The sequence below is a fragment of the Dryobates pubescens genome, chromosome 34 (genome assembly GCF_014839835.1).
Source record: "Dryobates pubescens isolate bDryPub1 chromosome 34, bDryPub1.pri, whole genome shotgun sequence".
Lineage (NCBI taxonomy): Eukaryota > Metazoa > Chordata > Aves > Piciformes > Picidae > Dryobates > Dryobates pubescens.
This window is the reverse complement of record NC_071645.1, coordinates 4,728,347-4,868,182: the sequence shown is the minus strand read 5'-3', so window position 1 is coordinate 4,868,182 and position 139,836 is coordinate 4,728,347. Positions and strand designations below refer to the sequence as shown.

Here is a 139,836-nt window from a genome sequence, read left to right as displayed (position 1 = left end):
GACCAACCCCTTCCTGGCTACAACCACCTTTCAGGTAGTTGTAGAGAGCAATGAGGTCACCCCTGAGCCGCCTCTTTTCCAGGCTAAACAACCCCAGCTCCCTCAGCCTCTCCTCACAGGGCTGTGCTCAAGGCCTCTCCCCAGCCTCATTGCCTTTCTCTGGACACGTTCAAGTGTCTCAGTGTCCTCCTTAAACTGAGGGGCCCAGAACTGGACACAAAATGTGGGGCTAGAGGAGGCCATGAAGATGGTCAGAGGGCTGGAGAACCTCCCCTGTGGGGACAGGCTCGGAGAGTTGGGGCTGTTCAGCCTGGAGAAGGCTCTGGGGAGGCCTTAGAGCAGCCTCCCAGTACCTGAAGGGGCTACAGCAGAGCTGGGGAGGGACTTTTTACAAGGGCTGGGAGTGACAGGATGAGGGGCACTGGATTGAAGATGGAAGAGGGGAGATGGAGACTGGAGATTAGGAAGAAATTCTTTAAAGTGAGGGTGGGGAGCCACTGGAACAGGTTGCCCAGGGAAGCTGTGGCTGCCTCCTCCCTGGAGGTGTTCAAGGCCAGGCTGGATGAGGCCTTGAGCAAGCTGGGCTGGTGGGAGGTGTCCCTGCCCATGGCAGGGGGGTTGGAACTGGCTGAGCTGTAAGACCCTTTTTAAACCCAAACCGTTCTCTGAATCTCTGGTGAGGGCTTTGGAGAGCATGAGGGTGGAGGTGCAAAGGCCTTGTGTCAGTCTCCCATGAAAGCAAGAATTTTGTTTCTTTGAAGACAGGCAGAGCCAGTTAGGAGCAGGCAGTGATGCTGAGCAGACCAGCACAAACCCAAAGCCTCTCCGACTGCATCTGAACGTCGTAAAGCTCAGACAGGGCTGCTGAAGCCCTTACCTTTGATGGATGGTGAGGTCCAGCCTTGGAACTCGAGCAGACTTCTGCAAAGCACAACCATATGTTAGCATGAAACCTCTTTTAACATCCTTTACAAAGCAAGTGCTGCACTACTGGAGTCCTTCTGTGGCTTCCTTCTGGCGTTGCAGCATTTTACTCCTGTCAGGAACGAAGCACTGTTTCTCCTGTACAGAGGAGAGCAGCTGAGATGAGGTTGAACTCATAGCTACCAAGAGCAGTAGAGCAGGGAAAGGTTCCTGAATGTCTTGGTGAAAATGAAGCTGCTAAAGGAGACCTGGGTTGTGGCTAAAGAGCCTTTCACGAGCTGCTCCTGCAGGCTGCATCTCCAGAGTGCTGAGTGCAACTCTGTCATCACCATTCCTGCAGCAGAGGTTGCTGTGAGCAAGCAGAGCAGGGGTAAGTGTGGACACTTCAGAGCTCAGAGATAGGAGTTTCAGGCCTCATCTGGGGCTTCTGTTCACACTTTCTGCACGGGAGACCAGCACCCTGGAACAGCAGATTAGCATTTCCTGGTAATGGCCTTGATTTTCTTGGTTGCCTTTCAAAAATCCTTCAGGAATGAGCCACAGACACCCAGAGTGGCAAATGTCTGTTTAAAAACCATTCCAAAGGCTTGAGCTAATTGCTGTTGATTGTGGCTTGCCTTTGCCTCAGTCACAAGGTCCCCTGCTGAAGATTAGAGAGCAGCTCCTGGGGCATCTGTTTGTGTGTCTCCCTTGAACCTTTACCTCTGGTGGTGAAATCTGAGCTCCTCTGTCCACATTTTGAGGTTAGGGAAGCTGCTTTTGCTCAGCTGCATGTGAAACTGCGTGGCTGTGCCACTGTCCCAGACTCCTGGACGCCACCCCACGTCTCAAACACGAGCCCTTGGATTTCTGTGGGAGTCTCTTTGGGAATGCATCTGGCTGAGCTGCATTCCCAGTCTGCCATCAAGCTGCATGCTCAAGCCCTGTGTTTTGTAATGCTCCCATCACTTGGAAGGTAACAGTTTTTCCTCACCAAGTACTGCCTGTTCCCCTCCACATGCACGCACGCAGGCTCCATGTGCTCACTCAGAAGGAATTTTGAGCAGTGACCATAAAAAAAAAACATGGACTGACCAACTCTTGCCTTGCTGCTTCCCTCAGGAACAGCTGGGTCTGGTGTCTTCCTCTGGGTTCATTCCCATGAAGATGGTCATGGGGTTGGAGCATCTTGGCTATGGGGACAGGCTGAGAGAGCTGAGGCTGTTCAGCCTGGAGAAGTGAAGGCTCCAAGGAATGGAGTGGAATGGAATGGAATGGAATAGAATTAACCAGGTTGGAAGAGACCCTTGAGAACATCAAGTCCAACCTATCACCCAGCACCATCTAATCAATTAAACCATGGCACCAAGCACCCCATCCAGGCTCATCCTAAACACCCCCAGTTATGGTGACTCCACCACCTCCCTGGGCAGCACATTCCAATGGCCAATCTCTCTTTCTGTGAAGAACTTCTTCCTAGCATCCAGCCTAAACCTCCCCTGGCACAGCTTGAGACTGTGTCCTCTTGGGGAGACCTTAGAGCAGCCTTCCAGTACCTGAAGGGGGCTACAGCAGAGCTGGGGAGGGACTTCTGCCAAGGGCTGGGAGCGACAGGACAAGAAGGAATAGATTGAAGCTTGAGGAGGGGAGATTTAAACTGGTGAGTAGGAAGAAATTCTTTCCAGTGAGGGTGGAGAGACACTGGAACAGGTTGCCCAGGGAGGTTGTGGATGTCCCCTCCCTGGAGGTGTTCAATGCCAGCTTGGATGAGGCCTTGAGCAACCTGGGCTGGTGGGAGGTGTCCCTGCCAATGGCAAGGGGTTGGAACCAACCCAAACCATTCTATGAATCTATGGCAGGAGCAGGGAAACCATGATGTGTTTATGGGCTGGTGGAGCAGGTGGCTCTCAATTCCAGGACCATTTTTCTGTGAGTGAAGGCACTCTGACACACACACAGAAGGAGAGAGGATCCCTCAGGGTTGGAGTCTGCATCACTGAAGGGTAGCAGGCTTTGGAGGAGCAAGGTGAATTACAGTCCCAGTCCACCGAGGCATTTAAAGAGTCTGCCTTTGCAGAAATGTGTTTAAATCTCTCCTGAAGAGCTTATCCATTTGGTGATCTCTCCTGCAGCTCCTCTGCCTCAGCAGGGTGTATTTTACAGCCTGTGCATTGAGGGGGTGCACAGAACTGCTTTAGGAGAGCTCCCTGTCCAGGAACAGAGCTCTGCGCCGGGTGAAACACAACAGGCGAGAGAAGACACCGAGGCCCGGGGCTGACAGGCAACAGAGCTCAGCAAACCAAAGCATTTCTGCAGGGTAGGGCTTCATCTTCCCCACAATTTCAGGGAGGGAAAAATAACCTCCCCCAAAAAATAACAATATTCCTAACAAACCCTTTTTACATAACTGCAGGGTCGCAGCCATCAGCCTCAGCGCTGGCGTGACAGCAATTGCAAGCAGGAGTTATGCAACAGCCTCCTTGATTGAATTGAAATTAATACAGAGGGAAGAGGAAAAACCAGGAGCCAAACAGAAAGAAATGGCTTTGGGTTGGCTTCTTCTGTTTGGAATACATAACCCACCCCCCCTGCTCAGCCTCCTTTTTCCTCTCTTCTGGAGGTTTCGGGTGGAAGCGTGGTGAAGGCAGCGCTGCAAAGTGTGCAGAACAAGCAGGGAACGGGGTGGGTTGGTAGGGCCCCCCTCTGCCATGGGCAGGGACACCTCCCACCAGCCCAGCTTGCTCAAGGCCTCATCTAAGCTGGCCTTGAACACCTCCATGGATCCACAGTGCATCCACAGCCTCCCTGGGCAACCCTTACTGGAAAGGATTTCTTCTCCTAGTCTCCAGTGTGAATCTGCCCTCCTCAACAGGAGAGAAGGCTTCAGGGGGAGCTTAGAGCAGCCTTCCAGTATTTGAAGGGGGCTACAGGAGAGCTGGAGAGGAGCTGCTCAAAAAGGCATGTAGTGACAGGGCCAGGGGTGATGGCTTCAAAGTGGAAGAAGCTGGATTTAGATCAGAAATTACCAGGAAATTTTCCCCCCATGAGGGTGGTGAGGCCTTCATCCTCCTGGTACCACCCTTTAAGTACTGGTCCCTGGTGATAAGGTCTCCCCTAAGCCTTCTTAGGGCTGAACAAGCCCAGGTCTCTCAGCTTTCCTTCATAGCTGCCTGCTCAGCTGTGATGGCTTTGTGCTGGATTCCCTGGTTTGCCACCAGTACACATTGGACAAGTGGCTCCAGCCCCAGCAGCCTTCTTGTTGAGGGGTAGGAGCTGATCCTGCCTTAGGTGTTGAGTTTCCTGAGGCATTCTCATTTACACTTGGCTTTCCTGGGCCAGTAACTCAGTGTTGTGTGTTACCCTAGGCTGCTGTTAGGTGACTTGATGAGCTTTGAGGTTGTCTCCAACCATATTGATTCTATGGTTCTATGACATGAAGAGTGGGGTGTGTGCAGCCATCCCAGTGTCCTCACTTGCCTTTCCTGCTTCCTTCCCTCTCTGGCTGTGGATTCTGAAGGAGCAAGGAATAAAGGCAAAGCTCACATGGCCTCTGACATCTCTCCAGGCCAGAAATAAAGTGCTGGGAGGTTAAATTTTATGTTTTACTTAGCCTTCCCCTCTGGAGACATGAAAAGAATTATAGGAGCTTGATCTATAGTGTGGCTAGGCAGCTGTGATGGGTGCTTTATTAAAGTCTACAGTAATCAGGCTAACACAAACCAGAACCTTTCCCTGTAGCTTTATAACCCTTTAAAAAGTGATGGATGTTTTGCAGAAGGACTGGGGGGGGGGGGGAGGGGGAAGCAGTAGGTGAGGTCAAACTGCACAATGTGATAACCAGGACAATTAATAGCACTTAATGTGAACTAGCAAGCTCTTGGCTCCTCAAATATGAGAGAGTTCATAATGTGGAGCAGATTGCCTTACAAGCATGGCTCTCATCAAGAGAGTGGCTACAGAGGCCTCAGGACAACAAAGCTGCTCCATGGAGATGAAGCTTTTTGCTGCCTGTGATGTTCTGAGCAGTGTTTTGCTACTGCTTTGCCCCTCTTTGTCTCAGTGCAAAGGAGCAGTGCAGCTCTGGGGGGAGGGAGCTGGGTTCCTTTCTTTGCAGAGCTGGCAGCTGGACTCTGGTGGCATCGCTGCCTTTTCCCCATCAGCTGCCATTTGTGCCAGTTCAGTGAATCAGCTGCAGAGCTGTAGCTGGGCACGACCTGGTTTTGTCTTTATTGCTGGGTGATGATGCCAGAAAGCCTGCAGCTTGAATTCCCATCTCAAAGTGGGTGTGCAGGACCCATGCTCTGGAAAAGCCTTTCTTTTGTTTGCTGTCCAACACAGACGCTCTGGGCTGGATCTTGGAGAGACAAAGAGCCTAACAGCACAGAGTGTGACTTGCTTGACATTAGCAGGGCACATTTTCCTCTGCTTCAGCACCTTGGCTGTTTTGATGCCTTCATTAACCTGGGACATTCCATCTCCTGAGGTGCCTGCTAGCCGACCAGGCAGCTACTCAGATATGTCTTCTTTCCTAAAGCCAGAGCAGGAACCATACCTCAGCAGGGAGAGGGAAGAATCAAACTCCAGCAGGAGGAATCAAAGGGGCAACTCCTTGCTGAACAAACCTCACTCTTAGCAGGATGTGAAAACCCAACCTCCTGAATCTCTTTCCCATCTCAATCTGTGCAGGCACTACCGGCATTGAGTCTCCTCCCCAGCTCCTCACGGAGCAATTCTGCTGTGGCTCTGTCTCACACAGGGGCCAGCCACATCATTTCAGGGTTTCTTATGCTGTGAGGTTGGCACAGAAGTGTTCTAGTGCACTCAGGGGCTGAGCTCTTCATGCCTGCAATCCTTTCTATGCACAGAATTCCTCGCTGTGGCTTTTCTGTTCGGTCAGAGCTGTCAAGTGCATTCTCCTCTCCCCTTAAAGCCAACTCGAGCCTTAAACTCCTGAAGGGAGCCGAGGAGAAGGAAGGAGTGGAGTTGGGATTTGCTGCAAAGTGTCTCAGGAAGAGAATGAGTGGATTTATTGTAATTATCCCCAGAGCAGGAATTTGAAAGCCACAAAATTGGGAACAAATTTTTCCTGCAGCTTTCTCATTTCCCAAGTAAGTTGCGTTCCGAGCCGGTGGTTCGAAGACAGACTTCTGGAGGAGGGGGAGGGTGGCAGACTATGGCTTGCAAATCACCTCCTGAAAATGTCTCTGGTTGGGGTTTTTTTTTTGGTCCATGATACACCTTGCTGTCAAAGGGTTTTCTTCCTGCCTTGGAAGCCCCTTAAGGTGATTTCAAAAGCTTTAATGCTCCCTAAAGAGGGGGCAGCTGCTTGCAGGACTCTGGCTTAGCCCTTTTGGCAGGCTTGGGAAGCCAGCACTCCCTTGCTGGCATTCAAACCATGTTTGGCAGTTTGGCTTTGGGGCAGAGGGGTTTTGTCACAGCTTTAAAGGCTGGAAAACAAACCCTTCATTCCCCCTGGGAGAAACTAACTGCACTGGAAGATAGCAGCCCACCATCAAAGTGCTTCGAGAGGGGCAGGTCTTTGCAATCCCCACCTCCCCCCTCAAGGTTTAGTCCTGTTGCCACAACCAGGGAGCAAAATGCTTCCCCTACTTGGTTCTATTTATAGGAAACAAATAGAATAACATCAGAGCAGGAGTGAAGCTGGACAAGGTAAATAGCATTAGCATATTGGCAGAGTTTAGATTCCTGTCCTGGAAGAGTGTCCATAGCTAACCAATCCCCTTCGTTACACAGCTTGAGACTGTGTCCAGCAACCAGCACCAGAACAAGAGGACACAGTCTCAAGCTGTGCCAAGGGAAGTTTAGGCTCCAGGTGAGGAGAAAGTTCTTCCCAGCAAGAGGAATTGGCCATTGGAATGTGCTGCCCAGGGAGGTGGTGGAGTCCCCATCCCTGGAGGTGTTCAAAAGAGGATTGGATGTGGCACTTGGAGCCATGGTTTAGTTAGTCATGAGGTGCTGGGTGACAGGTTGGACTTGATGATCTCTGAGGTCTTTTCCAACCCTATTGATTCTGTGATTACCCTGGGGTCCAGCAGCCCTGAGTGAGAAAAGGCAGATTTTGTGAAGCACAAACCAGTTCTGCTGTCACCTCCCCAGCCCACTGCCCTGAAACAAAGCAGCCTCATTTCTGCCTAACCTTGTGGTGAATGAACTTCAGGCCTCTCAGCCCAGGCTGAATTTAGCCTGGGGTTTGGTTGTTTTTTATCTCTCCAGAGGTGTTTCATTAGCTCAATTACAAGTGACATGTTCCACTGTGTGCTGCTGACTGAAACAAAAAGCCACCTCAGCCAGCCTAAATCCCTCTCCAAATAGAATCCAATTAACCTCAGGCTCCCCCTTCCTTTAATCCCCCATGCCTCATGACTTCTTCACAGCCACACCTTTTAAAGAAGACCAAGGTGAACCACCTGAGATAAGTACATGCCTACCAGCTGAGATGCTTGTGCTGGATTCTTTGGGTTGGGTTGGTTGGCCTTGGGTGGATGCTGTTGTTCAAAAAGCAAGAGCCTGTGTTTGATGTGAGAGTGCCCAGGGGCAGTTCTCCACCAGCTGGGCAAGAGGCTGTCCCTGGATTTGCCATCTAGGCTCTGCCTCTGCCTCGCTGCTGTCTGTAAAAGACAAGCAGTGATCCTCAGTAAGATGTTGTGGTGGGATGAGGGGGAATGGATTGAAGCTTGAGGAGGGGAGATTTAGACTGGAGGTTAGGAGGAAATCTTGACAGTGAGGGTGGTGAGATGCTGGAACAGGTTGTGGATGCCCCCTCCCCAGAGGTGCTCAAGGCCAGGTTGGATGAATCCTTGAGCAGCTTGGGCTGGTGGGAGGTGTCCCTACCCATGGCAGAGAGGTTGGAACTGGATGATCTTTGAGGTCCCTTCCAACCCAAACCATTCTATGAACCTATTGTGGAAAGGTTGAACGTGTCAGATGCAGGCTGTGTACCTGCAGAGACCACCCAAAGACATCAGCTGTTGTTGGGCACGTGCTTGCTAGTGAATCATTTTGCTTATGTGAACTTGGACTGCTGCTTGAGCATTGCTTTGGAGGTGCTTGAGGTGCCTGGGTGTTGCAGTGGCTTCCTGCTCGGGGCTGAGTTCTGCCCTAGATCCATTAATGTTTTGGCAGCGGTGCTTGCTCGGTGCTGTTGTCAAGACAGTTAGGTGCTGAGGTCATCAGGAAGATGCACAGCCCTGAATGGATGGCTTGGATCAGTGACCTACTTTAACACAAGTGTCTTGCACAAGTCTGACCTTCTCCCCACAATCCTAAGCAGCATTGTCTTGGGCGTGTGTTGAGGTCTTGCTGGCAAGGCAGTGAGTCCATCAGCTGGGGCCAGGGTGTGGAAACCCTGAGAGCAGCCCCTGCTAAGTTCTCATTTTCTCCTTTGTGTTTTTCCCCCCAAGCCTGTTACAGAATCACAGAATCAACCAGGCTGGAAAAGACCTCAGGGATCATCAAGTTCAGCCTATTACCTAACACCTCCTGGCAACTAAAGCATGGCTCCAAGTGCCACATCCAGTCCTTTTTAGAACACCTCCAGGGATGGGGACTCCACCACCTCCCTGTGTCCACAGCCCATGTCCTGAAGAACTTGATCTCCCTCTGAATTAGTGGTGGGATTATTGCTGGAATTTTGTCTGCTTGCATGCTCGAAGAAGCTCTGCATCTGGGTTGAGATTTAGGCTGCAGCCACTCAGTGGAATAAATGTTGAGGACCAAACTGATCAGCACAAGTTCATGGATTCATGGATTCATGGAAGGGACCTTAAAGATTATCCAGGCCCAACCCTCCTGCCATGGGCAGGGACACCTCCCCCCAGCCCAGGTTGCTCAAGGCCTCGTCCAACCTGGCCTTGAACACCTCCAGGGAGGGGACATCCACAGCCTCCCTGGGCAACCTGTGCCAGTGTCTCCCCACCCTCACTGAAAAGAATTTCTTCCTCATCTGCAGTCTAAATCTCCCCTCCTCAAGCTTCATTCCATTGCCCCTCATCCTATCACTCAAACCCCTTGTCCAAAGCCCCTCCCCCAACTCTCCTGTAGCCCTCTTCAGATACTGGAAGGCTGCTCTAAGGTCTGCCTGCAGCCTTCTCAGCCTGGGGTATGGGCTTACACCCCATAAACTGAGGAACACAGTAAAAGTCATGCAGAAACCCTCAGTCTCTTCCCATAAGGATGCTCTGTGTGTTTGGTGGGTCTTGGATCAGCCTGATCCAACTCAGCATTCCAGCCAAAGCCAGTGTTGGGAGCGTCGCTACGAAGCAGCACCATAAAACTTGCTTGCTTTCACTTTTTATTCCTGTAGGGCTTGAGCAGCCTGACAAGTGCTTCCCAAGAGCCTGCTGGGGGGACTCTCAAACTTCCTGCCCAAAAGGAGGGAGTTTGCTACGTGGGACAGACCAGAAAAACAGGCATCTGTCCTGGGAAGGCTTGGCAGGCTCTGGATGGGGTTGGGATGAGTGCAGCATGAGCCTTCCAGACTGGTGTGTGTCTGGGTTCTATTCCTGCCTGCATCTGGGCAGCTTGCTGAGTGCTGCAGCAGGATGAGTGCCCTGGAACTTGAGCCTGTGCTTCACTGCAAGGAGAACTAGTCTGGTCAGGCTTGCTCAGACAATTATCCAGCTGCTCTCTTCCTACAGCATCTCTCTTAATCCTTTTTTGGGCCTTTTTTAGCTTTCATTTTTTCTTCCTCCCCTGTGCTAAGCATCCATCTCTCCTATCCTTATCACCAGTGGTCCCAGTGGTCAGACCAAGCTGACATCTCCTTGCCATTCACAACAACCTTCTCCTCCCAGCTCTCTTGGCTGCTGGCTGAGCTCAGGCAGTTTCTCTGCTCTGGGTTTTACTGTGGGTAGCAGTGGGCCTGATCCCAACCCTGATCTAAGCCTGCCTAGAGCTGCTTTCCAGTCTTCCTGAACCAGACTGAGGTGTTCACAGGGCTCTTGTCAGGGGTGACCCATGCCCCTTGCTGCTTTGGGCTGTTTGCTGCTCTCACAGCACTGAACAAGGCTTTGATCAGCCTGGGCTGGTGGAAGGTGTTCCTGCCCATGGCAGGGGAGTTGGAACTAGATGATCTTTAAGCTCCCTTCCAACCCAAACCATTCTATGATTCTGTGAGTCTATGAGTCTATGATTCTATTCCAGATGACCTTTGGAGGTCCCCTTCAATCCAAACCATTCTGGGTCCCTTCCAACCCAAACCATTCTATGGTTCTGTGGCTTATGATTCCATGACTCTGTGTGTGGTACTTAGGTGGTCATGGTGGTGTTGGGTTGGTGGTTGCACTTGGTGATCCTAGAGGTCTTTTCCACCCTTAATGTTACTCGGCTAACCTTTACCTTCCTTCCTAGAAGCATACAGGAGCCCACAGGGCTGCTGTCATGTGGCTTTAGCCCATTCCTTCATGTCCTGTGTCCAGTTCTGGGCACAGAAGGATATTGAGACACTTGAAGGTGTCCAGAGAAGGGCAATGAGGCTGGGGAGGGGTCTGGAGCACAGCCCTGGGAGGAGAGGCTGAGGGATTTGGGGGTGTTTAGCCTGGAGAAGAGGAGGCTCAGGGGAGACCTCATTGCTGTCTACAACTCCCTGAAGGGAGGTTGTAGCCAGGTGGGGGTTGGTCTCTGCTCCCAGGCAAGCAGCACCAGAACAAGAGGACACAGTCTCAAGCTGTGCCAGGGGAGGTTTAGGCTGGAGGTGAGGAGAAAGTTCTTCCCAGAAAGAGGAATTGGCCACTGGAATGTGCTGCCCAGGGAGGTGGTGGAGTCCCTGTCCCTGGAGGTGTTCAAAAAGGGACTGGATGTGGCACTTGGAGCCATGGTTTAGTTAGTCAGGAGGTGTTGGGTGACAGCTTGGACTTGATGATCTCTGAGGTCTTTTCCAACATTATTGATTCTATGATTCATTTTCTCTTGGAGAGAGGTTTTGTCCCTGCCTATCCCCTTCAGAGGTCAAGTGCTTGCAAGGGGGGGGTCAGCCTGCTGTTCCCCATGCTCCCAGCCTGCCCTGCACACGAGGGGGGTTGGTCTGTGCTAACAGCACCGAGCAGGCAGAGCCACCAGGAGATCAGGCTGGGCTTGCTTGGGTTGCCTTTTTTCCTCCTTCTTCTTGCTTTTAATAACAGTTTACTATTCTGTAAGTGCATGTAAAGCACATGCCCTATTCCCCCAGCCAAGGAGCTTGACAGCTTGTCAGCAAGAACTACCATAGGTCTGGAGTGACTGATTTATACAAGTAGAAGCACACGTGCCAAGTCCTGGCAGCAGCTTGCTCCTTCTCTTCTCTCTATTTTTTTTCATAACAACTTGGCAACCCTCTCTGTTCTCCTTCATCCAAACTTTTGCCTTTTATAGTCTTTGAATAAAGCCTTTTATTATTCCCCCCCCCCCCCCCCACTGTAATGTATGTAGCAGTTTCCCCTCCCTCCTCCTTCTCCTTATCTGAATTGGCCACAGGACAGAAGATCTTGGCTTCCCAGCAAGCAGATCTTGACTGAGGGAGCACAATCACAAACCTGATTTCACAGGGACTCGTGTTTATGTGAGTCAGGGCTTCATAACAGCTTCTTACCTGTGCTCTGACAGCCCTGTGCTCATAGGATCATGGAATGGTTTGGGGTGGAAAAGGCCTCCAAGTCCAACCAGCAGCCCAACACCACCATGGCCATTAAACCATGTCCCAGAGTGCCATGGCCACACACTTCTTGAACACCTTCAGGGATGGGGACTCCACCACCTCCCTGTTCCAGTGCCTGACCATAGGATGAAAGGCAATGGATTGAATCTTGAGAGGGGAGATTTAAACTTGAGAGTAGGAAGAAATTCTTTCCAGTGAGGGTGGGGAGACACTGGAGCAGGTTGCCCAAGGAGGCTGTGGATGACCCTCCCTGGAGGTGTTCAGGTTGGATGAGGCCTTGAGCAGCCTGTGGAAGGTGTCCCTACCCATGGCAGGGGGAGTTGGACCTGGATGATTTTTGAGGTCCCTTCCAACCCAAACCATTCTATGACTCTCTGCTTGTGCTTTAGTGGGCATGGTGGTGTTGGTCTGATGGTTGGACTTGTTGATCTTAGAGGTCTTTTCCACCCTAAATGATTCTAGGATGGACCTTACCATCCTTCCTAGAAGCATGCAGGATCCCACCTGGCTGCTCTCAAGTGTTACTGCCATTGATCCTCAGGTTCTCCACGTGGAACACCAATTCATCTGCACATCCAGGAGGGGATTCTTGCCCACAAGCATATAACCAAGAGTAAACCACCCTGTCTATTTAATATGAACTCCAAGCTGGATCCAAAGTGGATTAGGTGAGAGGGTTTCTTGCCTTCCTGTATCTCAGGTACAGCTCATACACAGCTGTGCAGCCACGAGGCTTCTCAGACAGCATTCTTGAGGCACAGACAGTCCCTCACACATAAGCCTATAGATTTATGGTTTGTTGTGTGAGTGGAAAACAGCTGCTGCAGGCTAATCAAATACAGCAGAAGATTTAATGCAAAATATTGAAAAACACTGTCTGGTAGGAGGGTGAAATCCTTCAAACCATGCTGGGCTGATGGCCCTGGGCCAGCACCAGAAGATTTGCACCTGGCCACCAGAAACGTCAGCGCCGGGTCTGGAGGAGGCTGCTGCTCCCTTCGTGGGCTGCCAGGCACAGGGGCTAGAGTGCAGCTCGGCCCCACAAAGAATCCCCATCAGTCTGGGGCTGTGCTTTTGCAGGGGCACACGAGCAGGGCTGGGCTGCTAGGGAAGGAGAGGAGGCCAGCTTGAGCAGGACGTTGGCAGAGCAGGATGAGCTTCTCGCTTCTGCCTCCCTTCCGCCCGTCTTCTGTGGACAAATGGAAAGCTTCTTCCTCCAGGGCTGTCAGTTCAGCACCTTCCACCAGGGCTGCTAGAGGCTGGAAGGCTTGGAAATAATTAACTGCAAAGGAAAGAATTTCAGCTCAGGTTTCTGCTGCCTGACGACACAGGCAATTTATGATGCCACAAGAAGCCGGGCTTGGGATTATTTCTATGTAACTCCCAACGCTGCTGCTTGGCAGCTGAGTGACTGTGTTGGAAGTGGCTGAGCTAGATTAATGCCTCATGGGTTTCAGCTCTGAACTTCCACCAGTTTGGAGTTTGAGGGCTTGGCTTAGCCGAGTTCAGACTAGAGCTGCAGCTGCAGCGCTTGCAGTGTCCTCATCTCCCTTTCCCGGTGCTGCTCGGTGGGACTTGTCAGCACAGCTCTCCCCAGTCTCACCTAGCAGCTATGATCTCATCCACCTCCAAAGGTGAGACTACAAAAGGCTGGGCTGTGAATGTGGCATGGGGTTGGTCTTCAGAGTGTCCACCCCATGAAACCCTGGCTTGGCAGCCTCAGGTGGTCTGTGCTGCTGCTCTTTCTCTCTGGAAGGTGAAAGGAGCTTCCTTGGGTGCTAAGCAGAGAAGATGTGATACCTGAGCAGGGCACTCAGATGTCACAGCTAAGGACACAGGACAGGTGTGTTTTGCTCCTGATTCCTTTGTAGGTGGCACAATCTTCAGCCAGTATCTTACCCCCAGTTATTCCTGGATCTCTCCTACCCACACATGCTGTGAACACCTCCCTGTCTTTGAGGTCATCAGGTGAACAGTGCTGTTCAATCTGCCCACTGCAGTGAGACACCAGCTGCACAGCTCCGTGTTGGTGAGCCACCAGCTCTGACTCATGGCTGATGGGTTCCACTGCCAAGGAGCCCTTACTCCCTTCCTCCGTGGGCAGACAGCCCTGGGTGGCAGAAAGTACACGCTGAAATGAGCCTTCCAGGGCCCTGAGGAGCATCTGCTCCTTCCAGATGTTCGCTCTGCTCATTGTTTGTTAGGCTTGAGGAGAGGAACCCCCTTCAGTTATGCGAGGCACTCGCTGTTCTCGGCTGGCCAGGGGAGTCTGTGTGGCTGGGGGAGAGCTGACTCCGTGTGGCACCAGCAAGGAGCAGAGGCAGAGGCTTCATGCTTTTGGGGAAGCACTTGAAAGGCCCTTTGAGCTCTGGCTGATCCCCATTGTTCCTGTGCTTTCCGGCAGCAGGAGGAGAGAGGAAGGACAGGGAGAGGCAGGAGAGCAGAGCTGAGAGTTAGAACTGGAAGCTTTTCCCCTGCTCAGGCGAGCTTGGCAGAATCCAGCGTGGCAAATGGAGCTGGATGCAGCAGAATCCAGGCTTAAGCTTGGCTCAGATCTTAGCCCCAGCAGAGCCTCCTTAGGTCTGCAGGAGCTTTGTGAGGAGATGAATGCATTTCACTGAACCAGACACGAGTGCATTCAGCTGGGGAACAGGGCAGGGGGTAGCAGTGCCCAAATTTGAGGCCTTTTTGCCACTTTCTGTCTTTGATTTTTGAACAGGCTTATTTTCCTCTGCTGCTATGCATCATTAAAGACTTTTGGAACCAGAGAGGCATTACAAGCTTTGACCTGTTAATTCAGGTAAGCTGAGGCACAAAGCTCCTAAATAACACTGACAGAGCTGCCAGTAAAGGCTGGGCAGAGCTGAGTGTTGGAACTGAAGTGTGCTGGATTCCACCTAATACCTTTAATCCCCTCCTCTCCCAGCACACTGCAGGTCAGCACCATGTGGGCCATTTGCAGAGGGTCATTTGGGTCTCTCTCTGTCACTATATCCCAGTTCAGGGGTGGGTAGTTTGAGCTGCAGGGTTGCCACCTGAGGTTCCTCTCCGATGGAGACAATCCTAAGTGCCGTGATACCTGAAGCAGGCATGAGCTGAGGGATAGAGGTAGTGTGGCTTTGTTTGTCTGGGTGAAAGAAAGCCAGGAAAGGACTTTTTACAGGGGCTTGGAGTGATAGGGTGAGGGAGAATGGCTGGAAGCTTGAGCAGGGGGGATTTAGACTGGAGATCAGGAAGAAATTCTTGACAGTGAGGGTGGGGAGACACTGGAACAGGTTGCCCAAGTTGTGGATGTCCCATCCCTGGAGGTGTTGCCCAAAGAGGTAGTGGATGCCTTCTCCAAGGCCAGGTTAGCTGAGGCCTTGAGCAACCTGGGCTGGTGGGAGGGGTCCCTACCTATGGCAGGGGAACTGGATGAGCTTTAGGGTCCCTTCTAACCCAAACCATTCTATAATGCAATGAATCTACAAATTCAACCAGGTGCAGACTAGAGCAAGGCCAGAGTAGAAACCTGACCTTATCTAGAGCGGTGCCAAAGAGCTGCCCCTTCAGCAGATCCCTCCCTCTGAAGGAAAACACTTTGCAGCCCCCCAGCTTTCCCACTCAGCACTTTCCCCTGCACCAGCAGAAAAGCTCTGTTGAAAAAAGAAAGTCCTTTTCAATTCAAGATTTGAGATGTTTTGTTCCTGACAGTGAGTCAATGATTTTCCAGTCCCTCCCCCACAATAAACAAGTGCAGGCTGAGTGTGGTCCAGAGGAAAATGTGAGTTACACATGTCCTGGCCACATGCTTCTCCTGTACCAATGATAACCATATGGTGGCTTTCAGACCCCAGCTCTCCAAAGGAGGAGAAGTGTTAGTGAGAGTCAGTGCAAGCACAGCACCCAGACTTGCCTCTAAGCTGCTTGCAAGTGCCCTGCAAACACCTTCACAGCCTGGTCCAGTTGTAGTAGCTCATTTTGTGCTCCAGCTTCACCTAAGCTGAGGAGGATTGGGCTGAAGACCTTGGCTGAGGTACATCTGGAGTACAGGAACCCTCCCATAACAGTCTCTTGGCACTGAGCCCACAGCTCCCATTGCACTTCCCTGCTCCAGCACTTTGCCAGGAAGGGACCTTTAACAAGGGCTTGTAGTGATGAGAGGATTGAAGCTCGAGGAGGAGACATTTAGACTGGAGAGCAGAAAGAAGTTCTTGACAGTGAAGGCGGGGAAGACACTGGCACAGGTTGCCCAGGGAGGTTGTGGATGTCCCCTCCCTGGAGGTGCTCAAGGCCAGGCTGGATGAGGTCTTGAGCAAGCTGGGCTGGGGGGAGGTGTCCCTGCCCATGGATGATTTTTAATGCTGCTCATCTTCTGTGTGAGCACAAGACCTGCAATTTCTGTCCTGGGAAAGGCAATGAGATGGGCTGGGGAAGCACAGAGATGGGCTTTGGGCTACTTTCAAGATTTAGGGGCAGGCCAAGTGGAGTAATTGCATCCTGACTTTGGCATTCACTCATTCAGGATGCAAACACCACCTCCCATCCTTAGCTGGAGCACCCCATCGATTGCTTGCCAAATCTGGGGAGTATATAGAAGCAACCATGTCCCCAGACCAGTGTCAGCTCACTATACTCTCCCATCATACTGCTTGCACACCATGCATGCAGAGCTGTCAGTTCCTCCTGAGTTAGTATCAGGTGATAGGGCAAGAAGAAATGGCCTCAGGCTTTGCCAGGGGAGGTTTAGGTTGGAGGCTTGGGAGCGATTTCTTTGCTGCAAGAGTGGTCAGGGATTGGCACAGGCTGCCCAGGGAGGTGGTGGAGTCCCCATCCCCATCAAGAAATGTGTGGCCATGGCACTCTGGGACACAGTTTAGTGGCTGTGGTGGTGCTGACTATTGGACTTGATGATCTTGGAGGTCTTTTCTACTCAGAATCATTTCATCATTCTATGAGTCTGTCATCACCATTTCCTGCAGAGCAGTAGGAAATCTGAAGCCTAGATAGCCCAGACAATTTTATTCCTCTCACAACCTAAACACCTGGGAGGACTGGGGCATGGGGAGAAGGCAGACATGAGGAAGGAAATTGGTTTAGAGCCCTCTCACTTTGAGACTGGTGTTTTAGTTTCCCTGTCCCCACGCTGGCCCTGCCCTTTGCTCCCGCAGTGTGGGAGATCTGCCCGTGGACACTTGCCCATTCCTCTTTGAAAACAGCTGGGCCCTGCAAGCACTCCATATCTCAGTCCTGCTTCCCTCTTTTGAGCTGTGAGGGGAGCAAACAGGAGGAGGGTCATTGATTGCTTTGAGGGTAAAGCCTCAGCTAGGTAACCTTTCTTAAAGCCAAGCTCCAGCCCCGGCAAAGGCAAGCTCTGCTCAGGCAGCAGTTTGCAGGAACTTGGCAGAGGTCTGCCTGCATTTCAGAATCCTTGTCCTTTTTCTAGATGAAAGCCCTGCAGAAGGATTTGTTTTTCAGACAGAAGGCAAGCCAAGTTGGTGATTTCATCCCAAGGCAGGCTGTGTCAAGCTGGTCCTATTCAAACACGCAGGAAATCAACCCTGGAGCTCGTTCAGAAAGGAGGATGGAGAGTGGGGGTAGAGAGGGGGGCCCTGAGGAGGACAAGATCTTGGATTCTGAAGCAGAGCTCAGAACAAGCAGGGAAGATGCCTGCTGTCAGTGTAGTGCTGTGGGGACCCATCCTTCACCCTTTGAAGGATTAACTGGCAGGGTTTCAAGCAGCATTTCTTCATTTCCAGCTCTTCCAAGAAGCTGTCCCATCTCTGTCCTCACGGAGGGCCATGCACAGCATCACTCTGACAAGAGGTCAGGTGGCTACCACAGGCAAAGGCAGATTTTCCCAGAGTCCCTTCCCTACACTAGATGGTTCTTTTGCTGTTGAAAGCAGTCCTTGTCTAATTAAAGCAGTTGCTTTTCTAGGTGTAAATGTGGACTACTGAGGAGAGGAAGAGAGTGAGCTCGCTCTGAACATGGGAATGGGGAGAGGGGAAAGGAAAAGAGGCTCTTGTAAGGTCATTCTTTACAAGCTATTATACTGAGCTCCACTCAAATATTTGTAGAGCAGCTAGGGAGAATTGTCTGGGTTGGAAAAGACCTCCAAGCCCAACCATCAACCCAACACCACCATGGCCATTAAACCATGTCCCAAAGTGCCACGGCCACACACTTCTTGAACACCTTCAGGGATGGGGACTCCACCACCTCCCTGGACAGCCTGTTCCAGTGCCTGACCATAGGATGAAAGGCAATGGATTGAACCTTGAGAGGGGAGATTTAAACTGGAGAGTAGGAAGAAATTCTTTCCAGTGAGGGTGGGGAGACACTGGAGCAGGTTGCCCAAGGAGGTTGTGGCTGCCCCTCCCTGGAGGTGTTCAGGTTGGATGATGCCTTGAGCAGCCTGGGCTCGTGGAAGGGGTCCCTGCCCATGGCAGAGGGAGCTGGAACTGGATGATTTTTGAGGTCCCTTCCAACCCCAGTGGTGGAGGGGATGGCAAGATTCACAACATTTGTTCTTGGACAATCCCTTCCCAAGCAGCAAGGAGGGAGGGGGGAAAAAAAAACACCCCAACCTTGGCATAATTTGATCTGCTGCATCTCTGCAGCTGCCAGCTTGCCTGTTGAGCAGTGAAAACATCACTCCAGGATCCTCCATCATTCTGCAGCCTTTCAAATACAGCTAATCACATGGGAAATTAGGGAGAGACTCCTGCTTGGGGGTGCCTGTCTGTCTGTCTGTGTATAATTCTTCATCCCTAAATATCTGCAGGGGCTTCTGAGCAGGGGGCAGGCAGAGCCTGCTGTTGCTGCTGGAAAAAAAGCTCAGACCTTCCCCTTTGCACTCTGCCTGCAGACAAAACTTCAAGGGCTCCAGTCCTTCCTTTCTAGCAATTGCTTTCATAGATCCAGATTTCAGTGGTTTGGGGTTGGGGTTGGGGTTTTTTTTGGGTGTTGGTGTTTTGGGGAATTTTTTTTCCCCACCATCAAGCACTTTCTGATGTGAATAACACCAACAAAATGTTTGCAGCTTGGCCCAGAGGATGGGGGAAAGGCAGGCAGCAAAAGCCAAGGCAGATTCTCACTGTCTGTGCTCATTAGGTGCTTTTTAACATTAGTGGCTGGTGCTGGAATCTGCCCACGCAGGCTGGAGGCTGAGGAAATATCATTTGAGCACATCTGCTGCAAGAGATACTGTCAGGCTTGGGGAGCATCTTGTGGTAATTAGGGGAATTCATCTCTTTGTTCAGTCCAGGTCAGGCTTGTTCTGCTCTGTTTTGTTTTCCTGGCCATTCTCTGTTGTTTGGGGGGGGGTCCTTTCCAATTCTGCCTTCTGCACTTTTGGTTTCAGCAACTGAAAAGCTCCCAGGCCCTTCTCAAAGCCCCTGTGTGTAGGTAGCACCTTCCACCCTGCTGCAGAGCACCTGGCAAAGCTGGGGAAGAAGTGTTTCAGCAGTGGAAGAGGTGAAACTTGCAGCCACGGGCTCAAAGTGCGACACAGAGCCACAGACCGTAATTGCCTTTCCCCTTTTTTTGTCCCTGCTCTATCTTCTCCCTCCTCATTTCCCAACCTCCTTGTGTGCATCTGCTCTCCAGACAGAAAGCCCCTCCAAGACCCCAGTGCTGGGATTAAAGCAGAGCAGTCGTCTGCTGCCTTTGACTCTGCAGTCCAAACCGCTGCCCCGGTGGCTGCCGTTTGAGTGATCTGCACTTAGTCCTAAAGGAAAGGGTCAAAGCAGATCAGGCAGATGATAGCCCAGGCCAGGAGTGTCACCTCCTTTCTGCTGCCCCTGCCAAAGGCAGCGTGGTGCTTGTCTTCCCTGCTCAAAACTCAATCCCTCAGCACCCTTTTATCTCCTTGTGAGAAGAGCTACTTTACAACATCTTTTAAAGACGGGGACAGCTTTAAGCCCCTGCCCTTTCTTCTCTGAAAGGAGCCTTCGAGGTGGTTTAATTAAAAGCTCACTCTGCAGAGCTCATTTGATGTCAGCTTTGAAAACTCTCTGCACTTGGTATCCATTCTCCCTCTTTTGTGTGTCGAAGTCAGCACATTGCCAAATAAGGGGCTGGAGGGCACCCCACGGATCCCTGCGCCCCCTCCTCGACCCTCGGTGCTGTCTGCCGCGGTGACAGGGTTATGTTAACCTCTCTGCTTCGCTGGCCACATTTGTTCCCTCAAAAATCAACACAGCAGCTGGAGACACTGACATCTGAAGCAGCCCTGGCTCTCTTCATGGCACAGAGCTCCTCTTTGGGCTGCGTGGATGGCACGGAGGAAGCCTTGCGAGGAGCGCAAGCCAAGAAAGCAGGTGCTGAGGGCTGATAAACCCTGCGCTAGGAAAACAAAGGCTCTGGGGCTGCTTTCTCCTTGGCTGCTTTTCCCAGCTGGGGAGGCTGGCTCCCAGATCATCTGGGAGTGACCCCATGGAGGGGGGGGAGCACTTTTAGTTGGCATGGAGGAGCCTGCTTGGGCAGCTGGCTGGCCATTGGGGTGTGTGTGGCTGTGGTGGGTTCACATCAGGGCAGGCTTGGTCTGGGGCCAGGTGCAGCTCAGCCCCAATCTGTCAGTTAGGCTAAACTGGAACACCTGGCTGGGCTTAAACACTGCTGGTGAGGGGAGGAGAGTCAGCAAACCTTGCCTTCTGCTTGCTGACCTTCTCGAGCCCTTCCAGGGCAGCTGGGAGCTTGAGGGTGAGGGAGAGGAATTCTAAGTGGGAATGTGGTTTTGCAGGAGTCGAATGTGCTGCTCTGGGGCTCCTGGGGCTGGCAACGTGCAGGATAAAGCCAGGTGGAAGGTGAGTGGTGCAGTACCCTGCTGAAGGACAGGTGCTCTTTGGACTGGGGTGGAGGGGATTAAGCTGGGCAGTGACTGCATGTCTGTCCAGCCATGCTTTGGGGAGTGGGGAATGCTGCTGGGAGAGGAGGCAAGGGGAGGGATGGTTTAGGTTCTGAACAAAACTCTCACCTTGAGAAAGCAAAAGTCAGCTGGAAGAAGCCTGAACTGAGGCCAAGAGCTGAGAAACTTGATAGAAATAATGCAAGGGTTCCCTCCACTCCTCAATTCCCAGCTTCACCTCCCAGTTTCAGCCCTTCCTCGAGTGGCCAGGGATCTAGAAGCCCTTTTCCCTCTCTGAAACAGAGGCAGAGAGCAACCACAAATAGATGTCTGTCTTGAAGAGCTGAGGCTTTTAATGGGGCAGCTGTTTGGTAGCCAGATGAACATGCTGAGGAGGACAACACCATCAAAAAGGGCCCAAAGTGCTGGGAAGATGCCCTGAAATTGTGCCAGGGGAGGGTCAGGTTGGCGATTAGGAAGAATTGCTTTGCTGCAAGAGTGGTCAGGGATTGAAACAGGCTGCCCAGGGAGTCCCCATCCCTGCAGGTGTGCAAGGAACCTGTGGCCATGGCAGTTGGGGGACATGGTTTAGTGGCCATGGTGGTGGTGTGTTGATGGTTGGGCTGGATGACCTTGGAGAGCTTTTCCAGCTGAAAGCATTCCCTCACTCTAAGATGGAGCCAACATGAAGGCAGCAAAAGGAGGGGGGAAGGATTTCCTCCTGTGAGCTGTTTCAGATGCTTTGTTCAGTGCCTTGTGGCTGCACCTCAGTTGCTGCTGAGATCTGAACAGGTTTAATTTTATTCCAGATCATAAAACTCAGTGATGTGGTTGCCCAGTGGAGATGATTCTCATTGTTATTCACCCTACAACACCAGGTAGGAGCTTTCAAGTGGCACGTTTGCAGGGTGCTTTCTGCTCCTTCTGGGTGGGTGAAGCTGTGCCACAAGATGGAGTATTCCCTTCAGCTGCAGCTCTCTCCCAGCACCCAGGGTGGGAATTTTCACCTGGTTTTGTTGCCATTTGGTCTTCTCAGCATCCAAAGGCTCTGGGGTGACTGCCTGGCATCTGCCTGTGTGAGCTGTGAAGTGGGGAAGATTGTGACCCAGAAGTAAGAGATTCAGCAACCTCCTGGGAGCGTGCCAAGAGGAGCTCTGGTCATGGAGGGGCTGGGAGTTAAGGGGCAGCCTGTGTTGGGTTCCTGAATGTAGTCTGTGTGTGGCACAGCTGCTGGAGGGGCCCCTCAGGACAGGGCGATGGAGGCACTGGACCTGGGACCTGTGTCTTCAGGAGTCATTTTTGTTGTCTGCTACTAAGAAATGAGTGGTTGCCATGGTTACCAGCCTTCCACTCCTGCCCTTGCCAAATGTCTTCTCAGGAGCCTGGGGCTTGGAGCAGGATTCAGTGCTTCTCTCCTGCAGAGCTTGCTCTCTGATCCAAGCACCTTGAATTTCCAACGTGCCTCTGTTGGCTCTCCGAGGCACTTGTGGCTGCTGCTGGATCTCAGGAGCCTTTGATGCTCCCAGCTTCTTCCTGATCCTTGAGAGCAGGGAAGAAGTGAAATACAGATTGACCAGACCACAGCTTCTCTAGTCATGAACCTAACCTGACCATGAACCTAACCAGGTTCTACACATTGGCCACAGCAATCCCATGCAGAGCTACGGGCTGGGGTCAGAGTGGCTGAGAGCAGCCAGCACAGCCCTGTGAGGAGAGGCTGAGGGAGCTGGGGTTGCTTAGCCTGGAGAAGAGGAGGCTCAGGGGAGACCTTCTTGCTCTCTGCAACTCCCTGCAGGGAGGTTGTAGCCAGGTGGGGGTTGGTCTCTTCTCCCAGGCAACCACCAACAGAACAAGAGGACACAGTCTCAAGCTGTGCCAGGGGAGGTTCAGGCTGGATGTTAGGAAGAAGTTCTTCCCAGCAAGAGAGATTGGCCATTGGGATGTGCTGCCCAGGGAGGTGGAGTCCCCATCCCTGGAGGTGTTTAGGAAGAGCCTGGATGAGGCACTTGGTGCCATGGTTTAGTTGATTAGATGGTGCTGGCTGATAGGTTGGACTCAGTGATCTCAAAGGTCTTTTCCAACCTGGTTAATTCTACTCTGTTAAATGAAGGTTCACAAACCTTTTGGCTTGAATCTGAGGGGTTTTGCACCCTCTTTTCTTTCCTTCAGTGTCAGTAGAGGAAACTTGTGAGAGGTGAGCAGGTTAACAGGGAGTCTGTTTGGGTTAGTTTGGTTGGCACTGCTTTGGGGGGTCAACTGAGCTCTGAAGAGGGGGTGGCTCTGCTTTGGGGGGTCAACTGAGCTCTGAAGAGGGGGTGGCACTGCTTTGGGGGGTCAACTGAGCTCTGAAGAGGGGGTGGCACTGCTTTGGGGGGTCAACTGAACTCTGAAGAGGGGATATCATTGCTTTGGGGGGCCAAGTGAGCTCTGAAAAGGGCTCATGTGAGTTGTGGTGGAGCCAAGGATCACAGCAAAACCATGCTGTAGGAATTCTTGGAGCAGGAGGAAGCGTGAAGAGTCTCAAAGGAAGCCTGAGGTCATTTCCCTTTTAGCAGAGGACATTTCAGAGATACTTTAACAATTAATCAATATCTAAATCTGCAGCCCACTGCAGGCCTTGGCAGTGTGGTAGTTTCTAGCCTGACAAATGGGAGCCTGCCTGTGCTAATAAGCTGAGTCCCTGAGCCACACTTAAGGCTACTATCACATGGCAAGTGATAACTTGCTCCTCCCTGGCTCTTTGGGGATGAGGTCAATGAAATCTACCACTTAGGGAAGATCTTCTTCCAATTACCCTGCACAAGGATGCCAGGAATCCACTTTTGCTTTCTTGCTTTCTTTTCAAACTTTGAAGTTACTAATTGCTAGCAAAAACCTGGGAAGGAGGGGCAAGGGAATCTCTCTCTGCAGACAGACAGAGCCAAGCCTTACGACACGGCTTTGGCTTCAGGCACCAAGGCTGCTGCGAAGCCCCTTTGCAGCCCCTGCCGCACATCTGGTCCAGCTCATGGTGGAAGGTCAGGCAAGAGAGTCTGGTCCTGACTGCAGCATGAGTGCCTGGAGTGTGGGAGCTGAGCAGCTGCTGAGCACAGAGCTGGGGGTTGGCATCGCTCAGGGCGCTCCGGGGGGGAAGAGCTCGGCTTGTGAGGTCGCTCTGGGAGGGGCATCCTCTGTGCCTTCTACCTCCTGGGTGGCTTGAGTGCCTTGAAGCACAGTGCTGGGCTTCCAGGTTGCCTGGGCTTCCCCAGCCCTCCAAACAGTGTCCTGGGCATGGTGTATGCGTTACAAGGGCTTGCTGTGATAGGATGAGAGGGAATGGATTGAAGCTGGCAGAGGGGAGATTGAGACTGGAGATTAGCAAGGAATTCTTGACAGTGAGGGTGGGGAGACACTGGCACAGGTTGCCCAGGGAGGCTGTGGATGCCCTCTCCCTGGAGGTGTTCAAGGCCAGGCTGGATGAGGCCTTGAGCAACTTGGGCTGGTGGGAGGTGTCCCTGCCCATGGCAGGGGGGTTGGAGCTGGATAAGCTTTGAGGTCCTGTCCAACCTACACCATTCTATGGCTCTAAGGAGGCCTTGTAGTTAGGGCAGTGATTCCTTTCTACTTTCCCAGCTCTGTAGCTGGTGGTGGTGGCCAGTGGCTATTCCTCTGCCCTGCTTACCTGTCTAAACCCAGCTCTGAGTCCCTCACCCTGGGGCTCCCCTGCCCTGCCCTTCTCCCCTCTCCTGGGGCTCCCCTGCCCTGCCCTTCTCTCCTCAGGCTTCCTGCACTCCCCACCTTCATTCTCCAGCACACCCCCAGGTCTCACCACTTCTGTCTGGAAGCTGACTTGGAGCAGTGGACTGTAAGCAAGTCCTGGTTGTCCTCTTAACTAAGCTGAGCCCCTCTGGAGCCGGAGAAGGAGCTGACTGCTGCCTCTGCTCGTGGGGAGGTGATCACAGGAGCATGAAGCATTAGTCATTTCATTAGCATTAATAGGGCAATTATTACCTTAATAAAATGACTGATTATGACATTGGAGCTGGGTTAGAGGTTTAGCAGCTGCAGCAGCCTGCCTGAATTGTATGTTTGTTAATCCTCAGTGAGAGGGCTCTATGGCCCTGAGTGCTGTTTATTTAACATGCACTAAGTGTCTTAGTGAATCTCTGTCCCAGGCACATGTGGAAGCCTTCATTTGGAGCGTTACAGAAGAGAGGGAGACTGTTCAATTCATAAAATCCTCTTGAAACACTGAGAGCTCCAAAACTAAGGCAGTGCCAAAGCAAACTGTATCCTGCGTGCTCCCTGCCAGATGTCTCATGTGGGGTATGCTCAGGGTCCAAGGAAAATAAGATCTGAAGGGAACAGCTTGGCCATTGACTCTCCAAACCCAGCCCTATATAGAGGGGTTTGGTTTCCATTCAGGAAACAAAAACCCTCTTCTAGAGGCAGCCTGTTCCAAGGCTGTTTGCTGAGCAATTCTTCCCAGCAGCAGTGATTCTCCCCAACACCTACGCCTGTGAGGAGAGCCTCCACGTGGTGGGGAGCTTTGGAAGGGATCCTAAACCTCTCTGTAAGCTGAGAAGGAAGAGACACTAAACTGGTTAGAGATGTCTCTGAGTGTGAACCCAGTGTGAACCCTAGCCTGGCTCTTCTGATGGTCTTCTGGGTCAGAAAACCATCACCTCCCCTGTGGGGACAGGCTGAGGGAGTTGAGAAGAGAATCACACAATCAACAAGGTTGGAAGAGACCTCAAAGATCATCAAGACCAGCCTGGAACCACAGACCTCATGGCTAAACCATGGCACCAAGTGCCACATCCAATCCCCTCCTGAACACCTCCAGGGATGGGGACTCCACCACCTCCCTGGGCAGCACATTCCAATGGCTAACAACTCTCTCTGGGAAGAACTTTCTCCTCACCTCCAGCCTAAACTTCCCCTGGCACAGCTTGAGACTGTGTCCTCTTGTTCTGGTGCTGGGTGCCTGGGAGAAGAGACCAACCCCCTCCTGGCTACAACCTCCCTTCATGTAGTTGCAGACAGCAAGAAGGTCTCCCCTGAGCCTCCTCTTCTGCAGGCTAAGCAACCCCAGCTCCCTCAGCCTCTCCTCACAGGGCTGTGCTGGAGGCCTTGAGGCACCAGGGAGACCTCAGAGCAGCCTTCCAGTGCCTGAAGAGGCTACAGAAGATCTAGGAAGGAACTTTTGACAAGGGCTTGTAGTGCCAGAATGAGGGGGAATGGCTTTGAGCTGGAAGAGGGCAGATTTAGACTGGAGATTGGGAAGAAATTCTTGACAGTGAGGGTGGGGAGACACTGGAACAGGCTGCCCAGGGAGGTCATGGATGCCTCCTCCCCGGAGGTGTTCAAGGCCAGGCTGGATGAGGCCTTGGGCAACCTGGGCTGGTGGGAGGTGTCCCTGCCCATGGCAGGGGGTTGGACCTGGATGATTTTTGAGGTTCCTTCCAACCCAAACCATTCTATGACTCTCTGCTTGTGCTTTAGTGGGCATGGTGGTGTTGGTCTGATGGTTGGACTTGTTGATCTTAGAGGTCTTTTCCACCCTAAATGATTCTAGGATGGACCTTACCATCCTTCCTAGAAGCATGCAGGATCCCACCTGGCTGCTCTCAAGTGTTACTGCCATTGATCCTCAGGTTCTCCACGTGGAACACCAATTCATCTGCACATCCAGGGGGGGATTCTTGCCCACAAGCATATAACCAAGAGTAAACCACCCTATTTAATATGAACTCCATTGGATGATCTTTAAGGCTCCCTTCCAAGCCAACCCATTCTATGCTGATGAAGCCTTAAGCAGCCTGAGTTTCTCTTTCCTGTGTGTCCCCTGGCTTTAGGTGACTTGCTACTGTGGCTCACCATGCTCTGGGCAGGCTGCTCCAGGGTACTGGGAAATTACCTTCAGGAGCCTGAGCTGATGGAGAGCCTGAGTTCACCCTGAACCTGGCCTGGTTCTTTCTGGGTGCCTCTGGCTGGTATTTCACAGGTAGGTGCATGTTCCTTATGCCCGTGTTCAGAGACAGCTGGGTGTGAACGAGGTCTCAACTGGCACCCTGTAGCCCTGGTGAACCCAGGGAAGAGGTGGGATCCTTTAGTGCTGATTTGGCACTGAGTTAATGCAGCCCCAGGACTCCCAGCTGGCTCAGACACATGCACAGCACATGCACAGGCACGGCACAGGCTGGCTCCTGAGCCGCTCCGAGGCTGGAGCCGAATTGCCACGGATGTGTGAACCCCGATGCCAGCCTTCTGGATCAGAACCAGCTCAGCTCTTCTTCTACCTCTCCCTGAACATTTCCTGCTGGGTGAGGGAGGGGTGGGCAGCCCTGGCAGCCTTCACAGCGTGAGCTGTGTTGGCTTTGGGTGCAATGGAGTCGTTAGAGGGACCTGCAGCTGCTGCCAAGCCCGTGCTGTTTCCTCAGGTGAGGCAACGTCATCTCTGGGGAACTTGTTTGCTGGGGTGAAGCCTTCTGCAAGTCTGCATGAGGTCATCTGCTGTAATGGTAATGTCTTGTGTGCCTTCTCCTTACAGAGGTGGTTCTGAAGGATTAGGATTGTCCTGTCTGAGAAGGAAACAGGCTGAGAGGATCCCCTGGGGCTGTTCAGCAAGGCAGCAGCAGGCTGGTGTAGAAGCTGTCTCTCCTCCAAGAATCCTGTATGGACAAGACAAGCTTCTCCCTCACCCATGGCTCCTGCTGTCTCTAGCTCATGCTTTTCTTCAGCCTGGTGCAAGGTATGCTTGAAACAGCTTCCCAGCTTGCTGCCCTGACCATGTCCTTGTCCTAGGAGCCAGCAAGCTCAGCAGCAAAGTGCAGGACATAGTTCTCTGACCCTGTGACAGCTTAGCTTGGGCTGGGAGCCTTGCTGGACACATCCTAAGTGCTGTGTGGAGCCAGAGTCTTTGCCACTCTTGGCTAGCAATTACCTTTCCTTGCTTGTCATCTCTCCAGGGCAGCAAGCCAGGCAGGCCCATAGGCATGATCAAAACATGGGATAAATATTCCAAGTGGCTTCATCTATAGGAACAAGCACATGGGGGAGGGAATGAGCTCATCTTCTCCACACTCTTGGCCACAGCAGGGCTGTTCCTATATCCCCTGCATGCTGCAGTGGGGTGATAAGCTGGTTGCAGGGAGAACACTCTGTCCCTTCCCTGGAAGAAGAGATTCATCTGTACCTGCCTCCTGGGAGCAGCCCTCGGTAGGCAGCTGAAATTTTCCCTTTTCCTCCCATCCCATGACTGCTAGGGAAGATCCAGCCCCTTGCATTGTCCAGAACAATTCCACTGCCCAGAGGACTTCTGGGGTTTTTCACTCTCTGAAGGTTGCCTCTTGCCTCCTTTGCACTTTTTCAGCTGCTTTCTCCCATGTTGGTGCCTCCAGCCCTTAATAATTCCTCTTGGTCTTGGTTATTGAGATGCTTGCAGGAATCCAAAGCAGAGGACATCTCTGCTCCTTCCCTGCTTCTGCCCCAGCCTCAGTGACCATGGTGATGCTGTTGAATATGCAGCCCCTGTGGTAGGAGAGCAAAAATGAAGTGAAGTCTGCTTTCAAAGGTGTTTTAATTCATAGAATCATAGAATGATTTGGGTTGGCAGGAGCTTTGAAGATCATCCAGTTGCAACCTCCCTGCCATGAGCAGGGACACCTCCCACCAGCCCAGGTTGCCCAAGGCCTCATCCAACCTGGCCTTGAACACCTCCAGGAAGAGGACATCCACAACCTCCCTGGGCAACCTGGTGAGACAGAGCCTTGAGTTCAAGCCAGAGCCTTGAGCAAGCTGGGCTGGTGGGGAGGTGTCCCTGCCCATGGCAGGGGCTGGGAACTGGATGACCTTTAGGGTCCCTTCCAACCCAAACCATTCTCAGCTGGAGGTGAGGAGAAAGTTCTTCCCAGAGAGAGTTGTTGGCCATTGGAATGTGCTGCCCAGGGAGGTGGTGGAGTCCCCATCCCTGGAGGTGTTCAAGAGGGGATTGGATGTGGCACTTGGTGCCATGGTTTAGTAGTCCTGAGGTGTTGGGTGACAGGTTGGACCTGATGATCTTTGAGGTCTCTTCCAACCTTGGTGATTCTGTGAAAGACAAGGAGACAACCTCTCACATTCAAGATGTCTTGGGTTTCTGACATGGAGATCTGGGTGGAAGGGTGAGGGAGACCTATTTGAGGAGGAGAGGGCAAGAGTGTCATTCCTGATGGGGAATGAGCTTGACTTGCTTTCCTCTCTCTGCTCCCAGCTCTGACACCTCCTGTGTGCTTCAGAGTGCTGTGCCCAGGGCTATTGTGTATGGGTGTTTAAACAGTGCTTAAGCAGCCCTAAGCCTGTTTATTTACTGAGGCTGTAAATTACCTTGGACCAGGAATTCCTCACTGCAAATCCCTCGTTTGAACAGGCAGCCTGGCTCTCCGCTAGAAGGACGTCAGGAGCAGACCTACCTGCTGCTGCCAAGCTCCTGTCAGATCCAAGTGTCCTTGCATGGGCAGTTGCTGCCTTCCAGAGGTCCAGGCAGGCTCAGAGGGTTGCTTGTTTGTGGTTTATCTGCTGGTGGCTCAGGGAATGTGGCAGCCAGTGCAGGTCTTTGATGGATGGGTTGTGTGCTGCAGTTAGCTTGTGCTCGCTGGGATTTGCTGGGAGACTAATGATCTGTCTAGCCCAGTGTCTTCCAGGCCTTAGCAGCAGTTGTCTCCAAAGGAAAGCAGGAGAGGCTGGTATTAATCAAGGAATCAGCTTTTCCTAGCTTTTTTCCTCCCCCTTTTCCTTGAGGAAAGTCTGTTTCTGAAGTGTGTGGCTCTCACAGCACAACAAGAGCAGCAGTGTCCTGCTCAGTGTTACCTCACTGTTAGTTTTTCTGTGGCCCCAGGCTCAATGTCTGGAAGAGTTTGTCTGAAAAGACATCAGCAGGATCACAGAGTTGTTTGGGTTGGAGAAGATCTCCAAGATCATCAACCCCACACCCCCATGGCCATTAAAGCATGTCCCAAAGTGCCATGGGCCACAGGTTTCTTGAACACCTCCAGGGATGGGGACTCCACCACCTCCCTGGGTAACCTATTCAACATCCCACTTCCACCATGTGAAATGTCAATTCCTCATCAGGCAACTTCTGTTTGAGCTTAGAGGTTTGCCCAGTGAAGATCAGAAGCCACCACCAAGGTGGCTGTTGGTAACTCATGGTCCTGTGTTTCCCTTCCTGTGGATGCTGCTGCTGCTTCTTCCCTCACTAGAAGCTGCTCATTCAGACTGGATGATGAAGCAGCTAATTCAGATTGGAAGTCAGGAAGAAGTTCTTCCCCATGAGGGTGGTGAGACACTGGCACAGGTTGCCCAGGGAGGTGGTGGAAGCTTCCTCCTCATCCCTGGAGGGAATAGAATAGAATAGAGTAGAATAGAATCAACCAGGTTGGAAAAGACCTTTGAGATCATCAAGTCCAACCTATCACCCAGCACCATCTGAGCAACTAAACCATGGCTCCAAGTGCCTCATCCAGTTTCATCTTAACCCCCTCCAGTGATGGTGACTCCACCACCTCCCTGGGCAGCACATTCCCATGGCCAAGCTCTCTGTGAAGAACTTCTTCCTAACATCCAGCCCAAACTTCCCCTGGTGCAGCTTGAGACTGTTTTGAAGGCCAGGCTGGAGGTGGCTGTGAGCAACCTGCTGCAGTGTGAGGTGTCCCTGCCCACGGCAGGGGGGTTGGAACTGGCTGAGCCTTGAGGTCCCTCCCAACCCTGACAATTCTGTGATCCCTCACCTCAAGCTGAGTGTGGTCCTGGCAGTCCAGTGTCCAAAAGCTGTTGTGTGAGCTGTGTGGATTGGGTTGGCTGACCCTGGCAGGTTTGGTAGCAGCCACTGATCACCCATCCCACCTGCTCTGTGCTGGCTAAGCTGTTGCCTCTGCCCATTTCTGGAGCCACAAGAAGTGGAGATGGGAAAGAGCTGAGCTCATCCAGCTTCTCCATTTTTTCCCCCTATGGGGGAAGGCTTGTTCCCTACACTGGATTTTCCTGTGCTGGGTCCAGTTTTAAGTGACTCAAGCAGCAAGGTTTTCATTGTTTCCCTTGGGAGCCTGGCAGATTTCTCACCATGAGAGATGTTTTCCTAACCCTCCACCTGACCTGTTCCCCTCCTTGTTTCCAGCCCAGGGCTGGAAAGCTGCAGTGGGTTAATGCTTCCTCAGTCCCTTGAGTCCTGATTAACTCTTTCTGGGTCACTTTGATACATGTGTTAGGTGATCTTTCTTCTGCTGAGACCATGCCTCCAGTCCTGGTGTCCCCAGCATGAGAAGGACACAGAGCTGTTGGAGTCCAGAGGAGGGTCACAAAGATGATCCAAGGGCTGAAGCACCTCTGCTCTGAGGGTGATCTTTGAGGTCTCTTCCAACCTTGGTGATTCTGTGTGACAGGCTGAGGGAGCTGGGGGTGTTCAGCCTGGAGAAGAGAAGACTGTGGGGGCACCTTAGAGCTGCCTTCCAGTGCCTGAAGGGATCCTGCAGGAAGGCTGCAGAAGGACTTTTCCTGAGGGTGTCTGGAGACAGGACAAGGGGGAATGGTTTGAAGCTGAGGCAGAGCAGGGTTAGACTGGAGCTGAGGAAGAAGCTCTTCAGTGTGAGGGTGGTGAGACTCTGGAACAGGTTGCCCAGGGAGGCTGTGGATGCTCCTTCCTTGAAGGTGCTCTCCAGGAACCCTTCCCCAGCTTTGTTGCCCTTCTCTGGACACACTGCAGCACCTCAGTGTCCCTCTTGGCCCAGAACTGAGCCCAGGATTGGAGGTGCAGGGATGGCAGTGTGAGGTGAGTGTGTGTCCAAAAGCTGATTTGTGGTTTAGCTGTCAGGAGCAGTGGGGTCTTCAACCCTCATCTGCACCCTGCTTTGACCAGGCAGAGGGAAGGCTGCTGCATTCACCCTCTGCCAGGGGAAAGGAGGGTGGGGAGTGGGTCTGTGCTGCCCTCACAGCCTTGTGCTGCACAGATCCTGCTAACCTCTGTGTGCAGAGGGAGGAATTCTCCAGCAGGAGAGGTTCCTCTGCTCTGAGGAGCGCTCTGGCCATGCTGGGGGGCAGAGGGGGCCAAGGCAAAGCACATGACTAATGGCAACGTGGAGAAGCACCTTCCCCACAGCCTGATTCACCCCAGCCTTGCAGGGATCCAGCCCTTCCTCCAGGAATGTGTGATAAGGCAGCATGCACTGCTGAGATCACCCTTCTGGCAAGGGCCTGCTGTGGTGTGGGACCCAGTCAGACCCAGCCATCTGCTGCCTGCAGTCTCCAAGGCAACCTCCCCTGCTCCTCTTCCCTGGAAGCTGTGCCTCTCCGTAAGGAAGCTCTCATCCTTCTTACTGGAAGTGCAGCAGATGTGGGAGACTCTGACCTGTGCCAAAGAACTCTAGACCAGGGCACTGCTGTCTGGGGAGCAATGGCAGGGGGGCTGGAGCTAGATGATCCCTGAGGTCCCTTCCAACCCTGACACTTCTGTGGTTCGAATGCTGCCTTGGGGACTGTGCTTCCTGCTGAAGGAGGCTCCCTGTGCCCTCCTGCTGCCACAAAGGCTCTCTCTCTCCTGCCAGTTACCCTCTCTGCCTGCTCTCTGAGCCCACTGCTGTCTGAAACCAGCTGTGCTTGCACAAGGTCTGGGCTGCCTTGAGGACTGCTGGAGATCTCAGCTGAGACAAGCCACGTGCTGCAGCAAGGATTCATTCCAGAGGGATCCCAAGGTGGATTTACCACTCCTGCTCCTGTACCACACTAATGCTCCTGGTAAGGAAACTTCTGAGCTGCAGCTCAGGCTGTTCTGCCAGAGTGGCTTCTCTTGAGCAGAAGCAGCTGGCTGTGTTCCTCCCTGTTAGGAGGAACTTGGAGGGTGGTAGACTGCTAGAGCAGGCTGCCCAGAGAGGTGGTGTGCTCTCCATACCTGGAGTCTTCCAAAACCCACCTGGACATCTATGATCCTGTGCAACCTTCTCTAAGTGAACCTGCCTGGAGAGAGGGGCTAGACTCAATGATCTCCAGAGGTCCCTTCCAACCCTCACCACTCTTGAGTTTGCTGTGCTGGACAGGAAGGAGTAGAGGTCTCCCCTAAACCTTGCCATGCTCAGCTGGAGTGAGCAAGCCCCAGGTGCAATGGATGTAAAGCAGGACATGATCCGGTGTGGTGGTGGGGCTTGGGCTGTGTAAGCTACTAGAAGGGCCAGCCAAGAGTGACTAAAGGAGCAGAGGACCTGTGGTGTGTGTTGATGCCTGGGGCCAGCCTAGCTGATGGACAGGAGGCAGGGCAGTGGAGATCAGCCAAGCAGAAGGAGCCCTGGCACAGGATCTGGGGGGGTGACAGGAACTGTGCCATTGTCATCGAGTGAATCAGAGCCCGGGGTGCAGCTGCTGTGCCCATCAGTGGTGGTGGGAGGCACAAAGAGAGTGTTTCTGGCCAGCCTGGGGCCCTGCAGGCTGTCTCTGTGCTGGCATCAGCTCTCTGAGCAGGAGCTTTAGTCTCTGGTCTGGAGAAAACTGAAAGCATGGTGGAAGGGAGCTCTGGAGACCATCCAGCCCACACCAGGGGCACCCACGGCAGCTTGCCCAGGATGGCAATGGCCAGGTGGGTTTGGAATGTCTCCAGAGGAGGAGACTCTACAGCCTCTCTGGGCAGCCTGCTCCAGGGCTCCAGCACCCTCACACCAAACAAGTTTCTCCTCTCTTCCTTTAGGTGGAACCTCCTGGGTCACAGTTTGTGCCCACTGCCCCTTGTCCTGGGACTGGGCATCACTGAAAAGAGCCTGGCCCCATCCTCTCTAGCTCTTGCTGGGCATCGGTCAGATTCCCTCTGCCTGCTCTTCTCCAGGCTCAGCAGCCCCAGCTCTCCCAACCTCTCCTTGTCACAGAGGTGCTCCAGATCCCTCATGTGAAAAGGAGTAGGAGAAAGTGCCTTGGGTCAAATCCTCTTTGAACCCAGGAGGGTGTTTTAAGCACCCAAGACTGCTGTGGGTGTGGAACTGCCTGGAGGAACAGGTGGCATCTGAAACGGGGGGGATGTGGAGCAGGACGGATGCAGGAGCAGACCGCTCACCTGGTCCTCCTGCTGTGCACATCCATGGGAGCAGCTGGGCTGCCCCAGCCAGGCTGGATGGTGTGCAGGGGGTGGTGTGGGCTGTTTTCCTTTGATTCATCAGCTGGCACACTCTCCTGCTGCTTTGCCTCCTGCAAGTCATCCCTTCCCCTCCGGGACCAACCCCCGAGTTCACTTCCAGAGGATGCAGCCTTTCCTTCCCCCTTCCACCCCCCTCCCATAGTTATCCCAATAGCTCCCAGCAGCACAAAACCCTCTCAGCCCCCCGTTCCCTGACCCTGCTGTTTGTGTTGGCTTCCTGGGGTGAGAGGTTGCCCCTAACGATCGCTTTGGGCTTCCCAATCTCTTTACTTTTCTCACAGTTTCTAAGACAACGGCTGCCAGGAGACACAAATGTGTCAGCCCCTCAGCCCCTCTTGTGCTTCGAGTGCCTGGGGGCAAGGCTGCCTCTGCTCCACGTCTGAGCTGCCGCCGGAGTGAGCAGACCCCCCCCTCGTGTTGGCGCTCCTGGGCTCCCCGCAGTGCCCAGCCCCGCAGCATTTCACCACTGCCTGCTCCCAGGGCAAGCTGGGGCTGGGTTTGTGTCGCCCCAGTCCTACAGGAGCAGCAGTGTGCACCTCGAAGCGAAAGCCAGCACCTGGCTTTGACAGCTGTGTGCTTGTGAGGGGAAGCAAGTGGAGGAGTTTCCTCTGGCACCTCCCAGGGCTCAGGCAGAGGGGAACGAGCTTGAGAACTGCTGGGGAAGGGGGAAATACAATCGATGGGCTGCTGGCCGTCAGCAAACTCTTAGCCTGGGAGCTTTAACCTGAGGGCTGGGAATTTCCAGGCTGATTCAGAGCTGCTTCCCCCTCCTCTCAAGGACCTCCTTTAGGCACCTTGCAAGCACGGCCAGCTCCAAGCTGCCTGGCTGCCTTCTCCAGCCACAGCTTCCTACGCTTCTTTCCCTTCCCTGCCCACTCCTTCTTTCCTTCTCCTTTGGCTCCTTCCCCTCTGGCCTTCAGGAGAGGGCTCTGGGGCTTGCAGTCTGGAGACTTGCTCCATCCCTGCTTCCCTTGACCTTCCTCCTAGCGAGCTTCGGGAGCCTTTGTGCCTTGGCTGAGAGGGACATCTAGTGGGGTTGGAGCTCAGGGACTTCGGATTTCCTCCTCTCCTGTGTTTTTATTTACTGTTGACCTTTACTGCTTTCTGGGGGAGCAGGAGCTGAAGTTTCTGAGCAGTCCTGCTCTGGGGGTTGCCTCGTGGTGCAGTGGACCTTCGGTGGGACAGTTCAGGGAGCGTTTCTCTTGCCTAGTGCTTGGTTGGGACTCTTGGTTTCCCTGCTGCTCTCTGAAGCTGGCTTCCTCCAAGGAGGACAAGTTTTCTGTCCTCATCCTGTCTGCTGCCAAGGTGTGGCTGGGGCCCTGGCTGACCAGCTGCTCATCCCCTGGCAGCCCTGATATTTCCAGCCATGCCCATGGTTCATTTCCAGGAGCAGGAGGAGCTGTGCAGGGCAGGAACCAGACTACAGGTGGTGCCTGTGGAAGCCTGAGCACCTTCCTGGTAGGTGCTGGACAGTGAGGAGGGCTTGGGAAGACTTCAACACAGTGAGCTCCAGATGGCCAGAGTGAGTATTCTGCTGCCTCTTTGCTTCTCTCCCAGCTCCTCCACAAGCCACCAGGTCTTGGACAACCTTAGTCTTTGTTTGCTTTAGCTGGGAGGGCATCACAGCTCCATGCTGGTACCTGACAGTGCTCAGGAGATAGTGGGGCTCCAAAGCTGGTCAAGGAGATCCAAAGAAGTTGTCACAGGGCTTTAGAGCAGTGAGTCCTTGCTCAGCTTTGGGGCAGGGAGGTCATTTTAGTGCTGGTTTCTTCCACCTGGAAGCTGGAAAAGTCAGAGGAAGACACTGGGGCCTCTGCAGGTAGGACAAGGTGAGGAGAAAATGGGACAGGGGGCCTGGGTGGTTGCCTTGTGCAGGACCTTCTATACCCCCAGGAGCTGTGTTGGGCTTTCCTGGAGGTGATGTTTCCCTAGCAGGGCTGTGCTGGGCAGGGTGTAAAGGGCCTGGAGTTGCCCAGGGAGGACCTGGTGTTCCCAGCTGTGCCACAAGATGGCTGATGGGGCAGGGGGCAGCACTGTGGCATCCAGGCTGGGAGATCTGGCCTGGCCTCCTGGATGCAAGCAGGAGTGTGGGACTCCAGTAGCCCTGACTTGGGACTGTGGGGCCTCAGGCACCCCCTGCATAGCATCTCCAAGCCTTCAAGTTCAGGGAAATCTATTTTGGGGTGCATGTCTTGGGGAGGGTTGACTGCAAACTGGGACAGTGTGGAATCAAACCTTTCATGGTTTCATTTGCTTTGACAGCTGAGTGGTGGAGGAGATGCTGTGCATGGACCTCAGCTCTGGTCAGCATGGATAGAACTGTCAGTGTCCAGCACTACCTGCCTGCTCCCTGCAGGAATTCAGGCATGAGGTGAGCTCTGGGGCCAGATCCTAGCCCATGCAGTGTGTCCAAAGCTTTGCTGCACTACCTTAGCCAGAGGTGTCTTCCTCCATCCCTGGAAGTGCCCTTGGGCTGGAGAGCAGAGTTGGAGCCCCCTACACTGCAGGCAGCCAGCCCCCAGCACTGCAGTGCTCTGAGGTGCTTCACTGAGTCATCTTTGACAATTATTCCAGAGCAACTGTACCAGACCCAGAGTTTCTCTGCCCAATCTGATGCAGGGAGCTGCAGGGACACCCTGGCACCCAGCCTGGCCCTGGCTCACAGGCCAGTGTTGTGTCAGAGATCAGGGCTCAGCGAGTGGCTACTGCAAACAGCTTTTTGTGCTGCTGCAACCTGATGCAACCACAGATCCAAAATGTTCCTCAGCTGTTCCTCTCTAGAGAGCCCTGAGCCCCAGATCCTCCTGCAAGCCCTCCCAGCCCAGCTCCTGGTGCACCCTGGATGATTCAGCAGCTTTCACCATCTCAAAGGTGAGGAGACTGCAAAGCTGGCACAGAGCAGCCACACCACATATTCAAGCAGGATCCTGTTTGAATCCTGGGAGTTATTTGGGGATTTATTCTGCCTTTTTATTTTCTTGTTCCCCCTAGGACCTGTCTGCCTGCCCAGGGAAGGAAGCAGCACCTGAGGGTATGGAAAGTGGAACAAGCTCCTGCCAGCCTGCTCCCAGCATGGGGGGTGAGTGCCGGTTTCCAGGGGGGAAGGTGCTTCTGGAGCTGCTTGATGTGATGCTCAGCTTCACTTCTGGCTCTGCCTGGACTCTGGAAAGCTGTTCATGCTGGAACTGCCATGCAGAGGTACAGGAGTGTAGTGCTGGAGGTGCAGGAGCTCAGCTCCTTGTTTCACACTGGATGTGTGCTGCAGGCTTCCCAGCTCCTGAAGAACCACAGCAGCAGAGTACTAGAAAATATTGCTGTTTATTGAGCATCTCCACTTCACAGAGAGTTTTACAAAACAATTGTATTTACAGGCAAGGAGAGGACTAACTCAGCTCCACTGGAGTGTGCTCTTCTAGGGCAAGGACCAGAGAGGAGAAACCAAATCAGCACATTCACAACTCGCATCTCTGCAGTGTTCTTTACAAAAGAGCAAGGAGGGGCTAAGAAGTGCCTGGCCCAGCTAAGGTTGTGTTGTCATTGCAGGGGACAAGCTCCAGGAAGGCTCTCAGTGCAGCCCCTCTGCCTGCAGCACAACTCCAAGCAGCTGGAGGCCAGCAGCAGACGTTTCACTAAGGCACAGGGTGGCGATGCCAGGCCCCGGGGGTGCTGCGCCAGGCTGCTCTCTTCCAGCCACGCTGCCAGGGCAGGAGGAGACCACAGCACAGGGCACCACCCAGGGAGAGATCTCCAAGGGGAACCCCCTTCAGAATCTGGTAAGGACTCCTCCTCCTTCTCCATCACTGAACAGCAGAGAAAGGGGCACGGAGGGCTGGCTGAGAACAAACTCTTCAGCTGGGATGGAAGCTGAGAGCCTGGGTTTGATCCTGGCCCAATAACCTTTGCCTCTTTTGTGAACTGAATCGAATTGCTTTTATTAAGTTCCTCTGTCTGCTGAAGGACTGACCATGCCAGTTGTTGGTGTTGATGTCCCCACAACAGGGAACTCTGTCCCACTCCAAGCATTGATTACTCAAGGGCCAAACTCAAGCCTTTCAGCACACCCACGGAGTCCCAGGTGCTTGTGGCGAGGTAGAGGGAGGGTTGAAGTTCACAGTAGAGGCTGTGCGCTGCTCGGAGGCCACGACCACAGCACGTGTCTCCAGCCAGAGCCGCACAAGAGGTGTCCATGTCCACCAGCACGCCCCCTAGAGGCCTGTCTGCTGTCTGATCCAGTCCCGCAGGCTGGTGAGGCGAGTGTAGACTCCAGGCTTGTTCCTCTGGGCGCAGCCATCGCCCCAGCTCACCACGCCGGCCAGGAACATCCTCCCGCTGGGCTCCACGCTGACCAGGGGCCCCCCCGAGTCTCCCTGGGCAGGAACAGACAGAACTGTGAGCACCGACCCAAGGAAGTGATCAACAGCAATTAAGCCTTTGTGATTTATTCTATTAATGACCCTGCAAATGCCAAACAGTCACAGGAAATTAAGGCAGCTGTCAGTTTCCTGCCCAGGACAGCTTGGTCATTCCCTGAACCGAGCTGCACCGAGGCCTAACTCACATCACAGTATCACTAAGGTTGGAAGAGACCCCAAGGATCATCAAGTCCAGCCTGTCCCAACAGACCTCACGACTAGACCATGGCACCAAGTGCCACGTCCAATCTCCCCTTGAACACCTCCAGGCACAGGGACTCCACCACCTCCCCGGGCAGCACATCCCAATGGCGAATGACTCGCTCAGTGATGAACTTTTTCCTCACCTCGAGTCTAAACCTCCCCTGGCACAGCTTGAGACTGTGTCCTCTTGTTCTGGTGCTGCTTGCCTGGGAGAAGAGACCAACCCCCCCCTGCCTACAACCACCTTTCAGGTAGTTGTAGAGGGCAATGAGGTCTCCCCTGATCCTTCTCTTCTCCAGGCTAAGCAACCCCAGCTCCCTCAGCCTCTCCTCACAGGGCTGTGCTCAAGGCCTCTCCCCAGCTTTGTTGCCCTTCTCTGGACACGTTCAAGTGTCTCAATGTCCTTCTTAAACTGAGGAGCCCAGAACTGGACACAGGACTCAAGGTGTGGCCTAACCAATGCAGAGCACAGGGGCACAATGACTTCCCTGCTCCTGCTGGCCACACTATTCATGACGCAGGCCAGGATGCCATTGGCCTTCTTGGCCACCTGGGCACACTGCTGGCTCATGTTTAGGCAGGTGTCAATCAGCACCCCGAGGTCCCTCTCTGTTTGGCAGCTCTTCAGCCACTCCGACCCCAGCCTGTAGCTCTGCCTGGGGTTGCCGTGGCCAAAGTGAAGCACCTGGCACTTGGACTTGTTAAATGCCATGCCATTAGCCTCTGCCCATCTGCCCAGTCAGTCGAGGTCCCTCTACATCTTACAGTAAAGCAAGAGAAGTGCCCGAATCAGGAGCTGAGCAGGTGTCCTGCCTTGCTAACAAAGGCTCCGAGGAACAAACTGGAGTGTGGGTGCAGTGTTCTCCCACTTGGTGAGAGGGCCGGGAGCCCCAGCCGGGCCCTGCCTTGCCCTGGAGGCTCCAAGCCCGTTCCCACCTGTCCGCTGTCCCAGTGGGGAAGGACGTGAGGTGCGCTGAGGGACGCTAAGCGCGGCAGGAGCGCAGAGGCCCTGCGGTCCCAGCTGCGGCGCGCTTACCTGGCAGGCGTCGGTGCCGCCGGTCAGGATGCCCACACACATCATGCGTGGGCTCAGCTGGTCTGTCAGCAGCTGGTTGCACACCGTTTGGTTGATCAGTCGGATCTCGGCTTTCTGCAGGATGGAGGCTCCACTGCCTGCCAGCACAGAGGGAGGGACAGTCACTCAAGGCCCATGCTGGCTTGAAACAGCTTTTCCCTCCCCTCCCTGCTTTGGTGGGAGCCCACAGATCCCGGTGCCAGCTCCATCCCTGTGGCAGTGGTGGGAGCCCACAGATCCCGGTGCCAGCTCCATCCCTGTTTCAAGGGTGGGAGCCCACAGATCCCGGTGCCAGCTCCATCCCTGTGGCAGTGGTGGGAGCCCACAGATCCCGGTGCCAGCTCCATCCCTGTGGCAGTGGTGGGAGCCCACAGATCCAGGTGCCAGCTCCATCCCTGTTTCAAGGGTGGGAGCCCACAGATCCCGGTGCCAGCTCCATCCCTGTGGCAGTGGTGGGAGCCCACAGATTCAGGTGCCAGCTCCATCCCTGTGGCAGTGGTGGGAGCCCACAGATCCAGGTGCCAGCTCCATCCCTGTGGCAGGGGTGGGAGCCCACAGATCCAGGTGCCAGCTCCATCCCTGTGGCAGTGGTGGGAGCCCACAGATCCCGGTGCCAGCTCCATCCCTGTGGCAGTGGTGGGAGCCCACAGATCCCGGTGCCAGCTCCATCCCTGTGTCAACAACCTGCTCTTTCCTAACTCCATTTTTTTCCCCCCTGTTTTTCAGGACTGAGATCTTCAGCTGCTCCCAAGGGAACCCCCTTTGATTCCAGCCCAGAGGCAAGGTAATACATTTAACTGTCCCCCATTTCTCTAAAGCAACACTCAGAAATACATCAATGTGGCCACAGACTGATAGAATCTCAGTGGTTTGGGTGGGAAGGGACCTTTTAAAGGTCATTGAGTTCCAACCTCCCTGCAGTCAGAAAGGGACATCTGCAACTGGAGCAGGTTCCTCAGAGCCCCAGACAACCTGACCTGCAATAGGTTGCCAGGAAGGGAAGATCTCTGGGAAACCTGTTGCAGAGTCCTACCACACTCACAGGGAAGAATTTCCTCCTTAAGTCCAACCTAACTCTCCCCTCTTCCCGTTTCAAGTCATTACCTCTTGTCCCATCAGGACAAGCCCTTGGAAAAAGGCCTCATCCCTGGAAGTTCTCAAGGCCAGGCTGGATGTGGCTCTGAGCAATCTGATCTAGTGGGAGGTGTCCCTGCCCATGGCAGGGGGGTGGAACTAGATGATCCTTGAGGTCCCTTCCAACCCTAACAATCCCATGATTGTAAGAACTCCCTCTCCAGCCTCTCTGCAGGTGCCAACACTCCTGAGGGCACGCTGCCAAGCGCTCACCTCCTTCCTGGGTCGCTCCCCATCCGGTCACCCACATGTCCTTGCCCACAGGGAAGCTGTGGGTGGCATCAGGCAGGCAGATGGGCTGGACAACAGAGGAGAAGGTGACAGGGCTCTGCAGCTCCATCACAGCCACATCATAGTCGTAGGTGTAGTCGTTGAAGTAGGGGTGGGAGATGATTCTCTTGATCTTGCGTGGCTGCACGTTGGCCCCGTTGCGGTTCCCTTGGTCGGTCAGGCCCAGGTAGGCTGTCCACAGGCTGGGCTCTGAGTACCTGTAGGCGTCCCTATAAACACAGGGTAGGGTGAGGTCCCCATCTCACAGGCAGATGGTGTAGCTCTCAGTATCTTACCCCCTCCAGTTCCCTTGAGAAATGCCTGGGGAGGTGTGGAGGTCCTACTCAAGATGCCTGAAGACTGGGGGAAGTGGAGCAAAACTAGGAATGGGTAGGTTCAGACTGGATGTTAGGAAGAAATTCTTCCCCATGGGGGTGGTGAGAGACTGGCACAGGTTGCCCAGGGAGGTGGTAGAAGCCCCATCCCTGGAGGTTTTTAAAGCCAGGCTGGATGTGGCTGTGAGCAACCTGCTGTAGTGTGAGGTGTCCCTGCCCAGAGCTGGACGACCCTTGAGGTCCCTTCCAACCCTAACATTCTGTCATTCTAAGAGGGAGGTGCAGTCGGGGAGGGTCCCACCTACTTGCCATGCTCCTGGAAGCAGTGTGCTGCTGACACCAGCCATCTGTCTGAGACCAGTGAGGCCCCACAGATGTGGCCCTGGCCCTTGACATGGAGGCTGACCTGCCAAGGCCACTCTCCTGTGTCAGAGTCCTGCCCACCGACGATCCGTGACTTCCTGGTGAAGGAGCGGGTCCCGCAGTCTGGGAAGCAGAAAGAGCACTGAGTGACTCCTTGCTCCCACCCAGCACCTCCTGCTGCCTGCTCTGGGCTAGCTCCTACACTACAAGTGCCCCAGCACTTAGCCTGGGGAAGAGGAGGCTCAGGGGAGACCTTCTTGCTCTCTACAACTACCTAAGGGGACATTGTAGCCAGCTGGAGGTTGGTCTCTTCTCCCAGGCAAGCAGCACCAGAACAAGAGGACACAGTCTCAAGCTGTGCCAGGGGAAGTTTAGGCTGGAGGTGAGGAGAAAGTTCTTCCCAGAGAGAGTTGTTAGCCATTGGGATGTGCTGCCCAGGGAGGTGGTGGAGTCACCATCCTGGAGGTGTTCAAGAGGGGAGTGGATGTGGCACTTGGTGCCATGGTTTAGTGGTCAGGAGGTGTTGGGTGCCAGGTTGGACTTGATGATCTCTGAGGTCTTTTCCAACCTTATTGATTCTATGATTCTAAATGCAGCTTCCCTGTGGGCTGGGCTGGCAAAGTTAATGCTGGGGGGGGATGGAAATTTCAACCCACCCCCTGTTCCATCTTCGTGGATTGCAGCTGTGCTTGTAAATACAGCTTCCTCTGCTTTCACCTGAGCTGCTCTGGCCAGTTTATGCTGGGGGGTGGATTCCAACCCTCCTCCCCGGGGCACTCACCGCAGTTCTCCTCGTCGGAGCCGTCCTGGCAGTCCTGCTCCCCGTCGCACTCGGGGTTCTGTTTGCTGATGCAGTCCCCGCTGCGGCACTTGTAGGTGTGCTCCTGGCAGGGGACCGCTGGCTGCACCCCTGCAGGCAGGACCCAGGGAGGAAGGTTAGCCCTGGCTCTGGGCAGCTCTCAAGAACCCTTCACCTCTTCTGCCCAGCCCCAGGGTGTCCCCACCCCAAGAAAACGATGCCCAGCCAGGACAGCCTGGCAGGAGGAAGGCCCTAAGAGGCCAGCTGAGAGGAGCTGCCCTCCCCAGCCCCGCTCACCACTGCCACACCTGCCCTCCCCAGCCCAGCTCACGGCCATCACCGCCGCCCCTGCCCTCCCCTCCCCTCCCTGGCCTGCCCTCCCCTCCCTGGCCTGCCCTCCCCTCCCCGGCCTGCCCTCCCCTCCCCAGCTCGCCGCTGCAGCTGCCCTCCCCAGTCGCCCTCACCACTGCTGCAGCTGCCCTCGTCGCTCCCATCGCCACAGTTGTCCTTGCCGTCACACTTCTGCGCCTCGGGGATGCACTTCCCATTGTCACACTTGAAGCTGTCAGCTGCACAGCCTAGAAGAAAGAGCAGCTGCTGAGAAATGAACCCCACAGCAGCTGCCCCCACAGGGCTGTGTCCATCTCCCTTCCCCCCCAGCACCAGCAAAACCCCTGCAGTGACATCATCAAGCCATCTCTGTCCTGCAGCGTTGCTCCTTTTAGTCATAGAATCACAGAAGGGTTTGGGTTGGAAGGGACCTTAAAGACCATCCTGTTCCAACCCCCCTGCCATGGCCACAGCCACCTTCCTCTAGGCCAGGCTGCTCAAGGCCTCCCTCAAAAGCCTCCCCTGCCCATCCTCATTTCTCTCCTTCAAGCTCTCGCTCAGGGCTCCCATGCAGGTTCCAGGAGGCTGGGACTGGGGGTTTCCTGCCTTGTTTCCAGGCTCCATCTTCCCCTCTCCTCACTGAGGCCCTCAGCCCTTCCCAGCCAGGGGTCACTTACTGCACTGCAGCTCGTCACTGTTGTCCCCACAGTCGTTGACGTTGTCACAGACCCAGAACTTGGGCTTGCACCAACCATTGTGGCACCTGAACTGCTGCTCTGTACAGGCTGAAAAGGGAGAGGGACAAATCAGGGGAGAGACCTTCAGGAGGTACCTGTGGAGTCACCAATGACCCATCCACCATCACATCTACCACAGCACCTGGCTGGCTGTCCCAGTGGAAACAAGCTCCCCAAAGAACACCATGCAACACATAACACACTTAGGCTACAGCACAACATTTCCACCAGTTCTGGGGCACACAGCACAGAATTTCCCCCACCTGGGGGCACACAGCTCTCTGGAGAGCTGCAATGTCCTGCACAGGGAAGGCTGATGCTGAAGTTCTGGCAGCAGGACAGCCAGAGGCAACAACTGGAGCAAAGTGGCTGCTACACCCAGGGGGAAAACACCTGAGAGATCTCCATCTTGGTGCTGGCATCCAGGCCAGCTGGCAGCACACCCTTCCTCAGGAAACAGCTTCCTAGGTGGGAATGAGATCCCAAACCATGGGATGCTGTCCTCTCTAATTGATTTCATACCCTGGATGGTAACACCTAGGGGATAGTTCTGCCAATCCAAGAGGAAACCTTGCAGCACAAGGAAACAAGACCCATGTCTCATGCAGGCTTTCCAGCTGTGCTCTGCAACACCTGCCCAGGTCACTGACAAAATCCATCCCTCTCTACCACCCAGCTCAGCCAAACCCACCCCAGCCTTGAGGATTACACAGAAGAACACAGTCCCAGCTGGGAGGGACTGGAAAGGGACAGAGATTCCCCAGGAAAAAGCAAGATGAGCAGGAACCCACAGCTCCTACACACTGGGAAAGGATCCCAAATCAATCCCCACACTGAGGTTCTCTCACTCCAGCCTGCAGAAACAAGGTGAGCAAGGAGACCTCAGCCCTAAGCACCCTGAACAAGCCCAGAGGAAATCCTGTTACAGTTTGAAGGGAGAGCCTTAGCCTAGTCCCTGACTGCAAAGACTAAAAGTAAAGTAAAATTACCACTGGATGCAAAAGAAAGACAATGCTGAGGGCTACAGAATTCACTGCATTGCTAATGGGCAGAGAGGGCAGAGGTACAAGCAGTTCTTGCTCTCTTTTCTCCTCCTGTCACTTCTGCTTGCAACTTTCATTCCTCTCTCTGCTGTGGCCTTGCCAGGGCTGTCTCTGTGTGAGGTAACAGAAAGGAGGAAGGGAGTGGGGAAGGGAGGTGAATGGGCCCCCTGGGTCCATCCTGGGGGGAGAAGAGGAGGTGAATGGGCCCCCTGGGTCCATCCTGGGGGGAGAAGAGGAGGTGAATGGGCCCCCTGGGTCCATCCTGGGGGGAGAAGAGGAGGTGAATGGGCCCCCTGGGTCCATCCTGGGGGGAGAAGAGGAGGTGAATGGGCCCCCTGGGTCCACCCTGGGGGGAGAAGAGGAGGTGAATGGGCCCCCTGGGTCCACCCTGGGGGGAGAAGAGGAGGTGAATGGGCCCCCTGGGTCCATCCTGGGGGGAGAAGAGGAGGTGAATGGGCCCCCTGGGTCCATCCTGGGGGGAGAAGAGGAGGTGAATGGGCCCCCTGGGTCCATCCTGGGGGGTCTGAGGAGTTTCTGTGTTGTTACAAACCTCTCTCTCTATTGTCCACATATTGCACATTTTATACTTATTCATTGCATGTCCTAGTTCCAGAGTAAACAGAGCTTCATTTGCTTCCCTCCCAAACTGGGCTGGGGGGGTAACTGTCTCAAATTAGCTGGGGGGCATGCTTTCAAGCCAGCACACCTCCCCTGAGAAGCCAACAAGAGCCCAAAGGATGACTTACTGCAGGACCTCTCGTCGCTGCCGTCCACACAGTCCAGCCAGCCGTCGCAGCGCATGCTCCTGTCGATGCAGCGGCCAGTGTTGCAGGTGAACTTGCCAGGGCAGGCTGAGGGCACAGGAAAGGCTTCAAACAACAGCTGAGACTGCCAGCTGTCCCCTCTGCGTCCCCCTCCCCGAAGCACACCACAGAATCATCACAGAGTCAACCAAGTTGGAAGAGACCTCCAAGAGAGGCCTCCAGCAAAAGCCCTACGAGGAGAGGCTGAGGGAGCTGGGGTTGTTTAGCCTGGAGAAGAGGAGGCTCAGAGGAGACCTTCTTGCTCTCTACAACTACCTGAAGGGAGGTTGTAGCCAGGAGGGGGTTGGTCTCTTCTCCCAGGCAACCAGCACCAGAACAAGAGGACACAGTCTCAAGCTGTGCCAGGGGAAGTTTAGGCTGGAGGTGAGGAGCAAGATCTTCACAGAGAGAGTAATTTGCCATTGGAATGTGCTGCCCAGGGAGGTGGTGGAGTCACCATCCCTGGAGGTGTTCAAAAAGGGATTGGATGTGGCACTTGGTGCCATGGTTTAGTAGTCATGAGGTGTTGGGTGACAGGTTGGACTTGATGAGCTTTGAGGTCTTTCCCAACCTTATTGATTCTGTGATCATCAAGTCCAACCAATCACCCAACCCTAACTAATCAACTAGAAAACAGGGGGGCTCAAAAGAAAATAAAGGGGGCCTGCAGGAGAATCAGGAGGTCTGCAGGAAAATAGGAGGGCTTGAAGGAAAATAAGAGCTGCTCCTATCCCCCTGGCAAAGCCTGCTTCCCGAGGCAGCCTGAGGCCAGGGGAGGGCCAGCCTCCAGCCCCCAGGCAGATCAGGTTCAACTCACGGTCACTGGAGTCGTAGGACAGGTAGTCAGCAGAGAAGCCAGTGTCTGTGTAGGACTGGTCTGAGTGGAACTGCACCTCCATTCTGTTGGTGCTGCTGGCCACCACGAACTGGGACCGCTCCCCACAGTACCTGCAGGGAGAGAGGGTGAAGGTGAACCAAGTGGTGCAGGTCAGCGCTCGGCAAACCTTCTTCCAATCCTGATCTCCCCTCAGCACCCAGAAAGCTGAGGGGAGAGAACAGACAGCGTGAGCTGCTGGACCTCAAGCTCTGCACACAGGACCTTCTGCTGTTGGCTGAAGGTTTGGGACAGCTGCAAACACCAAGCTGTGACCTTGGAAGCAAGTGGGAGCAAGTTCATCCAGACCCCTGCCTGCCTCAGTGCTCTCAGCCCCCCATGGCTCCGCATTTGTGGAGCCCCTAAAGCCAGAGGCTCCTATCCCACCAGTGACACAAGCCCCACTGCAGGAACTAGCCTGGGTCACAGATGTAAGGTGTTGACTCTGAAGCCTCTCTTTGAGGAAGGATCAGCTCCCTTGCCCAAAATGCTGTCAGACAACACTGCTCCCTTCTCCTGCACAGTGCCAAGCTGGCTCTGTGGCCCAGCTCACCTTGGGTTGTGCAAGAGCAAACAGTAAACGCATCACAGAACACAACCTGACTGCCCTCCCCATGGAGGTGTGCTCAGCCAAGCACAGCCATGCCAGATGTTTCTGCCTTCCTGCACATGAGGCATGGGACAGGGTGGTCCACCACATCTGGAGGGGGTTCAGTTGCCACAAGCAACAAACCCAGTGACTATGGCTCAGGAATGGGTGTCCTGCTGCCTCTCACCACAGGGCATCAGGCTAGGAGAGCAGGTCAGACCCAAGCACCAGCACACTTGTCCCCACAGCAAGGTTGAGGGCAGCACAAGCTGCCAAGGCTGTGGGTCAGAGAAGACCTGGCCCCTACCTGGTGTTGTTGATCTGCACATAGTCCTTGGTGCAGGAGGTGACTGGGATGCCAGGCTCCAGCACAAAGAACATGTTGAAACGCACCTTCACGTTCTTCCTGGAGGGAACCTGCAAAGGGAAGCAGAGTCAGGGGCACCTTGTCCTCTGGAGCACAGGAAGTGGGACTGTGCTCTCTGGGGGAAGGGTTTGGGAGGAGAAGGTAACTTGAGTATCAGAAGATAACTGAAAAAGGAAAGAAGAAAAAGAACCATCTCCCTGCAAAGCCTCCATGGCTCATGCTGTCCTTTAGAGCTGTTTGCTTTCCTGACCTCAGCATCCCAGATCAAACAAGCACAGAGAGGTGAGGGTGAAGCCAGACCTCTGACAGAAGGTTTCTCCCACCACCAGTTTTGGCAGCAGGTGCCTGGCCTGTCCCAGAGCCCACGTGCTCTTGCGTTCTGTGTGTCAAGCTATGGTTACTGGGGGCTACAGTAAGTGTCCAAGCAAGGTTCAGCTCCCAAAGCCTCCCTCCAGTCATGCCAGACTCTAAGCCTCCAGGCAGCACTGCTGTGAGCTCACTTGGACAGTGTCCTGCATAACCCAATTCATTTAATTGGCTAATTAAGGCAAGGAGAGGACTTGGTCTTACCTCTATGTTCCAGACACAGTCCATGTCTGGGGCATAGTGTGCTGGGTAATAGGGAGTTGTGAAGGTGCCACTCTCTCCTCTCAGAGTCCCACCACAGGCTGGAAGATAAACAAGAAGATGAGAACAGGTTAGAGATGTAAAGAGATGTGGTTTGCCCAAGCCTCAGCTGGCCATCGCCCGAGGCAGGCAGGCAGGCAGATGCAACAGCCCCTAACAAGGTTAAGTCCATCTCTGGAGAGAGCAGCTCTGCTCCAAGGCTTGGAGAGAACCCAGGAGATCAATTAGGTGCTTCCTGCATCCATCAATCTGCATGTCTAATCCAACATAACTCTGATTCTGCCCTTCTCCAGGGACATCATTACAGCAGCCAAGAGCACCGGAGGCAAGGCAAGCTCTGAGAGCCAAGCTGTGGCTTGCTTCCATGTCTCCCAGCCCTGGAAACACCACTGGCAAACTGATCACAGCCACAGCTGCACCTCCTTCTTCAGCTCTCTGTGGCAGGGAGAGGAGGGGGGAACTGGACCAAGGCTTCTGCTCACCTTTCATCTTTGGGAGCTGGAAGAACTCAGCTTTGAAGCCAGGGAATCTGCCCTCCTTGTTGGTAACCAGCGTGACGAGCATGACGTTCTGGGAGGACAGGAAGGTCAGGTTGTAGGAAGGGGCATAATTCCCACACAGTCTGGGAAGGAAAGGACCAAAATCTGTTAGCCAGAGCTGCAGAGAAAGCCTCAAGCAGCACAGATCACCCCTGAGCAGGGACAGGAGCTCAGGTACCAGCAGCAGCTCTCGGTGCCACCCTGCCACCATGCAGCAGCACTCAGTGTTGTGCAGACACCTCCTGAGGACCCTCACCTGACCAAGGCATGGGGCTCCACGGGGCTCAGAGAGTTGTACACCTTGATGTAGTCACTGTCATCTCTGCACTGCTCCAGCTCCAGTGTCTTGAAGGTCAGGCTGATGATGGAGTTGGCATCTGCCCTCAGTGTCCAGTAGCAGAGCGCGTTGTTGGGGTAGGGGCTGTTGGGGAAGCCTGGGGTGGTGAAAGTGGTGATCTCCCCTTCCTTGGCATGCAGGGCAAAGATGCAGCTGTCTGCCCAGGAAAGCAGGGAAGAGTTAAGAAGGGAAGCAAGGAGCTTCTGCTCTGCCTTTCCCCAAGATACAGAGTTCAGCACCCTGAGGAGACAGCTCTTGCAGGGAGCAGCCTTGCTTATCTCCCTCCATCTACAAGGTGAGGCACTGGGGAAGCACAGCCAGGGGCCACCCACTCCTGCCAGGTAACAGCAAGGTTTGTGCCAAAGGCTGGCTGACCCCAAACCAGCTCCATGCAGCACACAGAGGTCTGCAGAGCACATCTCTTCAGGCCTTTCCACATCCTACAAGGGAAACCACCACCCAGAAGAGGCCATAATTGGACTGAGGAAGAGCTGTACTTACTGTCCCGAGTGGAGTGAGCTATGCTGGGGTCAGCAGCTGCAGGAGGAAAGAGAGGAGTTGTCATCTTTGGGCTGTGCAAAGGCCCTGGGAGCAAAGCTGAATCTCTAGCATTCTGTGATTCTACCAGCCTGCCCTAGGTGATCCTGCTTTGGCAGGGTGGTTGGACTTGATGATCACCAGAGGTCCCTTCCAACCCCTACCATTCTGTGATGCTCTGAAGTTGCCCTGGGACCTGCACTGATCTGGCTTTGCTGGAGGGGTCTCTCCCTGCAAGCCAGCCATAGGGAGGCTGCTCCTGCCCATGCTCTGGGGAGCTGAATGACGAAACTTTTCCTCTGCAGAAGGGAAGATTCATTCCTGTCCCTCTCCAGATGAACTCAGAGGACAACTCAGGGAAGGGGAGAGGGCTTGCGTAACCTCTTGAATCTGCACGGCCCATCAAAGCCACGCTGTGAAAGCCAGGTCCTTAAACCCACCCTTGAGAGCTGTCCCCAAAGCAGGGCTGTGGCCAGCAGCTTACCCCTGCAGTGCAATGTCCCCCTCCAGTGAGCCCCACAGAGAGGCCCAAGGACAGCAGAAGCAGCACTCACGGAAAGCGATGACCGACTCCACCTTCAGCATGGGGTTCCGCAGGCGAGGATTCCACCTCTGCACCAGGCTCTGCTTGTCTGCCATGGCCACATCCAGCCTCTCCTCAAGGTACTTGGGGACAAGGAACTCTGACCAGTAGTAGGCAATGACACTGCCTTCACTGCAGGGGAAGGGGATTATGGGGTGAGAGCTGGGACAGACATGGCAGGGCTCAAAGCATCAGCAGGAGCAGAGGCCAGGTTGCTTGAGGAGCCAGTTTCGGAGGATGGCCACGGGGCAGGGAGAGTCTCAACGTCAAGTGAAACAAATCATGGCCAGCAAAGGTCCCTGCCAGCCTGGGGAGTGCCTTTCCTCTGCTCCCAGCCAGGGCTCAGGCAGATGCAACACTCACCTGAAGGCAGTTATCAAGGTCTCCTTGTGGTATGGGCCAATATCTGCGTGGTTCCTGTAGATCTCCTCCACCTGCAAGGTGTAAAGAAGGGTGGCTCAGTCTGGAAGCGAGGAGAGGGAAAGGCTAAAGACAGACAGAGCTTCAAGCCTGCTATGGAAAATCAGGGCACATACCCAACATCCCTGGCTGCAGGAATCTGCAGGGGCCCAAGAGAGGAAGGAGGAGAGTGGAGAGTCCCAGAAGTGCCCAGACCTGCACACCACAGCCTGCTCTGACTCAGCTCACCCCACTCTTCCCCAAGGGAAGCACAACGAGCACCTGAGTCTGGGGGGAAAGGCGAGAGCAGCCATGGCTTCAGCATGGAGGGCAGGCACCCTCCTGTCTCAGCTCCCAGCCCTAGCTCAGGGCTGGGAAAAGACCTCTAAGACCATTGAGTCCAACCACCAACCCAACACCACCATGGCCATTAAACCATGTCCCAAAGTGCCATGGCCACAGGTTTCCTGAACACCTCCAGGGATGGGGACTCAGCCACCCACCCCAGCATGTTCCCAGGCAGCCTCCCTCCCAGCTGTGCTACAGGCAGCATCCCCACAGCCACAAGACAAGAGGGAAACGTCCTGCTCGCAGGAGGAGGGTGCAAGAAACCTCTTACCGTGCTCTTGACCTTCTTGGCCAGCATCTGGAACTCTGGTGAGCTGGAGTTCTCATAGGCATCAACAAAGTCCCAGTTCAGAACCCTCAAGTGGCCATTGAAAACCTTCCGGACAGGAGCGTTCCTATCTGGAAGGCAAAGGAGCAGTCAGAAAGGGCAGGCAGGGCTGCTGGGGTAGGGGGCTGGAAATGGGGTGTGTGAGAGCAAGGGGATGTGGCAGTTTGGGGCTGGGGTCCTGTGCAGGGGGGGTTCTTGTGTTGGTGTTGCCTGTGTTGTGCATTTTCCTTGCGTTCCCTATGCCTAGATTTGTAAATGAAGCTTCATCTGCTTTCAGCTGAGCTGGGCTGGCAATTTTATTTTGGGGGGGTAATTTCAACCCACCCCAGGGGATAAAGGAAGCTTCTCCACGTGGCCAGGCTCCCAGGGCGCCACCACACTCACATTTGAAGTGCCAAACCAGGAGGCCAGTGACCAGGGAGAGGAGCAGGAACACGGTGACGGTGACGGCGACGACCACCCGCCGCCTCGGGCCACGCTTCTCCATCTTCTTGGAGTTCATGGCAGGGAGGAACTCCACCCCTTCATCTAGGTTGTTCATGTCCTGGCAGAGGAGAGAAGGCAGGATGGTGGACAGGCTGTTCCCAAAGCCTGGTTTGGAGAGGTGCAACCACAGAGCAGCCTAGAGCAGAGCGACCTGTCCGTGGCAGCTCCCCAACGATGAGAGCAGAAGGTTCTGCAGGCAGCCCACGGCAGGACAAACCCTGAAGGCTTTTGTTTGGCTTTTCTGCACACACCTAATTCCCTTTTGGGCCTGATACAAAGTCATCAGCTCACTCAGACTCAGGGTGAGTCCACACACACCCCTGTGACCGTGGCAGGTCACAAGCCCACGACCTCCAAGATGTGTGCCTGCCGGCAGGTGAAGCTGCAAGCAAAAATCCACTCTCCAAAGCTGCCCGTGGCAGGTGTGGCAGCAGAGCTGATGGGGCACAGCACGCTGCAAATAGCATTCCTGTAAAGGAGAAGCCAAGCTACTTCCTCCCTGAGCATCTCCTGGGCCACCACAGGCCTCCTGCATCTCTGCTTGTGGCACAAACGTCAAATTCAAAGGAAGAAACCAAAAGCACTCAGACGACCACAGCCCCAGCCCAGCTCTCAGGCAAGAGGCTGAGCCCTCAGACCACCACAGCCCCAGCCCAGCTCTCAGGCAAGAGGCTGAGCCCTCAGACCACCACAGCCCCAGCCCAGCTCCCAGGGCAAGAGGCTGAGCCCTCAGACCACCACAGCCCCAGCCCAGCTCTCAGGCAAGAGGCTGAGCCCTCAGACCACCACAGCCCCAGCCCAGCTCCCAGGGCAAGAGGCTGAGCCCTCAGACCACCACAGCCCCAGCCCAGCTCCCAGGGCAAGAGGCTGAGCCCTCAGACCACCACAGCCCCAGCCCAGCTCTCAGGACAGAAAGCTGAGCCCTCAGACCACCACAGCCCCAGCCCAGCTCCCAGGGCAAGAGGCTGAGCCCTCAGACCACCACAGCCCCAGCCCAGCTCCTAGGGCAAGAGGCTAAGCCCTCAGATGACCACACCACCAGCCCAGCTCTCAGGACAAGAGGCTGAAGCTCTCCAAGGCAGCTACCCAGGAACATGGAAGGGCACCCACATCACACAGCCCTCGCTGCTGCCACCACTCCCCAGCAGGCTGGGAGAGGAAGAGGAAGGTCTCTGTGGCAGTGCAAAAGCCTCAGTGCCCCAGGGTTTCACTTTTCATGCCCCAGGGTTTCACTCTCATGCCCCTCTCCCCTGCCCTGCTCACGTACCTGCACCTGCAGCCCGGGGAGGATTCAGGACAGCTGCAGCCCCAGATGTTTTCAGAGGATGGCCAGACTATCCTTGGGCAGATCTGAAGGGCTCAGATCCACACCCACCAGCCCATCACTTCCTCTCCTGCCCAGAGCTGGCTAACCCCTGCTGGGAGAGCAGACCACATCCTCTGCGTTCGTGTCCAGCCCCTCCTCGGGCGGCACAGGTTCCCTGCCTGCCGCCAGCAGCCCAAGCCATGACGCCTCACCTTTCCAGTCACCACCTTCCCATTTCCCCCCCAAAAAGCTGGACCTTGAGGTCCCCTCCAAGCTGGTATTCCATGGCTCTGTGATTTTTCCACTCTCTCAAGCCTTACCAGGCATCTGGCAGCTTCCTGGGCTCTGCACAACAGCCAGGACACCACAACACAGAGTGCCAGGCCAGCACAAATCCCTGCATTCAAGCACAGTCCTGTCCTTGTGCCCTGGGGTCAGATGCTGCCGGTCCTCTCCCAGCCCAGGGCTGACACAAACACACACTAATGGCTTGGGCTAATTTGATGCAAACATCAGAAGCCCCTCAGTCAGGAAGCCCAAGCAGCAAGCAGATGCTGTTGCCAGAGGGCCCTCAGTGCTCTCCTGCAGCCCCAGCCTCCCTCTGCACCTCCCTTTGGGGTTTCACCCCTCCCAAGCCTCGCTTTGCAGGGAAGCCCAGCTCCCATTGCACTGCTCCCCCACTCCTTTTGCCCTCTTCTTCACCCAGTCTCTGGCCTCCCCTCCCATCCTCCACACCTCAGCAAAGCCTCTCCTCCCTGTGGTATTTGCCCAAGGCCCTTTGCATCAGAAAGGGATGTGGCAGGCACCTTACCCTACATTTTTCTGAAGGGTTCTGGGAGTTTAATCCCCTGCAAACACGAGGAGGCCACCACAAACAAAGCAAGCTACCAGCTTTCTGCTCTCAGAGGGACCTGGATTTATCATTTGACAGCTCTCCACTGGAGCATGGGGAAGAAAGCCTTCAGCTGTTTGTGAGATTTACTGCCCAAGGCTGAGCAGAGAGAGACCAATGTGAGGCACATCCTCTCCAAGGTGCCAGGCTGGCTCTGTCACCAAGGTCCAGCAACCACCAGACAAAAGAGCTAGCAGAGCCACAGAGGACAATCCCACAAGGGATACTCCAGTTCCCATTTAGTTTCCATGGCCATACAGGAAAATCTTTTCAGATGAAACCCAAGGAGACTTCAAGACAGAAGACACAAAACGAAGGTTAAATACATACAGGAAACAATTCAGCCAAAGTCAAGGTAGCCTGGAGCTTGACACATGGTCTGAGACAGGCATCTGGATCCCATCAGTTTCCACATCACAGTGTCAGCCTGGTTTGGGTTGGAAGGCACCTTAAAGATCATCCATTTCCAACCCCCTGCCAAGGGCAGGGACACCTCCTGCTAGACCAAACTGCTCAAGGCAGCCTGGCTTTGAACACTTCCAGGGTTGGAGCTTCCACAGCTTCTCTGGGCCACCTCCTCCAGGGTCTCACCACCCTCACTTCTTCCTGATGTCTCATCTCAACCCAGCTTCTTCCAGTTTGAAGCCACTGCCCCTTGGCCCATCACCACAGGCCTGTGTAAAACCTCTCCAAGTCATACAAGGAATAACCCAAAACAGGTGAAGAGAAGCAACCAGACACAAAGCAGCTCCCTCCTTCCCCCCCAGGGGCTGTTTGCAGTGCCAAGCCTCCCCAGGATTTCCAGTCTCTTCAGCACAAAGAAAATCATTTCATTCTCTTCAGAGGTCTGCAGAAGCCTGTGGCAAGGAAACAGCCTCAGGGGTTGCAGTGCTGCATCTGCTCACACAGAAGCTGCTTTCCCAGGCTGCTTGGGGTCGGAGGAACCTCCTGCCCCCAGGTCACAGGGGGAAGGCAGAGTGGCTGTGTACTCTGAGCAACGGGTTTAGGGCACAAGGTGTTAAAGCCTGGGGTTTAATAAGGAGATTCCCCAGAATTCAGGTCTCACCAAACTGCCAGAACAAAGTGAGGAGAGGCTGCCAAGCAGGGACACACTGGACAGGACTCCACAGTGCTGGGGGTGATGCACTGAACACCCTCTTCGGGTTGGGTCTTTGCAGGGAGGCAGCTCTGAGGTGGCAGCAAGTGTCAGTGTGATTGAGCCAGAAGGAAAACACAGCTCCCCTCTGCCCCCAACACCCCCCACAGGCAGCTGCAGCCTGACCAAGGGAAGTTAGGCAAGAAAACTTAGCACTGATATTTCTTCAGACAGTTTCTCTGCTCTTCTGGGGAAAAAAACAACGATGAAAGATCTTAAAGCTGTGAGAGTTTAGAGCAGGCCCTTGCTCTGTGCTCCAAAGCTGAGATGGCAATGGCACCCACAGCACCAAAACATGAGAGTGGGGGGGCTCCTGGGGAGGTTACTGATGTTATTACTCCTGTGAGAGGTGCAGAAGCAGCCACTGTTCATCACTCAATGATCAGAGGTGGATATGAGGCTGGATCCAAAGGGGCTTCCCTCCCTGCCCTCTGTTCTATATTCCAGACCTCAACCTCAACCTCCCCATCCCTTACTTTGCCATTACAGCCCCAGCTAGCTCTGCCCCCTACCTCAAAGGGCTGTCTCCTGGGTAAGCAGTAGTGATCCCTGCAAGCCCTCAGATCAAGGCAGAGGATCTGAAGCATCCCCCAAGCACTACAGGAATGCTGAATCAAGTTGTGCTGGGAAGACTTCAGAGGAGTCCCTGTGTCCTGACCTCTGAGTAAGAGGCTGAACCTTCCCTGCCCACACTCAGCACCCTTTTGACCCTTGTACCAGAGCTGTCTGTGCTCCAACAGCATGGCTGAGCCTCTGCTGTGCTCCTCATCCCCTCCCCTGCCACCACTTCTGCCCACTGGGAAACCTCCTCCGTGGTGCTGGTCGCTATCCTGTGAGCTAGGCAGAGAGCAGAGAAATCAAAAGCAAGGCAGGCTTGGAAGAGCAGAGTTCAATCAAGAGCAGGCTGAGCCTTCTTTAGCCAATTTCCTTCCCATGTACTGAGCTTCCCACCTCAGCTGGACAGCAGGGAGGATCTGCACGTCCTGCTCTCACCCCGTCCATGCTTCTCCAAGCAGCTATCACCAGCCCCAAGTGACTCAAGGGCTGAGTCTCACCCTTCTCAAGGAAACTACTCCAATAAACATTATTGACACAAAACCTTCCTTGCTCTTCTCTCTGCCTGACTCACAGCTTGGATTACTTCCTCCTGCACCTCCTCCTCCTCCCTCGGCCCTCACCCCTCACAGCAGGGCTCTCCGCAGCAGGAGCAGAGGTTTCTGGTCCCAGCAGGAAAGCCACAAGCCAATCAAGTGAAAGGCTCAGAAAGGTCTTGCTCCATTTCTTTCATGCCTCAGTTTTCCCCTGGAGCACCAACTCCTTTCCCAGGTTTCCTCATGGAGTGCACACAGATAGATTTATACAGCTCTTGGGGGTCTCCTGCAGGCAACTCCTTCGTGCTGCAAGCTCAGGGAGAAGCCCTGTGTGTAAGCAAACCTTCCCACTCCTCCTCCAGCCACACAGTATTTTTAGACAGCAACCCTAACTCTGCCAGACTGGACAAACCAGATGCAGAAGTGACTAATTCAGTCAGCAGGAAATTCAGCAGGCACACAGGGATGGTGGCAACTGCCACAGCCAGCTCTGGGCTGGAGATGCTTACCAGGAAGCAGGGCTATCCTCCTGCAGAGGTGTTCTCCAGCAAGAAGACACCTGGGATGTGTACAAAATGGATCCATCTGGGATCAGAAGCTCCCACAGAGGCTCTTTTCTGGCTTGTTTGGTTCCAGTAAGACAGGGTGAGGTGTCCCAAGCACCAAAAGCCCTCACTGCTTTCCTCTCCTCCAAAACAGGTGCTCCATTGCTCCCTCAGTGTCTGGTCCACTCAACCCTGACCCACAGGAGGAGGCTGCTCCTGGCCATGAGTTCCACCTGTCCCTTATCACTGCTGGTTGTTCTTCCAGCTCAAGGCAGCTATGAGATTCAGCTGCTTCCCTTGAGGTTTATCACACTCCAGCTTCAGCTGGTCCACCACAGCTCTGCTGAGGGCCAAAGCTGATCACAGAAGAGCAGGTGTGCCACCAAGGCAGTCTCACCACAAGAGCCTCTCTGACTGGCACTAATGTACACAGCCAAGGAAAGGAACCTGCAGAAGACAAAGCTGGAGGTGGCCTGGGGAGGTCACAGATGAAGCAGAGTCACCAGACAACACGGGTAGACTCTTGCTGGGTTAATTACACCCTGCAGATCCCAGCCTGTGTGTATCCAAGAGGCAATTCCCACCTCCCCTTTTGCAGCCACACCTGCCTCAGGTGGTGGTCAATAAAAACTAAAATATCCCAAGGAGAAATGAAAGGAATGAAATCCATCAGGTCACCAACCAGCTCGGGATGCTGCCAGCAAGCAGAGCTCAGAGCTTTGAGATCAGGGCCGGGGGTGGGCAGAGCAACAGAGAGCCAAGAAAGTTAGATCTTCAAAACCTGAGGTCTCCTGGGTCACACTGAAAGCTAACAGCAGCTCTGTGATGCTGGCATAAGGGGAAGCAGCCTGTTTGCCATGAGAGAGGAAGCCCAAAGCTCTGAAAGCTGCTGACATGTGGCATGCACAGCGTGCAGCTCCCCTCACCCAAGCAGCTCCACACCTGAGAGCAAGCCCTTCACCGGCTGCAAACCTCAACAGTCCCCCAGGAAGAGATCTGATAAGAATAATCCTCTCCCATCTCTTCTTATTCCTGATAAGAAACAGCAGGAAGCAGCAGGCCTAAGAGCTCAGTTTGCATGAGGCAGGGTCATGCTCTGCTGCCCCAGTGTGGGCAGGAGAGCCCTGAAGAAACTGCCAGGGAATGAATTTTTGCTTTCAGTTCCTCCTGAAGGACACTGCCAGGGTAAAATGATGACATCAGAACTAAGGAGGGGACGTGGAGCAGGAAAGAAAGGACACCAAGTCCTCCAGACTGGTGTGTCCCAAGTCTTCCAGACTGTTCTGCCTTCCAGGCACAGAGGGCAAGTGCAATAGTGAAAGATACAAGTCACACACACCTGGTCTGGAGCACAATCCTCTACAGCACTCAGTGCCTTGTGACCATCCTGAGTCATACGAGAAACCAAATTCCTTCAGGTTTATGACAGAAGAAACTCAGCTGAGTGCTTGCACAGGACAGCAGAGGCTCAGCTGGCTGCCCCACAGCAGGCTCTGCAGCTGGGGCCTGCAGGACAGCAGCTTCAGAGCAGCGACCACACTTCTAGCTGCGTTGCAGCAGAGAGGTTTACACTTAAATCTCAGCAATGCCTGGGGAGCAGCAGGGAAGAAAGCTACCCTGCAGGCCTGATACACGTAGCTATGAGCCATGAAATTCCTCCCTACAACACAAGCCCCAAGACCAGAGGAGAAACAAGGCACAGCTGCAAACAGCTGGTTTCAAACACATCCTGCCTGCTACAGAAAGTACCGAGCACCAACCCCCCCCCCCCCCAGCAGCCTCCCCAAGCCAGCTGCACTCCAGACCTCACTGAAACACTCCAAGCTCAGCACATCTCACCCACACCCTTGACCAGCTCAGAGTTTTGAGGTGGATCTGGCCCATGACATTTGGAGCCAACAGCAGCATCTCCAAGCAGGCAAAGCCTTTGTCTGGCAGACCCAATCCCTACCAGCTGCTCCCTGCTCCTCCGCAGCCTCTCACCGGGGGATATCAAAGGGAGTTATTTGCAGGGCTCAGCCCCGGTGGCCTTCGGATGGAAGTGACATATTCTACCCCGGCAAGGTGAGAACCTTTGGTCCAATCCCTCCCCCACAGCCAGGCCCCCAGAAATGCCCCTGCAGCTCCCTCAGTGTTTTACAAAGTGAGCTTTTGTTTGCTGAGCAAAGGTCTGGCACACTCGCAGCCTTTTCCTCCTCCTGCCTTCCTTGTGCCTGTTTGCCTTTGGCACCAACAGCAGCAAAACTGGCCTGAGCAGCAGCTCACCCACCCCAGAGAAAGGCCCTTGCACCTTCCTGAGGAAGAGGAGCAGCTTCTCCTCCTCACTGTGCCCAAGGCCTGTCACAGCTCCTTCTCCTCTGCCACGGCGGCAGACGCAGCCATTGCAACACAGTTCACGTTTGCTCCACTCTCGTATTTATTGGGAGCCAAGTCCAACGACAGCTGCTCCACAAAGGACAAATTCCTCAGGCTGTTTATTGCCCTGTCTTCAGGGAAGTCCCTCCTGAAGCAGATCAGCTCCTCTTGAACTGATGCAGTTGGAGTAAAACTAATCCAGAAGCAGGGGAAAGGATTTGAGGAGGAAAGGCTGAGAGCCCTGGGGCTGTTCAGCCTGGAGAAGAGCAGCCCCAGAGGGGATCTGATCGGTGCTCAGCAAGAGCTTCAAAGTGGGGGGCAAGAAGTTGAGGCCAGACTCTTGTCAGTGGTGCCCAGTGACAGGACAAGGGGCAGTGGACACAAACTGGAACCCTGCAGGTTCCATCTGAATGTGAAGAAGTTTCTCTGCTGGGAGGGTGCTGGAGGCCTGGAACAAGCTGCCCACAGAGGTTGTGGAGTCTCCTTGTCTGGAGAGATTCCAAACCCACCAGGCCACTGTGATCCTGGGCAAGCTGCTGTGGGTGCCCTGCTTTAGCAGAGGAGTTGGACTGAATGATCTCCAGAGCTCCCTTCCAACTGCTACCACTCTGTGATTCTGAAGGGACCTGGCATGCTGCTGCCTTGCTCAAGCACTCAACATAAAGTTGACAGCACCACACAACCTACCTTCTGCCAGGAGAACAAGCTGGGCAGGGAAGATCATGCTGCATGTAACAGTGGTGCCCCGACCCAGCTAGGGAACAAGGAGCTGAATGGTATCAGCAAGAGCATCTCCTTCTTGCTCCTGGCAGTCACCATGGCCCTGCCACACACAGGGCACCAGGGCCGGAGGAAAGGGAAGCTGTTTCTTGCTGTAGGCCAGCTTCTGATGGGTGCCAGAGCTGCTAGATCCTTTACCACTGCCAGATAACAACCACTGAAGCCAGGGCTGAAGAGACCAGCACCAGACAGGCTGCAGGTGAGCTTTACAACTGTCCTGCTTTCACCCAAAAGCCTGGTTTTCCAACAGCTCCGGGGCACAGAACAAGCTCTGAAGGCACAGCCCAAAGAAGACCCTCAGCCAGGACAAGCCAGGTGAAAAGCCAAGCCTAAACTCACTCCAGTGTCAAAGCACACTGATAATGCATCACTTAATTCACGAAGCTCCAGAGCCCTCCGTTCAAGTCAGCCCTTCTGACAGCTTGAACAGGTTTTGTTAGCCCTGTTGCTAAACAACCTGTGAGCAGCTCACCTCCACCGAGCCCATCCTCCCTCAGCTCCCAAGCTTCAGCCCAACTCAAACCCCTCGCAGCGACGGCAGTGCTGACATGGAGGAAGCCACACACTGGCACAGATTGGGTGGGAATTCCGCTCTCCCAACGCTGCCTTTCCCTTTCCCTGCTTCAGCGGGCACGGTCCCCCAGACAGGTTCTCCTGCCCTTACCAGACGGCGGAGGGGCGGCAGGCGCTCCCTCCCTTCCCAAGCCCCGCGAGGGGCGAGGCTCAGAGGAACGGCAGTGCTGGACGAGGTGGCTTGGTGGAAAGCTGACGGCTTTTGGGACAGCCCCACAGCGATCGCCTTTAGGAGAGCCTCCCCCCGCAGCAGCCTTACCTGCAGCTGGGCGCTGTACCTGATGCCAGCGGCGCTGGCCCCGGGGCCGCGCTCCATGGCCAGGGCGCCGGCTCAGGCCGCCATGGCGCGGCTGCTGCTGCTGCTGCTGCTGCTCACCTCGGCGCGGCTGGGCTGCCTGCCCAGCTCCTCCTCCCCCTGCTCTGGGCAGGTGCAGGAAGGCGGAAACACCCCACAGGTTCCCCCACGCTCCCACATTTCGCCTCTCCCCTTTCTCCAAGGGGAAACGAAGGAGAAGGTCGCGCCCGGAAAGCGGTTCCCGAAAGCCTGGCACCGGCCCCGCACCGGCCAAGGAGAGCCTTCTGCCATCGCCTTTGTTTAGTGAAGGAAACCAGGAAAAGGTCTCTGTTCTCAAAGGCAGCCACCCCACAGGCAGCAGGAGGACGCACTGCACCGGTGTACACAACAGCTTCGAGGGCAAAGCTCTATGTACCCAAGGTCTTATCCCTTCCTGGGTGACACCGACCGTCGTGCTACGAAATCCCACTGCAAAGAGGACACTCGCCAGTGTCCAGCCCCTGGGACAAGCCCCCTGTTCCCAAAAACACCTGGAAAAGGCTGGCAAAGCCAAATAGTCCCTTTATCCCAGCCTGAAACCTGCTCTCAGCTAGGCTACAGCGCTTTGAGAAGGAGCTACCTCCTCATCCCACATTGGAGACCAGAGGCAAAATGAGGAGGCACAGAGCAGCCCAGCAGAAATTGCACATGGATCCAGGGGGGGCAATCAGAGTGCTGCCCATATATCAGCAACAGCTCCTGGGGACCGTATGGTCAAGTATTAAATGATGTCCCCAGGGAAGAAAAGAAGGAACCAGCAGCAAAGCCCTGGGTTCTGAAAATGCTGAGATGCAGGAGGCTTTAAAGGGGGCTTTTAACACCGAGATCTGCACTCCTGACTTTGTCACCTTCCCCTCCTTGGAAGGATGCCTTGCCCCTCCACTCCGATATTCACATTTCTTGCATTCAGTCAAGATGAAAAGGCAGCTGGACCAACATCACCTTCCTTGAAAGGATCTCCCCTTCTCCATCTTACACATGCCACCACCTGGGATGTGCTCAGCCATCCCACCACTGATCTGAGCCCCACCCCGCCGAGTACACCCAGCCCTGAAACTGATTTTTCCCGCATGTAAATGCCCCAGGAAGCTGGGTTTGGTGTAAGAGGAGCTGCCCGGTGATTCCCATGCCCCAGGGAAGCGCTTGCTGGGTCACCTTTGTTTCCCTCAGCTCTAAAATGTCTCCTGCAGAGCACGAGTTTCGCAGCTCTTTTGCAGGTGTTTCTCTGGGGGAAGAAAAGAAAAAGAGATGGGGTCAGCTCTCTGCTCCTGCTCTTTCCTCTCTCTGCTCCTGCTCTTTCCTCTCTCTGCTCCTGCTCTTTCCTCTCTCTGCTCCTGCTCTTTCCTCTCTCTGCTCCTGCTCTTTCCTCGTTAGGTGAAAAACAAACCAAAACCTAATTTCTGTGTTCTCACAGAAATACTCCTGGAGCTCCCTCGGCAGCTAGCAGAATCCCACCCGCTGAGCAGAGCGCAGCAGGAAGCATCTCCTGATTTGAGGTACTCCCCTTCAAAAGGTGGCTTTGTTAGTCAGCCCGCTGAAACTGCCGGGCTGGCTGATGTCAGGAGCTGCTCTCAGCTCTCCCCTGCTGCCCAGCCCTGCCCAGCGCTCCAGTTTTACAGCCACTCCTTCCCTACCTGGCTGACTCCAGTGCTCCAGCCCTGACTTCATCCCTTTGTGAAGCAGCAGATTTCAGGCATAAAGCAGCTGAATAGGGATAAAGCTCAACCACTGCTCTTTGTTTCTGGGTATTTCTCCTCTTCAGCCCATTTCCCCCAGGCAGCTGCCAGGCAAAACACCTATGCTCTGGGATGTGGCAAGAAGCAAAGTCACTCTTCAAGGCCTAGGGTGTCTCTTAGAAGCTGCACAGAATCACAGAATGCCAGGTTGGAAGGAACCCCAAGGATCACCTGGTTCAACCTTTCTAGTGGAGGTGAAATGAGCAGGCCCACCACCCTGGCAAGCTGGACCAACACATCACCTTCCTTGAAAGGACATTCCCTTCTCCATCTCACACATACCACCACCTGGGATGTGCTCAGCCATCCCACCACTGATCTGAGCCCCATTCCACCAAGTACATCCAACGTAGGGGACTCCACTGCTGCTCTTGGGAGATGATTCCAATATCTGACTGTTCTCAGGGGGAAAAGTCGTCTTCTGGAGTCCAGTGGGAATCTCCCCAGCAGTAACTTGTCCCCATGAGCTCCTGGTGCTTCCTGTCATCCAAGCCACTGGCATTTCACAAACTCATTCATCAGCCCAGCTGGCTCTTGGAACAAGGAGAGGTAACCAAAGCAAGCAAGACATGTACTAAACATATAGACTGTACAGCTGGGAGGCAGCTCATGTCACAGAATCACAGAATGGTTGGGGTTGGAAGGGCCCTCAGGAGATCACCCAGCCCAAACCCCCTGCCAAGGCCTAGAGGAGGTCACACAGGAACATGTCCAGGCAGGTTTGGAATGGCTCCCGAGATGGAGACTCCACCACCTCTCTGGGCAGCCAGCTCCAGTGCTCCATTACCCTTTAATTAAAGAAGTTCCTCCTCACGTTCAGGTGGAGCTTCTGATGTTCAAGTTTGTGCCCATTAGCCCTTGTGCTGTCACTGGGCACCACTGAAAAAAGCCTGGTCCCATCCTCCTGACACACACCCTTGAAGATTCCAGCCCTAAGTGACAGGATTCCCACTTCTCTGCTGCTAAAGCCGGGGTTCATTTTGTCCCCAGGCCTGAGGAGCTCTTTCTGGGAGCTGTACAGTCTCAAAACATCAAGGCAGCCATCCCCAGTAAGCAGCTGGCCACCTGCTTTTGGGGTGAGACTCTTCCCAGTGTCTCTCTGGTCTGGCTGAAGGAGGCTGAGCCCAGCCAAGTCACCACAACAAAAGATGGAATTGAAGCACCAAGCTCAAGGCACTTACCCCCCTGCGATGGCAGCAGACAGCACCAAACCTTCTGGTTCTTCCTGCTTGGGATCAGTTCACTCAAGAAAAGTTGTCACCTCCTCCTAACGTGGCCTCCTCGTATCAGCGTGGCCACGGCAGCATGATGAGAGCAAGAACGACTTCAACGCCTTTGGGGGGGAAGGAGAGTACTTTGCTTTAAGCACTGCTTAAGTCTGAGAGCCAAGAAGTCCTTCTTTGTCACAGCTGTAAGCGAACTCCAAGAGCTAAACCACTGCGAGCAGGTTCCAAGAGCTCGATCCCCAGGAGAGTCCCGGAGGCGGCAGGGATGAGCGGCAAACACTGTCTGGAGAAGCAGGATACTTCAGCTCCCAGCCACGGGAATGCCATCCACGTGAAAGAAGAGAAAGCTGCTTACATCAGAAAGGAGGCAGGTTGCCTGGGGTGGGGGAGAAGTCTTCTGGAGGCAGTTCCCGGGAATTCTAGCAGAGGAGCAGCAGCCACCCGCCAGCCACAGCAGCAGGGAAGGGGAACTCCAACGTGGGACGGGCGACAAAGGCTTCTGCTCCCTGCCGAGTCTCACCGGGATCCTGATCCGTGTGACTCCTAAACTCCAATTTCACCGACAGTGCCCTCCCACCCAGATTCCTGCCAGTCAACCCCGAAACCACCCCATCTCTGCGAGCTCAAACCTCCCAGCCGGTCCTGCAACTTCCCCAGCCACACAAAAGATTAGGGGGGGAGATAAAACTCACAGGGTGTCCTGTTACTTTGCATTCCAAAGAGTAAATAAAAGGCTGATTCAGTGGGAGGAGAGGAAAACGTCATCCAAGGCTCTGTGGTTTCCAGCTGAACCAGCAACCCCCTCCGGGAGAGCAGAGGTGAGCCCTGGGTACGCACGGAGGGATGGAGGATCTGTACCGGGACAGCTCTTCCTGCTTTTGGGCCCAAGATAAGATGTCTTGGTGTGAATCAGCCTCTCCATCTGCAAGGCAAGGAGAATAATTACCGACATGGGAGAATAGCACCTGTAAAAGTGCAGTGAATTGTCCTCAGCTGGCCACATGCTGCTTCGAGGCAGAGCAGAGAGGTGCGGCTGCTATTCCCAAGGCTGTTCAAGGATTACTGTGTGATGCAGAGGGGAACTCGTCCCTTCATCTCAAATGCTTCTCCCAAGAGCTCTGGAGTGAGAATCCCAGCACAGGATCAAGTAGCTTTGCCCTCCTGAGATCATAAAGCTGACCAGAACAAAGGGCACTGGGGACCAGCTCCATCCTGTGGATGACAGGAGCCTGAGAGCAAGCAACGGATGTGATTGTGCAACAAGCTTCAAGTGAGAAAGTCCACCCCGAGCCCTCCAACACCAGACAGCTCTGAGACTCACTGCCAAAATCCAGGAGGATCATTTCTTGTGCCTCTGTTGCTCATGGTGCCAGCGACAGGAGCCTAAAGGGAACCCAAAGCAGTCGGAAGCACACCACAGGACATAAGCTCACTGCCAGGACTACACTGTTAGCTGGGTCTCCCTCTTGAGCTCTTCCAGGGCTTGGGAAAGCAGAGGAGCTGTGTTTTGCGAGCCGTGAATCAGCAGGCAGTGCTTGGCAGCCCGGCTGTAAGCCAGCGGAGCGGCCGGGCCTGACCGCCCGGTTTCTGCCACTGGGTATTTTGAAACCCAGCTGCCTGCTGGGGCACGCCCAAGATGCAGAGTCAGTTAAGGTCCTAACAAGCTGCGAACGCCTGAGACGAAGGCTCGACTGAGCTGGGGAGAGGTGAAGACAATGGGCTGCGATCACCCATTTCTCTTGGGTACATTGCTGCTTCGCCTCCTTATTCGCCACAGGGAACTGAGGCTCAGGCTTAGTCTCTGGGACCTCAGCGGTTTACAACTGAAAGAAGAAAGCAGCAGCGCTGATTTTTCACCTCTTCCTCTTATTTCCTTCACTTGGTCGGGAGAGAGGGCAAAGGGATGTGGCATGGGGGTTCTTTGCTGTTTTATGGTCCAGCTCCTGCTGTTTGTCAGACAAAGAACTGCTTGATGTGGTCTTGGGTGAGAGGTTGGACTTGATGATCTTTGAGGTCTTTTCCAGCCTTATTGATTCTATGATGCTCATCGATTCACAGAATGGTTTGGGCTGGAAGGGACCTTCAAGATCATCCAGTTCCAACCCCCCTGCCATGGGCAGGGACACCTTCCACTAGACCAGCTTGCTCAAGGCCTCGTCCAACCTGGTCTTGAACACCTCGAGGGTGTTTCTCCTCTGGTGGGGCATGGGGAGACTGCACACACTGTTGGAAGCAGAACTGGCTGTGAACTCGCCCAGAGAGTTCAATCTGCCAGAGGTGAGGAGCAATAGGTGCTCTCCCAGATGATGCTAGTCCTCTTCAGGATGAGGTGACAGGTTGGGTGAAACACCTTGCTGGTTAGATCAGGCTTGCAGACCTGCTCTGGTCCATTCCCCACCCCCAAAGCAGGATCAGTGTGTATAATGTTTGTCTGGAAACTCCCCTCCTCCTGGGACAATCTGTTCTAGCATTAAGGTGTCCTCACTTTCTGTGAGCTTTCAGAACATCCAACCTACATCTCCTTCACTTCATGAAAAACTGGCAAGCTCTGACTTCCTTTCCCATGGCTCTTCTGCTGATTCAGACACTGTTGCTGGCCTGCAAGTCCTTGTGGGGTAAGGATTGCCCATGAGATGAAGAAGAGCCCTCAGATTCCTTCTACGAGATGTTAGGGAGACCTGCCTCACCTTGTGACCCATCTCAGCTCCTGAGAGAAGAGAGCACTTCTCTGGAAGGACCAGTGAGCTGGGGACAGTGCTTCCCTGCCAGCAGCTGCTCTCTGTGCTGCCTGGCTTGTAAATAAAAAAGCAGGGGAAATACAGAGATGAAATCAGTGCAAAGCCTGATCTAGGTGAGTGGACAGTGAAAGCTTTCTTCTAACTGGCATCAGAGAGTCACAGAATTGTCAGGGTTGGAAGGGACCTCAAGGATCATCCAGTTCCACCCCCCCCTGCCATGGGCAGGCACACCTCACACTAGCTCAGGTTGCTCAGAGCCACATCCAACCTGGCCTAAAGGAAGGAGCCCTGGAAGGAGCTCCTGGGTTTGCTGACTCTGAACAGGCACAGTGCCTACATATCAGGGTGCCCAAATCACCTTTCTCAATACAAACTGAAGCCCCACAATAAATCCTCTCAGCCAGCCAGGAGCCCAGCTTTCAAATCACAAGGGGCTCACCCCTCCGACTCTCTTGCTCTCAGCCATCTCAACACCCTGCCTACACCTCCAAAGGAAGAGGCTGCTAATTTCTGTGACAACAAAGCACTTATGGCTTGGGGGGAAATCCTCAGCTTCTCACATGAACACCTTCCCACCTGCTCTGCTGTCCTAAACGCTTGTCCTCGGTGTGTTTAGACCAACCTGGTGAAGTTTATCACTTGTGATAAGCTACCAGAAATCACACACAATAAAACTGACTGAGAAGTTAACAGCTCCTCTACCTCTGCTCTGCACCAGCTTTCAGGTCCTTTCACAGCCAATTACAGGGGTGCAAACCAAGCTGGAAGTGCACTTTCTGTAGAGCAACACTTCAGAGCAAACCTCAGTGCAAGGGCTTCCCAAGTTCCTGCTTGCCATTAAGCTTTTCAGACCACCCCAGCTAAGAAGCAGAAATTCCTTCTAGCAGTAAAGCAGTGCAAAGGGAGAGCCAGCAAGCTGCAGTGACTCAAGAGCTCCTGACTGCCCAGACTCATCATTTCACTGCCTAATGGAGAGCACAAGAATAACTCAGGTCCAGAGGAAGCCACCAAGCTGGAGCACCTCCCCTATGGGGACACGCTGGGTGTATTGGGAGAAGCCTCCAGGGAGACCTTAGAGCAGCCTTCCAGCACCTGAAGGAGGGTACAAAAAAGATGGAGAGGAGCTTCTTACAAGGGCTGTAATGACAGGATGGTGGGGGGGGGGATGGATTGAAGCTGGAAGAGGGGAGATTGAGACTGGAGATTAGGAAGAAATTCTTCACAGTGAGGGTGGGGAGCCACTGGCACAGGTTGCCCAGGGAGGCTGTGGATGCCCTCTCCCTGGAGGTGTTCAAGGCCAGGCTGGATGAGGCTTTGAGCAACCTGGGCTGGTGGGAGCTGTCCCTGCCCATGGCAGGTGGGTTGGAACTGGATGCTCTTGAAGGTCCTTTCCAACCCAAACCATTCTATGAACCTATGAATCCTCACCTGACTTACAAGCAGCTTGCTCAGGCAGTTGAAAAATCCTCACTGCAAATGCTTTTTCTTTGAGTAATCAACCCTCTTTTGCCACGTGGAGAAGCATATTTTCCTCTGTATGCCTGCTAAATACCAAGCAGCCATTGCTTCCCCAAGCACACTCTGAAAAAAGACCTCTTCCTTGGCTGCCAAAAATCCATTCAGAATGACACATCCCCAGGTTGAAGTCACTCACTGAGATCCAAACACCACCAGCAGCATCTCTGCAGGTCCTTGGTTAACTCTTCAAGCAACACCAGCACACCAGGCACAGCAGCATCACCTCTGGCAGGTTTGTTCTCCTACCTTCCAGGTTGGGATGGCTTTGCTCTGGCTCAGCACAACCACTTCTTGGTGCTCCCTCCTGTATTTGCTAGGTGTCTTCTGCTCTCTAAGTGTTGCTGTGAACCCACCTCATCCTAGAATCATAGAATGGTTTTGGTTGGAAGAGATCATTGACTACAACCATCAGCCCAACACCACCATGGCCATTAAGCCATGTCCCAGAATGCCATAGCCCCAGGTTTCTTGAACACCTCCAGGGATGGGGACTCCACCACCACCCTGGGCAGCCTGTGCCAATGCCTGACCACTCTTGCAGGAAATAAATTGTTCTCAGTATCCAACCTAAACCTCCCTTCTTCACAGTGAGGGTGGGGAGACACTGGACCAGGTTGCCCAGGGAGGTTGTGGATGCCCACTCCCTAGATGTGTTCAAGGCCAGGCTGGATGAGGCTTTGAGCAACCTGGGCTAGTGAGAGCTGCCCATGGCAGGGGAGTTGGAAAGGGGGTTTGGCTCTGAAAGACCAGCAGGTTTCTGCTTCAAGAAGCTTGGTTCTGGCAGGTTGTTTCACTCCAGGTCTTGCAAACTGGAGGACAGATGATGTCAGAAGATGTTGATGGCAGGCTCTCCAGATTGCTTTGGTGAACACTTTGAGACGTGAAATTAAACTGGTTCTGAAAATATCTTCCCCTGATTGAGCAATCTGCAGGCCTCAGCGTTGGATGCCATCGACAAGATGAATCCATCCTCCACTGGATGAATGCACCTTGAGTAGGTCACTTCACCCAAAATGTGTCATCCCTAAATTAAATCATTAAAAGCCCCAAATTTGAGCTACTCATCCAGACTGCTTTTTATAGTCCGTGGAAAGAAATGGTTATACCCAGGGAGTGATTCACCCTGCAAGAACCACGTGAGGGAGGGCAAATGATTTGCCCCCCTGGAGGTACCAGTGCTGGAAAACACATCCTGGGGTGACCAGCTGTGATTTATCTGCCTAGAAGTTCAACACTCAAGCTCAGATGAACCAAACCTACCACCTCATTCCCTTGAGCAAACCATATGGTTACTCTGCTCCTTGTCCCCAGCTATCCCATCACTTACTGGTACATAGCAGGGTTGGACAGGGGGAGTAAAGGTGGGAGAAATGGCATCAAGGTTTCAAAACTGCCTTCAGGTTTCACTCCAGACTCACAAAGCTCCCATGAAGGCAGGTGCCAAGTTTCTATTCCAACAGCTTCATCAGCTAGAGTGATGCTGCCCTGAAGCTTGTATCAGAGCGGGTGATTCACTAGGGTGATTGAAGGAGCCAGTGCAGCACTGAGGATCCTCTTTGATACACAACACATCAGATCTACCAACACAAGTCAAGCAGAGGTCAAACTGAGGTAACCTCAGTGAATTTGTAAGTGATGTAACCAGTCCTCAGCCAGAAGGGTCCTGAGGTCACCATGCACCAAACCCACTTCAGGGAGGACCAGGTACAAGAGCTGAGTCTGTTGTGCCTTTGTTTCATGGGATGATAAGAATGGTTTGGGTTGGAAGGGACCTTCAAGATCATCCAGTTCCAACCTCCCTGCCATAGGCAGAGACACCTAACGTTGACCAGGTTGCTCAAGGCCTTGAACATCTCCAGGGAGGAGGCATCCACAGCCTCCTTGGGCAACCTGTTCCAGTGTCTCACCACCCTCATTGGAAAGAATTTCTTCCTAACCTCCAGTCTAAATCTCTCCTCAAGCTTCAATCCATTCCCTGTCACTACAAGCCCTTGTCAGAAGCCCCTCCCCAGCTTTCTTGCAGCCCCCTTCAGGTACTGGAAGGCTGCTCTAAAGTCTCCCCAAGAACCTTCTCTTCTCCAGGTTGAACAGCCCCAACTCCTGTGTTTTGCAAGATGAAAAACAAGCAATTTTCTTCCCCAGGTACCTAAATAATGTGCCAGTGGCTGCAGGGCATTTGGGAAAGGAAAAGCAACTGCTGAAAATATGCAGCTCAGTGTCCTCCAACCCTTGCTTTTGAAAGGGAAGACTTGAAGTGACCCCGAGTTCAGTGGGTTATAAGGGCATCCTGCTGAGGTTTATAGATGCAGATTTCCCTCCTGACTTAACTAAAAGAGAGCAGCTGTTTAAAGAAAGGTTAGAAAGGCTTTAAATGGGCTGGGGCAGTTAGTGTGTAGCAGGCTCAGCTCTTGTAAGCAATGATTACCTGATGTTGTCTTGCTGGAAACAAACCCAATCCACGGGTTTTGAAGTCATCAAGGCTCTTGGCTAATTAAGCAAGTGATAAGAGCAGGCTGCATTCCATTTTTGAGTTGACAAAGGCATTAGAAAAGAGGCAGCAGAGTGCTTCAGGCAAGAGAAGAGATGGATGCTGGACAGTGTCAGTGCAATGCTTTCTCTAAGCCTCCTTTCCTCTGCAGGAGTGCTCCCCCACGGAGCTGGCACCCTGGAACAGCTTTCAGTTTCCAGAGCACATGGGAGCAACCACCACCCTCAGCCACCAAAAAACCACCTTCAGCCCTTCTCTGCCCTTCAGCCTACTGCACAGAAGTTAAAGGTTAGTTATTAAAAACGAGGGCAGTGGGCTAGGGGTTATTTTTCAACCAGAGGGGGAGCAACTTGGTGGCAGCTGAACCATGAAACAGACTGCACTTTGCTCCTGGCAGCTGGGAGTAAACATGCAGTGCCTAACCCAGCATGCAGCACCTCCAAAGAAGCAGCCCACGTGGTGATCTGGAGCTTTGCAGAAAGAGCATCAGACTTCAGAAGCAGAGAACTGACCTAAGTGAAGCAGCATGTTAGTGTTTGAGGTCGTGCTGGATGAGGCCTTGAGCAACCTGGGCTAGTGTCAGGTGTCCCTGCCCACGGCAGGGGATTGGAACTTTATGATCTTCCAAGGTCCCTTCCAACCCCTAACACTCTGTGATTCTGTGACTGCCTCCAACCCAGCCCTGAAATTGGCTAGTGGTTGTGCAGAATGACCAACACAGCCAGCACAGGAGAGCACTGAGCTCCTGCTCTTCACAGAGATGACATCCACTAACAGGTAGCTAGGAGTAAACCAAGCCTTTAAATGAAGACCAGGAGAGAAAGCAGGTTAGAAAGAAGCATCTTCTGGAGAAGATGGACAATCTATTAGCTCTTGGCAAGCCAGGCAATCAGGGCACACAAAACAACCAGCTGCACAAAACCACAAGGAGATGGCAGAGAGATCTGGGAGGCTTTCTGCACTTTTATTCTTCTCCTGGCCCAACAGGTCTGCTGATCTCCTTCTGAGAAAGCTTCCAGGTCAGAACAGCCAGGAATTCACGTCCCAAATTCCAACAAATTTACACAGAGGGCTAAAACTGCAGAGGTAAAAACCAACCTAGGGGCCAGGGGCGTGGTTAAAACATTGCTGCTCCGTCCATGAGGCTCCAGCTTGGGTGCATTTGAAACCACATTCCAAGCTTTTCAAACAAAGTGACAATCTGCTAAAAAGGTTTATTTGTTGAGGAGAACTAAAAGAGGATCCTCCTGGTGCACATTTTCCTTTCCAGCATGTCCCATTTGCTGACAGGCTTGCTCACACACTGACTCTGTGCCTCCTCCTCTTCTCCTCCCCGTGGTTACTCGCTTCCCTACAGCAAAAACCGTCTTGACTCTCATCCTGCCTCTGACAGAACCTTCAGATGGAAGCAGGATCTGTTCAAAAGGAGTCTGAGCTCACAGGTGGGGAGAGGGATTTAAAAACTCTCTATGAACAGTACACTGAATGTGTCAGGGCTCTACTTCCAAGGCTGCAGGACGAACTCTGGTGTCCAAGCCACCAGGCCAAGCAGTGAGAGCGAGATGCAGCAAAAAGAGTCTTCTCCAGGGACTTTGAGAAGTCTGAATTATGCCTTCCAAGCAAGGTTCTCTGGTTAAGGAAGACTCAAGGATCAACTGCTTTGCCCCTAACCCAAAATGCACAGAAGTATTGGACAAAAGCCCTTTGGGTGGGAAAAGAACAAAGAAAAGGAAGACCTTTAAGTGACCAATAAACCAGAACTTGGCCTTTACACATCTGGACTGAAAACGTTTTGGTTTGCTGTGGAATTTCTACCTAGACATCACAACACTGCCTGCAGACAAGCAATGGGACAGAATCCAGGCCAATCCCTAGCCATGCCTGTGGTTAAGCTGGTGTTGGGTGGAGGATGACCACGGACTCAGGGAAGTTCTTGGAACCTAATGGATTTTCCAGCCGACGTTCATAGCTGATCTTGAGTCTGCTTTGGAGATGGAGCTGTTGTCACAACCACAGTGGAAACTGCTTTGGTAGAGCCAGACACAGTTCCCTGCTGGAGGTGGGAGGCTGGTACAGTCTGAATTCGCACCTGTTGGAAGTGCAAAGAAAAAGAACTTGGGTCAAGGACAGCCTGGTGAGGCACAGGAGTCGATGTGCTCAATGCAGCTGCTACAGCCAAGATGTGTAGCTGTGCTCTTCATGGAACCCCACATATCAAAGTCCTCATGGAGAGGTTAACAAAGCAAAAATCATAGAATCACCAAGGTTGGAAAAGACCTCAAAGATCATCAAGTCCAACCTGTCACCCAACACCTCCTGACCACTAAACCATGGCACCAAGTGCCACATCCAATCCCCTCTTGAACACCTCCAGGGACAGGGACTCCACCACCTCCATGGGCAGTACATTCCAATGGCTAACAACTCTCTCTGGGAAGAACTTTCTCCTCACCTCCAGCCTAAACTTCCCCTGGCACAGCTTGAGACTGTGTCCTCTTGTTCTGGTGCTGCTTGTCTGGGAGAAGAGACCAACCCCCACCTGGCTACAACCTCCCTTCAGGGAGTTGGAGAGAGCAGTAAGGTCTCCCCTGAGCCTCCTCTTCTCCAGGCTAAGCAACCTCAGTTCTCTCAGCCTCCCCTCACACAGGAGGAGACACAGGGCTCAAGGTGTGGTCTAACCAGTGCTGACCTCAGGGCACATTGACTTCCCTGCTCCTGCTGGCCACACTGTTCGTGATGCAGGCCAGAATGATGCAGGCCAGAATGCCATTGGCCTTTTTGGCCATCTGGGCTTATGTACAGCTGCTGTCACCCAGTACCCCCAGGACCCTTTCTGCCTGGTTGCTCTCCAGCCACTCTGACCCCAGCCTGTAGCACTGCCTGGGGTTGTTGTGGCCCATGTGCAGCACCCAGCATTTGGACTTGTTGAATGCCATCCTGTTAGACTCTGCCCAGCTGTCCAGCCTGGCAAGGTCCCTCTGCAGAGCTCTCCTACCCTCTAACCTGCTCCCAACTGGGTGTCATCTGCACATTTACTGATGACTGACTCAACCCCCTCGTCCAGATCATCAATAAGGATATTGAACAGGCGGGGCCCAGCACTGATCCCTGGGGGACACCACTGGTGCCTGGCTGCCAGCTGGCTGTGGCACCATTCACCACCACTCTCTGGGCTCAGCCTCCAGCCAGTTCCTAACCCAGCTCAGAGTGCTGCTGTCCAAGCCAGGGGCTGACAGCTTGGCCAGGAGTTTGCTGTGGGGGATGGTGCCAAAGGCCTTGCTGCAGCCCAGACTACATCCACAAATATATGGAAAAAAGAAAAAAAACCAAAACACCCCAACCAAAACCAAACCCCAAAGAACTAAAACTGGTTCTAAGGTGCTGTTACCTGTGTGGCCTGGCCTTGCTGCTGCAGCTGCTGCAGTTGCTGTGCAGTCAGGAAGCTCACTGGCTTGTTCCCAGCAATCAGTTTTGTCCCTGCTGGCATGGTAGTCAGGATGATGTTTCTCCCTAAGCCACTGATGCTATGGGAAGAGAATCATTGATAGGTTAGCAACCAGCAGGAGAGGTCTTTTGAGAGTCACAAACTGTCCTCCAGTTGCTACAAGATTAAAGTTGTTGATTTAATTTACTCATGATTTTAAGCAGTGAGGGGCTTTTGCCCACACAGCTGGCAAGTGACAAGTTTATGGCAACATTTATCACTACCAAGAAAGGAATTTATCACCTAAATTAAACTCTCTTAAGCCTGGACTGTGAACATCCCTGGGTTAGTTTGATCAGACCTGAGACCTCTGCACAGAAAACAGCCCAGCACAAAGTGTTCTGCCTTGAATTATCCACTGAGGGAGACACTACCAGAACTCATGGCAGAATAAACACAAAAACTTCAACACCTGAATGCCAGAGGAATTTGCACTGAGGCAGCTAACACTTCCCTACTTCCTTTAAGGAGAGGTGGCCTCAGATTACATTTCTTGGGGTGTCAAGAGGTTAAATCGCCTTCAGACACACAGAGCTCATCTAATAGCTGGTTTCAAGGCAAAGAATGTGCTTTCTTCAGGCTAATTGCAAACCCTAAATCTCTGGGCACCTAAACAAAACCTATGCACCACATTAACTCAGTTCCTGCAGCTGATGGACTTGCAAGGCTCTTCCAGCCTTCTGACCACAGGCCCTCTTAAAGCAGATGCAAGGCACTCACTTGGCTCCGAGGTTGCCCTTGATGATGGGGGCAGTCACCACGCTCTTGCCTTTCACTGGCTGGCTGATCACTGACAGAGGCACTGTTATTCTTGCTGGGAGTTTCCCCTGGAGAAGTTGGAGCACACAGGAGGAGTTAAGCACAGAAACTGCTTGACAACATGCAATTACCACTCAGCTTGCTTTTTAGGAGTCCTGGGAGCAGAGAGCAACAGCAGCTCTGCTGAATCCAAACTCCAGGTGAAGATCACTTTAAATTCCTCTGCATCTCACTCACTCCACAGCTGCCTCAGCCCCCACACCTCACCATCACCTTGGAGTTGGGGCTGTTTAGCCTGGAGGAGGCAAGGCTTTGGGGAGACCTTAGAGCAGCCTTCCAGTACCTGAAGTGGGCTACAGGAGAGCTGGGGAGGGACTTTTGACAAGGGCTTGTAGTGATAGAATGAGAGGCAATGGATTGAAGCTTGAGGAGGAGAGATTTAGACTCAAGAGTAGGAAGAAATCCTTTCCAGTGGGGGTGGTGAGGTACTGGAACAGCCTGCCCTAGGAGGCTGTGGATGCCTCCTCTCTGGAGGTTTCAAGGCCAGGTTGGATGAGGCCTTGAGCAAGCTAGATAATGGTTGGACTCCATGATATTGGTCTTTCCCACCCCAAAGGATTCTCTGAGCCCATAAACCACCAGTGCATTCATCCCAGCACCCCCTGCTCCCCCAGCTCCAGAGAGAGGCCTGTGTTACTCACGGCCTGGGACGTGGACACCACGGTGGTGCTCACGGGCACCTGCCGCACAGCGGTGCCTCCTGTGCCTATGCTGATAGGAGTCCCTGCAGCCCCTGAGGCCACAGCCACTGCCTTGGACACCGTGGCACTGACAGTTGGTAAGGAGACAGCTGAGGTGTGGCCCGTGCCAGGCACGCTCACTGCTGAGGAAGAGGGCACTTGCTTGGCATGAGTCGCTACCGTAATGGTCTGCCCAGCCTTGGGTGGCACCACCCCCAGCCCCTGCACGATCCTTATAGTGGCAGCTGGCTTGGCCTCGGTGGATGCCACAGTAGTTATGGCCTTGCTCTTCTGATCTGCCACCGTCATGCCCAGAGCAGGCATCAGTCGAAAGGCAGAGCTTGTTGGCTCTGCTGTCTTTAAGTCAGGAGTCACTTTCACCACGGTGCTGCCAGCCGGGCTGGAGGAAGCAGAGGTGGCCGTGCTGGTCTTGGCCGGAGAATCCGCAGGCGGGACGGGGTTGGACGTCACGTGCAAAGTGGCAGAGATGCCTTTCCCACTACTACTGCTTCCTGCAGCTGCTGTAAAGAGGTCCTGGGTCAGTTTGACAGTAGTGACTTGAGACTTGGCCAGGGTGGCCATCATGTCTGGGGTGATCCTCAGCACCGTCTGCCCCTTGGCGTCGGTGGTGATGGAGGAGGGCGGCAGGCGCAGCACGTCCTTGCCTTGGATCCGAAAATTGGTGGCTGTCAGTGGGATGCTGCTCCCAGGCTGGGTCTTCATGCCAAGCTGTCCTGTAATAGCCACCTGGAAGAGAGCAGAGAAAGAGCTGTGTCAAAGCTGGACACAACACTGAATTTCCCAACAGGACCTTTACAGAATCATAGAATGGCTTAGGTTGGAAGGGATCTCAGAGATCCTTCACTCCATCTTCCCTGCCATGGGCAGGGACAGCTTCCACTAGACCAGGTTGCTCAAGACCTCATCCAACCTGGCCTTGAACACCTCCAGGAAGAGGGCATCCACAATTTCTTTGGGCAAACCATTCCTAAAATGCAGTCTAAATCTCCTCTCCCTCAGCTTCAAACCATTCCCCCCTGTCCTGTCTCTAGACACCCTTAGGCCTTGAGCAACCAGGTGGGAGGTGTCCCTGCCCCTGGCAGTGGGGTTGGAGCTAGATGATCTTTAAGCTCTCTTCCAAAACCCAAACCATGCTGTGATTTTAAAACATGGTCAACATCTGAAGATGGTTAACCTTGGATTGTGAAAATGGGGCTCAAACTGACCAACCCAGCAACTGCTTGGATCTTTATGGTCAGTAACTCACACAGCATTACAGCTCACTACAGTTCCCACTCTCTTTTCACATCTGCACATAACAATAAACAGGAAACAACTGGGTAGTGGAGCCCAGTTCCTTGTCTCTCCCTCTCTCTCACCTGCTTGATGATGTTCTGGCCAGCCACGTTCTGGATGACAGTGGTAGAGGAGGTGCTTGGAGCAGAACTGCCTGGAGAGCTGGTCACTGGTTTTACAGCAGGACTGGGAGCTGCAGGCAGCCCTGTCACAGTGATGCCTGTCTGGCCTGGCACAGAGCTTCCTGGTCTTTGCACCTGCACTGGGCTGGTTTGAGCTTTCACTGGCAGGGTCATCACAGCCTAGAGAGTAACAGAGGCAGCCTGTGAGCAAGAACTTACTCTTTCTGTCTGCTGCTTTATAACTTGCAAGTTGCATGGATGTTCTACTGCAAAGCACTGTGTGAAGGTGCCACATGAACAGGCAGTGAGGTGACAAAAGGACCACTGAAACACAACTGCTCCTCTGCCCCTGCTCTGCAGTTACTGCACCTTCCCTGTACACCACGAGAAGTCAGATCAAGACATCAGAGCTACTCCAGCATCCCCATAGAGTCCAACTCACCTGAGGGAGCACTTTGCTTTGGGTGGCTGTAGCTGGGACACGGATTTGAGGCACTGATGTAGGTTGCTGCTGCTGCTGCTGCTGCTGCTGGGTTGCCACTGGGGCTTGCTGGGACACAGCTGGCAGGCTGGACTGGGCAGTGACCACCCGCACCTGTGGCAGGCCCGAGGAGGTGGTGTGACTTACCACCCTGGTGGGAGCTGGCTGCTGCCCTGGCTGTGTCTGTGGGCTCTGGGCTGTGGAAAGCAATGTCCCCAGCTGTGGCATGGTAGGAGAGGACACCAGAAGAACACTGTGGAAAAGATAAAGCCAGGTCAGGCAACATTATAGAATCACAGACTGGTTTGGGTTGGAAGGGACCTTTCAAGGTCATCCAGTCCAACCCCACTGCAGACAGCAGGGACGTCTTCAACTAGAGCAGGTTGCTCAGATCCCCAGCCTGACATGGAACAGTTCCAGGAATGAAGCATCTTCCACCTCTTTGGCCAAGTTGCATCAGTGTCTCACCACCCTCCACATGAAAAATGTCTTCTTTAGATCTAGTCTAAATCTCCCCTCTTTAAGTTCAAACCATCACCCCTTGTCCTGTCACAACAGGCCCTGCTAAATAGTCTGTCCCCAGATTTCTGACAAGCCTCCTTTAAGCACTGGAAGGAATGTAGGGTATAGGAAATAACTGAGAAAGCAGCAGTACCACCCAGGAGTGGTGTGAGACAGAAGAAATACCTCTGGCTGGGCTTTGCTGGCTCTGCTGCAGCACTGGATACACTCTTGCTAACCACAGACACTGGTGGGGGCGAGATAGGAGTTGCTGGCAATGATGGTGCAGTTGGTGTCACAGGAGTCACAGGTGTTGGTGGCATGCTGGAGTCACTAAGGCTCAGCTGACTGGGCTCTGATGTGCTGCTGGGGAGAGCTTTGACAGCACTCTCCTTGCTACTGGACTTCTGCAAATAAACCAGGTCAAGCATGAAGGTCTTCACACAAAGTGGGTTTGACTGCTGCACTCTGGAGAGGGCTGAGTGCTTTGAGTTCTGTTTGTCCTGGTGCTAAATCCTGCAATCACAGATGACTGACTATCTGCCTTCCTCAGTGCAGCCACAAGTGCATTTGGCTGCCCCTCCCAGCTGTGACAAACACTCAGAGCACGCAGATTTCCACCTCCACTCATTTGCCAAGGGCAACAACTTCACAGATATTTGGTATCAATAAAAAAGACAAAAGACATCCAAACCCTGACAGCTTCAGCACAGCCATGGGGAAAGCAGATGTGTTCCACAAACCCTGCTATAGATAAAAGTCAAAGCTGGATCTGAAAGACCATTCCTAGGATGGGGAGCAGAAATGAATCCATTACTCTTACTGCTGAGATCATCAAGGACAGCACTTCATTTTGAGCTAGACCAACACCAACATTCATATCCATAGTGAACTGATAAATATGTTCATTAGGGATATAAAGATGTTCACTGTAGAATCACAGAATGGGTTGGGTTGGAAGAACCTGCCAAGGTCATCTAGCCCAACCCTCCTGCAGGGTGCTCAGAGCCTTGTTGAGCCTGGCTTAGAGTATCTCCTGGCAGTGTCTGAACTACCTCCCTGGGTAACCTGGGCATTTGATTTTCATCAGCCACTATGGATGCAGGGTTTGTGGATTAAATTAAGCCCCCATCTCCTTTCCAATCCCCAAAGCATCTATGCAACCCAGTGCAAAGAACTGTACCATTTTGGCTGGAGGTTTTGGCTTCTGCTGAAGAGCTTTCTTGGCCTTGGCCGCGGCAGCTTGAGCCTGGTGAATCCGTTCTGCAAATGCAAATTGTTAGAGCTGCTAAATAGGAGCAGACTGACTTTAAAAAGAGGCCAATCAAGAACTGTAAGTTTATCATCAGACAAGAAATCCAGGTATCAGCAAGCCAGGCTCACCAAACTCTTCCTCACTCCTGTCCCGGTGCAGGTAGATCCACAGCTTGCGCCCGATGTCGTACTTCACGCAGGGATCCTTCTCATAGTGCAACCGATCCAGAGCGCCACTGACAACAGTGTTCACCTGCAAAGTCCACAGGTCATGGCATCACAAGATACCCCTGCTTGGGCTAGCCCAAGTCACAGGCAAGTCATCCTGCTTGGCACAAAACCTAAGAGAGCTGCTAGCGTCCCTCATTTGGCTAAGGACCAACTGAGATGTTGCAGCACAGGATGCTGTTTGCTGCCTCGGATCAAATGGAGCTTCCACCAAAGCTGAAAGCTCTAGAAGAGGAGGCCATGAAGGTGATCAGAGGGCTGCAGCACCTCCCCTGTGGGGGTGGGCTTGGAGAGTTGGGGCTGTTCAGCCTGGAGAAGAGAAGGTTCTGGGGACACCTTATAGTGGCTGTCCAGTAACTGAAGGGGGTGCGGGAGAGCTGGGGAGGGACTTGTACAATGGCTTGGAGTGATAGGGTGAGAGGAAGGCAGATTTAAACTGAGGATTAGGAAGAAATTCTTTCCAGTGAGGGTGGTGAGACACTGAACAGCTTGCTCAGGGAGGTCCTGGATGCTCCCTTCCCTAAAAGTGTTCAAGGCCAGGCTGGATGAGGGCCTTGGGCAACCTGGGCTAGTGGGAGGTGTCCCTGCCCATGGCAGGGGAGTTGGAACCAGATCATCTTTAACCCAAACCATTCTATGTATCTAGGAAACTGTTTCTGGATCTAAATTGTGTGCAGCTACCTGACACAGTTAATTCTGGGGCTTTCCTAGCTCTTTTTCCTCATCCAGAGCTTGGTGTGGATTTGCAGCAGCTCACCAGGGTGGAATCTAGCTTTTATTTGCTAATCAAAGTAGCATAAAAATCATTGTGCCTCAGCCACTGGATAGTTCCTGGGTCTGTGCATTGTATTTTTAGGAGAATCTGATGAGATCAGCCATGAGATTCAACTCACCTGAGCACTTGTGACATCAGGAGCTAGGAACTGGGAGTCTTTAAGCAGCTCACAGATCTCAGCACGAGTTCCTTCTCCATTGGGAAGGCGAGCAGCAGCATCACGAACTGAAAGATCAAACCAGAGCTTCAACTTGCAGCCCTAACTAGGCAACTCTGTGCTTCAGCAGACACATTTTGGTGGTGTTCTCTTCCCCCCTTCAGCATCTGATCACATTTGATTTCCTATACATTTATTTCATGTCATTTATTTCTTCTTTGCATTAGGCCATAAAGTCATTCTGGGGGGGTTCAAGGGAGCCTTTTTCTTTTAAATAAAATAATAGGACTAGACTAGACTAGACTAGACTAGAATTGAATAGCATTGAATTAACCAGGTTGGAAAAGACCTTTGAGATCATCAAGTCCAACCTATCACCCAACACCATCTAATCAACTAAACCATGGCACCAAGTGCCTCATCCAGGCTCTTCCTAAACACCTCCAGGGATGGGGACTCCACCACCTCCCTGGGCAGCACATTCCAATGGCCAATTACTCTTTCTGGGAAGAATTTCTTCTTAACATCCAGTTTAAACCTCCCCTGGTGCAGCTTGAGACTGTGTCCTCTTGTTCTGGTGCTGGTTGTCTGGGATAAGAGACCAACCCCCTGCTGGCTATAACCTCCCTTCAGGGAGTTGTAGAGAGCAAGAAGGTCTCCCCTGAGCCTCCTCTTCTCCAGGCTAAGCAACCCCAGCTCCCTCAGCCTCTCCTCACAGGGCTCTGCTCCAAGCACCTCCTCAGCCTCATTGCCCTTCTCTGGACACCTTCCAGCAACTCAACATCTTTCCTAAACTGAGGAGCCCAGAACTGGACACAGGACTCAAGGTGTGGCCTAACAAGTGCTGAGCACAGGGGCAGAATGACCTCCCTGCTCCTGCTGGCCACACTGTTCCTGATGCAGGCCAGGATGCCCTTGGCCTTGTTAGCCACCTGGGCACACTGCTGGCTGACGTTCAGCCTACTATCAACCAGTCAAAAAGGGTTTTGTTAGCCAGCAGCTTACCAAGGGACAGGATGGTGACATAAGCTGGTCTGTCTGAGCGCAGCAGAGAGTGCTCTCGGGCTTTGTTGAGCGAGGTTTCCTTGTCAAACACGCCCTTCACGGGGCCCACCACGGACTCGAAGCCGTGCATGCGGAAGGTGAAGGCTTTGTGGGGCTGGCTGTAACGGTACCGTTCCTGTATTTGGACCCAGAGAGGACTGGACTTAGCATACAGTGCAAAGTCTGGAAGCTTGTGCTTCTTTGGTGTTATTATCATTCTCCAGAGAACGGGGGTTTGAAATCAGAGTGCTGTATAGAGCTGTTGGGACCGAGACAAGCAGGATTATAAAGCAGCGCTTGGAAGTGGTGTTCATAGGTTTGCAGAATGGGTTGGGTTGGAAGGGAGATTATTAAAGATCATCCAGTTCCAACCTCCCTGCCATTGGCAGGGACACCTTCCACTAGACCAGGTTGCTCAAGGCCTTGTCCAGCTTGGCTTTGAACACCTCCAGAGTGGTGGCATCCACAACTTCCATGTATTGCAGGTATGTTAGGTTCATGGTTAAGCACCTGCACAGACAAGAGAGGTGCCAGAGATACACCTTCTGTTCAGCAAGCACCCCCTTTCCCAGCAACAAGAAGCCCTTCCTTCCTCCTCTGCTGTGGCAAGAGACATTTCCAAATGTAACCTGGATATTCTACCACAGACAGAACAATCAAGGAGAGGAATCTGGGTGAGGAACAGTCATCATGTGTTCATCCTGCAACAGACACTTGCAGCTACTATAGACAAGGTAAGTTGAGTGTATGGGTGCACTTGTCTCCTTGTATTCATCCATGCCTCAAAATTGGAGAGACAAGTCATCCTCACAGGCTGAGGGATGGCAGAGAGGATAGAAAGGCTGGCACTACTAATTTCAGTTCATTCTGGCCCACACAGGTGTTTTGGTAGAAAGCAGCCAGGCTACATGGTTAGGAAGTTCTCTGTAAGGCCAAGAGATCTACTTCAAGGCAGAAGCAGCATAAATTCTTTCCCTTCAAGTCCATGCAGTGTCCAGAACTGCCTGGTTTAGTGGCCATATGTGTTTCAAAGCAACTCTTACCTGCTCCTGAAACACACGCTTCTCCTCTCCAGTGCTAGGCCGCACTACGTAGTCAGTCCTTCTGAAACAAAGAGCACCATCAGTCCTGAGCAACACCAAACCCACCACAGCCCCAGAGAACATCCCCAAGGATGAGTCACCTCCTCCTTCCTGTAAAGTCATCTGAATTCATTCTGAAAGCATTTGATAACATAAACTGCAGAGATCTTAAGCTATGCCCTATGCAAGGCCTGAAGGTGAAGCCAGCCCTGTGACTGATCTTGTGATCAGCACAGAGGTTAGAGGTTTGCTCTGGTAACAGATGTGAACTTGGAGAACATCAGCTGATTTTCTGAAGTCTGGTTACTGCAGTTAGAAAATCAGAGTACCAACTAGGCTGCAGCCAGAAGAGTTTAGCTAGCAGGGGATTCTGTTCCTTTACTCTTCTCTGCTGCCTTTACTCTTCTCCTCCAATCCTGCCTCCAGTTCTGGTGTCCCCAGCATGAGAATGACACAGAGCTGTTGGAGTGAGTCCAGAGGAGGCCACAAAGATGATCCATGGTCTGCAGCACCTCTGCTGTGAGAACAGGCTGAGGGAGCTGGGGGTGTTCAGCCTGGAGAAGAGAAGACTCTGGGGGGACCTTAGAGCTGCCTTCCAGTACCTGAAAGGACCTACAGGAAGGCTGCAGAGGGACTTTTCATGAGGGTGTCTAGAAACAGGACAAGGAGGAATGGTTTGAAGCTGAGGAAGAGCAGGTTAAGACTGGATCTCAGGAAGAAGTCTTTCAGTATGAGGGTGGTGAGACTCTGAGTGCCCTGGAGGTGTGCAAAGCCAGCTTGGATAGAGCCTTCATCAGCAAAGTCTACTTGAGAGGTGTCCCTGCCCATGGCAGGGGGGGTTAGAACTGGATGACCTTGAAGGTCCCTTCCAAGCCAAACCATTCCATGACTAAGCTTTCAAGCAGTGTTAGATACTCACACTCTGGGAATTGGTGTGGCATCTGAGCTGTCTTCATTTTCCTATCAGAGAAAAGAGAAATGTCCATGTTGGATAAAGCTCAGCCAGCTTTTGTGCTGCCAGAAGTGATTTCTCTTCTGAAAAGTCACTCACTTTGAAAAAAGTCTGGTCTTTGGTCTCCAACCAGAGCTGAAACAGTGCTGCCAACTCCTTCTCATGATCTTGGCAAGAACCTAGGCCAAGAAACCAAGAAAAATGGGAAATAGAAGTCTTCTGATTTGTTACAAAGCTTGTACTTCCCAGGCACTTCCCACTCTCTCCTCCCTTCTCTACATCTCTTCCACACTTCACCAATGCTTCCAATACTTGTGAAAACCTTCAGTCCAAAACACACCTTCAACTCAGATGAAAAGAGAGGTCTAACCAATGAATCTTATCAGCTCTGTTTCTTTCTCTCTGGCTGCAGCAAGCTGGAAAGTCAAGTCCTAGAGCAAACAGCCAACTTTGACTACAGCAGAAGCAGAAAAGCACAGGATACTCACCAAGCAATTTCCACTGCTGAGTTTTCTCCTTGAACTCAACAAAAGGTGAGAAGCTGGAAGGGACATCTACAATGAAAACTGTGCATGTCAGAGCCATCATAGTCATCCAACCCCCAAAACCCCACTGATGTAACACAAACTGTCAAGGTAGACTCACAGTGACAGAGAAAACATTTTAAGTGCTCACTTAAGTGCACCTCTAAGTTTATACCTGCCCAAAGGGAAGGATCTCAGAGCAGCAGTGCAAGCACCACAACAGAACAAGGTAACAGATCTTTCATCCACAGGCTGTCAGATGAGATCCTATTCGTGCTGTGAGGCAGCAGGAATTGGTACAGTAGCTACTCCTGGGCTCATGGGAAGCCAGCTCAGGGTTTACAGTGCTCACCAGCAGCATGGAGAACATGAAGTAGGCCACTGCAGTCCACACTGGCTGTCCTGTTAAAACTTCCCACTATGCAGGTAAGAGCCACAGAATAACCCAGTTTGAAAGGAATGTCTGAAGCTTAGCTGGTCCAAGCCCCAGATCGAAGCTGGGCCAACTCCATGCTGCCAGTGGAACACACAGGGCATCATCGAGTTCATTTTTGCTTATCTCTGAAGACAACCACACTGTCTGCACCACAAAGAGGCTCATTTCTTCCTGCTTCAAACACCCTGCCTGAAGCCTATGATCTGAACAGGATCTAAAGGCAGTTTCTGCCTGTCTAGAGGCAATTCATACATGTTTTCATGTAGTTAGGAATCAAGCTGGGTCTTATTAACTACCCCCACACACAAGCAGTCCACCACAAGTAAGGAATGGGGGCCAGGAAACCTCTCATGGAAATGCTGTCAGCAATACAATGATGTACTGTAGCAATGCATTAAAAGCTGACTGGAGCTGTAACACACAGAAGCACTGATTAGAACTGAGGTACCAGCATCATTAGTATTTTTAACAGCCATTCTTACCTCTGCTGTCACCTGTCAAGTACTGCAGGGCAGGTAAAACCAGTTCAGACCAGTTAGGGGCAAAGGAGAACCAGGTGTTTAGTGCACTGGCAGGAGAAGATTGCCAATCTAGAACTTTATCTTCAAGCTGGAGAGAGAAAAAAGCATCCTGTTACAGATCTTGTGCTTCAAACTGTGACTGGTTTAATGAAGAAAGCAAAGCACCCAATAAATGCAGGGGCAAGAAGGTTTTATATACATAAGAATGACTTGGCTGCTTCAAGTAACCTTTTGAGGGTATCTCTGGTAACAGGCTTCAAAAAGGGCAAACCATTCCCCACCACCTCTGACCTTAGTATCTGGAATCTATCTAACCATCATCTAAGAGAATGAGTATGGAAAGACTTCAATTCATTGTCCATTGACTGTCCAACGAGGGCTGGAACCCTCAACACAGGAAGCTCATGGACCTGATGGAGCAGGTCCAGAAGAGGACCACAAAAATAATCAGAGGGCTGGAGCATCTCTGCTATGAGGACAGGCTGAGGGAGCTGGGGTTGTTCAGCCTTGAGAAGAGAAGTCTCTGGGGAGACCTAATAGCAGTGTCCCAGTACCTGAGGGGGGCTACAAGAAGGCTGCAGAGGGACTGTTTCCAAAGGCCTGCAGTGATAGGACAAGAGGCAATGGTTTGAAATTAGAGAAGAGCAGATTGGATGTGAGGAACAAATTCTGCACCATAAGGATGGTGGAACACTGCAACAGGCTGCCCAGAGAGGTGGTTGTGGCCCCATCCCTGGAGATATTCAAGGCCAGGCTTGACAAGGCTTTGAGCAACCTGCTCTAGTGGAGCATGTCCCTGCTGACTGCAAGGAGATTGGACTGGATGACCTTGGGAGGTCCCTTCCAAACCAATCTATGATTCAACTGTCAAACTCCATTACATATGTTAAACCCAGAATGTGGTGTGCACTCCCCAAGGGGTCTAGTTCTTTAACATGTAACTGACATCTTGATATAATTCAGATATTGATCTGGTATAGGTGATCCTGCTCTGGCAGGGGGGTTGGACTAGATGATCTTTTGAGGTCACTTCCAGCCCTTAACATTCTGTGAAGTCTGGCTATAAACCCCTCTGCCTCCCAGTTCTGGTTCCTTACCACAGAGAGAGTAGCAGGTCCTTCCAGAAACAGTATCTCCAAAAGAAGGGAAAAGAAGCTGGAAGATATTTCATTTATTCCAAGGCACGGCTTCATCTCTTCAAGAGGTCTTCAAGTGAAAGAGAAAACAAAGGAAAGAGAAAGGAAGCCACGTTCCCTGAGTAAACATCCACCACACACAGCTGAACACAACACAACACATTTCACACATCCCAAGTTGCACCAAAATAAACCCCACAAAAATCCGCGCTGCAACATCTGCTGCTTCCTCCATCCACGCAAGGCCTTCAGGGCCCTCTGAAACACTTACTCCTCTTTGACAGATGACAGAGGGAGAGGGGAAGGATCCTGAGATAGTGGTGGGATTCCATCTGCATTGCCAAGAGAGTCAGCCAAATCTTCCACCTCGGATTTAATCATCTTCAGCTTTTTTTTCTTCTTGTCTTCCTTTTCCTTCACCTTTTTCTTGACAGTTGCAAGGTCAAACAGAGCTTCAGATATGACAAAAGGTAAGAAGAATATTTAGAGAGCTTCTTTCAAGAGTTTAGTCAGAGTCATAAACTAACTAGAGGTTTCAAGGTATATTCAGACACCTTAAATTCATGCAGGGCACAGGTACCACATCCTAGCCACTGACCTGCTAAAGAACCTTTCCTGCCAGCATTGACTCGAGTCATAATGTCCTCAAGAGTCACATCTGTTGTCACTAGATCTGGGTGGTCCTAGACAGGACAAAGGGACAGGAATTAAAAGGACAAAGTGTTGAGACAGCAGCAGGGGTGCAGAAGGCAATGCAAGGACTGAAATACCCCAAACTTAACCAGGATCAGCTTACAAAGTGATTTACTGCAATACAAGTTGGGAAGTCTTCTAACCCTGAAGTCCAAAGTCTCCAAAACACATCACCCACAGGGCAAAACCCTTCTATGCAATTAAGCATAACCAGAAGTTGCATGGAAGCTGATAATTAAATACAGGCCACACTAAAGGGCTGAAGGGTGGTTGCACACAACAAAAATGGCAATGATTTGTCACCCAGGTGACACAGGTCACACAGGTAAGATGCAGTCCTGTCCCCCAGACTTCTTACAGGTTGGCGCTTTCGTTTCTCGTGGTGCTTCCTCAGCATCATCTTCAAATCACTTTCTCCAAGCTCTATCCTGTCTGCAACGACAAAAATACCAGAGATTGTTTGCAGGTTTCCATTTCTGGTGCTTCACAGACCTCTTAGAATGCCATTTTCTACCCACTGACACTTTCCATCATCTCCAAACTTCAGTATGCTTTCTTGATTTGGATTCCAGGCTTTCAATGCACCCATTTACTTCAACACTTAGTGGCCTGGGTTACCAGACTTCATGGCTGATGCAACCATGGAATTCAGAACCAGCTGTGCTGCACAAAGGGTTTGCAGACTTGATTGCATCAATCTTAGGAGGGATTCCTTCCAATACCTGAAGGGATCCTGCAGGAACACTAGAGAGGGACTTTTCATAAGGGTGTCCAGCAATGGGACAAGGAGAAGGGTTTGAAGCTGAGGGAGAATAGGTTTGTACTGGATCTTAGGAAGAAGTTCTTCAGTATGAGGGTGGTGAGACTCTGGAAGGGGTTGCCCAGGGAGGTTGTGGATGACCCCTCCCTGGAGGTGTTCAAGGCCAGGTTGGATGAGGTCTTGAACCACCAGGTCTAGTTGAGAGGAGTCCCTGGCCATGGCAGGGAGGCTGGAGTAGATGATCTCTAAGGTCCCTTCCAACATAAGCCACTCTATGATTCCCTCAGCACATACACCAATACAGTTTAAACTGGAGGAAGAGTCAACTGTTTTGGAGACTGCAAAAATGAAGCCTTACAAGATTTCCCATCCAACAAGAGCATCTCAAAATGATCCTTTGAAGGATATCGAAGTCATTGTGGAATCAAAGAAAGGGTTGGGTTGGAAAGGACCATCAAGATATCTAGTTCCAACCCCTGCCATGGGCAGGGACACCTTTCACTAGCCCGGTTTGCTCAAGGCCTCATGCAAGCTGGCCTTCAACACCTCCAGGGAGGGGGCATCCACAACCTCCCTGGGCAACCTGTTCCAGTGTCTCACCACCCTCACTGGAATGAACTCCTTCCTAATCTCCAATCTCCATCTCCCCTCCTCAAGTTCAAGTTCTAGTTTGGGTCTCACCTGCTGTTTTCATGTCTGTGGTTGACAACGTGGGGATCACTCTCAGGGGAACCGGTGGACTTGGACAACGTGATGGAGAACCAGGAGGCCAGGAGCTTAGATCTAAAACAGACAGAGCAGTAAATGTACTTCTGCAAGACCTAGTATCAACCTACATGCTTCCATTACCCTGTGTTCAGCAGACCACTGGAGTCCAGTTTCCATCCCTCTATCAAACATGCTGTCCCCACATCAAAAATGTGTCTTTGAGGTCCAGTCACACCTCAAGTCTTTAGTCCAGTCCAGGCTATTACCTTCTTCATCAGAAGACAAGGTGGTATCTCCACACTCCTCTTTGACTTCCCTCAGAATCTTCAGGTAGCGCCGATGTGTCCGCCTGTCTCGCTCTTCTGTGTCATACACAGGTGGGAAGTGCCTTCTCCTCAGGGTCATATCAGGGCCTCCTTTCCTAGCTAAATCCAGCAAGTGCTGGCAGATGAGACACATGGGACATTAGCTAGCTCACCTGTGGTGCTGTAGGCTAAAAGAGAAAAGCTCAAGTCCTGTATTTTGAGCGAGTTTAAGACGTGGAGGTGGTGCAGAGAGCAGCCCAGCTCTTTACAAAGCTCTGACAAAGCACCAGGGTCTGTCACACACAGAATTTTCAACCCAGCATCATTTCTATAGATATTCATTTTCATCCACATGTTTGATGCATTTCAGGAGTAGTGAAGTGAGCAAGTGTTCACAACAAATACATTTTAGATGGCAGCAATTAGCTGGCAACAGTATCCACAGAGGAAGACTTCATTGGAATGGACAGAATCAAGAGTTTTGGATCTAATTTGTATAATCTGTAGAGGAGGAGGCTGAAGAGAGACCTCATTGCTCTCTACAAGTCCATGGAAGGAGGTTGGAGTGAGCTGGGGGTTGGTCTCTTCTCCCTACCGTCAGGTGATGGGAGAGGAAATGGCCTGAAATTGTGCCAGGGGAAGGTTAGGTTGGAGATTAGGAACAATTCCTTTCCTGCAAGGGTGGTCAGGCATTGGCATAGGCTGCCCTGGGTGGTGGTGGAGGTGTGCAAGAAATGTGTGGCCATGGCACTTTGGGACATGGCTCAATGGCCATGGTGGTGTTAGGTTGAAGGCTGGACTGGACGATCTTTAGAGGTCTTTTCCAACCAAAACAATTCTATGACTCTGTTCTATACCAGTCCCTGATGAAGCTGGAAATTCTTACAACAACATTTTTATCAGCCTTGTTCACAATGACAGACATGGTTACAAGTGAAGGCAGAATGATTTGTTAATGAGAGAGGAAGATGTGCAGAGGGAAATGCAGGAAGCAGGGGACAAGGCTGGTGTGGAAGGTGAGAGCTAAGAGAGCTTCACATCTGAGACACACGAACAAAAGAATGTTTCTAGTGCCCTCCTAAGGGCCACTGGAGAACACAGCATTAATTGAAGACCTCCAAGAACTGTGAATAAATACACCCCAAGATGCCTTGTTGTAAAGACAAGAGGTGACAGGGCAGCAGGAAGTGGTGGCACTCACGTTGCGGGAAGCGAGGATCTGCTTGAGCAGGCGGTAGAAGTACTGCTGCTGAGAGCTCAGGTAGCGTTTGTACTGCGACTTAAAGCACAGCTGCCGGTACTTCACCACCTCGGGGTTGAAGTGTCCATCTGCAAGAGGTCAAAAACACTTCAGCTGTCATCAGCTGCTGAAGTTCTGGAGCCCCTATTACAAGAGGGATATGGACATGCTAGAAGGTGTCCAGAGAAGGGCCACAAGGATGATCAGAGGGCTGGAGCACCTCTTGGACTTGATGATCTCGAAGGTCTTTTCCAACCTGGTTAGTTCTAGTCTATTCTATTCTACTCTACTCTACTCTACTGTACTCTACTCTACTGTATTCAATTCCTATGGGGACAGACTGAAGGAGTTGGGGCTGTTCAGTCTGGAGAAAAGGCGGCTCTGAGGTGACCTAATTGTGGCCTTCCAGTATCTGAAGGGGGCTTACAAGAAGGCTGGGGAGGGACTGCTCAGGATCTCAAGTAGTGATAGGACTAGGGGCAATGGAATGAAGCTGGAGGTGGGGAGATTCAGGCTGGAGGTGAGGAGGAAGTTCTTCCCCGTGAGAGTGCTGAAGCCCTGGAATGGGTTGTCCAGGGAGGTGGTTGGGGCCGCAGCCCTGGAGGTGTTTAAGACCAGGCTGGATGAGGCTCTGGCCAGCCTGATCTAGTGTGGGGTGTCCCTGCCCATGGCAGCGGGGTTGGAACTAGCTGATCCTTGTGGTCCCTTCCAACCCTGACTGATACTATGCTGCTCGAGAACTTAACCCTGAGGATACCCAGAGGCTTCTTGGGCTCACTGACCTCGGAAGAGTTTCTGGGCGATGTGCAGAGGGTTTCCAAAGCGGAAGTTTTCGCCGCTGAACAAGGCCAGGATGAGTTTGTTCTGGTGCTCACGGTTGTTTTCAGGAAAGTGAGGCAGGAATTTCTTCAGGTGGTCTTGCTGGGCATCTGTCAGCACCTCCTGCCAGGTAGACAAGCTGACGACCTCGAAGAAGATCTCGGGCTAAAGAAAGAAAAGCAAAGCAGAAGGGAAGTGCAGCCTCCGCCTCGACAGCTTTCCAGCCCTCGAGGCTCTTCTGTGGTTAAACAGCACAAGTCACCAGACAGTGTCTCACCAACAGCAGAAAGCTGTGAGAGAGGTTGTCAGCTAGAAAGAACACACAACAGGATGATTGTCAAGCTCCTGAGACTAATCAAAGCATTCTTTGGACACCTTTTCCAGGACAAGCTGAAGCATCCTGGGCTGCTGTGACCAGCAGGATCAGGGAGGTGGTTCTCCCCTTTTCTACTCTGCCCTCGTGAGACCCCACCTCGAGCAGTGTCCAGTTCTGATGCCCTCAACAAAAGGACATGGAGCTGCTGGAGTGGGTCCAGAGGAGGCCATGAAGATGATCAGAGAGCTGGAGAACCTCCCCAGTGGGAACAGGCTGAGGGAGTTGGGGCTGTTCAGCCTGGAGAAGGCTCTGGGGAGACCTTAGAGCAGCCTTCCAGTACCTGAAGGGGCTACAGGAGAGCTGGGGAAGGACTAATGACAAGGGTTTGTAGCGACAGGATGAGGGGCAATGGCTTTGAGCTGGAAGAGTGGAGATTAAGACTGCAGATTAGGAAGAAATTCCTTCCAGTGAAGGTGGGGAGACACTGGAATAGGTTGCCTAGGGAGGTTGTGGATGCCCTCTCCCTAGAGCTGTTCAAGGGCAGCTTGGATGAGGCCTTGAGCAGCCTGGTCTTGTGAAAGGTGACTCTGCACATGGCAGAGGGGTTGGAACTAAATGATCCTGAAGGTCCCTTCCAACCCAAACCATTCCATGAATCTATTTCCCCTCTACAGTTTGCTCTGTAAGCCCCACAAAGGGAGTTAACCCAGGTTCTGAAAAGGTAAAGCATCTCAGCACTACTCACATCCTCCAGAAGGTCCTCAGGCAGGCTAACCCTGGTGGTACCCAGCATGCAGTCCTCCATGATCCTTGTGCCATTTCCTTCCCCACAGGGTCCCAGCAGGGGGTCCGTCAGCATATGGTCCAGAGAGTCCATCTTTCACCCTTTCCTTCTCCTGAACAAGAGCAGCAAACCCCTCAACAACCCAAAATCCCAACAGAGAGGACACCTCCAGCTGAAGGACTGAGAAGTGGTAGTTGAAATGCAAGCTATAAAAATCCAGGAAATATACATGACATTGGGATATGGAGGTGGTCCCTGGCAATGCCAGGGGGGTTGGAACTAGATGAACTCCAAAGTCCCCTCCAAACCAAACCAGTCTATCAATCTATGACTGTTTCAGCGCTGCTTTAGTGGGCAGTTGCAGCGTGGGTGATGCCAACAGAGAGGGACACTGGAAAGTACAGGTGACCCATTGCACTTCACATCCCACCTGCAGGAGCTGCTGTGTTCACAGAGGTAAATCACAGGAAAATAGAACCATTGAGGTTGGAAAAGGCTTTTAACTTCATTGAGTGCAACCTTGAACCCAGCACTGCCAGGCCACCATGAAACCCCACCGCTAAGCATCACGTCTCTGTGTGTTTTAAATCCCCGGACGGTGACATTAGCTGTGGCAAACACCGGGAAATACCGCATCTAAATGCTTAAAGCGGACTTAAGGTGCAACACACAGCCTCAGGTCTAAAGTGGGGCTCGCCTAAGGTTCAAGCTGCAGCTCCAGCTGGGCCAAGAGCCCTGTGCCCCCTCAAGCACGGTTTGGAAGAGCTGTGCTTGGAGGAAAACGCATGAACCACGCGGAATAAATAACAGTAAGGATTTATTAATAAATAAACAAACACGCCCTTCAAACCGAACCGGAGAGCAAGGAAACACAGGAAATAAAGCGCATTTCATACCCGCTACGCTGGTTCTGGACGTGACACCGGCGGCTGGTGACGGCACCCTAAGACCCCTCCACCCCGGGCCGGGTCGCCCCCGATTTCCACCCCTCTGCGGGCGGAGAGCCGACCCGGGAGGCAGCGGGCAGCCCCGCGGCCCAGGCCCCCTCCTCCTGCCGGCCGCAGCCCCGCGGCGAGCGTTGGGCCGGGCGGGGGGCGGGCAGCCCCCGCATGCGGCCCGCAGCGGAAGGCGGAAGCTGGCGGCCGCCGCGCCCCGCGCCTGCGCCCGCCTCTGCCGCGCCCCGCGCCTGCGCCGCCGCTCCGCTGGCGGCCGGCGGAGGCGGGGCCGCTGCGCCTTGCCCTTGCTGCGACCGGGCCTGGGAGGCGAGCGGCGCGGGATCGTAACGGAGCATCAGCAGGCTGGGAGAGCCCTCTGAGACCAGGGAGCCGAACCATCAACCCGACACCACCACGGTCACTAAACCGCGTCCCCACGTGCCCTGGCCGTGCGTTTCTCCAGGTGGCTCCACCTCCCTGGGCAGCCTGACCACTCTTGCAGCAAAGAAACTGTTCCTGATCTCCAATCTAAACCTGCCCTGGCACAATTTCAGGCCATTTCCGCCCCTTCTATCGCCTGGGTACTAGGGAGAAGAGACCAAGCCCCACTTCCCTCCCCTCTCCTTTCAGGTAGGTGTAGAGAGCAGTGAGGTCTCCCCTCAGCCTCCTTTTCTCCACACTGTTGAGCTGCTTCACACCAGTCCTGTGCTACAGACCCTTCACCAGCTTTCTATCCTTTCTGGAACCACTCCAGCACCTCCTTGTCCTTGTTTGAGTGCCAGTCCCAAACCAACCCAGTACTCGAGGTGTTACCACTGCCCAGGGCAGGGGGACAATCACTTCCTTCACCCTGCTGGTCACAGTATCACAGTATAACTAAGGTTGGAAGAGACCCCAGGGATCATCAAGTCCAATCAAGACCAATCAATGGTCACACCATTGCTGATCCAAGGCAAGATGCTGGTGGTCTTTGAGCCTGCCTGGATACTCCCTGGCTCATCTTCACCCTGCTGTTGGTCAACAGACCCAGCTCCTTTTCCACCAGCAGTTCCCAGGCACTCTGCCCCAAGCCTGGAGCATTCAGGGGGTTGCTGTAACCCAAGTGCATGACCCACTCGTTGAACCTCACACAACTGCCCTCAGCCCCTGGATTCAGTCTCTCCCAAGCCCTCTGCCCATCCTTCCTACTCTCCAGCAGATCAAGGCTCCTGCCCAACCCGGTGCCATCATTGAGAGCACTCAACCCACCTCCCTGCAGATCACTGATAAAGACACTGAACAAAAGCAGTGCTGCTTCCCTCACCACCACCCCCAGGGCCCCGAGGGAACAGACAGACAGTTTGCTTTTCCATTGGGAAAAAAAAAAAAAGGCAGAAAAAGATTTATTAATTTCAGGGTGGTGGTTGTTTTTGTTTGTTTTTTTTTTCCTTTTACACCTGTCAGGTTGCACAAGACTATGAACACAAGAAAACAGTCACTGAATGTACAACAAACATACACAGTTAAATAAGGGGCAGAGCAGACCAGCCCGAGAGGTGCAAATTCAGGATGCTTGGGTGTGGTGGTGGTGGTTTAGCTTGTTTGGGTTTTTCTCCCCAGCAAAATACAGACTCAGACCCCAAACACCTACAAGGAGCAGTGTCAGGCCTCCACAGAGCCTGCAGCAATGCCTGTCTTTGAGCAAAACATCACCCCTGCAGGCGGCCAAGAGGACTCTGGGAGTAAAGCTCCTGTGGGACATAACCTAAGAGGGAGATCTTTGGGTTGCTCTGGTTTAAAAAGAACAATAATTAATCCTATACCTTCTGCACTGCAGAAATTGGAAAGAACAGAATCCATGCAAACTGTGGTCTTTCTCAGCTGGGTCTTTCTAAAAGCAGGCCCCTGCCAGCTGTGCAATCAGGTTCTTGCTCAGGATGCAAAATTCATGACACTTCCATTTCCAGGGATGCTTCCTTTGCAACGAGGACTTTATTTAACTGGGGCCCCCGTGAAACACGTAGTGTGGGTACCCAGTACACTGCTGCTGCTGTGGGACTGAAGAGAAAATCTGATAAGGAAGATTTGACTTCAGAGAGGCTGTTACAAAATCATCTGCTGGAACACCTTGTAGTTTGCAGCTTTAAATAACTGCTACAATTGTTCTCACTCTCTGATCTTCTCCAAAGCTTAACAGAGCCAAGTGTTTTTTCAAGCCCCACTTGGGTGATATCATTAAGGGACCAAGTTTGGTGCTCATCTATAAAGACTACAGAGCTTTAAAGACTTCAAAATTGCTCCTGGAGGGCAGTATCCACCTGGACTATCTCATTTCCAAGTCTCCTATCTTCCTACTCCTCAACATTTTTGACTCCTCATGAATTCATCTAGCAGCCTGAAGAAAGCCTAAACCAATTCTCCCTTCTCTTCTCCCACACCAACAGCATCTCAAGGCCCAAAGTCCTAATTCAGAAGCCGTCAGGAACACAACTCCAATGGGAACTGCACTCCCTTGGCCATGCTGCTGAAGTTGATGGGCTCCCAAATCCACTGAATTTCAAGACACTCAGCACTGCACTTAACCAAAGGGGAGCTTTGGTCCTCGTTAACTTTACCAATCTCATGGTGGTGCAGCAAGAGGAGCAAAAACCCAGGCACAGAGTAATTCACTTTTTGGCAAGTCACTTCAAAGCTACCTCAAAACAGTTCTGAGCTTGCCTGAGTTTGCAATCCAGTTTACCTCCTCAAGCACAGCCACGATTTCCATGCCATATTAACAGATATGTTAATTACCAAAGCAATACCTGCCACAAGGCTTTGCCCCCAGGTCACCAGAATTCCTCTTGCCCAGTCTGAGTGTGGAGCTCTCTCACACCTAAGAGGTTTTAACCCTGTAATAATGGAATTAATAATGACACCACAAGCTGTAAACATCCAGATGGGTGATCCTCACCTCAGTCTGTGGGAGTAGTTATGCTCAAGAGTCCCAAATCCACACTCTGTGCAGCACAAGAGAAAAAGTTCTTCAGTCCCAAGGGCTGTTAAGACAAAACATCCTTCTTTGCTTTTGTTTTATAAATAAATGCATCCTATTTCACACAGACATTCTGGGATGAGTTTGAATGGAGGTGTAGACATACACAGTGTATCCCATCAGGGGGGCAGTGGAGTTCTTGCAGATACCAGAATGCATTAAATAACCAACCAACATGACCCCTGTGAAGGAGAATTATGTAAAAGAAGAAATAATTCACTGCCTTCAAAGATAAAACTTACTCCTTCCCTTTCTCCTGGTCCCTAAGCATGAGTTCTGTACACAGACCAGGTCTACCAAAAGCAGGTAACCCTCCTAGATGGCTTTCTGTGTCCCATCAATAGTGGTCCACTAGCACGTGTCTTGTGTGTTTCCTGAGTCCAGGGCTTGTAACTTCCTGGAGCTGCCCAAAGGAACTACAGTGCATTGGTAACAAGGCTGGGTGGAAACCCAACGTGACCAACTCTCTGTCCAGTCTTCAAGGGGAAAAACATCCACTGATGTGGCAACAGAGATGACAATGCTGCTTCTTCAGAGGTGTGCTCCTGTACCCTCATCTTCTGGCATAACTGTCTTTAGGCTCCAGCAGAAGCTGCTAAGCAGGCTAAGCTGAGCCCTTTTGTTGTTTACAGGCAAAAAGGCAACTTTCCCTGCAATTACTGGAGGAGGAAAGAGGGAAGAGTGGCTCCACACTACCCTGATGTGCTGCTGTGATATCACTCAGGGTTTACGCCTGCACTTGTCCTTCCTTCTGGAATGGCTCAGTGAGACAGGGCAGGGCAGGCAGCATGTAAACAGTTCTGGAGGGCTGGAAAGAGAATAACTTAAGGGACTGCTTCTGCACATCTTCACAGCTTCACTGCACACCCAGCCCCAGGCAGGGCCACCGCTCTGCTCTGCTGCTCTTCTCCAGTCTGCCCACGGTGAGCTGGTCTGTTCCCTTTTACCTTGGCTGCTGACACAGAGACACAGCAAGCAGTTCTGCCATACTCTGGCACTGAACATGGTATCTTTTTGTTTAAACATACAACATAATTCGCCAGTTAGCCTTCAGGTAGGCAAGCTTCTTCCCATACAATTGAAATGAAAGGTGGTTTACTGGAGACACTTCCAAAAAGGAAAACTAAGGGTCAGCAGACATGCCACAAGAAAAGTCCAGAGCAAGCAGAGGTTTCACTTCTCCTCTTGTCCTTTTTGTTAAAAGCTGCACAAAATAGCATCCCAGAAGGACTCTGAGGGTACTTCTTCATGATTGCTGGGGACTTAAACCTTCTTTAAAGCATTAACAAGAGCTCCATGATTTGAGTTGAAAAGTGAGCATATGATTGAAAACAGACTGAGCCCCAGGACACCCAGCTCGCTGGGCTTGCAGGGAGGTGACAAGTACAAGTGACACCCACGAGGCTTCTTCATTCATGCTCTGCTGGGAAAGTCCTTGGTTTGGTGATGTGCACTTCACTGCCACCACTCCCATTGGTGCTGGTGGTGATGATGTACTGGGTGGTTTGCTGCTGGCTGCTGGTTTGGGATTCCAGGGGATCCGTGTGGGCTGGCGGCTGGGAAACGCCGACCGGCACCTCACTGGAGAGGGAAGAGTTTTGTTTGACATCCAGATCAGGCTGACCTTCAGAGATCACGTAGTGAGTCTGCATGGGGATATAAAAAGTGAGTAATAATCCTTGCATCTTCTCTGCCTTCTCTGTTCTAATGTTCTTTTCTAATGGTCTGCAACTTTCCTGGGGCTGTGCTGGAGGACGTTTTGGTACAAAGTGATGAAATTAAGGGATTGTGTTTCACTGAAATCCATTGCAGAGCAACAAACCCCTTGTCCTTTCTTTTGAAGCACAGGGGGCTACTCTGCATTTGGTTAGCTTACAAAAGGTTAAATTCACGACACAATGAACCCATCACAACAAATTGAATCAGTGACCTTTTAATGCAACTATTCTGTTTTCCCTTTCCCATGTGTTCTAGCAGGAGTGGCAATTCCAGTGCCTGATATCAACACAGGACGGCCTCTTGTGCTGGATTGGTTAAGGTGGCAGAAATTCTTAGTTTGTCATCCTATAGAGGTAACAAAACTATCAAAACACCTCCAGAAACTTCTGAGATTTGGCTCAATGGATTCAGCTTAGTTATAAATATTTCTAAGACTAATAAATGCTAAGTCTCTGTGCCCTGTGAGATTTGGGTGATCGGATAAGAGGGGATGGTTTGAAGCTGAGGGAGAGTGGGTTTAGACTGGATGTCAGGAAAAAGTTCTTCAGTACAAGGGTGCTGGGACTCTGGAATAGGCTGCCCAGGGAGGCTGTGGATGTCCCCTCCCTGGAGGTGTTCAAGGCTAGGCTGGATGAGGCCTCGAGCAGCTGAGACGAGAGAAATCCCTGCCCATGGCAGGGAGGTTTGAGTAGACAATCTCTGAGATCCCTTCCAACTTAAGCAATTCTATGATTCCTGTAGCCTTCAAATTCAGTGCTTTAAGCCTGGTATCTTATTCTGGATGAAGAAAAAATAGGCCATGCTTTCCTTACCTGAGTAACTGCTTTCACTTGCCCAGTGTTGACAGTGGTGACCGGTGTACCTACGGCAGTCTCTGTGATCACGTACTGGCCTTGGGGAATGGTCATCATCTGGATCTCAGAGGCTAAAGAGCAGAAGTGGGAGAATTAAGACCCTCAAACTCAAAGACCACTTTGAAAGATAATGTCTTATGTCAGTAAGATTTCAAGCCTGAAAGAGCAGTTGGAAGGACAAAAGGAGCCCAGTCTACCTGCCCAAATCATGTATCAGATCATTAAGACAGAAGAGTGCAACCATCTTCATTTCTCTGAAACTCTTTTTCTTCTTAGATCTCAATGAATATGAATGACAAAGTTTAATGAGCTCTGGAAATATCATTCCAATTGGTAGCTGGAGAAATGGAGCACAGAACAGTGCCCCACACTAAGCAGCCTCCCAGTGAGAGCTCCTGCTGGCACTTACAGTAGCTCCGAAATGAGTTCCACGTGCTGGGAAGATAGGTGTGCTGGACTGAAGAGCCCTGCTGCTGCTGGAGGCCTTGGCTTGGGGTTGTTGTGGCTGTCTGCATCTGGGAGGGGCTGAGTTCCTGCTGAGGTGGTTGTGAGGAGGGGCTCAGAGGCTGACCCCCAACCTAGGAGTGAAAAGGAGGTGTAAGTGATCTTGGTGTAGCAAGGATTGTTCTCTTACAGGCTTAAGGGGAAACACCAGGGGCAGGTTCTACAGCATATTGAGCACAAGCCCACGAAGATCTCCTCCCTCTCCTCCAGCTTGCTGCACTCTATGGTTAGCAAGCAGAGATCATGGAGAGGTTACTTGCCAAAGGTTACATAGTGAGCCTGTGGCAGAGAACTGAGGTTAGATGTTAAATGCTACCCAACAGCATGAAGATTCCTCAAACATTTGAGGAATGCCAGTTTCCTTTCCCGTCTCTCAAGTGGCTAACTTCATTTAAGCTTCAGGTTTGTCCAATCCCAGACATTTATCTCTGCCTTGTGAATGCTGTTAGGATAAAAACACATACACCAACCCCACCCAAAAGTACCACATACAACAACAGATGAAAACCACAGAATACCTCAATACACCCTAGGAACGTCACTGATGATCTTGGAGATCACAGAGTCACAGAATGGTAGAGGTTGGAGGGATCTGAAGAGATTGAGTCCAACCCCCCTGCCAAGTCAGGCTCATCTAGGGCAGGTCACACAGGAACATGCCCAGGTAGGTGTGGAATGTCTCCAGAGATGGAGACTCCACCACCTTTCTGGATAGTCTGTTCCAGGGCTGCATCATCCTTCAATTGCAGAAGTTCCTCCTCATGTTTAGGTGGAACTTATGTTCAGGTCTGTGCCCATTACCCCTTGCCCTGTCACTGGACACCACTGAAAAAAGCCTGGTCGCATCCTCCTGACACCCACCCTTTGAGTATTGATCAGCATTGATGAGATCCCCCCTCAGCTGGGTCTTTTTAGTCTGGAAAAGAGCAAATTCTCTCAGTCCTTCCTCATAAGAGACATGTTCCAGTCCCCCGAGCATCTTTGTTCATGTAAGATGTTCATCTGTAGTCCTCTAAATGCCATCGAGAAGGCTGTGTCCTTCATCAGCACAGGTAGGACATAAGCTAAGCAGGCTGGTAGGGAAAGTCTTTCCTGCAAGAGAAGAGTGCAGTACCTGTGATGATGGCTGAGTTGCTGGGGATGGCTCTGTGACCTGGATGTGCTGCACCTGGATAGCATGCTGGGTGTAGGTCTGGGGGTCATGAAGCTGCCCAACGTCCACTGTGGAGTGCTGGGACTGGTGAGGTGAGGTAGCCTGCAAAAAAGGAGTCAAAGCAGAGGTTTGTATTTCCAGTTCTTTGCAGAAGCAGCCATGCAAACTTCTCCTGTGATAAAAGGTATGGAACAACATGGTCAGAGCCTCAGTTACCTAGCAGGTAACAGATTTGAAGGCTACAGCACTTTCTTAGAGCTACCAGAGTTGTTTCCCTCAGCTCAGTCACTCCAGTTACACTCGGGGTTTATTTTCAGGAGGCTGTGGAGCATCATCACAGACAATGAATATTCTAACAGATGATATGAAAGGAAAGAGCAGGCACTTTCTGCACCTCCAGATTTGGCTCTGCCTCACTTAGATGAAGGAAGTACAAATTGGTTTTCAACTGCAAAAATGGGTCACCCACTGACCCACTTTCCTAGCTGCTGGAAGACCTTCCTCGAGCAGACTCGAAGTGCCCAGATGGGTATAATGAAATTAGGGCTATGATGATGTGTCTCCAGCAAGCTGACCAAGACTGGCAGGATTATTTATGCCCAGGACATGATGCTTACAATGGGAACCCTCTGCATCATCAATCAGGTTAGGTGTACAAATCCAGCCTGCACCACTCTTTGTAACTGCTCCTCAAACTTCCACATAGAATCATACAATTATTTCAGTTGGAAGAGACCTCCAAGATTATCAAGTCCAGCCTTCAAACCAACACCACCATGGCCACTAAACCATGTCCACAGGTCTCTTGAACACCTCCAGGGATAGGGACTCCACCACCTCCCTGGGCAGCCTGTGACAATCCCTGACCACTCTTGCAGCAAAGAAACCTTTCCTATCTCCACCCTAAACCTCCCCTGGCACAACTTCAGGCCGTTTCTTCTGCTTCTGTCACCTGAAACTAGGGAGAAGAGACCAACCCCCACTTCATTCCAACCTGCATTATAGCCCCAAGAAAGCAGAGACTTGAGTGGGATCTAAATCACATCAGGTTACTCACCTGGGCCACTTGAACAACCTGCAGCTGTATGTGCTGGGGCTGCTGCAAGCCAGTTGTGGACTGAGACACAGGGATGTACTGGATTCGCTGGTAGTCTCCCTGGGGGGTGCGATAGTCTGTAGTCAGGGTCTGGGATATCTCTGTCATTGCCTGTGTCAGGAGATCTGTTGTCTGAGCAGGTAGAGAGAGATACAGACCATCAGCACACACTTGCATCACACTGATATCAACTATGATCTCAAACAATGTCCTCACAGTTTAAATAAAACACGAAGAGGGCTTCTGTTTGCTTCCCTCCACTGGCCTGCTCTAAATTGTCTCAAGTCCTTACCACAACAGTCTCTCCAGTTGTGCTGTCAGTGGTGAGGACAGCAGGAGTGGAGCTGATGACAGCTGTTGCCAGTGGAGCATGGATTGTGTTAGGGAGCTGAGCGAACTCTGGGTGCTTCTTGCGAATGTGTTGGACCATCTTTGTCTGCAGAGAGAGGAAAAAGAGCAGCAGAAAGGTGGTCAGGGACTCCACTCTGAGCCTGCAGACCGCAGCTTTTAGGTCTCCCTCAGTAAGGCAGCATCAAGAGAGTTGGGGTTGTTCAGCCTAGAGAAGAGAAGGCTCCAGGGAGACCTTAGAGCAGCCTTCCAGTACCTGAAGGGAGCTCTACAGGACAGCTGGGGAGGGACTTTTTACAGCTCTGCAGTGACAGCACCAAGGGTAACGGCTCCAAACTGGAAGAAGCTGGATTTAGATTAGACACCAGGAATAAATTCTTCCCCATCAGGGTGATGAGACACTGGAACAGGCTGGGCAGAGAAGTAGTGGAGGCTCCAACCTTGGAAGTATTCAAAGCCAGGTTGGATGGGGCCTTGAGCAAGCTGGCTTGGTAGGACATGTCCCTGTCCAGGGCAGCGTGGTTGGAACTAGATGATATTTAAGATTGCTTCCAGCCCAAACCATTCTCTGAGCCTGTGAAGATTCATATTATGGGATGCTCTGCTCAGCAAGAAGAAGGCAAGGCACCTGCTGATTGGAGTCAACTGACACTGAAGTATTACCCCAAACACCATAACCTGTCAGCTTTGTCCCCCAGCACAGCCACGTATTTTGGGGGCTTTTGCCACAGGTGTTTCCTGCATTTTCTTCCCCTGCTCTTCCCCCTTTTCTCTTTGTGATCACACTGTTAACACTTCATTGCTTCTTTCATGCTCTGGCCCTCTATTCAGCAAACCTTTTCACCCTAAAAGCAGGCTCCACCTGTACATGTCCACCTGGTGGCACACAGCATGCCACCAGCACTCTGACTCAGAACAAAAGAGCTCTGCTCTTTGACAGAGGCTGTGGTGAAAAAGCATCACCAGGGAGAGGCTTTCTTGAGACAAGCTCATACCTTACTGCTGTACTGCTTGGAGCAGTGAGGACAGCAGACTGGAGGGGTGGCTATGGTGCCAGTTAGCTGGGTGTGGGTGCTCAGCATGGGATCTGGCTCTCCTGGGCCTGCAGGACGCAGTTTCCGGATGCTTGGAGGTAGCTCAGCACCAGGATGGTTCTTCAGGATGTGTGCTTTGCGTTTGCTGGCACTCTTGTACACCTGCAGGGGAAAGATTGGGAAGGAAAGCGGTGGAGGGTCAAATGTGGATCACTCAAGCTGCAATTTGCCTGGTGCTCATTTGTCATGAGGGCTGATGCCTCCACTCTCACACAGCACGTCAGACTTGCCCTCAGTGATCAACATATCTAACTGATTTTAAGGCCCATCAAGAAGTGAATGGTCCATGGTTTAGCACCAGAGCTGGGAGAATTACAGTGGGACACTGTGATCAGGCCCCATAACTGAGGCATTCAAGATCAGACTTGATGTGGCCCTGGGCAGCCTGATCTAGTTGGAGGTGTCCCTGCTGCCTGCAGGGGGGGTGGACAAGATGGCCTTTGATGGTCCCTTCCAACCCTATGAGATCTGTCAGTCTGTGAAACTAAATCTTGAAGGTCTTTTCCAGCCAAAATGATTCTGTGACTACCAATATTCTGTAATATTATTTCAAACTACCCAGGTTTTTTTCCCTTTAAGCAAAAGGAGGCATCAGGGATGAGTGTACTGAGGAAGAGAACAGTTAAAATACACTCCTTGGTAAATAAAGGCCCACATGCATAAAAAGCAGAGGCCAGGGACTAAGACCAGGAACCCAAAGGCGGTGTAGAAGAAGCTTCAGGCTCCACTGAACACTGGGAATTACTGGCATGTGACTAAGAAAGCAGCTTACAAGAGGTTAGTGACTAACTTGCAGCAGTGATACAGAAGCCAAGAGAAATGAGCGTTCAGGAATTACAGACAGACAGTACACTCTGTCCCAGCTTGCAGGAAGTGATATAGGACTAGGGGTGAGTGACTGTTTGCTGGATCACACTAAGTTTCCCAGCTCCAAAGACAGCAGAGAATTACAGTTTTCAATTTTAGCTGCCTTGGCCTAAGTGCATTTTATCTTAAACATTCTTGGACAACACTAAAGGAATGTTGCTGGCAAGCACCTCAAAAAGCCCTACAAATCCTGCCAGATGTTTCTATGCAGAGACAAATTGGCTGCATACAGGTGTAGGGCTGAGCTAACCCTCTGAGGAGTGACTTCCTTACATACCTTATCACAGTACTGACAGAAGTAATCTCTGTTGGGTTTGATGATGGGTAACGTGAGCTCTGGCACCTCTTCTATTTTCATGTCTGGATGTCTCTTTGATAAATGATTCACCTTAGGAGAAAGAAACAGAGAGAGCAAGAGAACATATTACAGCTGGAAGCCAAAAACTGCTTCTTCTCCTAGACATGGGTAACAGCCAGAGTAAAAGTCTAATGATGCCAGCCAGCAGCACTGGAAGCATTTGCTGCTGCAAGGTTGTTGTGCATTTGCAGTCAACTGCTGAAGGTAACAAGGACTTGCTCCATCTCATTTACAGTTTCTCTAATCAAAGGAAGATAGGAAGGGGTAAAATAGTTTGTCAGAGCTCTCCTGGAGCTGACAGAGAGGTAATGTAAAGGACCTCTGCTCAGGGAGGCTTTTGATAGCCTCACATCCCTCATGAAAATATTTGCTTGTGAGACCTGTGGCTGCAGAACAGCCTTTACACAGCAGCAGTTCCAGGGCACGGCCAGGAGAGGCCCCTCAAGAAGGGAGAAATCAAAAAATTGGAAAGACAGCCAGGCAAACAGAGGCTGCAGGGCTGAACTAGACACTCTATTGACCTCATTTTCTGTTAAACAGAGGACATCAATCAGCATTACTTGGTGACACCCAGACACACCATACAGGCAACAAAATCCCTTTGCTGAGGAGAGGAGACACGCAGGTTCAAAACAACAAGAGGTCATCTCAACTCAGCTATGACATTCTCCCTACTTTCACAGCATCCTTGTGTTCCTGCCACTGGAATTGCATTTTTATTCCTTAATTAGTCATCAAGACTGAGGCCAGGAGCTGGAGCAGAGGGAGGCTCACCAGCATGCCCCTGCGGCGGAAGCCCATCATGCAGAGCCGACACTTGAACATGAAGCTCTCGTAGTCGGTGGAGGCTATCCGGGGCTTGAAGGTCTTGGAGCGGCTGATCCGGTCGGCTTTCTTGGCTTCCCTCTCTGGGTTGTGCATCCTCTGCATGTGCTCTCGCAGCTTGTCCTTCCTCTAGGGAAAGAGCAACCAGGGGCAAAACCATCAGCCATCACAAAGTTGTTCAGAGATCTCGCTTTGCCTTTTCCCCTCCAGCTGCACGCTCGGTGTTGGACAGCTCGGCAGGAACCCTTTGGCCTTAGGTTTGTCCTTAAGCCAAGCTGAGGTTGCTCAGCCACAGAAGCAGCAGTCAAACTAATGCTAATTTGATAGCCCCTGTGAGGACAACCCCCTTCACTCTGGATTTTCCTTGAATTGATCTAAAATATTAGTGCTCAACTTCATATGGTTAGAAACTTGCATCTTCATCTTGCATCAGAAAGCTCTTCACAAAAGAGGTAAGACTCTGGCCCAGGATGCCCAGAGAGGTGGTAGATGCCCCATCCCTGGACCCATTCCAGGTCAGGTTGCTTGGGGCTCTGAGCAATTTGCCCTAGCTGCAGATGTCCCTGCTGACTGCAGGGGGTTGGACTGGATGACCTTGCAAGGTCCCTTCCAACCCAAACCAGACTGTGACTCTGAAGATCTCATGTCCTGTGATGGTACTGCCCTCTTTTCAGGGAGTAGTAAAGAGTCAGAAGGTCTCCCCTCAGTCTCCTACTCTCCAAGTTAAACAACCCCAGTTCCCTCAGCCGCTCCTCACCAGCCCTGCTCCCACTCCAGCATCTTGATGTTCTTTTTACAGTGAAAGCCCCAAAACTGAACCCAGTACTCAAAGTGTGGCCTCACCAGTGCTGAGTACAGGTGGACAATCACTGCCCTGGTCCTGTTGCTCACAGTATTGCTGATCCAAGCCAGGATGCTGCTGGCCTTCTCGGCCACCTAGGTACACACTGGCTCACCTTCAACTGGCTGTCGACTAACATCTCTAGGTCTTGCCACGGTGGGCAGTTTCCAGCTGCTCTGCCCTGAGCCTGGCACATTGTGTGTTCTCCACCTGCATCAGGAACAATCCAGTCAGGAGCCACCACCTCACCTTGAACTGCTTGCCACAGGTGGAGCAGAGGAAGTCCTTGCGGTCCGAGTGCCGCAGCATGTGGAGGCGCAGCTTGTCAGGCCTGCAGAAGGCTTTGTCACACTCTGTGCACTGGTAAATCTTCTCCGAGTGGAAGCTCCGCACGTGCTTCTTCACCTAGAAACAGAGAGGAGCCTGTGGTAAACAGCCTAGGAAACTCTTAGCAAAGAGGAAGAAGAGAAGGGGCTGCAGGGCTCTCTAATCTGCTTTGGTTTAAAGAGTGTTTTATCAGAAGAGCTGCTAAGAGGGGATTGGACATGGCACTTGGTAGGCATGAGGTCTTGGGTGACAGGTTGGACTTGATGGTCTTTGAGGTCTCTTCCAACCTTGTTGATTCTATGATTCTTTCCACAATTCTGTCTTGGCAAGAAGCTCTCCAAAGCCATCACAACTTCATTATGCACCTGGATGGCCAATGTGATTTCCTCAGGAGTGATTCTTGAAGGCATCAGCTATTGCTCAGTTGGGCACTTAATGGGTAGCCAAAAATCTATGATGTACCAGCTTCCCTGAATCATCCTGGAGTTAACACCTTCAGCATTTATCAGTCTCTAAATGCAGGGACTAATTTTCTTCAATCAGAGACAATGAGCTTGCAATTAGAAATGGCAAAAAAAGCCCTTAAGACAGAAAAGCATTTGCACACCATTCCTCAATGACAGTTACTCTGGGACTGTTCTTGACCTCCTCAAGCATCTAGTGAGGCTTTTTTCCCCTCAATCAAGTGCCTGTTGAAGTTTGACATTTGAAATCCAAGCCCTTCAAACAAAATGGATCTCTAATTACATAGATTCATAGAATGGTTTGGGTGGGAAAGGACCTTGAAGATCATCCAGTTCCAACACCCCTGCCACGGGCAGGGACACCTCCCACTAGCCCAGGTTGCTCAAGGCCTCATCCAGCCTGGCCTTGAGCACCTCCAGGGAGGAGGCATCCACAACCACTCGGGCAACCTGTTCCAGAGTCTCAGCACCCTTGCACTGAAGAACTTCTTCCTAATCTCCACTCTAAACCTGCTCTCCCTCAGCTTAAAACTGAATGTCCTCTCTCTAGACACCCTTCTGAAAAGTCCTTCTCCAGCCCTCCTGTAGGTTCAACTATTAGAAGGCAGCTCTAAGGTCTCCCCAGAGTCTTCTCCTCTCTAGGCTGAAGAGCCCCAGCTCCCTCAGCCTGTGCTCATAGCAGAGGTGCTCCAGCCCTCACATCATCTATGTGGCCTCCTCTGGACTCACTCCAACATCATCAACATACTTCCTTGTTCAGTGTTTACAGAGACACAGGATTTTGCTGGGATGCAGTGATATGAGTAAACCACTTTCCCCCCTCCTTCCCTCTTTAGCCTACTGGTCAGTCAATCAGTTCCTATTACTCAACTTAAACTGGATTTCTACATTTCAATTGAAGTCAGACAGCACAGCAAGATGATCAGCTTCTTTGTGCCTCTGATGGATAGCCAGTATGTGCACAGCATGCCTCAGCTTCTCTTTCTGCAGATGGAAATGCCATCTTTAAATTCTATTAACCCTCTTCTGCAGTGGCTCTGCACAGAGTGCTCACACTCCTCACTGCTACTCCAGTGCAACCTCTCCTAAGCAGTGTGCAGGGAAGAAGAAAGTCCCCAGCTGAAGCCCCAGCCGGGGGGAAGTCAGGATCACAGTATCCTGATCTGTTCTGGCATCTCTGCAATGTGCTCTCATGAATTATCCTGACATAAAGTATCAAGGGATTAAAATGTGAAACCCTCATTTTGGTTTGATTCAGTTTTAATGCCAAAGGACATGTTTGGAACAAAGAAGTCTCCCTCCTCCTAGCAGCCACCCTTGATCTCCAGAGGCCCCTTCCAACCCTTACCATTCTTTTGTCTTTTCAATATATATCATGTGGCTGCCCAGGGAGGTGGTGGAGTCACTGTCCCTGGAGGTGTTCAAGAGGGGATTGGACATGGCACTTGGTGCCATGGTTTAGTGATCATGAGATGTTGGGTGACAGGTTGGACTTGATGATCTCTGAGGTCTTTTCCAACCTTACTGATTCTATGATTCTATATCTGTGTTCAGTTCTAGGAACCACAGTATAAGACAAGACATTGAGGTTCTGGAAGGTGTCTAGAGAAGAGCAACAAAGCTGGTGAGGGGTTTGGAGGGCATGTTGTAAGAGGAGCAGCTGAGGGAACTGAGGTTGTTTAGTGTGGAGAAGGGAAGGCTAAGGGGAGATATTACTGCTCTCTGCAGCTACCTGAAAGGAGGCTGTAGTGAGCCTGTGTTCATCTCTTCTCTCAAGTAACTAGTGATAGGATGAGAGGAAATGGGCTTTAGATGTGCCAGGGGAGATTTAGATTGGGTATTAGGAAAAACTCCTTTACTGGGAAGGCACTGAAACAGGCTGCCCAGGGAGGTAGTGAAGTAGCCATCCCTGGAAGTATTCAAGAAGCATGTAAATGTGGCACTTCAGGATATGGGTCAGTGCTCACGGTCATTGGGTTACAGCTGGGGACTTGATGATCTTAAAGGTCTTTTCCACTGTGAATGATTCTATGATATCATTCTGTGGTCACACAAGAAGAGTATAGAGACATACATAGAGAGAGAGGCAAGAGAGTGGTTCAGAGCTCACCTGGATGAAGTCTGGGAAGCGCTTCTTGCAGGTGGGGCAGGTGAAGTAGCCGTCGTTGACGTGGATGGCCACGTGGTCCTTCAGCAGATCCAAGCGGTCGAAGGACTCAGGACAGAAGATGCAGGAGTAAGTTTTCTGGTCCATGTGGAACTTCATGTGGCTCTCCAGGGCACCGCTGTTGATGAAGCCCTTGTTGCAGATGTCGCAGGTCAGAGGGCAGTTGCCTTCCCGCCCGTGGAACCTCAAGTGCTGGTCCAGTTTGTCCTTCTCGCGGAAGGCCTTGCCGCACTGCAGGCATTTGAAGGGCCGGAAGGACTTCCGGATGAACAGGTGCTGAAGAGCTGCATTCTGAAAGAAAGGGCCAAGAGACCTTCAGCTTGCACTGCTGGGTACAGAATCCACAGCCAAACAGTCTCAAGATGAAATACACCAGGTGATCAGTGAGCCCCAGCTTCAAATAATGCTCCTGCATGACCCATGCTGGCTCCAGTTTCCGCACGGGGAGGCTGCAACAGGCAGGATTCGGTGGTGAGAAACTTGAATAGGTCGCCCAGGGAAGCTGTGGATGCCTCCTCCCTGAAGGTGCTCAAGGCCAGCTGGGACAGGGTCTGGTGCAGCCTGGTCTAGTGGGAAGTGTCCCTGCCCATGGCAGGGGGGTTAGAACCAGATGATCCTTCAAGGTCCCTTCCAATCCAACCCATTCCATGAGTCTATGAATTATGGGATACACCTGCAGCTACTCATGGTTAGGAGAACACAGTGCAGGAGCTTCCTCTCCAGCCCTGTTGTTTGCTCATCTAGCTAACTTCTGATTTTAGCATAGCATTCTTCTGTAAATCAGAACCAAGCCCACACCAAAGTACAGACCTGAGCCTGAGAAGAGCTGCAATTCCAGCTGACTTTGGGGGACAAGATCACAAATTCAACCACCATGCAAAGGAAACTTTCTTCTTTCATGCAGGAGCAGGGCTTAGGAAATTCCACAGCTCTTTACAAACTCAACTTCTGCACCAAAGATCACCACAGAGATGTGCAGCAGTGGTTTAGCATTGCCTGGAAAGCTTCTGGTGGAACACACATTGAAGAGCTAATGATCTCAAGCTTGTTCTTTCTGTTAATAACAGAGCTTCACAACATTACAGCAGGGGCAGAATGGCAGATGTGCAAGCAACAGGTAAGAACTCGTGAGCAATTGGCCTGTCTTTGCCATTTAGCACATCTCATGTGCAAGAGCCTGAGAATGAAGAAGAAAGATGGAAGACACACACCAGGACTAAATAATGAGGAACATTTCACCTCTTTTCAGGTCTTACATCATGATAGTTGGAGAAATAGCACTAGGACATTGCTGGCACCTGTGCTTTCACACCTTCAGTGCTACATGCTCCTCCATGAGCTATGTTCAAGACTCCTGCAAACAGATTTCTCTGTTTTCCTCTCTCCTTTTCCTGTGGGAATGTCTGTGCTGCTATTTGCTGTGTCCCTTAAGTGTGTGCCAACAGCTGATATTGAGAAAGCAAAGTTAGGAGTTCTTCTGCTGGAAACAGCTTGGGAATACTGTGAAGTGCTGTGCTAGAGACTTAATTGGTGAACCTGAACTGGTGATCCTGTTCACCAGCTGAACTGCAGAGGGAAGCCTAGACTTTCATTCCAGAAGGAGGAACATGGGAGCTGTAAAAACCAGCTACAATTTCATACAGGAGGCTCAAAATCAACCCTCCCATGAATTACTGTCATTTCCTTTCTCCATTTTACAAGTGGAGAAGCAGAGGCAAAGAGAAATACCGAGATCTGCCACAAGATACAAGGTGAGCTGGAAAGCTGGACATGTGCTGTGTCAAAATTCATGTGTTGGTTGGTGTCAGAGGACAGAATTTTGCTCTCAATTATGGGGATATGCTGATAAACCCAAAAGATGTACTTCAGGTTCCTAACTCCACTATTACTGCACCTCACTGTTTAATCACTGCTATCTCACCATGGGGTTAGAGAGCATGCCAGACTTCTTTGCCATGAAAATCACCACAGTTAAAGGCTAGAGAAGGGTGAAATGTTTTACTGCTCTGTGGTCAGATAAGCCTTCAACTATCAAAACAACAAAGAGACCTCAGTGCTGTCTCATTAACTGGTAACACTGATTCAGTGCAAAGAAATCCTCTGAGGCTTTAAGATGGGTATTTCAGCAGCTCATCCAAGCAGCTCACTCCTATAATATTCACCTTAAACTGGCAATTAATTGATTTGAAAAGCACTAGAAGAATGCAAGCTGGCATTCAGATAAGCCTTAGCTCTGGTTGCTTCAAGAACAAACGTGACAGTTTATGATGCAGGGTCAGTCAGGAGACACCAAACAGAAGTTGGACAAAACAACATGGAGGGTGAGGCTGTTACGTACCATTGGATTAGATACAGCAGAAACCCAACCAAACAAAACACCCAGCCCAAACCTACCTGCAGCTCCAGCTGAGCAGGCAGCATTGAGGGAGAGAAAAATACTTTTGTTATGCACTGGACTTTAAAAAACAGAAGCCTTGACTTCTGTGGGTCATTAGGAGGGCCAGCTCATCTAGCTGGAGTTTACTTTTTACTCAAGGAGGTGTTTGCCTCGGGAAACACCAAGCAGCTCTTCAAGGTTTGCCCTGTAGTTAATAACTGCCCAAAGGGAGTTAAAGGGCAAAGATAAAACCCACAGATAATCTGGAAGGTGTTCTGTGACCTTTCCTGTTTTCTCAGAGTTGATTAATAGTGATGTAATGCACACTGCAGAGCCACCCTGAGAATGAAATGCTTTCAGCAGAAGGGAATAATTAGGACAGGATGGCAGCAGGGCAAGGATTAGAAGAGTGTAAAAGTGAAGGAGAAAGGACTTTTTAATCTCCTCTGACTGTCTGCACTCATTGTTATACAACCAGTTGCATTTCTTTCAGCATGAAGGAAGTAACTGTGCTTTCCAGATCACATCCCTGCTCCTTGCCAGTTCTCTCCTCTGAGTAAAGCACTCACCTACGCAGAGGACATTTTAGGATCAGGTCTGTGTGTTAAAAAAAAAACCACCCCAGAGTTTGGAAATGCAGATGTTTCAGCCCAAAAATTAAACCCAAATATTCATCTTGGCTGCAGACCACAACATCCCTCTAGTTTGTTACAAGAATAGCTTGAAGGGTGGGTCTGCCTTTGCAACGCTACGGACACAACTGCCATATTTAAAGTCTGATCTCCAAGGAAACCCTAAAGCAGAGGCTGAAAAATTAAATGATCCTATCAGGAGCTGAGCCCTGGGGCACCAGAGATCAGTGCTTCCATCTAGAATGACAGCACTCAGAGCATCACTGCCTTAAACCTTGGACTAGTTGAAGCAATTTAAAGAATTACTGGTTTTGAAAATGAAATCCTGCATGAGTAATAAGGAAGAACTAGAGCTGCCCAGCTCTGCAGAGCATAATCAGGAGTCAAGATTGTCTACCTGTTCTTTAGAAAGGAATGATGTACCACATTTTAAACCCAAGTATTTACTTCTGTTAAGTGCATTTTATCGTCAGGAGGGGCTAGAAGGAGTCAGATTGAGTGCTCACAGGGTGCTAGAGTTCGCTGTGGTTCTTCAATGCCTAGAAATTAATGCTGCTAGTGTCCTCTTCTCTCAATTCCTCATTGCTCACAGTCTGACTCAATGTGAAAAGGTGCTGTGCAACCATCCATCTGCCATTCTGCCAGTGCCCCTGCCTTGCAACATCTCCAGGACTCTGCTGGACACAAGCTGCCAGACGTATGGGAAGTTAGGGAGATCTGGAGATACAAATGTGCCACCAAAACCAAAACCACCACTGCACTCCCCTCAGCTGTCACCCAGTTGTGATGAATTGCCAGGGAACAAAAGCGAAGTCACACGACAAAGCAGCTTCAGAGTTTCCAATCCTCCCTTCCCACATTTACTGTTTAAGATGACCTTAAGTTCGTATTTTGGGGTTCTGGGAAGCAAGCAACACTTTCTCTTTCCACCACATCCATGCCTCAACATTCTACTGAGGAAGTTGTGGGTATCACAACAATCAATACTCTCTCACTTCCCTGTCAAAAGCTCAGCAGTCTGCTTTGCTATCCACCCTTCAACACACGCAGTAAAACCCCCCAAGCTTTTGACATGGCCATCAAACTGTTGGTAGAAACTTGGCATTCAGGGAACACAAACATTCATTAGACATGGTCAAAAATTCTGGAGTCTCATTGTGCCTGAGCCAAATCCTTCCTTCGAGATAAGCTGCTGCATTTCTGGGGCCACGCAACCGCCGCTGCTCTCACACATATATTATGGCTATTATGCTTGGACTTGACGATCTTAGAGGTCTCTTCCAACCAAAACAACTCTAAGGATGTATAAACAGAGAGCAAAACATGGCTCAACACCTTCACCAGCTACTCCACCCTTTTCCAACCCTGTCTCATCACCCAAAAATGAAGCCTTGCCCCTCCTGCAGCTGCTCCTTTCTTGTAATCGAAATTTCACACACGGAAGGCAAAGAAAAAGATTTTTAGACTAAATAAACCAATCTCACAGTTACACAGCTTGAAGGATTATTTGCTTGAATCATTTCCCTCCCACACAGAGTAGAGGCAAAAAAAAAAAAAAAAAAGAAAGAAAAAGAAAAGGAAAAAAAAAAACAAACCACCCAGCTCACCCAGCTGACACAAAGCTCAGGCTCAAAGTGTTTGCTGTTGGTACACAAAGCTCTCAGCACAGGTTTTAATCTCACAAAGACAGGCAGGTTTTGCTGCCCCCTCCCAAGAAAGGATTTTTATCACTAAATATCATCAAGTGAGTGGATCTAAACCGAGGTCATGGTTCCTTTTTGGCAAGTCTTCGCAAGAAAAGAGTTCAGAGAGACACAGATGGTGCTGTGAACAAGTCATTAGTCTGTGCCACAGCACCATGATTCAGCCGGCTGTTTGAAGCACTCCTGCTTGCCAGCTTGGCTGGGCTGTGTTTCTGTGAAAGAATTACTGTGCTGGAATTGAATCAGCTCCAACTGGTGACCGATTCTCACTAGCGTCTCTCATGAGACACCAGTTCCCTACATGCAAATTGTCTTCCTCTCAGCCCAAACAGAACTGCTAGGAATGAGATGCTTTACTGAAGATTTGGAAACAGACAGGACAGGGAGAGAAAGAGTCCAGCTGGTCCTGGCAGGCAGGTCCAAGCAAACAGGGTGAGAGAAGACGTGGCCCAGCATCCTCTGTGCTTACCCTGATACGCTTTGCTCGCCTCATGTCATCTGCCGTCATGGTGCTCTGCGTGGGCACCGCGCTCTCTTCCTGCTGCGGCTGGATTTGCAGGGGGTGGTTTTCTGGCGGCTGCTGCTGCTGCTGCTCCAGTGCTGACTGTGCCTCTGATGGCACTGGAGTCTGCTCCTGCTGCTCCAACCCATTCAGTGTGGCTTGTCCGGCCTCATCAAACTGCCCCTTGCTGGAAAAATGCAGCAAGTCCTGAAATCGCAAATCATACAGCCAGTGATTATTCCCCCCACCCACTGAAAGGGGCTTTGATCATACTCAGCACACAACAAGACTTCTACATGACCACAGCTATAAACAAACAGTGCCTACACTGACACCTTCCTGCTGCCTTCCACCGATGCTTTCAGCAGGTCCTCTCCACCTCCAGCTATAACATTCGGACTGCAGAGCATGAGGAGCTGCAGGTAGGAGACTCTCTTGACCATCATAAAGCTCAAAGAGGGCAGACTTCGACTGGAGATTAGGAAGAAATGCTTTCCAGTGAGGGTGGTGAGACACTGGAACAGGTTGCCCAGGAAGGTTGCAGGGGCTCCTTGGAGGTGTTCAAGGCCAGGCTGGATGAGGCCTTGAGCAACCTGGTCTAGTAGAAGGTGTCCCTACCCATGGCAGGCAGGGGGTTGGAACTAGATGATCTTTAAGGTCCCTTCCAACCAAACCATTCTATGAATCTGTGAATCATGTAATCTGATCAGACACAGACAGCCAAAATGACCCAATTCAGTATCAAAACCAAGTTGTTCTACCTTCCTGGCAGCTTTTGCTTTAACCACAGATGATCTAGATCGACCTGTGAGAAATTTTATGACCAAAGCAAGTAGCACAGACCAGGGGAAAGCAGAGAATTTCTATCTTGTTGAAATCATTGTCACTTGGAAGCATTATCATCTGTTGTTATGCAGTGTCTTTTCCTTGCTAACAAACTATCTGGAGTGCTGAACTGGAGAGTGACAAACGAGGTGATTACACTGTGCAGGATGTGTTTTGCTACCCAGTTTCCAAGTTCTGCATCTGCCCAGCTGCATACATCACTTACATTTATTATACAAAGCTGTTTTCTTCCTTTTTAGCATTAGCATAAAAGAAAAGGGAGCAGAAAGCACATGCCAAAACCCCCAAAAGAATCAATATTCTTTCTGCTTAATTCCCAGTGACTCCTCTGGGATGGAATCCTCTCCTATTACAAGGAAAAAAACCCCACAGATCCTGCCTTGACATCACATAATGCAACTCAGGAATCTTAAAAGCATAAGCTAGAAGACAGAACACCCAAAACATATCAGTACTGTCAAAGCACAACAGCAGGTGTGGGAGAAGACAAAAAGGAGTGCAGTTGTTAAAAGCCATGAATGCTTACCAGAGAGAGAGAGACTTAGCAGAGCAACACAACAGCTTAAACGTCCAGTCCTGGCCTAGGTGGCCAGGTTCCACGCTTGTTGACACTAAAGTGTGCTCACAGCAACCTGAGTCTCAAGCTCTCTGGCAGATGACCTCATGTGCCTAGTCATTAGTGAGGTGGGCAGCCCTCCAAAGGCTTGGGACATAACCATGGCTCTGCTCAGCTGTACACACACACGTGAGCTAGCTCTGGGCCATGCTCCAAGCTGGCAGGACAGAAGCCACCTCCAGCCTAGAGGCCATTCAGACATTAGCATGGGGCTGCACCCAGTAAGTCCTATCTCTGTGGAGTTTGGGTGCAACATTATGCTGACTTGTCTAAATGGAGCTGGTTTGTGTCATGCAGCTTGCTGAGGATGATCTCTCAACTGTCTGTCCTTAATGCAACATACAGTGCAACCCTGCACGCTCAGAGAACAAGCAGCAGGCAGTCAGAGGCAACCTACACGTTCCTGCCTCTGAGTCAGCACTGAACCATGACCCAGCAAGATGCCAGAGGAGAATTACCACCATTCCAGACAGCAGCTTCCAGCTAAGTCATAAAATAGAGCCACTGATCCCTTCTGACACCTCCCATGAAAGGCCTTGGTAGTAACCTAAGTGTGGTCAGCAGCACAGAGAATATAGCATTTTACTTATATGCATCAGATGAGGTCCTTGAAGAATACAAGCAAGAGCCACAAGCAAAAGAACATTTTGCAGTGTGTATGCCAACAGGAGGCCCTTTTGTTAATATTAAAACAGCACAAAGAATCGTAACTCAAACTGATTTAATTCTACCAGCAACAGTTTTAAGAGCAGGCTCTGACCTCGTGTACCAGAAAGGACAGATATGAACCTAAATTCCCATTACAGTTTTACTGTCTAAATTACTTTTGAGATGCTGCTAAACTGCTGCAATAACCTCTCTCCACTACTAAGTGCTGTGGAAATGCAAGTGATTTTACAGGTTTCATAGAAGGGAAGCAGTGTTCTCCTTGCCCTGGCAGAGAATCCCAGCAAGAAACCCAAGAATGACTTGGGTCCAAGTCGAAAGCACACTTGCAGTTGGCATTTATGCCCCAAATCCTCCTGGCCAAGAGCTTACAACCCCCAGACATGATTTTCGCCTCCCTCTCCTCTCCACCCACCCTCCCCAAACTATACCTGTGTCCCTTCTTCACACTTTTCCCCGTTTTCACTGGTGACTTCCATCCGCATGAACTTGGGAGGCCGTCCTGGGCGCCTGCCTGGTCCAAACCTCCTCTTTCCTCGGCCACGGCCTCGGCCTCTGGCTCTGCAGAATACACAGTGCTCCAGGTTAGAGACAGAAAAGGAGAGATTTGGAATCTCCACTGATTTTAGGATTTCTTTCTCAGCATCACTATTCACCCAATCAACTCAGGAAATACAGCCTGCAGCAAACAATAAACCCTATGGAAATTCTGGCAGCAAAACCCCAGGGTGCTGGCTGGTATCTGTTTATTGTATGCTCTGAGAAACCCAAGTCCACAAACACATTAAAATTTATTTCAGTAATCATGGGATTGAGAGGACCACTGGCTCCTAGCAAGTCCTCTGCCATGGCAACTCTTCCTTCCAACACCCCACTGTACAAGCGTTTTCAGCTGGATGCAACAAGCACAGAAGGAAACCAATTTAAATCCTGAAGCTGTAAAATCCCTCCCCCAAAAAGGCACTTGGCCATTGATGTCAGGCAGTAAACTGAAGGGAACAATTTTCTCTGTCAAAAAACCCAAACAAAATGCAGCCATTTGCTAAGTTTCCTGAAAAAAAGGCAGCAATGTCTTCTGGTCTCTGATGGAGGTTTGGAGGTTCAGCTTTTAATGGGTCAGGAAGAACTATGTTACCATCCCCGTAAGAAGGCTTCTTCTCCAAGCTCTGTATCTGCATCCACCTGAGAATCATCAGTATTCTAATACTCTGCTACTGAAATCTTGCAGTTTTTAGGTGAAGAAGATGAAGAATCAAAACCAACCCCCCCAAAATCTCACTGGTTTCAACAGGATATTTATTGCCCTCATCAGGGTATTTATTTCCCTCAAGCTACGTCTTCCACAAGGCCACTTACACCAACCAACCAGCTTCCTGGTGCCACACTCTTACCTCCTGGTACCTCTCCTGGGTACCAAAAGTGGTCAGTAAGGTCTGCAGGGCAAAGAGCCTTTCTACAGGTTTGGGGAAGCAGCATAATGACAACACACAAAGCCAAGGCTTTCAGTACCTGCTGAAGAAGTCCAGCTTCTCATCGTGGGAGTTGAGGTGCTGCTGGAGCTGCTCTGAGCTCATGAAGCGACGATTGCACTCGTAACAGGGCCAGTTCTTCTCCTGCTCTCTCAGAACTAGATGCAGTTGGAAGTGGCAAGAACAGCATTTCAGTCACCACCAAGTAAAAACCTTCCCCCCCCCCCCAGCTTTTTGTCCTCTCTAGGCCATATTTCTCCCCTGGATGTTAGGCTGCAGAACACCCAGCACTGCTCCATTTAGCTTTTCTTTTATCCTCTCTGCACTGTGGCTCATCAGAGAAGGTCACTGGGGACAACTCATGTGCACTATAACCTGCTTAAAATTCTGGGAGATTTGGCAATTTACCCTTCTAAGCCCCTCTGTGGCATAAATTAGAAGAGGTCAAGAGAAACCTCTCGATCTAAAGCATAAACATTGGTTTATGACACAGACTCAAGGATCCACTTGGAAGTGTACAAACACACCTCTGGCAGCCTAATGCTTCCCAGACCCTGAGGCCAGAGGTTCACATGGTGTAATTTTAGCAGAAGAGTTAGTAGCACCAAGCCCTAATCTAAGCTGTGGTTCAACTTTTCTTAACCTAGCAGAGGTGTGGGACCACTGTACAGGCCATGGACATGAAAGGAAGAAATACAAGACCCAGCCACCCTCTGGCAAAAGCAGAGAGCAGAAGAACCCAAGTTACCCTTCCTTTCCTCCTCAGATATGTCATGGATCTTCTGGTTCACAAACTCCGCATAAGAGGCAGCATACCACACCTGGAGGAGCAACAGGAGGGAACAGAACACTGAGCTGAAGCCAGAACTAAAGGGAATTCATTTGAAAATGGTTTTTAAGCAATACATTAACTTCTCTTGCCCCTGCCACTAACTCTTATCGCTCCTTTCATCCTCAATAATAAACCCTGTTGAGATCAATATGCCCCCACTGAGGAATGAAAGAGCTTTGCCCAGAAACCATATCCATTTAATTTTAAGGTATAGCCTCCTAATATGAATTTTAATCTCACACATGGCTACCAGTGGCTCTCAAGGAAGCAACATCCATCTTTTCAGACCTGACTGTGTGACTGTAAAGGATGGAGGTCAGCAGAATGCTGATACTTGTTGTACCAATAGTAGTGGAAAAGTTGTTAGCTTGGGGATTTCCTTTTTCTTTCCTGCTCGCTTCACAAAGACAATGAGGCCACAGAGACTCATTTGTTTCCAAATGTTCTGAAGGGTAGGAGCAACATGGTCCTGCTTCCCAAAACAAAGACCTGCCAGGCTGCAGTACGATGGACTTGCTTTCCTTACACAAATTTAGGAAGCCTTCAGCACAGAACACCACAGGAGGCAGAAAGGCAAAGCTGATTAGAGCCTAAAATCAGATGCTCACAGTTAGCTGGGAATTCTTGCATCAGTTCTCATCTTCTCTTGCTGCTTGATTAAAAAGGCTTCGTTTTAGAAGAGATGAAGGAGGCATGAAGAGATTTTCAGCATGAAAAATCTGGGCAAGTTTAAACTTGCAGTGTGCTGCAGGCATTTTCACAGCAGTGGTGAGTGGCATCTAGATTGGATATTAGGAACGAGCTCTGCACCGTGAGGGTGGTGGAACACAGGTTGCTCAGGGAGGTAGTTCAACCCCCATCCTTGGAGCTATTCACGGTGAGGCTCAACAAGGCTCTGGGCAACCTGATCTCATGGAAGATATCCCTGCTGACTGCACAGGGGTTGGACTGGGTGACTTTTGGAGGTCTCTTCCAAGCCCAACCATTCAATGATGCTATAAAATAAGCCAAGGGCACACAGGACTAACTGGAAAGGGCATTCAAGACTAAAAAGCATCAGCAAAATATATGCAGTGTAAGGCATGAGAGTGACAGACAAATCATTTACATACTCTTCAACTTTCTCATTTTATACCTGAGCCAGAGCTTATTTAAAATTGGTGGCTAACAACTTACTGACTTCAGTGATATTTGATTCAGGCCATCATCTGCTTTAGCAGAGGAAGGGGTAAAAAAACCACCCTAAAACTATTTAGAGCAATCATTTCTGGCACCTGGAGATGCACTTACAGAGCAGCAACTCTAAGATACGATTTCGGCAGTAGGAAAAAAGAAGAGAGTCCCAAAACATGAGCAAAGCCATACCTTGAGTTCCTGCTTGGGCTCCACGTTTTTAATGGTGGTGTAATAAATGTGGTGGCCATACTGATAGGCGACCAGGTTCTGCTCCAAATGGTTCTGAGCTGGACGCACAAACATCATCCAGTTACAAAGAGCCTCGCTAGAAAGCTCAAACCATAGGTCCTCTTGCAAATCTCTGTCTTTTCTGTCACCCTTATCAAGAGAAACCTGTAGCAAAAGCCAATTACATGTGACTGTAACTGCCTGGCAGCAGGTTCAGAAGAGTTTGAGCTGCTAAAACACCAACTGTGTCCATGCAGCTTTGACATGAGGAAGGCAATGAAGGCTTAGCCAGCTGTCTCGCGTTGCTAACAGCGGTCCAGAGACTGGCAGCACTCAGGAAAAGCATTTAAAAACAGGTAGAGATTTAACTAGGGACCCTTCCATGGCTTTCAAGGGCAAGAAGGGTTCATTGAACGGGCAGGTACTTTCTGTGTGGCCCTAAGTGAGGCACAAGAAGCTGTGGCTATGCAGCTGTTCTAACTGGCAGAGCCACTTCTCTTTTCATTTCCTGATTCATGACACAGCCTCAAGCTGGAAGCAACTTCTTTAGCTGAACTTCCGTTGGGTGACTGAATCTGCCTGTGCTACAACTTGCCTGCCAGACACTGGCCATCAGAGAGCAGAACTCTCAAGACTGTGGACATAATCTCCAGCAAATAAACAACCAATTCCTGTAATGAAACCAGTACATAAATGGGTAAGTTCAGCCAAATCCACACACCTCACACTGACTTGGCATGAGGAAGGGGAGAAATCTCTCTCCTCTACCCTACACCTTGTGGGGAAGAGGAGGTAAAAGGGAAGAAAAATATTTTTAGCTTAAGTTACACAAAATAATGGTTGCCAAACATCCTCACATGTGGCTATTTTGATGTCCAGATGCTGCTTCAAGCATCTGGAGAGTGACTCGGAGATGGAAATAACATCTCCAGGATGTGGCCCTGGGCAGCCTGCTCTAGCTGGAGATGTCCCTGCTGACTGTAGGGGGGTTGGACAAGATGACTTTGAGGGTCCCATCCAACCCAGTGCAACCTGTGACTACCTCACGAAGCCCCTCTCCCATGCACCCCCCCTTACCTTCAAGTGAATGTAGCAGTCTTTGAGCTCAGTCTGTCTCACCAGGGGGCCCTCCACCGGTCCAAACTGCGTGCGCTTCGGGATCCGCCTCTTGGAGAAGACACCTCCCAAAAACCTGTCGATGTAGAGCACCAAGGGCAGGCTGGCCCTGGCCCTGGTCAGCACGGGCCGGTTGGGGATGGGATGCAAAGGCCCATGCTTGGGACACACGGAGGGGTGGGCGTTATTGCACTCTTCACACCCTACAAGACAAAGTCAGAGAGGTTGTGACTGTCAGGCAGGCCCCCCTGCTCAGGGCACACAGCCTTATCTCTCTCTAAACGTCTCTGGCACAACTGTGGGAACCTAATAGTCTGTCTACATTTTCAAGCACTAGAGAGGGCAAAATGAAGAACAGGGCAGCTCAGAGACTCCACCTCAACCAGGACCTTATCTTTTCAGGAAGGCAGCTCAATGTGAGCCTGTTTTCCTGGGGTGTACTTATTACTGCTACAATCTGAATGGATTCCAGCTCCTTTCACAAGAGGGCTGGTAGAGGGGAAAGAAAAAGCAGCTCATCATAGAATCAGTGAACTATCAAGGCTGGAAGATATCTTAGAGATGAAGTCCATACACTACATGCCACTTTATATGCTTACATAAATCATTGGGATCAAAGGGTCGAGGTGGATCTGGATCCCATTCATCCATGTCAGTGTCTTCCCCTTCTTCATCCTCATCTTCATCCTCATCGTCTTCCTCTTTTGCTTCCATCCTCCCCATTTGATTCTGCAGAGGTGCTAAAGGGTCAGAGCCATCCACTGCCTCCATAGGAGGTAACACCTGGTTATGCACCGGTAATGATGCCTAAGGAGAGAAGTCACAAACAATCAGCATTAATCCATGGAGAAAAACACCCTGAGAAAGACATACAGTGAAGGTTCTTGCTAGTCTACCCTTCCCACTTCCTTTGCTAATGGAAAGAAGGACAAGGGAAAGTGAAGTGACATGATAAATGATTGCTGAAGGATGCTTTGCATCGCTGCTGCTGCTGCCAGCCTCACTCAGGACAGCTCTGTGTCCCTACCTTGCTCTACCCTGTCACAAACTGACTTGGAAGAAGAAAATGCTATCAGAGAAGTTCTGGACCTTCACAGAAGGTCTGAAAGGTCCAGGCTCTGTGGAAACTATCGAGAGCCTAAGGCTGTATTTTAACTCCTGCCCAAGTGAGAGAATCCTGCACTTTGGCACAGGATCTTGTCTCTCCTATCACACAATCAAACAAACAATCCCCAGAGCACACACATGGGGATCAATAAGGGATGAGATAACACGAAGACCAAACACAGACTGTGGGACACAGAGGACAGTTGAGAACATTGCATTCTTTCACTGATTTAAAGTTTATCCCTTTCCCTGAAAGGAAAAAAACCAAACCCAAACCCAAGAAAACAACAGAGGTTCACTGCAGAGAACATTCCCTCACCCACACAGGTTTCTCAGGTGAGGAACAAGACACACAACACACAGCCAAGCTGTCTGGCAAAGAGACCCACTGCACGTCGGTCCTGTGTGACAGTCAGCATCACACCTTCTGTTAACTCTGCTTTTTGAATCCTAGGAGAGGATTTTGAGGTGGATGCTCAAGACAGAACAATCTGGACAACAGGTTTCTCTGTATATTAAATACATGATGTCTCCTAAAAAAAAAACCCAACAAACCCCAAACAACCACCCAACCCCACACATTCCACGGTGAGACTCTGAAAGACAGCACAAATCTGTGCCTACAGCTCTGCCTCCTCTCCTCCTGTATCACTCAGACACGTTTCATCACCCGAGACAATGGAGCAATGAAAGCAAAAGGAAAGGGTGCCTGGCAACTTACTCTATCTGCTTGTGGACCCTGCTCCAGAGCCATTGGCTGGGGGGATTCGGCAACGTTGCCGAGCACGGAGAGGTTGGTGGGATTCATGCTCTGAGCAGCAGCAGGCAAGAGCACAGTGACCTAAAATTATAGGCACTCATTTTAGCACTGCGTCATTTCCACCACTCACTTACACATGGGCAGTGCCCTGCATGCAAAGCTCCCTCCAGGCCTACCCTGGGTCAAAACCTGCAGCAGTTCAATGATCTTTTTATTTTATTGGGGTTTTTTGACGGGAGGAATGATGGACTTGGACAAAACCTGCAGACCCAAGGGCAAAGGGAAAGGCTTCCAAAGCGAGTCTGGATTTTGCAGTGTCTGAATTTCCTGCCTCCCACTTTTTGCTTTAATAAATTAGGTTCACATTGCACTCCAAGCAGGAATGAGGGGCACTTTAGCTCTTGGCACACAGCAGTGATTTGGGGGCTGTTTTCTCTTCTATCCCCCAATTCACAGTTGGTTTTAGGGGAAAAGGTAAAGAAGGAAACCTCAGAGTGGTTCCAGAATGTTTTACTGATATGGTGATAGGAATTTTGTATAGATAAATACAATTAAATGTTAAAAAAAAAATCTATTTATATCCTCTTTTTGCTTGTCTTTTCCTCAAGCAAACCAAGATTCATAGAATCACAGAATTATCAGGGTTGGAAGGGACCTCAAAGATCATCTAGTTCCAACCCCCCTGCCATGGGCAGGGACACCTCACACTAGATCAGGTTGCCCAGAGCCACATCCAGCCTGGCCTTCAAAACCTCCAAGGATGAGGCTTCTACCACCTCCCTGGGCAACCTGTGCCAGTGTCTCACCACCCTCATGGGGAAGAATTTCTTCCTAACATCCAGTCTGAATCTACCCATTTCTTTAATCCCCTTGGAGGATGAAGCCCTCAAATAAAAGGATTCCAATAATCCTATTTCCTTGACATTATTTACTCACCCTATACATTTGTGATTGTTTTGATACCCTATTCTTTTGGTGTGCTAACAAGAAAATGAATGCACTGATGCAAAATTAATGTTCCCATCATCTACTCAGTGAGAAAACTAAGCAGAATTAAGATCCTAGGAAATCACCTTTCCTGTCTTCTCCTCCCTGCTTATCTCTACAGGAATGTGCACTGTTATCCCTCGTGATTTTTCATCCCTCTTCTACAGCTGACATCATGTGGCTTCTCCTTTGTGCCTCTGACTGTTAAGCAGCTTTTATGCTAAATTAAAGCCCCTCCACAGAATGCTTAATAAATATCAGATAAATCTGAGAACAGCAAATTGTGCCAAGAGTGAAGGAGCAGACCAGAAAAATCCATGCTGTAAGCAGAGGGTCTCAAACCTTCCAATCCAGTTGTTTTGTTCAAAGAGGTGTTAAGAGTAAATTGTGAAACTGCTTAGAAACTACAGGGGGGGTGAAAAAAAAGATGACTTCAGGGAGCAGGAACCTGCCAAGATGACAGCTGAAGCAGGCTGTCTGGTATTGACATCCCTGATGCCAAGTGGCAACAGAAAAGGAATCATCACTGGGTGGCATACCTCCAGGTCTGCCAGCAGCGAGAGGTTCGCGCAAGTTTGTGTCTGTTTGTACCTCCTATTAGCACTTCCTGCTACTAATCACACTTCAAACATAGCCTTGCTTTCCCTTCCATGTCTGACACTGGGAGGCAGAAAGGCATGATTTATGAAAACCTTCCCATTTCTGCTTCAACTCAAGTTTCTTTTGAAGGACACGAGGAGCTTCAATTACCACTTGAACAGTTTGGGCATGTCCCACATGAGCTGCTGATGCAAAAACCACCTTACAAAGGCAGGAGCTGCCACTATGAGGGACGAGCCCTTCAGCAGCTAAGCAACATCTCTGCTGGGACTGCCATCAGATGGAGCTGAGGACACACAGACAATGCTCATGTCCTTGCTGCTCAACAGCCTCTGCTGTCAGAGTGTCATCTGCGCCGCACATCAGCTCTGCTTTTAATTAGATCAGGTATTTCTTTGTTAAATGAGCTTTGAGATAATTAAACAGGATGGGGGGGGGGGGGGGGGGCGAGGGGCACTTTTTAAAGCAAGGAAATTGATGTGGCAAAAAGTTCCAGAGTGACACTCCCAATGAGAGAACAGGAAGGAAGCAGGTACCACCTTTACTGTGCCAGGCATTGTTTCCTGCCTGTCCCTCAACAGTTTCTTTCAGCAAGAAGAAAATTGCTTTTGGGTGCAGCCCCAACCCTTCCCTCTGCCCCAAGCCCATCAATAAATACACATTTTAGTGATGGCATTCAAAATGATTCAGATCTCACACATCCCCTTACACCTGCCATTAAAGGCTCACCAAGCAGTAATGATTTGAAGTCTCCACGAGGAGCAGAGAATTTGAACTAGAGATTGAGAGCTGAAAGCACCTACACCTGTGTGCCACCATGCAGCCCCCAAAGACACAACATAAGGTTAACAACAAAAGCTTTCATGGATTTACAGAACAGTTTGGGTTGAAAGGGAGCTTCAAGATCATCTAGTTCCAACCCCCCTAGCATTGGCAGGGACACTTTCCCCATCCATGACAGATGAAGAAAAAGAGAAATCATCAAAACTTTATAGTATTTATGGATTTTATTCTGTTGCTGGCCCACTTCACACCACTGAGCACACCTGGGATGCCCTGGTGAGGTAAAAGAGACAGTAATGGAACTTTTGAAGGCTTTACAACTAATCCCCTGTGAAGTTTCCAGCAAAATTAGAATTTGACCCAAACTTTCTATCCTTTGAGAGCCTTTTATGGACTTCAAGGCACTGGGATGGTAATCTGTAGGAGGACAACTGCAAACCCAGCCTTTCCAGAATGACTTTATTAAAATCAAGTCAACCACATCAGTTTGCTGATTAAAGGGACGAGAATCAAAGAATTCTCATTGCATCTGGGGCAGTAAATTAGTACTTTTGCTCATCAGTAGCTCAAACTCTCTTCAGTTTTGCTGCCTTTCATGCACAAGTTGGCCAAGCTAGCAGTGGCTTCTTCCCATAAGCTTTCTGCCCTTGATCCCTGGGGTGACAAGACTGCCATTGACAAATCCAGGGCTAGCTTATGGCACTCTAGCACCACAACAATGTCCCTTAACCTTCAGGAAGAGTTTCAGGCCCCAAGCCAGACAATAGTGTCTCCTTCTTACCTGCTGGGTGGTGGCATCCTGTTGGACGTAAGCCACTTGGGACGGATCTGTAAACAGAGTCTAGACAAAGTGAAAAAGGTTTATCAAAGAGGCTTTGGGCTTGTGTGCTCCCAGCTCACACAGACATCACCCTGCTGCCAACAAGTGAGCCACAGCTGATCTTCTGCTAGCTTGGAACGTGCTATTGCCACACTACATTAATTAACTTACCCATGTGAATCTACATGCACAGAGATTGGGCTCAAATTAGGCAGTGCTCCATAAAAAGAGAATTTCATTGTTCTGTGGCATTTTTCACCCACAGACTTAAAGAGAGAGGGCTTCCTCCTGGGAAATGCAAGACTCAGATGAAAACCAAGCATTGCTTGCTTTGCCAAAACTTGAAATGCCTCAGCTTGTAGCAGTCTGGCTCCAACAAAATAAAGCATGGCATCATCCAAATTCCATTAATGCTTTGAGAGTTTCATAGATTCATAGAATAGTTTGGATTGGAAGGGACCTCCAGTCTAAACCTCCCCTTTTGCAGCTCAAAGGCATTGCGCCTTGTCCTGTCATTACAAGCCCTTGTAAAAAAGTCCCTCTCCAGCTTTCTTGTAGCCCCCTTTGGATATTAGAAGGCTACTCTAAGCTCTCCCTGGAGCCCTCTTTTCTCCCAGCTGAACAACCCCAACTCTCTCAGCCTGTCCCCATAGGGGAAGTGCTCCAGCCCTCTGACCATCTCAATTGCATTCAAGTGCCTTAACACTACAGCTCTGCTGACAAAATGCCAGTACTGAGTCTGAGATTCACTTAGTCAGTAACTTCCTGGGAGATACTCCCTCAAAATACCCTCTCAGAACATTCCACCAGGTAGGAATTGCTTTTATGTAACAGCCAAGAACTGCACAAGGGAGAGACCACACCAGTGCAGCTGGGGGTGTCAAGTGCATGCACTTTGTAGCACTGCTAATCTGTCCTGTCAGCAAAGACTTCATAAAACATTCTTGACAAAGAGTGCCTGTCCCTCTTGTTTTATCTGTCTGCACAGGGGTGCAGATGCAGGCTATATAAACCCCCTGTAAATACATGCTGTCAGAGAGCAAAGGCTATTTGGTATCATCAGGAAGAGGAAAAAAGGACCTAGGTCTGTAAAAATCAACAACTTCTCAGCAGAGAAACTGCAACATCAGATTGAACACACTAAGATCCTCTGCAGAGACAGGACTTGTTGTAACTATCAGTTATAAGAAGAGTACTACACAAAGCAAGGACTCTTCCAGAAAGCACATCAATCACTCTTAACATTTTACTGAATTCAGAGGCAGAATTTCTGGAGAGATTACCCATGTTTTGAAAAACAACTTTGATTTCATTATCATCTGGTCCACCTTCAGTGCAATAACCAGTATTTCATAATTCATAGCCTTGCCAGCCTTTGATTACCACATTTGCACATCAGACAAAGGAACAGCACGATGCCCCTGCTCAGCAACAGGCAGATAAAAGTGCTAGGAGCAACTGCCTGCTGTTTTCCAGTTGTGTCACTTGGCTGGTAACTGGCTTTCATCTCAAGCAAGAACTGTTTGTTTCCTAGGTGCCAAAACGGGGTGGGCCCAGAACCACACATGCCTGCGTAGCTTCCACAGGATGGATGTAAACCAGGGTGTGCTCTGAGGTGTCCACGGAGGTGTAGGAGGTGCCATCGGCCGTGTAGACCACCTGCTGCGAGGGCCGGTCCTGCTCGTCGCTGTACACGATCTGGGCCACAGTGCCCCCCTCGGGGACAAAGTGCACCTGCAAGGGAGAAACAGACCCCGGAGTGAAACTTCTGCTGCTGTACGCCTGTGGGAAACACCACAGACCACACTGCTTGCAGAGCTGCCTTGGAAACTGCCTGGAAAGGGGGTGGTCTCTTCTCCCTAGTAACAAGTGACAGGATGAGAGGAAATGGCCTCAAGTTGCACCAGGGGAGGTTTAAGTTGGGCATTAGGAGAAACTTCCTCATTAGAAAGGTTCTCAAAAACTGGAACCAGTATTTCAGAGGTTGCAGGCTGCCCAGGGAGGTGGCTGGATCCCCATCCTTGGAGGTGTTTCAACGAGGCAGAGATGCGGTGCTGAGGGGCAGGATTTCGCACCAGCCCTGGTAGAGTTAAAGAATGGTTGGACCTGATGACCTTCAAAGCTTCTTCCAACCAAAATGATTCTGAGAGCAGCTTGTGGCCCAGCTACCCAGCCAATGCTTTTGATAAGACACATTTAAAATCTCCTCTGAATTATGCCAGCAACACAGGGATCTGCACACAAACCCCAGCATCCTGGTTTTACTCTGCAGTTTAACTCAAGACCTACCTGGTACAAGGGCACCTTCCAAAACTTAGTTCTTAGATCATCCTTTGAAAATCCATAACAGAAGGCAAGCTCAGGGCAGCTTATCAACTAGCTCAGGAAGGAAAGATATGAACTAGTGTATCTCTGGGATTTATGGGTGTATTGTTTTCCTCCATTCCCATACTGCTCTCTGGATTTATGATAATTACTTCATTCAGCTACTTCTGTAGTTGGAGGCAATTTTTCCTGCCTGATGAACACCTAACAGAGTCTATTAACTTTGATACTGCTCCAAGGAAGAGTATTGCACCTATCAGGAGGAGCAAGGGGGTATGCTAGATTGCTTCTCTGGAGTGTGTACACACAGCACCAGTAGAAAATCCAACTACTGAAACAGAGAAACAGAGAACTGAAAGCATTAAGCAATGATTCAAAGGACTGCTGGCACCAGTTATGGCTAGGGCAGCAGTTTAAAATCCAAACAAGCCGATTTTGACAGAACATCATGATCATAAGTGGTGATCAGTGGCCTACCTTAAACTAGAATAGTTAATCCCAGAGGCAGCAGGAACATGTTTATCTTTTGACACCCTTTACACACTAAAACCCATTTTCAGCATGCAGGAAAAATAGCCCAGTTAGCAGAAAACCTCATTTCAGTGTCCATATTCACATCAAATGCACAGAAAATGATGCCACAGTTAAGTGCTTTATTTACTCTGCTTCACCTTTTTAGCTTGTGCTTCAGGAGACACCCGGTCCTCCCTTGGGGATGCTAAGTGCTGATTCCATACAAGAAATCCTCATGCAAACACTCCAGTGAGGGTGAGTGCAGTGCTTTGGTTTCAGAGAGCACTCCACAGCATCTCATTAAGCCTTCTAACTGGCTTGTGCAAACAACAGTATGGTTCTCCCCTTGTATGGGTAATCAGGCCACTGGAAGCTGCCTGCCTTTGTGAATTTCAAAGCTGGAAATGACCAGGAGAGTCCAAATTTCTCAGCTTGTGGGTCAAATGATGTGCAGCACATCACATATTAAACAGAACACACAATCTATAGCCTTCTAGAAATCCTTGGCTGCATGATCTCAGGGACTTGCTGCACACATCAGAACTGGGCTGCATTAGTCACTCACTATTAACATTTCTCCTTTCCTCACTACCCAGATGTCTGACTGGAAAAAAAAATTATTCATCTTACTTTCCCCCAGGTCCACCCACAGTTCCAGCTGATGCCATCTAAAAGGCTGCCCCAGAGCACAGATTTGGTTAATATTCATTAATCTGAATACCCTTTCACTTTCCCCCCCCTAGCTGTGCACATTTTTGGACGCTGAAACTTCCCATAGCCCCTGGCTGGTTTCCTTTAGCTCCTTTCAGGTAGCTGTGCATTCACTGCTGTGGTTTGCTGAAGCTTTAACCCCAAACCATCACAGACAGGTTTGTGTTTATAAATGGAAGTTGAGTTTCTGGGCTTTAAGGAAGGGTTGCATGTGAAATTCAGCTCGCCAAGCCACCCCACCGAGCCCAGGTCAGCCTGAAACAAAGCACTCTGGAAGGCACTAATCACCTGAGCAGTATTCTGCTCCTGCTCAGCAGAGTCAGTCCACACCTGAGGACTTTCCTCTTTGGAGTCCATCTCCTCCCCACCGTGGTGCTCCATGAGGAGTGAGCTCTAATGGAGGAATGTCTGGCTGAATAGATTCATCTGTTCACTGTGGGTCTGCTTCCAGAAGACAAGGTGATCTTGAACATGGCTACAAAAACAAAAGACATGGAGATATTAAACCAACTGTGACACACAGAAGGGAGGTATCAGCTACTGCCCTACAAGAGCACACTGCCAGAGTAAAGCAGGTTGGCTTTACAGACAGTGCAGTCTCATTTTCCATGCTCAAATTCTGCTGTATAATGCTTTCCATGTCCTATTAAAAAGGAAACAAGTCAACCATTGCTACAATTACACTGAAGGATTATATTGGATGCCTCCTGCACTGAAAGATGAGACTGAATTCCTCCTGCACTTCTCTCCTTGGCCACAGGCAGCCCACAAAATAGTCTTCACTTTGTCCTTCTAGGACAGGCCCAGAAATCAATGAAGGGTGCAGAAAATTGACCTTAAGGTTCCAACAGGGAAATGTTATGTTCAGAGACACATCACCAGGTTCTTGGTTCATCTGAAAGAGGTTTTGCTCGAGAACCAACTACAGGCAGCTCTCACCTTGTGCCAAGCTGCAGTCCCTGTTGGTATTCAGGTGGTGCTACAAGAGGTAACTTCGAGAATAAAGAACAAGGAAACTTAAAGGCTCGTTCAGACGAGCCCAGAGATCCTGACAAATTGCTTCCCAGCTAGGTTTTATTCACCTCTTGCAGTTTTATTGGGGCCTCTCAATCTGCCACTGGGAATCTCAGAAGCATAATTTACAGCCCCAGTGACTGGTTTAGTCAGTGGCTCATCACCTTCCCAGTCCTTCGTCTCTGATGTCACATTAAATCACCAGCCCAGGAATTAGCACGAGGCTGAACCCATTTCATTTTTCAGCAAGTCCAATTAACTGAATTTTATACCCAGAGTCTCACTGGGCTGATCCAACCCCAGTCCCTGCTCTGCAAAGAAAGCAGAAGGCTCCTTGCTGATGCTTCCACTCATTTGCATTTTAAATGCAAATTATTTTAGTCATAATTTATTCCCATAAAAGCCAGCAGTTGGCTTGTCACTGACAAACTAAAAAAAGCTAAGAAGGGAATAAAAAGCAGCAGGCACCTTCTGCTAATTTTGCCAGGGAGGACACAGCTCTGCAGACCCCAGCACTGACTTGACCTCTGGTCCTGGCCAGGATGTGTAACTCAATAGTGAATGTCCCTGGACTGCACAGTGGGGGACAAAAAATAAGAAAGGAGTCATAAAAAAATCATATGACTTGCACACATGCAAAGAAAAACTGTGGGAGAGCTATTTCTGGGCATTGCCAGACAGTAAGTGATGCCACCATTGGTGACTAGAGCCGCCTCATGCAGAGCAACACACGTGTGACACGCGGTGCCCCACGCAAGCAGACACTGAGGAGCAGCTCTCGCTTCCTTTAAGAGCCAGGCAGCCCTCAGTCCTGGGACAAAGGAGCAGGACTCCTGTCTCCATTGACAAGTAAACACTAGTGATTTACACATTACAGCACACACAAGCCCTGATCCATCACTCAGTCCCTACCTAGTGCCTTTCATCCAGTTCTCTCAAAGTTCAGAGACTCATGGAATGGTTTGAAGCTTAGAGGGAAGTTTAGGCTGGAGGTGAGGAGAAAGTTCTTCACTGAGAGAGTTGTTAGCCATTGGAATGTGCTGCCCAGGGAGGTGGTGGAGTCCCCATCCCTAGAGGTGTTCAAGAGGGGATTGGATGTGGCACTCAGTGCCATGGTCTAGTCATGAGGTCTGTGGTGACAGGTTGGACTTGATCTTTGAGGTCTCTTCCAACCTTGGTGATACTGTGAACTTTAAAGCTTCACAGTATCACCAAGGTTGGAAGAGACCTCAAAGATCATTCAGTCCACCCCCCAGACAACTTCAACTAGAGCTCAGAGCTCCAAAACAACCTGACCTGGAATGTTTCCAGGTATAGGGCCTCTACTACCTCTCTGGACAACCTGACCCAGAGTCTAACCATCCTCAGCATCAAAAATTTCTTCTATCTGGTCTAAATATCCCCTTGGTTTCAAACCATCAGACCTTGTTCTGTCCAGCTGAAAAGTCTGTCCCTGTCTTTCTTACAAGCCTCTTTAAGTACAGGAAGGCTAAAGTAAGGTCTCCCCAGAGCTCCTTGCCATGTTATTAATGATTAATTCACAGTTTCTCATACCTACTCCTACCACTTGCCCCAAATTCCACCACTGATTTTATCAGGCAGGTGATAATCAAGTGGTCTAGGACTGCTTGTGTGAAGCACAACAGCTTTCATGGCACTAACATAACTTCAACACCAAATTTTTGTGTAAAATCAAACCCTCACCCTGGCCATTTTCTCTGGCTGATTTAACACCAACAGCTTTCTTTCCTTCACTGTCATTATTAACCACGAGCCAATTCCAAGTAATGGCACTGACAACATCCAGGAGTTGAATCCATTACCAGACAGCAAATGGCTCAGAACAATACAAATAAATGCTGGAGGTTTGGAGTCTGGGGGAGGGAGCTTCTTTCAAATACAATTATCCTGCTAGTAACAATTCAATCACTGGTTAATTTAATTGCATTCAGAGAAAGGCACAGCTCTGGCTAATTCCACACGGTGCAACAAGTAGCAGAATTTTTGGCTGACCTTCCCCACAAACAGATACTGAAGGTCTGAAGGAAGATGCTGACTCACTCCTGCAGACTCATTTTGGCACAAACAATTTACACCTTGAGTAGAAAGGAGACTGAGGGGTTCAGACAGGTCTTTAATAGGCAAAGCAGGGCATTAAGATTCATATCTGCAAAAAGGACTGTACCAAAAAAAGTTGGGAAAGAAAGCAGGAAACAGTCATCCCAAGAACATTCTGTGGCTCTAAAGGTTAGCAGTGAGCTGAAAACTCAGGGAACAACTGAAGTTGAGCCAAATTGAGTGGCTCAGTGATGCAGTTTCTATAATTGGTACAGTTTCCTCACAGAAATCAAAAAATAAATGTATATATATTGCTCAGTCCAGCCAATTGTGGAGCAATAATAATCAGACAGCATTGGGAGCTGCAGGATTTGCTGATGCTTTCAACTTCAGCACTTCAAAAATACATCCTAGGATCTGCCCCTCTGGTACAGATCTCTGGGAATTCTCATTGCTTCTATCACCACCAAAACACACAGAGAAGCAGGTTTCCCTGGAAACTTGGATATGCTGAGTGAGAAGTCAGTCAGCAAGACACCCCAGAGAGGTCCCAAAGGCCAGGCAATCTCATTAGTACCAAATAAAGAGGGCAGGAGGCAGGAGCAAGCATTGGCAATTTAGCTGGTAGCAAAGCCAACAGTGAAAGAAGTCCTGCAGCTAAGGTCAGCAGCTGAGAAGCAAGATCTGGTCCAAAGTCAATGCCAACAAAACCACCAGGAAAAGTAATCACCTGAGCAAGTTTTCTAACCCTGGAGGCAGAAAAGACCAAAATAACTTTGCTCACTATCCCTCCCTAGGATGCTCTCCCTCATTAATCCTCCTTGATCTTATTTTCTTCTTCAAATCTCCCTGTCAATATCCATGAGAGCTGTGACACTGACAGTCACAGTGCCTCGAGGTGGTAAAGATTTCCCTGTGGCCTTCTCTCTGCAGAGATGTCTCACTGCACCAGCAAGCAGCAGCAGCAGATGTCCAGCTCAGCACATAGCCACAATATTTTAATCAGATCAGCTGCAGAAGAATCATGATGAGGCCTCCAGGCTAAGCCTGTGAGCAATACCAGTTTGGGAGATACAAGCAGAGAAAATACTGGCAAGTTCTGCAGTGTCCAAGGGGGACATTATGAGACCTGTCACCCACTATATCATCTGTAACTCTGTCACCTCCCCAGTGCTCATGGACAATCTGCTGTCATGCACATGGGCAGGAAGCAATGCCAACGTGTGAGATGCTAAACCATCTAGAGAAACTGTGAGGACATCATTTTCTTCCCCAATATAGCAGGCATGCCTCACCCAGTCCATGCTGAAATGCTAGTAGATATAAATAGAGCCCAGCACCACTCCAGCACGTCAGTGGCAGGATGCAGTGTGTCATGTACAACATGCACCAAGACAGAATGTGAACCAAGGACCCACAAAACCCCAGCTAGTTTTAGGGAAAGGCAGATCCAAAGCCAGCACTGATCGAACACAAGCCCTACGAGGAGAGGCTGAGGGAGCTGGGGTTACTTAGCCTGGAGGCTCAGGGGAGACCTTATTGCTCTCTACAACTACCTGAAGGGAGGTTGTAGCCAGGAGGGAGTTGGTCTCTTCTCCCAGGCAATCAGTACCAGAACAAGAGGACACAGTCTCAAATGCACCAGGGGAAGTTTAGGCTGGAAGTGAGGAGAAAGTTCTTCCCAGAAAGAGGAATTGGTCATTGGAATGTGCTGCCCAGGGAGGTGGTGGAGTCACTGTCCCTGGAGGTGTTCAAGAGGGGCTTGGACGTGGCACATGGTGCCATGGTTTAGTAGTCATGAAGTCTTGGGTGACAGGTTGGACTTGATGATCTTTGAGGTCTTTTCCAACCTTACTGATTCTGGACATAGGCAAGTTCCACTGATAATATCCAGCTGTCTGCCTCCTCAGGTAAGTGCAAATGAATCCACAACAGGTTCATTTCAGGACACCATTCCCCTTTGGTCATGCTCTTTAGTTCTTGCCTTTTACATCCAATCCCCCCCAAAAACCTCATTAACACTGAAGCTTCTCCTCTGCAGCTCCCGATGCTTGGAAGGCACCTTTGTGTCACTTTCTGAACAGTTCTTCCTCCTTTTTGAAGTCTCACTTCAAAAATCCTCCTGCCCACCACAGTACTCCTGTTACACCCCCCTCTCCTGCTCCTGCAGGATGCTGTTTTCTCCAAAGCTGTGCTATTAAACCAGCAGCTTCCCCCAGTCTCTGCATTCAGCTCTGGAAGGTGAGAGCATACCACTCAGAGGTCAGCAGCTATGTTCCCACCAGCCTTCTTGTCCTCAGCAGAAGACACCCCACCTTCAGCCATCACAGCACCCATGCTGTGTCAGCTCATGGGTGCACCTATGAGCCCTAACACCTCTGCAATGGCAAAGAACGGTGCTTTAAGAGCAGGCTCCCAACACCAACCAAGGCAACTGGTGTGTAAGGTTTGGACACATGATGACCACGAACTCACAAGGTGCTTAAGAGGAAAGCTCTGAAATGCTGAGAAAAGCACCACCACCAAAAAAGACAGATCAACAGCAACCATAATTTCCTGGCATACCTGCCACTAAGGCATGACACTTTCTTTCAGTGCTGAGACTACACACAGAAGAGACACAGAAAACCACTTCAGGGACTCCACCTGCAGCAAGCTCTCCAAGTCTAATTAAGGACATTGTGCCGAGAAAGCACCCGAGCCAGAGGCTGCCCAACGTTCATGTGTGTCCCTTCTCTGGGAGACAAAAGGGTTCTTCAGTCTGGGATGAGAAGAATGGAGGAATATTAAAGCTGGACTAGAGGAAAAGTCCACTTCCTTGCTGAGGGAGCCATAAAACCTCTGCAGTATCTCAGATGTGAATCCACTTTACCATAATGGTGCATAAACCAGCTAATGTGATTTACTCCCCCGTGTAAAAGAGGCTTGCACATAGATTGGGGTTCCCTGCAGCAGTAATAGCAGGGGTTATTAGCTTAATCCTTTCAGCACTGAGCTCACTGACCACTCTCCCTCACTGCCAAGCATCTGCAAGGACAGCAAGATTGTTAGGAAAGGGGGTTTTACGACCACGGGTCTTCCTCCAGCTTTTAATATGGAAATGATTTATGCTGCTCCAAAGGAACATCACATGTGTCTGCAAAAAGCCATATCCCACACTTAAGTTAATTACCCCAGCTTGCCTAGAAGGCAGAGCTGGTGCATTTCCTGAGATCCCTTGGCAGGAACAAGCTTTCATTGCAGCAAGAAGGCTTCTAACCTCATTGAGGACTGAGTCACGACTGCTGTCTCCTCCTCTGCGCTCCCATCCATCAGGAGCACAATATTGTTTCAAGGAACCCTGGCTGGGGTGCATTTTGGCTGAATGTTAATAATCAGGTAATATATACCCCAGTATTTATGCTTTACTGGTGAGCTAGAAGTGGAAATCATACACAGGGCCGGGGCAGCAAGGATTATTTATTCCCACCAAAGGAAAAATGGCTTCAATTTGTTTAGTTGGGCAATAAATAGAAGAGCTCAGCCAAACACAAGCTCACTCTTCACTCAGATTGTGCATAATGAATCGATTTATCTACATCCTTCTGGCACATCCATCATCAATGCAACAATGAGCTGGAGGGAAACTCTTAGATCTTCAAGGCCAGCCCTCTGCTACTCTGTCCAACCCGGCTCAGAGCCCCTTCCCTACAGGACAATGCCCAGGCACTGAACGTGAGAGCATGAGTCTGTTGCAGCTGCTCTCACAAAGTTATCAGAGAAGTGGCTGCAAGGCTGTTTCTACCACACAATCCAGGAGACGATCAAACTCTTCCAGCACAGCCCCTTCCCTGCAGTAGTTGAGGCAACAAGAGCACAGGTTAGGCAATCTGTACATTAAAACAGCCGGGGGCTTAACATATAGCACCCATTAAGGGCTACGACACAACTTCTAGCTCTAAGGGTTTTACTAACACCAAATAAAAGTGACAAATAGACCCAATCTTGTGTTTAAGTCAAAACAAAATTCACAATACTGCAACAGCCCCCGTAATTAGCTGCACTTAGAAGTCAATTAAAATTCAGTTTACACAGCTGACAGCAGCTGCAGGTGGTCACAAACACACTGGAAGGAGCTGCTGAATGCAGAGCAAATTGTTCCTTGCTGCCCTCGGCTCCCCTGATGGCAATCTCCCCCCTCAGCCCCCACCTCTCTCTAAAACCAAACTGTCAGTCATGCCAGCAGATGAAAACAGTCGTATCAATATCTCATCTTCCAACCAAGGTAATAAAGCTTAAACACCTAACACACAAGGGAAGCAAGCACACAGCAAGGGGCCAAAAAAGCAGCACCATTTGAGGGAGAAGTTCTCCATTAAAGAATTAGCTAAAGAATTACACCTTTCTTTTTTTTTGGGGGCAGGGGGGAAGGATGTGTTTTGTTTTGGGGGTTTGGCTGTTTGGTTTTGTGTGTGTTTATTTGTGGGTTTTGGGTTTTTTTTGTTGCTTTTTTTCCCTAATAAAATAAATACATTAGAAATGTTGACACTGATAATTGTTTTATTTCCCCAAAAGATGCAAGGAACCCTCTCATAAAATTAGATGATGACTTGTAAGCATTTCATCCTCTAACTTCGCTGACAGAAAGACAAAACCACAGTCAGTTACTAAAAACATATCAGAAGCAAGCTAAAGTTCAACATAACCTTCATTCCCAATGAAGCTCTGACAGAAAACCACTGGCAGGCATTTTCTGGATGCCCAGCTTTTGTGTTTGTTTCATTTCTTTTAAAGCCTCCAAGAGTACCACGATAGTCAGGCTGGTGCCCTGATAAACAGTGCATCAACGAACCTTGAATTTCACTCTCAACACCAGGTAGGCACAGACCCCTCCTGAGGATCTGCCATGAGCAGCTGAAAGCTTAAGAGGAGACCATTCATACCTTGGAGTCCCTTGCACAGGGAATTTAACCCTACCAAGGGTCAGCTGGCTCCTTTGGGGTGAGTAGTTCTGAAGGACAGAGCAGCAGGACCTCGTTTTTCCATTCCAATGGAACAACTCAACAAACTCCCTTCAACTGCTTTTAATGCAACTGTGGCACAGGATGGACACAGAAACCCAACACCAACACCTAGGTAGCACGAAGAGGTCTACCTGGCAGGGGCAACCACCGTTACTTACAGGAAGAACAGCATTAGCAGAGCTGTGGCAACTGCCACAGCTTCTGCTCACACGGGGACCATGACCTTTCCTTCAGGTGATGGAAGGAATCCACCAGCTCTGCTCTTGGACAAGCCCATCCCCACAAGGCCCATCCTGGCGCCTCAAAAGGTGGTGGGGCAAGGGCCGCCACGCCTACGCACCAGCCCCAAGGCATCCCAGACCGCAGCCTCCCCAGCTCCTGTCAAGCCAGACCACAGGTCCCCCTAGCCCGCTCCCCCTATATACCTTCGGCGCCCCACCACCGCCGTCCCGACAGCCAATCCGGGGATGGGGTGCGACGCCCCCTCCCCTAACTAGGCCAATGGGAGGCAGGGGCGCGAGGAACGCGGCCAATCAAGAGGCACAGGTGTCCGGTCCCCCCTCCCTCGCCCGCTTCCCGCCACCGCTCCCCGGTGTGAGGACTCCCCCCGCGCCCCGCAGGAGCGTGAGGCGCCGTTGGCCTTCTCCGTCAGGGCTCCCGGGGGTCAGTCAGCCCTAACCACTATGGGCCCTGGGGGGAACACGACACACACGGGGAGAGGCGGGCAGAGGAGAGGGGAGGGGACGGCCCAGCAGCTGAGGGTAGGGGAGCTGCTCTAACCGCGGGGCGAAGGCAGCGACCGACCCGGAGTAATGGCGGGGAGGGGAAGGAATGAGGCGCCCATAGTGCTGGGGGGGGGGGGGGGGAACACCACAAGATGGCTCTGGCACCCCCGTTCTACTGAGGTGCCGGGGTCCGGACCGTACCATGCAAGGAGGGGGGGAAACAGGGGTGGGGGCAGCCCCTTCTTCCTCTGTCCGGGGCGGGTGGGGGATCCCGGCTGGGGCGGGGAGGGGGGGGGGGGAGCGGACTGTACCTCTCCCGCGGGGGAGGAAGGGGATCGACTGCGCCCTGCTCCCCACCCCCCCCACTCGCGGGAGCGAACGGTTTATCCCGTCCCCAGCGCTAAGGAGCCGCCAGCTCCGGGCGCCATCTTGGGTGCGACTAAAACAACAAGTCCAAAACCCCCGGCGGGTCCCCGCGGCGCCCCCGGATCGAGCTTCCCTCCCGGACCGTCCCATCGCGTTACCTGAGGGGGTCCCGTGCGGGTGCCGCGTCCCGGCCGCCGCCGCCGGCCCCGCTGCGGCCCCAAACCCCCCCACCTGTCCTCACCTCACAATGGTAGCTGCAGAGCGGGAGGGGGGGGCGGCCGCCCAGACCTCATTACCATAATCTGCCTAGCAACAGTCCGCGGCGCCGCACGCTGATTGGCTTAAAATGCATCCGCCTGCGAAGATAGGCCACAAAAGTCGTCAAGAAAAACACCAGGAGGCGGCCAGGTCAGGGGGCCGGGGAGCAAGTTGGGGGGGGACCCTGATCCACGGGGAGGGGGGGGGAGACCCTTACCCAGGTCTTTTTCCCCCCCCAACTGTGGATGGCATCGACCAATCAGAGCGCCGCTCTCATTCCCACTCTGTTCCGGCAGCGGCCTTGCTACCAATCAGAGTGCTCCTCTTATGACGGCGCTCCGCCCCTCGCTGGGGGAGGAGGTGTGTGTAAGGAGGGGGACGTGAGCAGCGCCCCCTGCTGGGAGGGCGGGGGAGGGCTGTTCGCCCCCTGCCGGCGGGGAGGAGCGGTAGGGCGGGCTCCGAGTGAGGGGCAGAGATTGACAGGGGTTGGGAACGGGCGGCCGAGTCCTCCCCTTTCACACTGCAGGGAGGGGCCAGGGCCATCTGCATCTCCCCACCAGATAAGGAGCCTGGCTTGAAACTGAAAGTCATAGATTCATAGAATGGTTTGGGTTGGACTGGACCTTAAAAATCATCTCGTTCCAAGCCACTGCCGTGGGCAGGGACGCTTCCCACCAGTCCAGCTTGCTCAAGACCTCATCCAGCCTGGCCTTGAACACCTCCAGGGAGGGGACATCCACAACCCTCACTGGAAAGAATTTCTTCCCCATGTCCAGCCTCAATCTCTCCTCTTCCAGCTGAAAGCCATCCTGACTCATCCTACCACCACAAGCTCTTGCTCCAACAGTGCCAGCACTCAATACTGTCTCCATCTTTGCAAACCCTTGGCAGTCATTTCATAGCCCCAAGAAATTTGGGGGTGCCACCTTCAGGCTCTAACTCTGGATGCTTCACAATGATCTCTATTGGGGCTCTGCAAAAGACCTGTCTCAACTGAAAAGGTCTCTTGTGGGGGCTCTCAGCCACCATGCTGGCAGCCCAAAATAGCAGGGCTTACTGTAATTTTATACTTATAGGCTTATTAATTAAAAGCTAAAGTTAGAACTATTCATATTTGTCAAGGGGCAACCCATGAGGAAGTGCCCCCTCAAAGGTCTCCTTCTCTTAAAGAGACCCAGACTGCTGCTGGCATTTCTTCTTTTGCATGGTACATGTGTCCTAAATGTCAGCTCAGAGGAGGAGAAGAATTACTGCTGTTGAGACATTTCACTAATTGGTCATTCCAGTGGGGTTATTGCTGTACTTTTGTTGCTGCTTGCCTTAAAGAAGTGTTTGTATTATGGTGGCATGGCAAAACACTGCTTTTCTTCTTCCTCCTTTGCCATTAGCATACGCTCTGCAAGCTGTTTGATCTACCAGTTCACTAGATGGTTGTTAAATAAGACAAGCTCTGTCTTTAGTACCTTCTGAGCTCATTCCAAATGGCTTCATGGACTCTGTGTGTGCACACATGCTAAACACTGTGCCACTGAAGTGTGGGCAGCTACACATCCTGCAGTGGGCCATTGTGCCTGCTTGACCCAAAATTCAGTACTACAGGAAGGGTGAACTTGGTTGAAGATGAGTCACTGCTTGCACAACAACTGGTTCTGCTCATTCTGTGCCCAAGGAGAACAGCAAAAGGGGCAGATCATGGAGTCACAGAATGGCTCAGGTTGGAAGGGACTGCAGAGGTCATCTACTCTGCCATGGGCAGGGACACCTCTCAACTAGACTCAGCTGCTCAAGGCCTCATCCAGCCTGGCCTTCAACACCCCCAGGCAGAAGGCATCCACAGCCTCCCGGGGCAACCTCTTCCAGAGTCTCACCACCCACATACTGAAGAGCTTCTTCCCGAGATCCAGTCTAACCCTACTCTCCCTCAGCTTCAAACCATTCCTCCTTGTCCTGTCTCTAGATACTTTTAGGAAAATTCCCTCTCCAGCCTTCCTGTAGGATCCCTTCAGGTACTGGAAAGCAGCTCTAAGGTCCCCCCAGAGTCATCTCCAGGCTGAACACCCCCAGCTCCTTCAGCCTGTCCTCAGAGCAGAGCTGCTCCAGCCCTTGGATGATCTTTGTGGCCCCCTCTGGACTCACTCCAACAGCTCTGTGTCCTTCTTGGGATGGAAGCAATCAACCTGCTTCTCCACTG

The 139,836-nt window shown here is 51.4% G+C and overlaps 3 protein-coding genes and 1 long non-coding RNA gene across 6 annotated transcripts; 1 reads left to right on the top strand and 3 right to left on the bottom strand.

Annotated features, from left to right (window-relative positions):
• The first annotated feature begins 26,217 nt into the window (after positions 1-26,217).
• LOC128898872 (uncharacterized) lies at positions 26,218-35,835 on the top strand. Its single transcript, XR_008463006.1, has 5 exons — positions 26,218-26,370; positions 26,917-27,117; positions 31,943-32,132; positions 34,901-35,035; positions 35,776-35,835. It is a non-coding gene; the product is annotated as an uncharacterized LOC128898872 (long non-coding RNA).
• Positions 35,836-37,487: 1,652 nt separating this feature from the next.
• On the bottom strand, positions 37,488-63,948 carry ST14 (ST14 transmembrane serine protease matriptase). The gene is given in 22 exon segments (XM_054176006.1): positions 37,488-37,880; positions 39,166-39,302; positions 40,552-40,838; positions 41,249-41,429; positions 42,088-42,216; positions 42,570-42,683; positions 43,113-43,220; positions 44,962-45,066; positions 45,836-45,966; positions 46,789-46,898; positions 47,419-47,516; positions 47,958-48,097; positions 48,271-48,508; positions 48,853-48,888; positions 49,443-49,603; positions 49,835-49,905; positions 50,490-50,617; positions 50,931-51,168; positions 63,236-63,309; positions 63,719-63,796; positions 63,799-63,885; positions 63,888-63,948. Coding segments are annotated over 22 exon segments (2,874 nt in total). The 3' UTR covers positions 37,488-37,718.
• Positions 63,949-70,542: 6,594 nt separating this feature from the next.
• NFRKB (nuclear factor related to kappaB binding protein) lies at positions 70,543-92,034 on the bottom strand. 3 transcript variants are annotated; one of them, XM_054176084.1, is made up of 27 exons: positions 91,784-92,034; positions 90,849-90,999; positions 89,751-89,952; positions 88,930-89,057; positions 87,690-87,864; positions 87,397-87,498; positions 86,314-86,387; positions 85,861-85,945; positions 85,534-85,714; positions 85,224-85,332; positions 84,088-84,214; positions 83,134-83,199; positions 82,745-82,824; positions 82,613-82,653; positions 81,655-81,715; positions 80,573-80,747; positions 79,529-79,635; positions 78,537-78,660; positions 78,337-78,416; positions 77,340-77,560; positions 76,614-76,905; positions 76,133-76,351; positions 75,419-75,500; positions 74,715-75,274; positions 73,975-74,081; positions 73,159-73,294; positions 70,543-71,859 (listed from the first exon to the last, which is right to left on the bottom strand). In XM_054176084.1, the coding sequence occupies exons 2-27, from the start codon at positions 90,978-90,980 to the stop codon at positions 71,734-71,736; spliced, it is 3,792 nt and encodes a 1,263-aa protein (XP_054032059.1). In that variant the 5' UTR covers positions 90,981-90,999; positions 91,784-92,034; the 3' UTR covers positions 70,543-71,733. The 3 variants fall into 3 exon arrangements, with proteins under 3 accessions (XP_054032059.1, XP_054032057.1, XP_054032058.1); XM_054176082.1 differs by having other exon boundaries at positions 70,544-71,859; positions 74,715-75,500; XM_054176083.1 differs by having other exon boundaries at positions 70,544-71,859; positions 74,715-75,500; positions 81,655-81,712.
• Positions 92,035-95,452: 3,418 nt separating this feature from the next.
• PRDM10 (PR/SET domain 10) lies at positions 95,453-137,638 on the bottom strand. The gene is made up of 23 exons (XM_054175973.1): positions 137,546-137,638; positions 128,510-128,696; positions 126,242-126,406; positions 124,634-124,693; positions 121,444-121,563; positions 120,215-120,422; positions 119,577-119,818; positions 118,461-118,664; positions 117,012-117,084; positions 116,304-116,421; positions 115,226-115,355; positions 112,634-112,873; positions 107,396-107,743; positions 104,744-104,899; positions 103,603-103,782; positions 102,748-102,858; positions 101,505-101,705; positions 100,454-100,597; positions 100,123-100,293; positions 99,027-99,167; positions 97,818-97,986; positions 97,367-97,479; positions 95,453-96,481 (listed from the first exon to the last, which is right to left on the bottom strand). Exons 2-23 carry the CDS (start codon positions 128,600-128,602, stop codon positions 96,245-96,247), a joined length of 3,624 nt encoding a protein of 1,207 aa, XP_054031948.1. The 5' UTR covers positions 128,603-128,696; positions 137,546-137,638; the 3' UTR covers positions 95,453-96,244.
• Positions 137,639-139,836: the final 2,198 nt, after the last annotated feature.

Excerpts from the sequence above, each read along its gene's own strand:
- NFRKB (XM_054176082.1), bottom strand. The coding sequence starts at position 90,980 with ATGGACTCTCTGGACCATATGCTGACGGACCCCCTGCTGGGACCCTGT. Across the intron at positions 89,953-90,848 it reads CTGAGGACCTTCTGGAGGAT|CCCGAGATCTTCTTCGAGGT; the intron begins GTGAGTAGTGCT and ends TTCTTTCTTTAG. Across the intron at positions 89,058-89,750 it reads CGCCCAGAAACTCTTCCGAG|ATGGACACTTCAACCCCGAG; the intron begins GTCAGTGAGCCC and ends GACCTCTTGCAG.
- PRDM10 (XM_054175973.1), bottom strand. The coding sequence starts at position 128,602 with ATGGAGCACCACGGTGGGGAGGAGATGGACTCCAAAGAGGAAAGTCCT. Across the intron at positions 120,423-121,443 it reads AGGGTCCACAAGCAGATAGA|GCATCATTACCGGTGCATAA; the intron begins GTAAGTTGCCAG and ends TTCTCTCCTTAG. Across the intron at positions 116,422-117,011 it reads ATCTGAGGAGGAAAGGAAGG|TTCTGAGAGAGCAGGAGAAG; the intron begins GTAACTTGGGTT and ends AACTGCATCTAG.